The following is a 144,179-nucleotide window of genomic DNA, read 5'->3' on the forward strand; positions in this document are numbered from 1 at the left end:
CTAATGTTACATTTAGTTTTAGAAAATATTTTTTTTTCAACTCTAATTTTATATCTAAAGATGTACGTACTAGCATTTTATGTTTCAAAAAATAATAGCATTTATTTTTAAAAAAATTAAAAAATATATTTTTCTAATTTATTAGATTGCATGATATCACATTGTATTGCTTATTCCAAATCACTTTTGCGTGCATTTCACGCTTCTAAACTATCCTTAATCAATGTCTAATGAATGTTTAATAATTTTATTTTTTTTGTATTATAACTGTATAATGGGTATATTAATAACAAGTTAAATGGTTTATTACATTTAAGTTGATCATTCTCAACAAAATCGATTAAAGAAAACATCTTATAAGAGCACAATTAAAAATCTAAAAGAAGACTTATAGATCATTACATTTAACAATACAATGGGAGCAACAATGAGATCAAAGATCAGCTATAGTCAATGATATTGAAAGGGAGATCGGAGATCAGCTATAGTCGATGATGTTGAAAGGGAGATCGGAGTAACAAGGAATGACTCGATGACGTTCTAGTTGTCTTGTATGACGGGAATGACGACGGGAATCGAACGACTCAATGACGTTATGGTAGTCTTGGACATAGAGAACAAAACGACGACGAGAACGATGATAGAAACATAACGACAACGAGGACAACGGGAATTGAATGGCTCGACGGGAATGACTTGACAATGAAAACAGAACAACCCAATGAGAACGACTCAATGAGGAGAATAGAATGACTAAACGGGTTTTGACGTTCTAGTACAAGAAAAAAATAGAAAAATGTTAAAGCAAAAACCCTAATCACTATGTAAGCATTTCACGTTGAGGTTTTGTCCCAGATTATTGTTTGTTAAAGGAGTTTGATAGTTTCACTTATTTGGAGTACATGTGTCTAATTGGACTTTTTAAGAATTTGGGATGCTAGACAACTCTTTTGGTAAAGTAGAAGGGTAGTTTTATGTCTTTACCCATAGAGAAATGTTAAACCAGAAACCTTAAAACCCTAATCATTGTGCGTGCATTTTACGTTGATGCTTTGTCCCTAATTATTATTTGTTGAGGTATTTAATAGTTCTATTTTTTTTGGAGTAAAGGTGTTTAATATGATGTTTTGAAAGTTTGGAGTGCCACGTAGCTTTTTTGGTAAAGTGAATAGGTATTTTTATGTCTTTACTCGAAATAAGGGCTTTACTAAATGCGTTTATTGGCGTGTGCTCTTACTTGCTTTGCCGAGATGTTTAATGATTTCATTTTTTTAAAATAAAAATGTCTAATAAGAGGTTTTGAAAGCTTAAAGTATCATGCGACGTTTTTTTAATGAATTATAAGTGTATTTTTATGTCTACATCCACTGATAATTTGATTGGAAGCATTTTGTTTTATTTGAGAGCAAATTGTGGATGGGACTCACGAGTCAGCTCTTGTTTTGTAAAGAAAATAGTGTTGAATTTTTTTTTCTAGTAATTAATATAACTTTTTATATGACATTGCAAAATTATTGAAATGTCCCTTTAAAAAAGCAAGTCTAAGGTTGCTACGTGTTTTTATCTTAAACCACCCAAAAGATAACAAGCATCCCCACTAGGATGAAAACTCGAATCTAAATCCCAAAGGATTTGAGGCAATTGGGGGAGATTTTAACCCCATCTTCATTAGTTTTGGGGAATTCTCTTGAAATCTGCAAGATATGAGCCCAACTCAAGGATCTTAGAGCTTACTTTGAGTACCTTGCATCCATATCCCTATAAAAAAATAAGGACCTTCACGTAGATACAATATCTAACTCAAGTTTACTTTTCATATACCTTTTTTTTTATCTATAGTTATTTTTTTTACTAACTTGAATGTCAAAAGTCAAACCAAAAAACTTGGCCTCGCCTCATACTATTGCAGGTGCAAATCATGAAGAAATGTATTTCTCTTGTAAGTACAATTCTTGAGGTACCAACCTTGAAGTGTAGATCCCAAAATCAAGATCATGAGACACCGTGTGGTGGTTGGCATCTAGAACCATCATTAATTTCAAAAATTGAAAATATATTTTTATTCATTTAACACATGTTTCATAATTTTAAAATTATAAATATTTAGAACAATGACCTTATTTGTTTGACAAACAAAAAAAAAGGGGAAGAGATCTCTCTAGTATTCTATGGCAACAAATTGGTGTCTCTCTTAACATCCTTTTGATTCAACTTCTAATTTGGATGATTTACTCCATAATTAGTTAGATTCACGTGCATTAAGATTTAGGATCGAAAAAGAAACTCAATCAAATTATTAAATACTCAAATGAACACAAGATTTTAACATGAAAAAAACCCAAATTGAAAAAAATTACGGGCAAAAAAAAAAAAATATTACAATGATGTTATTACAACTATAATAGTGATATAACTACTACTAATTCTAGTGTGTTGGGTATTTATTTATAGATCCACCACTCATCTATCGATGTACATAAAAAAGATTTAAACAAATCTATATTCTAATCAAAAGATGAGCAATGAAAAAAATAAATCTTCACTTGTAAATGTATCCCAATTAGAGTCAAATTTGACGTTCTAATCTCAGTCAAATTTGAATTCTTAATCATAGGTCAAATTAGAGATCCTAATCATTGATGAATTTGAATTTTGAGTCACAATTATCACAATTTCTACCTTGATATAAAATTCAAATATGAATTATTCATATTTTTTTTTTCTAGCAAAATCACGAAGAACTAATCTCCCTGTTAAATACTAACTAAATTTACACATCGCTCACTTGTAGTGGATATCTTGAGCCACACTCAAAGGCAACAAGATCTCCCTCAACATACATTTGAAGAAGTTTGGTATTTCTTCTAGGTTAATTTTTTGTAATACAATATTCTGATGGATCGAAATTTTCTTTTGGGCTTGACTTAGGGCTTAACTTAATCTGAGGTGTAGATTCAAATGTATGACTATTATCAATTTCAACCTTCACCTGAATGTTAGAACTCTACTGACCTATAAGGTTCACCTAAATATCAGAACTCTCTTGACCTGTAAGGTGAAATTCTTTTGTACTCAAATCACGAAATATGACAATTTTATCAAATATAACATTTATGTTAATTACAACTTTAAATGCTTCTAGATCTCATAATTTAGAACCCTAAACACAAGATTTATAACCAAGAAAGACACCTTTAGACCTTAGTTCTAATTTTTCATTATCAATGTGAGCAAATGTAGGATATCCAAAAAATTTTAAATAAGAATAATTTGCAAGAGTACTAGATTATACATTTTCTGGAGTTTTCTTATCAATGGCAAAGGAAAATAACTAATTAATCAAAAAACATGCCATGTTTGCAGCTTCAGCCCAAAATAACTTACGTAAATCAAAATTAGACAACGTACAACATACATTTTCTATCAAAATTATGTTTATCTACTCAGTTACACTATTTTGCTATAGCGTATTTGGAATTGTTAAATGACTTAAAATTTTTTATTTCTTGCAAAAATCATTAAATTCATTTGAATAAACTTCTAAATTATTATCAGTGTGGATATGCTTAATCTACCTTTTAATTTATTTTTCAATCATGGTCTTCCACTATTTGAAAGTAGCAAATACATCATTATTTTGTTTCAAAAAGAATACCCAATTTTTTTTTAAAAGTCATTAATGAAAGTTTTTTTTTAAAAGTCATTAATGAAAGTTAGCATATATTTGACACCATTTTTAAAGGATATTTTGGGAGAATTCCAGAGATCAGAATGGACATAGTCCAGTGTCCCTTTTGTATTGTGAATACTTTTATTAAATTTGACTCATTTTTGCTTGTTAAAGACATAATGTTTACAAAACTCTAATTTTCTAGTACTTTGCCATTCTAGAAATCATCTTCTACTTAATTCAGCCATACCTATTTCCTTATATGCTGAAAACGTATATGTTATAATTGAGTGATATCAATATTTGACAAAAAATAAGTAGTAACAACAACATTACTTATAACAGTAAAATCTTGTAGGACATATAATCTACCATATTACCTTTTATCTTTCATCACATCAAGAGCACATTTAATAAAATGACTCCACATTCACCAATGAATTTATACCCATTTAAATCAATAGTAATTAATGAGATAAGATTTCTCTTAAAGTTGAGAACATGTCTGACATCAGTTCAAGTTCTAACAATGCCATCAAATATCTTAATTTTAACTGTTCAAATGCTAACAATTTTAGAAGAATAATTATTTTTCATCAATATATCACCAGTAGTCAAAGTTTTATATATTAAAAACTAATCTCTATTAGGAGACATATGAAACGTGCATACTCTGTTAAGGATCTAATCTTCACAAGGTTTGATAATTTCATTAGTTACCACCATAAGTTCTCCATCACTACTATTATCTTCAACAATATTGGTTTTGCTTGAAATATCAAGTTGTTTTTCCTTTTGATCAGATTTTTATCTTTGTTAGTGTAGGTGCTCTAGACTCAAATCAGATTGGGCGTGTTATACGCTGATAATTATAATCATATTTATTATTAAATAAAGAGTTATTCAATTTTACAAGAAGTAATTTTATTAGTTTCTTATTATTATTATAATAATTGGACAAAACTAGATAAAAGTCTATATAATATATACTGTAATTAATCTATAAAGATATGAGATGATGCATCACAATTTATAGATATCATTAAATGTCCTAAGTCGTAGCAATGTTAAGAATGAACATTGACAAATATGGTAAGACTTGTATGTGCTATGTTTTTGGTATCTGATAGCATTGAGGGTCTCACACCCTATAAGTATGGGGATGCCTAGACAAGCACATAGGTGACCAATGTTGGAGAATATGTCACTAGACATAACTCATCATGAGAATCCATTTTGGCTATATGTTGATGGAATTCTCATATATGATGGATGTAGCTAATTCTTGGACCTAAGGTTGTCACAGTCATTTCATAAGAAAACTGGTATACTTTGACATCGTTACAATGGGCTTAAACAAATGTTGTATATAGGGGATAATTGGGTATATTGTGAGGTTTATGGAGATGGGTGCATAACCAATATGAGACTCGTCTATCTCTTTAAAAAGGATGATGTATCTAAGGTGCATTCGATGGATATTTACTTTAAATCCATAACCATAGTGAAAGAAATTAATAAGGAGTTATTGATTCACTTTCTATTGAGTGAAGATATTCGCATGACCGAAGAAAACTCATATGATCGTAATCAAGCAACATATCGCCATACTTGAGATCACAGAAGATGCATTGATGAGAGGATCGAATTACACAGTAACCATACTCGTGAAAGATTGTTTACGGATTATGAATATTTTTGAATAATTGGGTAGGCATGATGTCTTGTTAGAGACCAATCATGTCTTATGTGTTAGTATCGACACATTACTAACATATTCGGAAGTCTAATGAGTCATACGCAAAAGGTATGTTAAACTAGGAGAGCGAATGTATGATTAAGTGGGACACTTCGGTAAGAAATTGTGCCGTCGTATGTTCTCACGAAAAAAAGAACAAATAGACGTAATGACGTTGATTTGATGATGAGTCGTCATAAAAGAAAGAGTTTTTTAAAATGACAATTGATTAAATTAGGAAGAAATTTTTAATTTAATAATTTCTTATATTTGTTGGAGTGACAAATAGGAAATAAAATATATATATATATTTAGACTAAATAGAGTATTTGGTCCAAATATAAAATTAAATATTTAGATTTGAACCAAACATTTTATTTAAACTTATAATTGAATTTGGGCTCTAAAAGATCTTGCTCCTTTATAAATACCTCTTTAAGAGTTATCCAAAATGTGTGTGATTTTTGTGTGTTGTTGTTTCTCAAGAGTTGAGAAAAATGTTGTCATTCATTTTCTCTCTTTTTTCTTTCTGCATTGATTTAAAATGGGGAGGTTCTTTCCGTCCTATACACAAGCCATGAAAAGAAGAAGAAGATAACACTCATATTTCGCTCTCATCGCCGAAGGGCACGTGCTGCGTATCACAAATTAAAGACCAAACACTTGGACTGTTTGGATCCACAAACAACTCAGAAATCTAAAGGTTGTATTTATTTTATTGTGTATGGGAATGTTTTTATCTACACATTGATCCAATTGGCGAGATCGGGGAAAAGGTCAAAATTTTTGAACTACGCTACTTGCCTCGCAACGATCTTGATTTACTTTCAGTCTTTTAAGTTTGTTTTGCAGATTAAAACACCCATCTTTTATGTATAATTTATTCTTACAATAGTTACAGGTTTTGTCTTTGTTTTTAGACTTGGATCTACCTTTTCTTTTTCCACCAAAATCTCTATCACATGTTTTCCCTCTAATCAAAAGACACTCTTCCTAATTTTTTAAATTTCCTAATAACTTCTTATCAATTCTCTCTTTCGAGAATAAAACATCATAAATTTCATCTAAGGTGAGAGTGTCACAACTATAGAGTACGGTGTTTCTAAAAGTTGAATACGAGGCTAGTAAAGAACATAACAAAAGAAAGCTCAAATCTTCATCATCATATTTAATCTCTATGCGTTCCAAATTAGAAACAATTTCCTTAAAATTGTTAAATGTCTTTTAATAGACATATCTTCTTCCATTCGATGAGAATATTACCTTTACTTTATTTGCAACTTACTAGTCAGGTTTTTAGTCATATACAACCTTTCTAGTTTCAACCATAGAGCAGCAGTAGTTTTTTCTTACAAAACATTCTGCAATATTTGATTCGATAAATGCAGATGCATTTGAGATAAAACTTTACAATCCTTACGTTGTTTTTTCTCAATACTCCATGATTGTGAAATTTTATCAAAGCTCAAAAATGCATCATCTAAATCTATATGTGTTAAAATTACTCGCATCTTAACTTATCATAGTGAGAATCTAATATTAAGATATAATAATAGAATATCATATTTCAAGGTTGTCATTGTTAATATCAAATAACCTCAAATAGTGTCAAAAACCAATAAACTAAAGACTTAATAGAAAATAGACCAAGATAGTAGATATGGGCAACAAATTTGGGTTTGTTAGATATGGGTTTAGACAAATTTAGAGGGTTGAATCTGGTTTGATGGGTCAGATTTGAGCAGAACATATTTGAAATGGGTCGAGTGAGTCTTAGAAGGGTTGAGTAGATCTAATCTGAATTTGGGTTGGATGGAAAATCTGGGTAAGGCTTAATTGGCCGTTGACAATGGCGATTGGTGCAAGGAGACGTTGTCAGCGACGATGGGTAAAGGGGTCGTTGATGGTGAAAGGTGAAGGGATGGAGTCGATGGCGACATTGGAGGAGAGAGAAGACCAACAAAGACGGAGAGAGAAGACTGACAAAGATGAATCGAAAAAAGATGAAGGTGAAACTAAAAGGGGTGGCTTATGATTGATGGTCGTGATTAAGGAAAATGATGAAAAAAACAACAGTCAACGATAGTGAAAGTCCAACGATTATAGCGAGGAGCAAGATGATGATCAATAGTAAAGGCGAAGATGTCTGGAGGCCATCGATTGACAGTGGTGGAAGTCGAAAAGACATAAGGCCTATAGTTATGCTAGCTGAAGGCAAAGTGGTCACTAATGAGTTGTGGTGGAGATCGATGACGGCAGTCAGGTGAGGAGACGATCGATGGAGTTTAGGTGGCAACAACTGACAGCGATGACAATAGCAGCTATGGTAGTTAGAAACCCTAGCTGTGGAAGAAGATGATGGATTGCAAATCCAAATACTAAGATCTACTAAAAGTTGATGGTTAGATCTAATGACTTTAATACCGGTTTGTTAGGATTTATGATCGAAAACAAATCATAATCAAACCATCAAATGTACAAACGCGAATAGGATTTTAACGTGGAAAAATTAAATCGAGAAAAATCACAAGCAGAAAAGAATAAAAAAAATCATTATGATGATATTACTACTACAATAGTGATTTAACTGTTACTAATTCTAGTGTATTGGTTACTTATTTATAGATCTACCATTTATCTATAGATGTATACAAAAATAATTTAAACAAATGCATATGAGTCATGAAGAAGATAAATTTTCACTAATAAATATATTTCAATCAGAGTAAAATTTAACATTCAATCACATTCAAATTTAAAGACTTAATCACGACCAAAATAAAAATTTTTAATTATAAATAAATTTAAATTTTAGATCACAATTATTACAATGTGAAATCATTGGCTTTTTTTATTTTTAACATCCACTTATCACCAAGATAGGTGCCATGATATTTAGATTATTTGATATTGAGATTTGACTCTCTTTTAACTCAACCATAATTAGCTACTAATTAAATTGGTTTTCGGGTTGGTGATCTAATTTAGTTTTAACCCAATTTCAATTTGAGTCATTTAATTTTATTTTTGTAAGTACTGGCTTGATCTAACTTGGCTAGGTTGTGGAATTTCATGAGGTGCAACGCCTTAATTAGGGAATATGGGAGATGGTAGAGATGTTGTTAAGGAATTCAAGTAAAGTTACTGAGATCTTTGCATCTTAATTTTACAAGTTCCAAGTTTGAGTCTTATTATTTGCAGGGTTTTCCTTTTTTTTTTTTTGGGGTCTAGTTTGTCTTTCAAGTCATTATTGGTTTGTATTTATATTTGTCATTTATTAGTTGTAATAATAATTTAATAATGATTATATTGATGCGATTAGACTGATGTAATTGTTGTTATCCAAGTGACATTATTTCGATGGATGCATAGTCGACTTGGGCTATAATGAATGACTAGAGATATAGTGATGTGCCGACCCTTTTTTGAATGGTAGGGCATTCACGTACTTAAAGGGTCATGGCTTCTTATGAGGTTGACGAAGACGAAGACGTAATGAATGACTATAGATAGATATGGTGATGTTACCCTTTTTTGAATGGTAGGGCATACGCGTACTTAAAGGGTCATGGCTTCTTATGAGGTTGACGAAGACGAAGACGACACTAGTTTGACACCCGTACGTGATCAGACGTTGTGGTGTGGCCATTTCAACCAAGACGGACTCCACTAGTTTCACACTCATGTTGTGGCCACTTCATTACTTTCATCACTGCTCACATGATTATCAATATTTTTAAACAAAATACAAATTAAAACTATAAATCATCTTGATGGACTCAAATCCTTCGAGCTATATATATTTACAAAAAAAAAAAAAGGTTAAAAATCGTTTTTGAAACATTTTCGATGAGGAGTTAAATTACTAGAAAATGGTTTTTCAAATGATAAAGATTTTGGGTACCCACACGTTTATATGAGATATTGTTCGTTCAACACCTTGATTAATCCTCAATTTTGAAATGAGGTTCAATTTAATATTGACTCAAGTTTGCTTAATTATTCCAACCTATGTACGTATTTGCAAAATGATATGATCATGTACTAGCTAGTTGGACTTGGTCTTAACCAAAGGAAACGTGAGAGATATATACCCCAATGTATTTTTCCATTTGTGCTATATATATATGCTTCAGTTGAGGTTAATTCAAACAGGGTTTACATTACATTAAATGAATATGATCTTAATTGGTCTTAATTTATTTGTTAAGGATGTCGTTGGTTGGAAGTGGACTCAATTTGGTCAAAACTTGTCACATTGTCTAATGTCTATTATTGAATTAGCGAGCTTAGAATCCATGCTCTTCAAGGTTAGTTGAGGGTGGGTGAGGCTTTCATTATTGCAGGCAAGGCCACTTAGGCTAGCCAATGTAGCCGAGGGGCGGCAGTTGCTAGATGGAGGCAAGGGTGGTTGTGAATGCAGTTGAGGAGCGGCTCTAGCCATGTAGACGCAAACGTGGCAAAGGACATATAGAGGATTTGGTAATAGATACACGTACGTACCCTTGCACAATCGGTCCATATCAGAGGTACACATCGCTATGTAATCTATCTATTATTTATTATTTATTTATTATAATAGTGTTTATTGACCAAGATATGAGATAAAAAATATCAGATATGGGAAGTATTCTAAATATTTATTATTTATAACGTGTTTATTAAACTTATCTAGTAATTCTTAAAAAAGAAGTCAAGTGACTTTTTATTTTAATTTTTCAATATATGCTTATCTTTCTCCCTACAGATAAGCATATCTTAATCCTTACAAATAAAAAAAAAATACCGTTTGTATCATCTAGTGTAGTTAAAAAAATTTAACAAACAATTTGATAAACATTTTAGAATGTTTTTCAGTCTTATCTTAATTATTCTATATCTTGGTCCAGAAAACATTTCAACCTTATCTTAATACTCTTTTATCTTGCTCATTTTAACAAACGCCATCTATATATATAATGAGACGAGAGAAATAAATTTATAAATTAATGAGTGAAAAATTGGAAAAGGGCTAGCTTTTTCACTTTTTTATTAATCTAATTATCATCGCTTAATCAAAAAAAACAAGTACATTTAAAAGATTATGTCTTTTAGAATGGATGTGGCTTAAGGAAGAGTTATAATTTTTTAAGAACAATAAAACTCCTAAAATGAAAGTATATGTCTTTTTTAAATTTAATAGAATATGTCTTTTAAATTTAAACTAGACGATATGTCTTTTGAAAACATAAATATATATATATATATATATTCACTCGCTCATTTTTTATAATATCTATCTATTATCTATTATTTAATGTTGAAAATTAAAAATTCTTCGTTAGTTTTGTTTTGTTTGTTGCTTCAACGCTTGACATTTAATTGGATAATAATAGGTTGGTCAAACTAACCATAATTACTCAACAAGTAGCCAATTTATAATTTAATTTATTTCTTATTCACCATAATCAATCATAACTAATCATATATGAATTGCAATCGGTTAAAAAAAAAGAGAGTGTTATTAATGCATTAATAGAATATTATTGCATTTAAATACTTTTTTATATAAGCACATATAGGTTATGAAGAACCTGTTAATTAGAACATCCTAAAAATTAATTAATACAGTTAACCGGTAACATTAATGTTAATGTACTAAAGTTTCATGTTAATTTAAAGACAGCTACACGAATTCATGATTTAGTTCTAACATGAACTCTTTACGACCACTTCATACATACAAACAAACACAAACATGGGAAGTTCTCACCCCAAAATACAAAGGAGATTTTAATTTTATTGGCCCAGAACGAGTGGGCTAGGGTCCAAGGCCCGAACTGTGAAATTTATATACTATTATTATTATTTTAAATAATTTATTATTTTGGTGCTTATATTTAAAATTATTTTAAATGGGTGCAATTTATGTATTTTTTTAATATATTTTTCAAGTAATCTTTAAGTTCATTTTATTTTTGGAATGATAAATATTAATTGTATCAAAAATATTCTCTTACTTGCGTCGAGTTTATTCAACGTGGACATGCAAAGGGCGGGACTCATGCTCCCCTTCTAATATTGCATGTGTTAGATAAATATTATGTTAACGAAAAAATTGATAATTTCATTAATTGAATTGAATAAAAAATGATAAGAAATAAGCACGAAATGATGTGATAGCAAGGGTTGTGATGGGGACCGATTCGATCAGAACTTTTGAAATTAGAATAACTTCGGCAACAGATCACGTAATCTTGGTGATGTTCTATATCTAATGATGTTTATTTTAAAAATAAAAAAATTAAAATTATTTGGATGGAGCATAGTGATTTAACAATTTATAATAATTTAAAATGATTTGGTGAGTGGTGGAAGAAGCCTTGAATGTGTCGGTAGGCTGTAGAAGCGATCGTCTCTTACAGAACTAGAATCATGGTCAACCTCACAACCCAAAACCAACTCCAAATTAATATACGGTAACTACCAAGCAATTAGGAAGAGAAATAGCAGCTGTATGGGGGCGTCAGGCGTGCATCTGAGTCCACAAAAGGTTTAGAAAATCGAATTTTGAGATTGAAAGCCGTTGATTATATATAAAATGGCAGCTTGTGAGGAGACGTGATAGCTGTATCCGGTTCCTGGAGAGGCCCCTTAGAGAAAAAAAAAACAGAAAACCAAAAAACAAATCGAAAGAGGAAGGGAGAGAGAGTTTTGGGCTAGCAGCAGCAACCATGGCTCCCTCAAGCCGACCCTCTTTCTCTTTCTCACTGCTTCTCCTCTCAGCGGCCTCCCTCCTCCTCGCCGGCGGCGCCGACGCCAAATTCAAAGGCATCAACAACTGGTGCAAGACCGCCGACTACAGGCAGCTGTGCACCGACATGGTGTGAATATACAATAATTACGTTTAAATTTGAGAATGTTAATGAAATAAAAGATAATTCTACAATCGGGTTGCTTTCTTTTTCCTCTAAACTTTGCAGGTCAAAGCAGCAGAAACCCAGGACGAGGCGCTGGCGAACGCGGTGCAGTCGACATACGACGCGACGGTGCGGGTGCTGCCGCTGGTGGACGCCCTCGGCACCGAGCTTACGAATCTTCAGGGCGAGACCAAGACTTCGGTGATCGACACCTGCAAGTCCAGCTTCGACGACGCGCTGGACAACCTGAAAGAGGCACTAACCTACATGGCCGCCAAGGACATGCACACGGCCATCGACAGGATTCAAACGGCGGAGGGCCACTACTACGATTGCTCCGACGCCATCAAGCAAATGGGCGGCAACGCCGAGTCGCTCTCCAAGGCCAGCAAGGTCTTGTACAAGTACGGCAGTAACTGCATGGCCGTAGCCACGCAGACTTGATTCATTACTGATGTTAGGATTATTATTATTGTGGATTCCGGACGACAAGTTAATTTAAGCAAAGGTTGTGGTGAAGGGCGGAGGCGGAGGGGATGGTTTATGTGTGTGTTTTAAGCTTCGATTGAAAGAGGAATTAATTAATTAATTAAAGAGGTCGTGCATGCATGCATGCATCCTGTTTTATATATATGTGTGTATATATATCTCTATATATCTCAGGGTCTATGCAGCATGCATGCATGCATGCAAGGGAGATGCCTAATTTTGTGCCAGTACTTATTGATGAATAAGACAATTGTGTCCTTTAATTAATCTTATTATTAATTAATGTACCTATCTTTTTGATGACTTTAGTTTGATTAATTATTTATTTGTTTATACCCTCTCAAGTCTGTATGCGTGTGTGTGTATGTTTTATTTATACCATTGTTGTTACGACTTTGAACTTCGTGATCTTCTAGTTTCCAGGCTGTTATACCCTCTCAAGCCTTTAGGTACCTACCGTCGATCTCCAATCAGTCGGTAGACAAAGTGGGGATCCCATCCCATCCCATCGACTCCGGCATAGGGCTTGTCCAAACTGGGTAGGGTCTCCTCTTTCTCTTTGGGTTTCTTCCTTTTCCGACTATTAGGCCAAGTTTTGTGATGGTTTTAAGGTATTTGGGATTGTTAGGTTTGGAAGCGCTTTTAAGTGGGCCTCAATGGGTGTTTGGATCGGGTGGAGTTGGGTTTGTTGGGCCCTCAACCGAGAAATTTGCCACCGCCACCATCTTTGCTTTCATGTGTGTCACCATAAAATTCTCCCTCTCGATCACCATCTCCAGCGCCTTCCAAATCGTTACCATCTACCGTCGCTAGAAATCCAGTTCTCCCGACCCTACGAACGACCCTTTTTTGACTCCTTCATTGGAAAACCCTCTATCTTCCAGTGCTAGGGCTCTGACAAAGAGACACTACCACTGCTGGGTTGATTTGGCCACAATGGCCAGCATAGTTTTAGGTTTTTAATGATAAATATACATGCTTGTTGTTGATTTATTTAAAGTGATTATGAAGTTTAATACAATTAAATTGAATCATTATAAATGTATCTGTATATACTATTTATTTCATTCTCTTTTTACTTCAATTGTGAAAAGTTCAAGAGTTTTTGAAGATTTAGTTTTAAAATCAAATTGGCTTAATATAAAATTAAAGAATAAATTTTAATAATTTTTTAAGATTGCCACTTGGAAGAAGGTGTATTCTTCTACTCCAATAATGAGTAGATTAGATTATGTGGCAGCTTTTAATCTTTCACTATAATAATAAATAATCTAACAAAAAAACTTATTAATTTTCTATAATTACTATTGACAAATAATTTCCGTTGCAATTTTTATAAATAGAAAAAAGAGTGTCACTAAATAAGCAAAAAAAAAAAAAAAAATAGACCAATATCACTTGTGCACATAACTATTCTTGTTAATACTGTTTTGTTTCGGTTGAATCAATCTGAACGTCTCAGTTTTTCATTAAAACGAAAACATGTTATCTTTGTTTCGATCGAAACAAAGATGTCCATTTTTCTTTCATTAAATCCATCTTCCTTTTTTTATATATACATATATATGTAACTCTGAATAGAATGTCAAAATACTCCTGATAATAAAATATCTCATTTGAACAAAGAATTCAAAATGGTAGCCCAAAGGTATTGACAATCTTGCACACTACTTATTTCTTAAAGATCGAAAGACTCCAATGTAGAAGAGACGACTTCAAACTTGGAACAGAAACACAAGAAGTGAGTGCAAATTAGGAGAAAGCAAGGCACAGCACAGCACAGCCCGGCCCAAATTACACAAACTCAAGCTCAACTAACAGCTGAATTAAACTAAAACTGTCCCTTATTAAGGGGCAAACAGCCCTTTCCTGTTAAACCTGAAACATTCATCCACACTTCATTCACTCTCCCGGAAACTTGAAATGGAGCACTGTACTGGGCAATCGTGTAGAATCTATTCTCCACAACAACTCCCGAGCTTTCATTCCAAATCTTTTCCAAGCTTATCCTTAGAGCTTCCATTTCTTTCTCGACGCTGCCATCCTTGGCAATCCCTGAGAATTTCCTGACTGCCAAACAGTGGCTTCTCCATCTGTCCAGCCCCAGATTCAGCTCTGGATTGGGCCGAGGGATGGCCCCATTGGGCAGATAGAGCCTCACAATGTAGTTTGATTCCCGTGTACTGATGGTTGTTAATACTGGAGCTGTCATTGCAAGCTGGGAAGAGTTGAGGTTGGCGCCATGAATGTATTGATACAACCTGCAGCGTTATGTGCATGTGACCAATTAAGAGGAGAATTGTTAAGACTTTATTTTCTATGTGGGTATTGTTTGATTGGTTGGTGAGAAAGCAGAGGAGAGAAAATAAACGAAGGGAAACTGAGGGACCTGTGGAAGCCTTGTTTGGTGGAGTTCTCAAAGGAGGTGCCGCCACGCTCAAGAGCAGACATCCACGAGGACTCTTTGTAGAGCCTGATCTCCATATTCGAGTATGATTGTATCACTGTGAATTGAGGTGATTCAATTGCTTTTGAACCGGAAAACAGTACCAAAGAAGCAAGAAAACGACATACAAAACTGATAAAAAGAGATTTCTTTTCCATATCTCTATATATATATGTTGCTGAAAGATCGTTTGCGAAGCAAAGATCAACAGCAGTTCGATCGCTTTCTCCAAGTCTGCCCTCCATTTATAGATGCCCGTAAGGCAGTTATAGTAACACATAATTATACATGCATATAATACACATATTGTCTCTTCTTTCATTGTGACTCGAACTTTATGTTATCTAGCTTGCTTTGTTCCTTGAGTGGCCGGCATTCATGGAAGTCATCTCAACACTCCATAACGCAAGTATCCAAAATAATTAATAAGTTGCCTAATTAATATTCCATGTTCCACTCGCTCTTTCGACACAGGAAGCTCCACATGTGTAAGGAGACAAACAACTTCACCTGGTTTGGGATCCGCTCTTCAATGCGAAATCATCAAAGACTTGATATGATAATTTATCTTAGGATTAGTGCATGTACGATACGATAGGCATAATATAATCAGAAATGATATCTTGATTTCGCTCTCTACTCAACACAGAGAAATGGTATATTGATTCACTCTATGGTGACAGCGCAGAGAAGAGTGTATGGGGCAATACAAGGTCGGGCCTGGGCCATGATTCATGAATGACTTATCTAAATTGAATGGAAACCCTTAGTCCATGCTACGAGTCTGTTGGGCTAACCCCCAATGAAGAATGAACATCTCAGCCACCAGAGCCCAATACAAGGCCTCTTTTTGTGTAAGCCCCCTAACTCATTCAAGATTCCGGGCAAAGAAAACCCAGGAGTCGCTAAATATAGTTTTTTACTAATAGCAAAAACTATGATTTTGCCATCTAATAGAAGCAGAAATTTAAGCACATTGCCATGAAGCAAAAGGGAAAACTAAAAACTAAAATTACTTTTAGATAAAATGACCCTCAATTAATATTTAAAATTAAAAAATATTACCTTTATCAATCATATTTTAATTCTTGTTCCATCTTTTCATACCCTTTCTAGTAATTTAATTACTAAAATATTTTTTTACTAATAGCCCAAATATCTATAATAACACTAAAAAACTAAATTTTTTTCTTAAAATAATTTTTATAAGAATATTCTTTGTATAGAAGTATTTGTCTTCAAGCAAAAGTTTGACAGTAGGATTAAATAGATGGTGGACCACTGTTCATGAATAGTACTACTTACCGAAAAAGTAGTTAGGGAGGACTTTGCTTGCAAGTAAATCCACCCCCCCGCCCTTCTCCCCACCCTAGCTAGGGTTAGTCATTTTGGAATATTAGATTTCAAATGTAATAGATAGGAAAGCATTTATGATTGTGATTTAAAGTGTTGGTTATTCAGCCTTTATAGTTATTGTGCGAGCTTCTCGAATTTAGACTTAAGAGTAGTATAATCTTTTATTTGATTTTTTAAAAGTACAATGACTAATTTAGACTTAAATTTAGAAATATAATGTCTTATTTATCCTTTTTCTAAAATATAGTAAACGATTTGATTCACAGACCAAAATACAACAATTTATTTAACACTTTACTCGCTTCTTCTGTCATAAAAAGTATTTCTCCTCCCAAAAAAAATTTAACAGTAATACCAAATGGATGGTGGAGCAGTGTTGACTGTTGTTGGTTGGTCGAGGCGGCACCGAAGGACTTTGGGTGCAAGTAAATCCCAGTGGAAACTTCATTCCCTACCCCCACTTTCCCAAAATAAAAAGGCCCCCCTTTCTTTCGTTCTGCAAAATATCTTTGGCTATTGTAAATCCCTTTGCTTTGCACCCCCCCCCCCCCCCCCCCCCTCCCTCTCTCTCTCTCTCTCTCTCTCTCTCTCTCTGTGAAATGAAAAAGGCAGAATATGCCGACCATATCTTTGAAGTCTTCTTTTCTTTCCCTTTTGTTGGGCTTCTTGACTCATTTGACAGTTGGGCCGACCAAACTGCTTTGCTTTTTATTTGGGTTGTTCCGGTTCTGAAATTCTTACCCAAGTCACAGCCATCCTTAAATCTTTCCGTCCTAATCGTAGCCTTGGGTCAAGGATATATATAAATACAACGCGTTTGACGGTGTGTCCGTACAAAAATTGAATTAGAGGAATTGTACCGATGGACTACTGTGTAGAATTAAATGACATGCATGTCCCCACGAAGTATGCCACATCAACATAACGTATCATGATGTTGGGTCGCCATAGCAGCAGCTAGCTAATGTGAAAATTGAAGTTTGAAGAGGTACCTGAACAGGGTGTAGAGTACTCGGCACGACAGCATCATGATGATGATGCAGATGATGATGGCCCCATGAGAGCATGATAGCCCCACGCATGCCACAAGGTGGGTGGGGAAACATTCTTTCCACTCTCCCAACCCAAAATCATATCATGGTTTTGGAAAATTCTCGGCATCGCAAGAGTTGGGTGGTCATCCACCCATTTCAATGGCCAGTCCAGGCGGCAAAAAAGAGACTTTTTTTGGTGGGGTTATAAGTTTTAACTTGGCCTCTGGTTTGGAAAATTTTTTGTGGTGATTAAGGATATGATCAGTCTCTCTATCTCCAAATAATAGTATATTATACAAAAATAACTTATATATATTATGCAAAATACTCTTCCATATCCCTCTGGCTGTGGTTTGGCTCTTTTCTGGACACCATCATTGCTTAACTTTGGCGGGCGGGCGGGGGGGTTGCATGCTCCGAAAGCCGTTCTTTATGATGATTCTATTCTCTCATCTTTATGGAGGGGAATTAGTTCTCATTCTTTTACCAAAGTATCTTCCAAGTTTTAGGTTCCTTGGGTTGGAAAGAAGCGTACGGCCATAAATATTCATCCGCAAAACCATCTCCTTGTTCGCTGTATCTTCCATCATTTGGTTTTCGGTCTGTTTGGCTTGGAAGAAAGAGGAATTAATATTCTGCTGCAACTGCATTAATATTAAAGTTGATTAATTTATAAACATATTATTATTATTATATCATCTGAAGGACGGTTATTGATTTTCAGTGTTGTTATTTAGATAATAATTATGTCAAAAAGTTGCGCACTGAACACTGATCTAGTCTCTGTTGCCCGATTGAGTCATTTATTAAATAAAATGCGTTTCTATATATTTAAATTGGTGTAACAGTAATATGATAACACTATCCTCCTGTTTCTTTTAAAAAGTCTTAGCTTTGGAGATAACATCAAAGACCAGGGCAGTGGCCAGTGGGAGCGTTTTGGTCAACTGTGCCTCAAAAACTTTTGATTTTGGTGGGTGTCAACTGTCAACTTGGGCTTCTAATGGGAGTCTGCAGGAGACTATGAATTTCACAATTGTGGACCCACCGCCCACTAGAGTTGTAAGTTCTAGTGGACCTCATGCATGGAATCTAAACATGTTTTAATTACAAAGTAAAACTGAATTACAATTGATCGCTTTGAATTGATGTCACGAATAGAAAGCAAAATTCAGAAAAAAAAAAGGAACAATTGTTTTGAAATTGAAGTCACCAACCAAATCATTCAACTTATGTTGTGGAGTCAATGCAGCCAAAATTCCTTTGACTAATCAAAAAGGCCAACTTTGGCTCCACCCACAATTGACCATCCACATATTATTACTTGGCATATAAAAAAAAAAAAAATACAAGTATCAATTGTGCAAAGGGTCTATATCCAACATCCGCCTCTTTTTAGCGAAATATGTCACATTATTTTGACAACAATTTGGGGCTTTTGTTAAAAACAAATAAAATATATATAATTACGATAATACTACGGTTAAAAGTTTAAAATTCATATGACTGAGCCTATAAAACTTAAAACGATAATAAACTTATTTTTTTATGATTAAAAACATCACGAATTCAAATTTATGCAAATAACATATTTTATAATGTAAATAGAAAGTTACTAATTCATGAAGTAGAAAAAAATTCATATAAATTTTGGGTTAGTTAAAAATATGCATAACAAAGAATGTTTCATCTGAGCAGGTGCACGCAAGGCCTCCATGGCTTGGTTGATTTGGCTTTTCCTGGTTGTATATACTTGCCTTCTGTAGACAGTATTATTGTAAACCCCAGCCTTTCTTCTCTCAAAGGTAACGAAAAGGCAAACATTGAATGTTTTATGAAGACAGCATCACATGGCTTCATCAAGAAGCAATCTCATTCTCGCCCCCATCATCATCTTCTTTAACCCAAAAGTGAGACTCAGTGAACTCACCAGTTGGTTTTTACTTTGCCCCCAACATGTTAATTTTAATGCTAAAGATGTGACAATGCCTTTTTCGGCAAGTAAGACGTGACAATGTCAATCCATGGTTTTTACATTTTGTCATGAAAATGTTAACGAAAACATATATATAATTTTTGAAACCATTATCAAACTTTTTAAAGCCGTGCTAAAGTTGGGTTGGAGTTGGACCATCTTATTCAAAGGCATGGTTGGCTCTCTACAAGGAGGTGGTCCTACCCTAAACCCTAAACTATCAACTTAGGGTGACTTAATTAATTAGGATGCGTTTGAGAGGGAGGAGCCAAATGAAATAAGATGGAATGGAATTAGATGAAATTTCATATATATGGAAATATTAGTAATGCAATGGAATTGGATAGAAAGGGTTTCATATTTTAATTACCATAAACCAATGATGTTAGTGCAGGCAATATAGAGTTGATGATGAGGGAAGAGTTGAAAGGGGGCTGCTGGCTGGCACATTAAATTGAGTATATAGGTATTATGAAATGGTGACAGGTGTTAGGTCCAGAAATTGATTTGCCAGGCAAAGGTATGAAAGGGAGATGGATGGATGCAGGATGCTGCACCTGCCCTTAATTTCCTCTAGCTATCTGCCTTATATTGGCATGTAAAGAGAGCGACAATTTGTGTGCCAGGCCAACCATATATGAACCCCTCTTTTCTTTTGTTTTTATTGATGTTGTTTTCAGAGAGAGCGAGAGCAGGTGTTGTGTAGTACCTAAAATTTAAACTGAAATTACTGAGAGCATTTACAGCTTCGCTTCGCAGCAGCAACAGCAGCAAAGGGACAGTGCTTGGCTGGCGGGGGGAGAGTGCATCATTGCCAGACAAGCTGGGACTAGCATTGATATATTATCAGGAACAAGTTACAACTCACCTGATAATATCTCACAAATGTAATTTTAAATTCCCCTTAAATCAAGAATATGTTATGTTTATTTAGTAAAATGTATTTCAAAAAAGTGGGATAAAATTTACTTTCTTCCCATGACCGAATGAAATGATGAAATGCACAAAACAGGTGCGCGTGCCAGCATGGCATGCCCACTACACATCCATAATGTTTATATTTTAGGATTAATCATCAAATAAATACTTATTTTTAATTAATTTTACCATCATCATCTTCTTAATTTGTAAGTTAATTTAAATCTACAACACTGTTAGTATTTATGACTTGTATAGTTAAATGTGACTTGTCATACAAGTTAGCACTTAATTTACCATCATCATCTCAAAGTGGCATACACTAATGATCTTATTGTTTTAATTAAAGTAACTTCTAAAGGTGGTGGTAAATTTTGATAAAAGTAAAAATTATTTTAAAATTTAAAATAATAAAAATAAATATTGCCCCTAAAAAATAATAAAAATTTGTGTTTATCCTAAACTAATGTTTGTTAAAATGAGTAAGATAAATTTTTATTAAGATAATTTATCTATAACATTTAAGATAAATTATCTGAATAGGGAAGAGATAAATTTATTTTAAAAATTTAAAATAAAAAGTCATATAACTAAGCATGGAAGATGCCTAACCAGATTATCCTGAAGCAGAAGACACATATTGGGAAAACCAAACTTTTGAGATTGCTTTGCTAGGTTAATGTTAATTAATTTAACTGGATTTAGATTAAGGGACAGGAGAGGAGAAATGCGAAATAGAAAATTAAGAAGAAGAATTAAAAAAAAAAGAAAAGAAAGAGGAAAGGCAGAGACTGACACAGAACATCTAGGGAAGTGAGAAAGAGAGACCCAAAGCGAAGAACTTTGGAAACCCAGAATCCAGTGTAATTCCTATCTGTCTTCGTAGCCAAGGTAAAGAATAACAGAAATACAGTACCACCCCCCACATCATGCCCTATAAAATTAAGCACAAAAAGCTAAAGTTTCAGTCCTTGTATTGAAGACTGGGAACACCATCTCTCTCTCTCTCTCTCTCTCTCTCTCTGATTCAAACATTTTAAAATTTGTGCATGTTTTCATCACAACCCAGTATTTATCCCTCCATACCCACATGGGCAAGGCTCTGGAAAGCACAACCCATTTGCCTGTTTTATTATTAGCTCATGCCTAGAGAACTCGCTCAAACCAAGGCATTAGAATAGAAGCTTAGAGAGAGATAGAGAAGAATAGAAGCTTTTAGAGAGAGAGAGAGAGAAGGGCTCTTCTCTGTAATTTTGGGGGATTGGAACTTCGGAAATGGTGAGAGAGTGAATTGGGTTTCTTCCAATGGCTATCTTGTGTTGGTTGCATGAGGTGGGAGAGTGGACAAAAACCCAGAATAATTTGTGCCATTTTGGCCACAAAAGAAGACAGAACCACCAATGAACAAAAACAGGTATAGTAGAAGAAGAAACAAGACGACAGCAGACTTCTCCAAACATGGCCGCCGCTGCCTCTTTTAAGATCTCCCCAATTATTTCCATTTTTGTTTGTTTTCTCCTTCTTGCTTCCTCTGTTTCGTCCCACTCCGGCGACCACAGCCGCCTCAACCAGACTTTCCGGCCGGGCAACGAGCAGAAGAAGCTACACATCATTAGAGCTCATCTCAAGAAAATCAATAAACCTTCAGTCAAAACCATTCAGGTAATATTAATTCTTTTCCCCTGTTTTTGTCCTGGTATTTAATTTTCTGTCTGGCAGGCTTGAAGGTTCTTTGTTTTGTTTGGTCTTATTCTGCAGAGCCCTGACGGTGATCTGATAGATTGTGTTGAATCTCATCTTCAACCGGCATTTGATCACCCTCAATTGAAAGGACAAAAGCCACTGGTAAAACTCACAGTTTCCATTACAGTCATCTGTTTCTTTCAGGATTCGGTAACTTGGGATATCAAAGTAGTCAAATTTGTGATGGTGGTTTTGCAGGATCCACCGGAGAGACCGAATGGCCATAACCCAAACGAAATGGTTGCAGAGAGTTTTCAGGCGTGGAGTATGTCCGGGGAATCATGTCCGGAAGGAACAATTCCGATTAGAAGAACAACCGAGCAAGATGTCCTTCGAGCCAGCTCCATCCGCCGATTTGGAAGAAAAGTCAGAAGACCCATCAAGCGAGACTCTTCTAGCAGTGGCCATGAAGTGAGTGTTTAGACAGCCAAAAATCTCTGATTTCTAATCAGACTCTTCATGATCAAAGATTTGCTCTTTTTTTTTTTCCTTTCTTTCTTGACAGCATAAGATTCTGTTCCCCAGGCTACAAGAAATTTTATCAGAAGTAAGGAATTTGAGTGAGAACAAAGGGTAGTACAAAGAAGTTGCTTCTCGTGCACAAAATAAGCAATTTTTCTAGCTGTCAGTCATTTATTTTGACTTTCAGTCATTAAATGCGTGTACCAGATTGCTATTCTCAGGAACTCCAGAATTTTATGGCTTGCTTTCACTGGCAGTTTATGTCTTTTTATCTGTTGTTTTTGAAAATTAAGACTATTTTTTGTATAACAATATGATTTATTGAAACGAATGATATATAGAATTGATTGAAATGGATGGTTTGATCAGCATGCAGTGGGGTATGTAAACGGAGAGCAGTACTATGGAGCAAAGGCGAGCATAAATGTATGGGCACCACGGGTAGCTAACCAGTATGAATTCAGCTTATCACAGATGTGGGTGATCTCAGGTTCTTTTGGAAATGATCTCAACACCATTGAAGCTGGTTGGCAGGCATGTCCCTTTCTTCTTCTTCTTCTTCTTCACTCCTACTCTCTTTTAACCCAATAGAAATTTCTTTATATTTCCCATAAATTTTGTATTTATTATGGTCTTTTTTTTATTAAATTTTTGTAATTTATTTTGTCTATGGAGGCTCGGCTAAAGTAATATTATTTCTTTACTATTATATCTACAGGTTAGCCCGGAGCTTTATGGGGACAGCTATCCAAGGTTCTTCACTTACTGGACGGTAAGTTCTGTGTCATCTTATAAGCTTGAGCTTTTTGATTGAAATGGATATTTAGTAAAGGAAACTAATTATATATATATATATATAAATGAATGTTTACAGACGGATGCATATCAGGCAACGGGATGCTACAATCTGCTGTGCTCTGGTTTTGTTCAGACGAATAGCAGAATTGCAATTGGAGCTGCAATTTCTCCAACTTCATCCTATAATGGTGGTCAATTCGATATTAGTTTATTAATCTGGAAGGTATGTCTTCAAACGCCCATAATTAGATTTCTAATACCATTTTATTGATTTTAAAATTAAGTTTGAGAGCCAACTTCATTCAATCTAAGTTTAAATTTATAATTAATTTAAATATCATTTAGTAAATCTCAACTTTAGCAGCCTTACTGACACCTCCTCCTCCCTCCCCCCCCCCCCCCCCCTTTCTATTTCATTCCCCTTTCTCTAGTTTCAACTTTAGATTACCGAACCTTCTGTGTCATTTCTTCTCCTCCCTTATGTCCATCCCAACAATTGGGTTGCGTCATCTATCAAAGGTATAACCCAGTCTTTGATCAGTTTGGCCATCATTGCACCTAATGAGTTCGATGACGGGTGAACTCAAAGACTCTGGATTCAACCTAAATCAAGGAATTCAATCGTAAGTTACGGCATGATCAACTTATTAGCAAAAGAAAAAGCCTGAAAACTACAGCTTGATCACAGCTTCCGGATTAGATTAAGGTTTTCCACTTTGAAAGATTCTCTTCTTTCTTCGAATGCAAAGTGTCCTTCACTCTTCCACTCCCTCAATTTTTGCATACATGATATGAATAGAAATATATAGAGACATGTAAAAATATCATTAATTACACATGCGTGAATGCATGCATGCATGCAACTAATGCAGGATCCAAAGCACGGGCATTGGTGGCTGGAATTCGGGAGGGGCATGCTGGTGGGCTACTGGCCGTCCTTCTTGTTCTCGCACCTGAGAAGCCAGGCGAGCATGGTTCAGTTCGGCGGCGAAGTGGTGAACACCAGACCGTCCGGCTCTCACACCGCCACCCAAATGGGCAGCGGCCATTTCGCCGGACTTGGCTTCGGCAAAGCGTCCTATTTCCGAAACTTGCAGGTTGTCGATTGGGACAACAACCTAATCCCATTGTCCAATCTCAAGGTCTTGGCGGATCACCCGACTTGCTACGACATCCGGGGCGGAATCAATCGGGTTTGGGGCAACTACTTTTACTATGGAGGCCCCGGAAGGAATCCAAGATGTCCTTAACCCTAAGCCTAGACTAGCCAGCCTAGAGGGCTAAAATGGTCTTTTTTGCGTCTTATTTTTTTGTTTTTTTTTTTCTTCATTTGGGGTGATTAATTTGGTTCATCTGCTCTGCTCGAGCTTGGGTTATATTCTTATTATTATATACATACATATGTATATGTATACATTTTTTTTTTCTTTTTGATTTCTTCTTTGTGAATGTAGCTAGCTAGGCGATTAACAGGTGATATATCCCATTAATCAATGAATTACATAAAAATAGCATCTTCAGCTCATCAGGGAGGACTTGTTTGTAAATGGGAAAAGGGTGAAATACAGTGAGGAAATATATATATATACAATGATGAGGAATTGTTGCTATTAATTAATTTGCAGTAGAAATAATGAATTCAAATGTGTGTTTGTGCAATAATTGTAATGAATAATGCGTCGGCTCTGCTTATCAGCAAATTAAATTTTATATAGCAGCAGCTAGCACTAGTAGTTGGGAGTAGCAGTAATAATTGAAGTGGTTAATTGTGTCTTAAATGAGGTAGCCACCAACCGCCCGTCCTGCAAGGCAATAGTGCACGGCTGAGACGTCTCGCTGGGTGGGGGGCATTGCATTGAATTAAATTAATTGGGTTGAAATTGAAGGGTTGATGAGTCCTTGGCAATCATCATGGGACATCTCTCCACTGGAATTTCTCTATGATTTAAGGGAGTTAATAATGCACTGATGAGTCTTATCATGGATGGACTGCGATATAGCACGAGGGGGATACGCTGACAGTGCCACCTCTCTCCAGCTACCTAGGCCGAGCTAGCTTCTAACTCTATGGCCCTTTTCTGCTGTACAGAGGTTGAAGATTCATACTACTACTAATAATAATAATAGAAAAATTCTATTTAGAACTAGTGTTTTTACTCTTCATAACTCATATCTCATAAAATTCTACATTAATTTTAAAATTCTTATTTTATCCCTTTCACAACTCACTTTCTTCTCCAATTGTCAACCTCCGCCTCGCCTCTCTATTTCTCTCCTGCACACAAACATACACACACAAACACATACATATATATATACACATATGCGGCCATGAACCCAGTTGCTGGGTCAGCCATGACGGCCGACCCCCCCCCCCAACACATAGGCACACATACACACACTTTCTCTCTCTCTCTATATATATATAAACTCAACACACATACTTATATATATATATATATACACACACACAACGATCGGCATGAACCCAACACCACACACTTATATATATATATATCACACACCTATATTTATATATATCACACACACACTAACACACAAAAACCTGGCCGCGGCCATGGAAATCTCCACACCTCGCGATGCAGAGGCTGCTGAAACTCTCGCACCACGAGGTGGGAGGATTTGAGAAATCCCGCACCACGAAGTGCGGGGGTTTCAGCAACCCCCACACCACGAAGCGCGGGGGTCTCAGCAAGCCCCGCACCACGAGGTGCGGGGATTTCTCGAACCTCTCTTTTAAATTTTTTATTTTTTTTATTAATGTATTTATTTTTTATGTTTTTAAGTTTATGCTTTTTAAATTTTTTTACTCGATTTTTAAAATATCATTGATTTCATTCTGACACATATATTTAAAATGTGAAATATAAAAATATAATTAATATAAAAAATAACAAATATAATTAAATTGCCAAATATAAATTTCCAAATAATATAAATAAATAAATTTTAAATATCTATATTTTAAGTAATTATAATTTAACTAATTTTAAATTTTAAATCATCCTGTTGAATTTTTTATACTTAAAAATTTTTAAAATTAATTAATTTAAAATTACTTAAAATACAAATATTTAGAATTTATTTATTTGTATTATTTTTTATTTTATTTTATTATATTATAATAAAACAAATTTAGTTAAAAAAATAAAAATAAAACCAACCTTCCCTGACTGCTCAATCGGGGAAGGCTTAATTCCCCGCACAGCGAGGTGTGGGGATTTGAGAAATCTCCGCACCTCGCGGTACGGGAATTGCTGAAACCCCTGCACCTCGCGGTGCGGGGGTTTCCATGGCTGCGGCTGCCATGGCCGTAGCCATAGAACTTGTGTTTATATATATATATAAATAAGTGTGTGTATATATATTTATATAGGTGTGTGAGTGCTGGATTGTATGGCTGCAGCTGCCATGGCCACGGTCATGTTGTGTATATATACATATATATATATGTGTGTGTGAATGTGTATATATATGTTTATATAGGTGTGTGAGTGTATATGTGTGTGTGTTGGGTTGTATGGCCGCGGTCATACTGTGTGTGTATATAAATATATATAAGTGTGTGTATATATATATTTATATAGGTGATGGCTGGCGATGAGAGATGCAAGGTGATGGCCGGCGATGAGAGGTGATCGGAGGAGAGAGTTGGTTGTGAGTTGTGAGGGTAAAAGAGGTATATTAAAATTATTAAAAATTTTGATGGAACGTGAACTTTAAAGAGTAAATTTTCGAATTTTCAATAGGATTTCTCATAATAATATTACATGTTCTTTTTTACTGGAGATTGGAGTTTGGGCAGGAAGGAGGACGAGCCCACTGACCTCACCTCACATGATTTTGAATGATTGTGCCAACTCAGGCCCAACCACAAATTCAGGGCCGATATTGGATGCAGAGAAGGCCCTAAAGGGGGACATCACAATGCCCGGGCTAAAATATTTTCCTTAGTACAAAACATAAGCCCAGTCTACTCTCTCTCTCTCTCTCTCGCTCTCTCTGGCTCTGTGTGGAAGCTTCCTTCTTGTTTGAAAAATAGAAGGCCACGGCGACCGCTCGCCAACTTTGAAAAGACTTGTTAATTTCTTGTAAGCAAAGCAGCCAAAACAGGTTTTAGTTTGACTTAATCCAACAATAAATCATTACTCCTCCTTATTCCTAAACAAGTACCCGCCAGCCAATAGTCTCCGCCACGTTTTCTACATTGAATACCGACCACATATTCATTTGTTTTTGTTATAATATAATAATAAAATTTGATTTGATAAAGGTAACAAGCTGTGTCTGTTGTCGTGTGAAAATAATCTGCCAAACCCTAACCATACATAATTCCCAGAGAAAAATAAAATTCAATGTCAAATAAATAATATTTTATTATGCATTCTCACCGATGCCTTTCTTGCAGCGCCTCCCACGAGATTCACCTTCGCCGTTAAATTTCGGCCCCCAAAATTCAAAAGGGTGCAAGCGGCCGACACGATAGCCAGCTGGGGATCCACACGTGGTGCACGCTCATTGGCAATTCCCAGGGGACGACCGTAGGGAATTCCTTCCAACCCCACACCTCTCCTGCAGCGCGTGCAAATTCATTTCTCAGGTTTATAATTAATTCTTTTAACTCTATACCCAAACCCTAATCTTTAAATGTAAATTTAATATTTTATACTAATTAAATTATTAGATGAATAATATACGTCTACATTCTTATAATGTACGTAAGAGAATGGGTTTAATTTTGATGGCGTGAGCGCGTGCACCACAGCCTCGAAGAATAGTGCCACGCAACGCAACACAAATATACGCAAAATTGGGAATCTATCGTGGAAATGGATAACTGCGTAGGGCCGTTGGAAGTTGGCTTTGATAAGGAACTCTTCCAGCACCGGTCCAGCACGTTACACTTCGAAACAAACGCCTCTCCCTGTTCTCCTACCATCATCATCACGTGACAGAAACCTACCCAAGTTTGATCCCTAATTTATAGGGCCTTGTTTAGGATTGATCGCCAAATTCCATCACTAATTCCGGGGCGATTTTGGACTCTCCTTAGTCAAAACTACCCACAATTTTATACTTAAAATGCCCAATCCCGATAAGGGTGCACACAATATAAGGGCATTGGTTGACATGTGGCGCCAACCCATACCACACTTTGCGCATTCTTGGAAGGAAAAACAGCAAGAATCAATGAACAGTGAGGTTTGATTGATTGGTTTCAGCTTTTGTAAGGTACAGGCAGGCAAATGAGAAATTCGTGGGAAACGAGTTTAAAACCCTGAAAAAGGAAGGAGCAACAAAACAAACCAATCGAGATTAAAAAGAAAAAAGGTCGGGGCTTCAATCATCTTACCCTTCTATAAACATTTATAGAAGGGTTTGATTTTTGATTCCTTTCGAAGGGTTGAGGTTGACGCATTAGAAGAAGCGGGGCCTTCTCCGTTCCCTTTTGTCCCAAGAAGCTTCTCGTCCCTGCAGTAAATGCATCCTATACATAGACGGAGATAGAGCTTGGGTTCTTCTTTTGGGTTGGAAGATGGTCAGGTTGTGGGTTTCTGTGCTGCAATTGGCAGAGCTGTTTGTGAGCTCCTTGGTCCATTTGCTTTATGGGTTTTACATTTTCAGCACAGCTGTGGCTGGCGATCTCTGTCAGGCTCTGAATGATTGTTTCTTTAAGCCGAATGTAAATATTGGGCTCGAAGAAGAGGAGCCCAAAGGATCAACCAACGCTGAAGATTTGCCTCCCATTGTGTTGGTTCATGGTATCTTTGGGTTTGGCAAAGGGGTATGATGCTAATTGCAATCATTTATGATTTATTTGGAGATTTGGTTCTTCTACATTCATTCGGATTTCTGATAGATTTCTCTGACAACGAGGGTTCTGGTTTTGCTGTTTCTCCAGAGATTGGGGGGTTTATCCTATTTTGCAGGGGCAGAGAAGAAGGATGAAAGGGTTTTCGTACCTGATTTAGGCTCATTAACTAGCATATATGACAGGTTGGTGCTTGAAGCTGAAATGCCTGTGATTGAGCTTCCATAGTTACTGGCCTCTTTCTGTCCCCAATTTCTCTAGGTCTGTTTCTGTGTGTGTCTTGCAAATCTGAGAGAATTTTGCTTTCAGGGCTCGTGAATTGTTCTATTATTTGAAAGGTGGGCAAGTTGATTATGGGGAAGAACACAGCAAGGCTTGTGGGCATTCACGGTTTGGAAGAATTTATGAACAAGGTACGGGATTTAACCCTATCTTTACCTCCATTATCTACACTTTATATGCAAGTAAAAGAATATCTGCTGCAAGGACTTTTTGTTTTTGTTTTTTTGTACTTCTTCTCTTAATCGATGCTATTTAATTGCAGGGCACTACCCTCAGTGGGACGAAGATCACCCTGTTCACTTTGTGGGGCATTCTGCTGGAGCACAGGTTGTTAGAGTTTTGCAGCAAATGCTTGCTGATAAGGTAGGTTTAGATACATTCATCACAAGAAAAGTGTTCAATATCAAGTGTGTTTTATAAGTATTTGGTTGGTGAACCATTTCAGGCTTTCAGGGGGTATGAGAACACTTCAGAGAATTGGGTGTTGAGCATAACATCATTATCTGGAGCTTTCAATGGGACTACCAGAACCTATCTAGACGGGATGCAGTAAGTTCTAACCCCAAAACCAGAGAGTTAATATATTTGGCCTAGCAATGATTGACATTTAAGAATAAAAATTACTGAATTGTCTTTTTGATCAATGCAATTGTTGACTCATTTATGATCGCTCAATGTTTGTTGTTTCTACTGAAGTTTTAGCATGTAAGAAGTTTAACCGAGTTGGTTTTCTTTGATGTGTTAAGCTTTTTACTAGGAGTTTCAACAAATATGCCGTTTTGATGAGCTATGCCCATAAACACATCTAATAAATCCTGAATTATTCTTTTGCCAATGTCATTATTGTTTGTTACAGGCCAGAAGATGGGAGATCCATGAAACCCATTTGTCTTCTTCAGCTTTGCCGCCTAGGGGTAATAGTTTACGATTGGTTAGACATTCCCTGGCTAAAGGCCTATTACAATTTTGGGTTTGATCACTTCAACACGTCCTGGAAGAAAATGGGTGTTTGGGGTCTGGTTGATTGCCTCCTGGGAAATGCAGGTCCATTTGCGTCGGGAGATTGGATCCTTCCAGATCTTACCATTCAGGGTTCCATGAGATTGAACAGCCACCTACATACTTTCCCCAATACATACTACTTCAGCTATGCCACAAAGAGAACCAGGAAAATAATGGGTCTTACAGTCCCTTCCAGTGTACTTGGAATACATCCCATGCTTTTCATCAGAGTTTTGCAGATGAGCCAGTGGCGGCACCCTCCAGATGCCACGCCACCTTACAAAGGCTATAGGTGTGTTCCCTCTGGGTACCCATTCTCCTATCGACTAATGTTGGCAAAAACACATCTTTTTGGCTTTACTCTTATTTCCTTAGGCTTTTTGTTTCAATCAAATTTTGAGAACCTCTGCTGTTGTTTTAAATTCTTTAGGATTCAAGCTGTTTCGTATCTCTGTTGTCTTGAAACTTTGGAGAAATGTGAACCTCATCAATTTGAAATTTTACAATCATGTCTGGTGTCTGTTAGGGCCATAATTCAGATGCCTTAAATTTCAAAACTGAAACCCACCTACCAATTTTCTGACTTGTGCCAGCAATTTAAATCGTGGGAACTTCCTCCAAAGCTATTCAACTGATTTAGAATCCAAAATATGGTATATCTTGAGGCCAGTCTTGTTGGGACTTTTTGTTCATGTAAAGTTACACTTGCAGGGATGAACACTGGTGGGACAATGATGGAGCACTCAACACCATATCTATGACACACCCTCGTTTGCCAGTTGAACATCCGAGCCAGCTTGTTGTGAAGGACTCTGATTGTCAGCCAATGCAACCGGGCATCTGGTTTGTTACTCTTCTAACCATCATTTATTCATGATCATTTGTACATGTATGATTAGGGACTCTGCAAGCTAATGGATGCCGTACTTTTCTCTACCGAGTGCAGGTACTACAAGATTATAGAAGGCGATCACATACTGTTTATAGTGAATCGGGAGAGAGCAGGGGTGCAATTTGACCTGATTTACGATAGCATTTTTGAGCGCTGCAGAAAGCATGCGTTTAGGAAGACTCCACCAACATTACCAAATCAAGCTCTACAATAGCAGAACCTTGTTTGCTCTTATTGATATATACTACAGGTAGAGGAAGTAAGAAAAAGAAACGAGAGAAATTTTAGGAGAAAGCTGTCACTCTCACGTACATGTAGTCCCCCCCCCCCCCCCCCGCGCCGCTCTCCTTTTTCTTCTCGTTTTTCCTTTTTAATTCCTTGGGGAACAGCTTCTTTAGTTGTAGCTTAAGAAATATCAGTGGCAAGATTTATATTGATGAATTGTTGTTCTCAATACCTGCTGAAACAATAATCTATAAGTTAAAATCACTAATATACCAGACAAACAGTTTAAACAGCACCTAATTCACTGGAATTTATTACTGCATATAGAGTTGATTCTGCATCTATCTGTCCAAGTAACCAGAAACGCTTTTTCATATTTTTAACAGTGTTTATGTAACTGTCTTCAGTGCATGAGGTTTCTCGCTTTGTAAGGTTTACATTTCATTGTAGTCTTACACTTTGCTTTTAACAACGTTTTACCTACAAAGATAAATTACTTCTAAATAACAGCAGAATTTTCTTTTCACACAAACTTTTTCTGGAAGCAATTTTTAGAAGAACAAAAATTTCACGACTATGGCAAAGAGACATTTTGTTAGAGACGTATTTCTTCTGGACATTTCAAATTAAATTCAGCGTGTATTATGCTGAAGAATACATATGTGCAAATACATAAGGTGATGAAATCCAAGCCTGGACAACGTGTACACAGCTTCTAAAGTCACTATTTCAACACTCTTACTTCAATATGAAATGTACAATCCATGGATGATGAACTATGACATTACAAGCCATGGCACCAGGATGTCTCCTTCATGTTCAACCGAAAGAAGAAGGAAATAAAAGAGATAAATTACATGAAGAAGACGTTTTCATCTGCCAATGAAAACCCCACTGAAAACTTGGCTGTCACCTCCTAGTGATGCTTCCCACTCTACAGAGGACACTGCAATTTGGGACAATGCCACCACTGCCGCTCTCATCTCTGGCCTGTTAACTGCATCTTCACTTAGGCACCAGTCTGCAAGTTCGGCCATCTGCAAATATTGATTTCATATAATGAATAAATTCATACATCATCTTAACATGGGAATTCTGGCTAGAACTGATATAAATTTCTTCTTCCGTAGAGATAATGTGGCTAACCTTATATACTTGCTCGGTAGGGTAGCTCTGGTGAAGATTAACGTCTATAATGGATTCTAGTGCAGTCCCTGGATCTTCATCTTGGAAAATCTCACTAATCTGATCGATCATGGAAGCAAACATAGCCATTCGTCACAATTAGGATCCTAGGATCATTTTAAATGCCCGTTGTTCTGAGTATATTACTTAACTTTTGTTTCTTGTGTATTAGCTTGAATTAGAAGAGAATGATTTATTTGATTACTGTCTCCTGCCTTTAAAATGATGCAGAGTTGTATGATTAAGAGCTTGTGAATGTTAACCATCTAAATTCCTTATTCTCCCTGAATTATATCTACAGTATTAGCCTGTTAACGTTCAATTCATCCATTTCTTTCTCCCCCTATTACCAAGTACTGATTGGCTTACTAGTGTGATAAGCGATTTCATTCTGGTGGGCTCTCGATTGTCACGAATTAGTGCACGTTGACCGGTTATGAGTTCTGCTAGAACCACCCCGAATGCAAAAACATCAGTTTTAGCAGTCACTTGCAGCTCCTTCACAGATCTGCCAGTTACATGAATTAGAATGCAAAGACAAGATTTTGAAACAGATTCACTGAGCTCAGAACTGCTTGAGAACTTACTCGGGAGGAAGGTACCCCGGTGTTCCAACCAGTCGAGTTGCAATCAAATCATCTTCGCTTGTTCGCCCAACAAGCTTTGCTAATCCAAAATCTGCAACCTACAAGAAACATAGCTCAAGTGTGCTCTCCATTTGTTCATCCATGTAACATTACCGTGGTAGAAATGTTAGTTCCACAAAAATGTAAGCAGCATAACATAGTCACACAGGAAAATGAGTGACATTGTGGGTACCTTTGCCCGGAGCTCTTCATCGAGCAAGATGTTACTTGTCTTAATATCTCGGTGCACATATTGAGTTTTTGTATGGTCATGAATGTATTCAATGCCCTTTGCAGCATCTAGAGCAATTTGTGTTCTTGCAGTCCATGAAAGGGGCTGGCGACCTGTTTCAGTACCGATGAATTCATGCAACATTGCTCTTTTGAGGAAATATTAGAGGATGGAAACAATTTTTGGAGATAACCTTTGAGCAAGGGGTCATGAAGATGATCACTGAGAGATCCATTAGTAATGAACTCATAAACTAAGTAGAGGTGGTCATCTCCACTGGCATATCCCAATAGCTCTACCTATGAGTCAGATTTGATAGAATTTTAAAAAAAGCATGAAACTTGTTAAGATCACAAATCAAATCTCATTTCTTAAGAAGTGGTTTCTTACCACATTAATGTGGTGTATCCTGCATAGGACCTTAAGCTCTGCAAAGAATTCCTTGGACTTGTTAGATCTCATCTTCTTAACTGCAACCTCCTGGAGGCCATTAAGAAATTAGAATTGCCAGTTCAGACTTTCAAATAAAATTCTTGACAGATGAATCTCAGTGAAAAAGAAGAGGAATTAAACAGCAGAAGAGCCAACAATACCTTATTCCCTAATATCCCAAAATACACACTCCCATATCCGCCCTCTCCAATTTTCTTACTTTCATCAAAACCACTTGTTGCCTCTTCAATCTCCTCCAGACTATATATTATTGGTCTTTCTGATTCAAAAATGACATCTGCATTCATAAAATCATTTCGAATGAGTTGATCTCCTCTTGGCTCTCTCATTTTCGATCCCCAAAAAACAGACAATTTCTATCTTTTTTTTCTTCTTTTTTCATTTCAGAGCTTGTTTTTATCTAACCATGCATTGTTTCTTTATTCAGGGATTGGCTCTGGAAGGGGAGTGTTCTTCTGGAACTCATGGTCATTGAAACTGCTTTTGGATCTTCCTCGATGTTTCTTCTATTTCTTCTTCTCATCACGAGGACTATTGCCAACATGGACATTGAAAGTAATGTCACAGCTGATAGTATGCCGATGATTATTGGCCATTTGTGCCCCTTTGTTGCTGATTCATGCAAACAAAAAAATAGGAAAGGCCAATAGATGTTAGTTTTCTGCTTAGAACATGACACTTTCTGAGCCAAACATAATATGGGATATCCTTGCAAGAAAATGGATTGCTAAACACAGAATGAAAGCAATAAACAACAAAAGAAAGAGAGTGGTGTTGAAGCAATATTGACCTCAAAAAAATAGGAAAGGCCAATAGATGTTAGTTTTCTGCTTAGAACATGACACTTTCTGAGTCAAACATAATATGGGATATCCTTGCAAGAAAATGAATTGCTAAACACAGAATGAAAGCAATAAACAACAAAAGAAAGAGAGTGGTGTTGAAGCAATACAACAACAACAATATATCCAGCCTTTATCCCACTATGTGGGGTCGGCTACATGAATTCTAGACTTCCATGTATTTTTATCTTTTGTCATATCTTCATTGAGGTCCATACACTTCATATCAAACTTTAATGTCTCTCCCAAAGTCTTCTTAGGTTTGCCTCTATCTCTTTTTTTGACCAATTGTTTCATTTCATCAACTCTCATCACAGGGGCGTCTCTTGGTCTTCTTCTCACATGACCAAACCATCTTAGTCTAGTCTCTCTCATCTTCTCCTCTATTGGCACTACTCCTACTTTATTATAAATAACTTCATTTCTAATTTTATATTTTCCTGTATGGTCGCACATCCATCTTAACATCCTTATCTCCGCTACGCTCATCTTTTGCTTATGCTGGTATTTGACTGCCCAACATTCTGAGCCGTACAACAAGACTGGTCTTATAGCTATCCTATAGAATTTTCCTTTCAGTTTTAATGGGATTTTACCATCACATAACACCCTCGATGCATTTCTCTATTTTAGCCAACCTGCCTTAATTCTATGTGTGACATTCTCGTGAATTTCTCCATATTTTTGAATCACTGATTCCAAATATCAAAAGTGGTCTTTTCTTTGTAAGATTTGGTTTTCCAATTTTATTATAACATTCTCCACTCTTGCGTTCTTACTAAATTTACATTCCATATATTCTGTTTTCTTTCTGCTTAATTTAAATCCCTTAGATTCCAAATTCTTTCTCCATAACTCAAGCTTAGTGTTCACTCCTTCTTTTGTTTCATCCACCAACACTATGTCGTCTGCAAATAGCATACACCATGGCACCTATGTCTGAATATCTTTAGTGAGTTCATCCATTACTAAAGCAAATAAGTATGGACTTAGTGCAGAACCTTGATGCAATCCTATTGTAATTTTAAACGGTTCAGTATCCCCTCTGCATGTTCTGACCCTTGTCTCTACACCGTGATACATGTCCTTAAGGGCTTGTATATAGGCTATTTGGACTCATTTCTTCTCTAAAACCCTCCATAATACTTCTCTAGGGACCCTATCATAGGCCTTTTCTAGATCTATAAACACCATATGTAGGTCCTTTTGATGATCCCAACACTTTTCATTAGGCGCCTCAGTAGGTATATAGCTTCCATTGTTGACCTACCAGGCATGAAACCAAACTGATTTTCCGAGACCTCTGTTTTTTTTCTAAGCCTCTGCTCTATTACTCTCTCCCAGAGTTTTATGGTATGGCTCATTAACTTAATTTCTCTGTAATTTTCACAGTTTTGAACATCTCATTTGTTCTTATATATAGGAACCAAAGTACTCTTCCTCCACTCATCTGGCATCTTTTTTTATTTAAGGATCGCGTTAAATAATTTCGTTAGCTAGAAGATGCCCTATTCTCCCATGCATTTTCATGCTTCTATTGGTATATTATCCGGTCTCACTGCCTTATGATTTTTCATCTTTTTTAATGCTTGCCTTATTTCAGTTGAACTTATGTGTCGATAGAATGTATAGTTCACGTTCCCTTCGGAGTTACTAAGATGTCCCAATCTAACTCTTGTGTTGCTATCATCATTGAATAATTTTGTGAAATACTCATTCCATTTCTCCTTAATTGCTCCCTCATTCACTAATACATTTTGATTTTTATCTTTTATGCATTTCACTTGATTTAAATCCCTTATTTTTCTTTCTCTTGCTTTAGCTAGTTTATATATATATCCCTTTCTCCATCTTTTGCATCAAGTTGTTTATATAGATTCTCATATGCTTTTGACCTTGCTTCACTAACAGCTCTTTTTGCTGCCTTTTTTGATTCTTTATAATTTTTTTGATTTTCTTCATTGTTGCACTGATATACAGCCTTATAGCAATTTTTCTTATTTTTAATTTTCAATTGTACTTCTTCATTCCACCACCAAGACTCCTTAAGGTTATGGGCTCTACCATTTGTCTCTCCAAGCACTACCTTTGTTGTGCTTCTCAGGGCATTAGCCATTTCTCTCCACATTTGGTTTGTCTGTCCTTCTCCATTCCATTCTCTTCTACCCCTTAATTTTTCTTTGAAGATTAGTTGTTTCTCCCCTTTTAAATCCCACCACCTGATTCTTGGATTTTGTTTTATGTGATTTTTTCTCTTCCAATTTCTTACTTGGATGTCAAGTACTGGAAGTCTATGTTGAGTAGTCAAACACTTTCCCGATATCACCTTACAATCTCTACAACACACCCGATCCTCTTGTCTCATGAGGAAGTAATCTATTTGGGTACTTGATGTGCAATTTTTATATGCGATTAAGTGTTCGTCCCATTTTTTGAACCTAGTATTAGTTATGATGAGCCCATATGCTTGCAAAATCTAGAATAGACTTACTCTCATTATTAATTTCCCCGAATCCATACCCTCCGTATATCTCTCTATAGTAGTTTCCGTCTCTACCCACGTGACCATTTAAGTCACCTCCTATAATCACTTTCTCTCCTATTGGTACCATTTGTATGAGTCCCTCTAGGTCCTCCTGGAATTTTGTTTTTATCTCCTCACCTAACCCCGCTTGTGGTGCATATGTACTAAAGATATTCATAGTCATTCTTCTAGAATAACCTTCACTATAATAATCTTATCCCCTATTCTCTTTACATTCACTACCTCATCTACAAATCTTTTATCCATAATAATCCCCACTTCATTTTTCGCTCGATCATTTCCTGTATACCATATTTTATATTCAGTTTCTGACAAAGTTTTAGTTTTTTTCCCTACCCATCTCATCTCTTGAAGGCACATAATATTAATCTTTCTCCTAATCATCACATCTACCACTTTCATAGTTTTGCCTGTTAATGTTCCTATGTTCCATAATCGAGATCAGACAGAATTGGCAATATACTTGGTGAGAAATGGTTGCAATTAGTTGAAGTGTGAAGTTAATTGAGTTATCCCATATATTTATCTGGATTTGGATTTGGCTACTTCTCTAACTATTACCGGAAATAGATGAAGTCTAAACCAGTTATTAGTTCCTTCTAACCTGCCTTTTCTGGGGCTTCTGGGACTTCATTCTTCTCCATTGGGACAAAAAGAACCCAACCGACATCGATGTACCCGGGATTCTGCTTCAGTATGCTGTTCAAGTCCTCCATCCCTTCAATTGTAGAAGACAGTAACACTGCTATATCCGATAGGGTATCATACTGCTGAACAGTATAGGTCACAATAACTTGGGACTCATCTTCCACACATCCACACATGAGATGAACCGGGACTTCATTTCCCACAATATAATTTTTCTCCTCACCTCCAACCTCCCAAGCTTGCCCACTATAGATCAGGCTGGAAACGTTAACAAAAGTGTCGTTTGGCCGGACAGTGTAATATGTATCATAGAAGTAGCCGTCCGTGAGCCCATCGCTGCCGTTCACTTGTTTGCAGGAACAAGGCACTGATACTAGGTAATTGTGTTTGTTTCCATGAGTAATGGGACTGATTTGCCTTGCATTGACGGAGTAAAAGAATGCAATCTGTTCTTTGTTGAGATCATTGTGTTGGTAGAGTAAAGAAGTACAAGTTTTGATGCTATCATCAGAGCATGAAAAAGCCGAGACGCCAGTCGACTGGTTAGAGACATCAGAAGCAGAGGCTTTCAAGAAAAGATCAGTTCTAATCAGGAGGAGGAAGAGGAGGGGCAGAGCATTGGCAGCCATAGATGGGGGCATTAGGCTTCATGTGAAGGACGGAATTCTGGAATGTACTCCTAAAGGCTAGTTTGTTTTTGTTTTGAGATTAATTAAATGCTTGGTAGCTATTGCCAAAATTCTATATATTAGTTTAGATCAAGATAAGATGAGCCATCTTCCATGAGGAAGCTGCCAGTCGTAGTGCCGGTAGTAACAAAAGAAAGATGACAACTTCTAGCTAGCTTTGTCTATGTCACTCTTGCAGTAAACATCGATCGATGATTTCGAGTTTACAACTTAGGACGATACATCTGTTGCCTGTGGTTACTTGTCTCTATAATCTCAACAAAATTTAAATTTAGAGATAAATAATCGTGCAGCCTTGAGTTTTGAAAGCTTGGCTCTTTCCTTCTCCCCTGTCTGGTATGAAGCATCATACATGCAGTACGTAAATTAATCATACAGCTGTCCCTGGATTGTGGTGCTTCTTAATTCGTTAATTTGTCGATGTCTCCTAACCTTGTACAATCGGCAATTCTTAAGACATGAAATATAAGTATCCTACCTCGTCGGCTACATATAAGTTCTACAAAAATTTAGAACTACCATATGTAAGATATAATATTGCCCGACTTCGAGTGTGTTTAATGTCTATTGAAGGAGATGTTAATATTGAACCTCTTTTATAGATTTACGTTACTGTTAATAATCGGCCACACAACAACATAATGGATAACAGGATAAGTTGCATATATAAAAAAATAAAAGTTTAATAAATGTATAACAAAAATACCAACATATACATGGTTAGAGGATTGAGAATTAAAAGTAATTAACAGAGAGGTTTTAGCTAGTTGGTAAAAGATGGTAAAAGGAGAGACCTTGAAGGGACACAAATATCTCAATTTTGGAAAGCCTGACCCTTGAACATAGCCTATATAACTTTCCTTATAATTGAAAAGTTCTCTTGTTTATTTTCAATTATAATTTTTATAATTTGACTAAGACTAAAATTATAATTTGGTCTGAACTCAAATTCTTTTCTGGTTCCGTCACTGCATATCATAACAATAATTAATGTAAATATAGAGATGTAAAATAACCATAACCAAATCTATATATAGTAGATAAATATAGAGTTGTAAAATAAATAATTATCAACATACGCAAAGAAATAAAAATAATTAAAAATTATTCAATCATGTAAGACGTATGCTAATGTACAAAACCACTTCAATTTTTAATAGTATTGGAATTTATCAATAATAATTAGTGTTGGAAAAAAATTATGTGCATTTATAATCTTATATTATAGTTTTGTTACTTTACGTGAGAATAAATTAAAATTAATGGCTCTATGAGTATTGATCAAAGATAATTTTATGTGCTTCACAAACTCATTTAATATCAATTTTGTAAATACTGGTCGAGTTAAGTACCCTATCGACATCCTACAAAGGCTCAAACTCAAGTGTGTAAGTTAGAGGCTTTGAAAGGTCAGTTGACCTTCCCTTCCAAAACAATCCACCAAACCAAAAATTGATTCATGTGCACAGAGTAGCTGTAGTTGTACCACCAAAACCTAATCAATCTATAAGTCAACTCCTTTTTCCATATTCATCTTCCCCATTTAATTATGTTTTAATTTAACTTATTTAACTTCATTGAAGTTAACTGCGGCTAAGTGATGGAGTTTACAATGGAAGTGGTGCATTTAAAAAAAAGATTAAATTAAAAAAACCTTTAGAGTCATTTCTAAATCACAAAATATTTCTGTACAATGATTCAAACTACATGGTCTGAATATAATTTATCTCAAAATAAAAATATGCAAAGTGATGATGGTTTTTGGGACCGACCATCATGTGCCACCTCTACAAATGGATTTCAGGAATCGGACCTCGAACTTGGCGATGCCGAACCTCGGTGATAGGACTTGCAAGACAACGGAGTGGCAGGGGCTAGGGTCCCCCGGGTGGACTCCAACGCTCAAATCAGTAGAATAAATGCAAGTCGTAATAAATGTAAGAGCTGTGGAACTTGGGCTTACCTGGTGAGGACTCTTGTCCTTTATATGCAGACCCGTTATGGGGTACCCGGGATAAACCTGTGATGAGCGGGGGCACAACTCCCGAGGATCTCGGTCAAGTTGAAACGGGTCTTGCGGCCCGGGCCGGATTTCTCGGGTTCCGCTCCGGATTGTTGACTTGCCACGTGTCAGTCTCTCAAGCGATCCACATGGCGGGTAAGACCGTTGGTGCGTAGGGGTATTTTGGTAATTTTAAGTGGTGCCACATCACTTGCCCCCCACTCCTTGAGCCGAGCTGAGAATCTTGCTAGGTCGAGGAGTAGCTTAATTTTTAAGATTACTTGACTGTTGATTTTTCTCAAGACGCACAAGAGCGTCTTTAAACTTGAGATTAATGCCTAACAACCTCATTTACTACCTTGAAATTATAGGAGGTCCTTGGTTGGAGGGAAAAATTCGCTTGCAGGGAAACATTCATCATTTTGAATTTTCACCCCCCTAGGTCCCCTCTATATAAGCTCTAAGGCCCCACCCCACAAGTATCACTTTAAGACAAGCATTCAACTTCTTGAAGTTAGTCTTTTCCTTACTTTTTTATTCTTTCATCACTTTTACTACTTGTTAGCTTTTTCCTTTGCATACATTTTTTTTTTTAAAGCTTCTTCTCCACTGGCCTGGCTAGGCAACCTCAGCCATAGCCGAGGTCGGCCTGGCCAGAGCTCGGCCTCGACCGCGGCTCGGCCATGGCCGAGCTCCCCTAGGGAGCCCCTTGGGCCCCTTTTTTTTTTAAATAATATATATATATATATGTTACATATATTTATATATATATATATGTATATATGCGCCAGGCTGACCTCCCCTTCCTTTGGGTTTTTTTTTTTAATACATAAATATATATATACATATATATATATAGATATATTGGGTCGGCCATGGCCGACTCTTGGGGCTCTTGTCCCCCTTCCTTACTTTTCTGTTTGTTTGTTTGCTTTTTTTTTTTTTTGAGATATATATATATATATAAATATATATATGGGCGCACATTAGGTCGGCCATGGCCGACCCTTGGGGCTTTTGCCCCATTTTTTTTAAATATATATAAATATATATGTATTTTTTTTTTGTTAATAATAACAAAATAAGCCTTGACTTGACTAACCCGTTTCTTTGGCTTTTCTTTGTCGCAGGTGTGGCTCGAGATTTTTCAAGGTAGGTCGCGCCTATTGAGCTCCATTTGGTTTGTGTCCAGCTGTGGTTTTTTTTCTCTAACCTTCTGCATTCCTTTAATTCGAGAACGAGTCAAGGCTCTTGAACCTTGGATTTTAGCTACTTCCGTAAGGGTGTTGATTTCCTTCCGGCCACTAGTTTGTCTTCGTCTTAGGGACAGCCTAGGGCTCTTGACCCTTGGATTGTCGCCACTCCCACGCGAAAGAGGGTGTTGAGTTTCTTCCGGCCAGTAGTTCGCCTTCGTCTTAGGGACAACTTAGGGCTCTTGACCCTTGGATTGTTGCCACTCTCTCCCGAAGGAGGGTGTTGAGTTTCTTCCGACCACTAGTTCGCCTTCGTTTTGGGGATAACCTAGGGCTCTTAACTCTTAGATTGTCGCCACTCCCACGCGAAGGAGAGTGTTGAGTTTCTTCCGGCCATTAGTCCATCTTTGGCTTGTGGACGGCCTAAGGCACTTGACCCTTGAATTTTCGTCATTCCCTCACCGAGGAGGGTGTTGAGTTTCTTCCGGCCATTAGTCCCTCTTTGTCTTGGGGACGGCCTAGGGCTATTGACCCTTGGATTGTCGCCACTCCCACGCGAAAAACGGTGTTGGGCTCTGAATTTTTTTCTTGGCCATTAGTCCACCTTTGGGGATGGCCTAGGGTTCGTAACCCTTAGGTTTTAGCCACTCCCTCGCGAAGGAGGGTGTTGGGCTAGAATTTTTCCTTGGCCATTAGTCCATCTTCGGCTTGTGGACGGCCTAGGGCTCGTGACCCTTGGATTTTAGCCACTCCCTCATGGAGGAGGGTGTTGAGCTAGAGTTTTTCCTTAGCCATTAGTCCATCTTCGGCTTGTGGACGATCTAGGGCTCGTGACCCTTAGATTTTAGCCACTCCCTCACGGAGAAGGGTGTTAGGCTAGAGTTTTTCCTTAGCCATTAGTCCACATTTGGGGACGGCCTAGGGCTCGTGACCCTTGGATGAGTTTTTCCGTGGAAATGACAATACTTTCTTTTGCTTCGAGTGTTGGGTGGAGACCTCAGCGGTGGAGGACGCCGCAGATAATCCTTATCCTCTAATGCCAGTAAAATTTTTGCTTGACTAGCGTTGAAGGGAGTATAACTCACCGGGTTGCCATGGGTACCCCCAAAGCCCAGGCGATCAGGAGCTCGGGAGGGGTGATAGTCCGTCTTCTGTTCCACCATTGGCTTTTTTATCTCATTTTCTCTTTCTTTCTTGTCTGGTTGTTCAGCTCGCTTCACCTTCATCATCTCTTCTGCATTGATGTACTTATTAGCCCGTGTAAGGGTTTCTGTGAAAGTACGAGGTGGAGTCTTGGCCAAGAACTGAGTGAATGGTCTCGCCCTCAAGCCATTCTGGAGAGACACCATTGCGATCCGCTGATCGAACTCATCAAATCTCAATGCCTCTTCATTAAATCTAGCCACGAAATCCCTTAGGGATTCACCCTGGTTTTGCTTGATGTTCACCAGAGCCATGGAAGACTTCCCGTGGCGTTTCAAGGGAGCGTAATGGGCTAGGAAGCAGGTCTTTAGCTCTTCCCAACTGTTGATGGAACGATGGGGGAAGACAGGAGTACCAGGTCTGGGCATGACCTCTCAAAGTAGCTGAAAATGCGCGGCATCACATCGCGTCGGACCCCAATTGCACCAGCATGTGAGAGGAGAAAAGTTCTACGTGATCATAGGGGTCTGTGCTTCCGTCATAGAGCTTGATGGATGGGATATGAAACCTTTCTGGTGGAACCTCTGACATGATGCCCTTGCCCAAGGGTTGCTTAGAGCCTAGGTGGGGCAGCTCTTCCTTTCCCTTTTTGAGTTCCTGGACTTGCCTCTCTAGGAAACGCAATCGCCTCTCCTGCGAAGTCCCTCATTCTCGTGAGGGGGAAGAAGTAGATCCTGCCGCCTCAGAGGGGTGGATTTCCTGGCCTGACTGATGGGATTGACGAGGCTCCCGAGTAGGAGGAGGCGACTGGTGCTCGACCCTCTGAGAGGGTACGTGCGGACTATGTTGTTCATTCTGGTGTAAATAACCAGTCAACAACTATGTTAACTGTTGGACCTGATTCTCCAGCCTGGTGAGTCGATCCTCCGGCATTGGATTGGCCGGAGGTGGTGGATTCTCCCTTTGCAGTGGGGCCTCTAGATTAGCCCTAGCCTGGCTTCGAGTCATATCCCTTCAGGGAGCCATGTAGGTAGTTATAGCCAGGAGCGAAAGTCGTGTGATACCTGTGGAAAGACCGAGGTCCGAGATGAGGAGTTGAAGTCTGAAGTGCGAGGTAGGGAAAGAAGAGGCTGGCGAGTCTGGACGTCGGCCCCACGGTGGGCGCCAAATGATGATGGTTTTTGGGACCGACCACCACGTGCCACCTCTGCGAATGGACCTCGGGAATCGGACCTCGGACTTGGCGATGTCGGACCTCGGTGATAGGACTTGCAAGACAACGGAGTGGCGGGGCTAGGGTCCCCCGGGTGGACTCTGACGCTCAAATCAGTAGAATAAATGCAAGTCGTAATAAATGTAAGAGCTGTGGAACTTAGGCTTACCTGGTGAGGACTTTTGTCCTTTATATGCAGACCCGTTATGGGGTACTCGGGATAAACCCGTGATGAGCGAGGGCACAACTCCCGAGGATCTCGGTCAAGTTGGAACTGGTCTTGCGATTCGGGCTGGATTTCTCAAGCTCCGTTCCGAATTGTTGACTTGCCACGTGTCAGTCTCTCAAGCGATCCACGTGGCGGGTAAGACCGTTGGCGCGTAGGGGTATTTTGGTAATTTTAGGTGGTGCCACATCACAAAGTTTAGGGGGTTAGGTTACCTTCAACAAGTTTCCTTATTCTAATATTTATTATATTATAAATAATTCGTTCCTTATTCTAATTTTATCTTAAAAATTGTGTCTCTTTCAAGAGCATTCTCTATTCTCTATATTTCATTTATTCATTAATAAATTTTAGTTTATTTTATTTTACTTTATATATAATTTTTACTACTATAATCAATAATCAAATATATGCATACACATAATCAATAATTAAATACACAAACTAATCAGATACATACATATATACAATCAATAATTAAATATACGTACACAAATCAATAATCAAATATACAAAATAATTAGATCCACGTATACACAAAATCAATAATTAAATACACAAAATAATCAAATACGCAAGTACATAAACTCAATAATCAAATATATAAATCAATAACCAAATACATAAATACACAATATCACTCATTCAATACACAAATAAATTAAAAATCACAAACCACAAGCTGTTCGTGCGTGGAGTCTTCTGCTCGTTCTGCAAGTCATCAGTCGCCTGGAGTCACTGATGGTGCCTTCGTTGGTCGCCGATGTGTCTTTCGCCGCGCCTGTAGCTCTTTTCTCTAGTTGATGTCATTCTTTTTTGGCATTGATTGGCATAGGGGTGGAGGGAGAGATGGCGATGCAATTTGGGTCGCCACTATTGGTGATCCTTTCGATTCTCACTAGAAATTTGACGGAGCAATTTGGTGATAGCAAGCGTTGTTGGAATTACAATTTTGGGTTGGTTCGCTACAATCTAACAATGACGATTCGTTTGAAGAGGTCTTGGAAATAGTCTTAGATGTATGTACTAGAATACTAATTTTTTTTTTTATTTTTGTTTTCGATAAAAGAGGGATTCGGAGACAATGTATAATCTGCCATTAGTTAATTTCCAAGTTGTAACGGTCAATGATCATTAAGATTAAAATAGAAACAAATTAAATATTTGTCAAATGTCCCCCAAAAACTAAAATAAAAACAAATTAAATATTTTATCAAGTACCCCCCAAAAATTAATAAATGTCATTCTTCATGAAACCACTAACCACTAGCCACTGGTCAGATCCTCATTCTCATCGTTTATATATTTCTGAAAATTCAGCAACTTACATAGCCGAGTTAGGCCTTCGCGACTTCAGGAGTCAGGACTCGTGGATTCATATTTGTTCTGGGAGCTTGCCGAGGCAGACGTAACAGCAAGCCACTGCCATGAAAGCTCTGCTCAATCCCGACCCGACGATCACCTCCGCCGCCTCTATCTCCGCCGTCAATCGTCGCGGTCTCTGGCCGCCATCTACCCAGACCTCTGTTCACTTCTCCGCAAAGCGTCTCCACCGTTTGATTCGACGAAAAGCTCGGTTGACTGCAAAAGCCGTGATTGATACCGCCGCGATTGATCTGGATCAGCTAGGGCTTCCCGAGCCCGAAATCCGAAATCCATCGGTTTCATCTTCGTATCGGAGTTCCAAGTACCGGAAGCCCAATCAGACGGTGTTGGAAGCTCAGGCCAAGATTTGTACTGGGCCCACACAGACCAGGCCACTCACTGAAGCGCAGGCTTACAAGGTTTTGGATACCATTTTGAAATCAGGTTTGTCAATTGAATGCTTTTTAACTTCTATTGTTGAATTTATTTCCCAATTAGTGGTTCCGGCACTTCAGTTTATCAGCGTCCCTGTCACTGATTGAAGATTTTACTGTGAATGGAATGTGAAAGTCACATTTATATCATCCACATATTTCAAAAATTCAAGTTTCTGTTTCGTTTCCGTTTTCTGCATTATCCGGAAACAAACTATGGGATGTTCTTCCGTTCCATTATTACTAGGGGTGATGGGCGGAACATGCGCTTCGCTGTTCTTATTCCTTGATGTATTTAGAGCTTTTGAAAGTGACGCAGTTAAAAAGAATTGTGAAATTAATACACATTTATTGTATAACTAGCGACATAATGATCAAGTTAAAAATGTTGAAGTGTTAAATATATAAATTATTCAAAGGTATAATTGTTCAAAAAGTTCTGCTTCAAAAAATGGGTAACGTCAACTTATGTCCTTGCTATAATAGTACTGATGCTAGACGGTTCATCTGAGTTGACCATTTAAATGACGAGAAAAAGGGTACAAGTGAGGAATATACGAAGCCTATAGCGATTTCCACATCAGCCAATAAGCATTTTCTGGCCCATGTTGATCATGAACTGGGTTTTGCAGCATTTTGATCTTCTCTTTGCTAATCTCTTTCGGGAAGGGGGAAAAAGGAGCAAAAAGGGAATTTCAGGTACAGATGTATCTGAATCAGTTATGTTAGCTTATCTAACAGCAATGTGAACCCGCTCCAACTCCTCTCTTTTTTTTTTTCCCGCTTTTTTGATGATTTATTTAGACCTTACCAAAAATTATATCATTTTTTTTTTTTCAATATTTGGTAACTTCTGGAGGCTGATGTTTTCCTAACTGTATGTACTTAGCTAATGGAGAACTTAAAGATGAAGAAGAAGTTTCAAAAGCACAGCTTGGGGCTTTTTTCGCTGCAATGACCATCCGCGCAAATGCCTTTCCTGAAGCAACCCAATGGAATGATGGGGAAATGGGTGCAATGAGCACATATTGGCCGCATTTAGTTCGAGCACTTCCCCCAGATGTACTTTTCATAGCTGATCCTGAAGGCTCTATAATGGGAAATGGGAGTTCAATTGGGCCCCAGTATGTTGGGAGCAATACAACTGAAATGAGATTGGTGGGAGCCCTTAGGGAAGTCTTGGCTGGAGGTCATCTAGGATATGAAGAGGTTCAAGGTGTTTTAAAAGATGTTCTTCCACTGAAATTGGGAAATGAAACATCAGCAAGTGAGTCACTGCTAGCGGCTTTTTTAATAGGCCAACGTATGAACAGAGAAACAGATCGTGAATTGAAAGCTTACTGCCTAGCATTTGATGATGAACTTGGTAGTGTTCCAAATCCATTAATAAGTTCATTTCATATGTGTATTCAATTAACTGAACATTGTAAACAATTCCTGTTATTTTATCCAAGTGTTCTTATCTATCAATTATCAGGTGCTCCAATTGCCGATGTTAGATCATTGACTCATTATGGTGAGCCTTATGACGGGAACACTCGTTACTTCAGGAGTACACTTTTTGTCGCAGCTGTTAGGTCATGTTACAGTGAATCCTGCTTGCTTCATGGGGTAGAATGGATGCCACCAAAGGTCAGTTAGCTTACCTTGTCATTTTGACCTCTGTGTATATTGTATTTTATTCTTCTTAATTGTAATTTCTAACAATGTGCCGGCATTTTTATGCTGCTGTTATATGCATTTAAGCATTAAAGAACGTTTTGCACCGACAGTGGCATCTGATGTCCCCACGTAGTGGGATTAAGCCTTGTAATTGGTGTGTTGTTGTTGTATGGTGGCATCTGTGTCGTGTACCTAGGTTTAACCTAGGGTTTTAAGTGAGAAATTGGAAGATGTCGAGGGAGAGAGAACAGAAAGGGAGGGAGAAATTAGAGAACAGAGGGAGAAGTTCAGATACAACAGAGAGAAATAAGTGAGAACCAAGAGAAAGAGAGAAATTGAGAGATATAGAAATCCGATTGACTGAATAATACTTCTTCGATACCTTTCTATTAGGCTGGATTAGCCTTATATACTAATCCAAGCAGCAATTAGGTTGGCGCCAAAAAGAATGCCAGTTCAAATTCAAAGTACAACTCTGATCAGCTATCTTCTAAGTACAACTGCTAGCTAGCTCTTAGTACAACTGTATAACTGCTACTACTTCTGCTATTTAGGTACAAACAGAACAAACAGTAGGTACATGACAATTTGATGCTGTGAAAGCATCATTTATATTGCTGCTTACACTTGGAGTGTTTGTCTATACCAGGTTGATGCATATAAGCTAAATGCATCGTTAATTTGGTTAATATTAGTTTCTTCTCGTTAATGTTGCATGAAAACATTGGAAGGAATTAATAAATAGTAGCAGCAGCAACAATGATAATTGAAGTAATATATGAAAGAAAGAAAAGGACAGCCAAATTTTGTGTTTTGCACTAACTTTAACAGCCTTCTTTCTTCAGGGGGGTGTCAATGAAGGACAGATGCTGAAGTTTATTGGAGCAAACACACAGTTGTCTCCATCACAGGCAAAAAAACTTATCGAGGTCTTACTGATTTTCCACTTGATACCTTCCTTGCCATCATTGTGATTATGGTTTCTCTAAAAGTATCTTCTTTGTAATAATTAAGTTTTCTGGACTATTTGCTCCAGGATGAGGAAGTCGGATTTGCTTACGTAAGTCAACGTGAAGCTCTCCCATCCTTGTATGCAAATCTAACCCAATTAATTTCCCTTTAACTTTTTTCCCTTTGCATGAATATATAGGCATGACTTCTTGCAATTTGTTTGTAGTCATTATGGTTATCCCATGCTCCATAAAATTCATTAAAAAGGTGTTGTTATTGCATTAGGCTTCCTGCTTGCAAGGGTCAATGGCACAGGGGAGAAAATAAAAAAATCTCATTTCATGATAAATATATTCAGCATTTCCTATTTCAGGGGACAATCTTTCACCTTTAATTACTGATTATACAATAATACCTCATCCCTCAATGGGATATGCATGGTTCAGGCTAATATTCAGTTAAAGACCTGGGGTAGGTTAAGGCTTGGGGTAGGTTAAGGCTTCTAATGCTTGAAGAGGCTCTACCTTACTCTCTACTGGAGGTATCTTAGCTTGTGCTTGAAAAAACATTAAAATTCCATTTTGACTGAGCATCTCTTGAAGCTAGCATGTGTTTAATATTACTCAGTTTCTTGAGCTGATGTTTGACTTCTAACTTTTAGAAAGTAGAGTCCCCCATCTGATATATTTAAACATTGTTTTGAGATGTTCCAAACATTGATCTTTTTCATATGTGAAGTAAGAAGCAGTCAAGCAAGTCTGAACTTTAATATTTATAAGGCAGAGAAACATTTCTTGATCTTATAACACAGAAAGTAGAACAATTTTAGTAAGTGGATGCCTTTGAGCACCTGTTTGGTGCAACAGTTCTCTTTCTCCGCTTCTATTAGTGAAGTTCCCTGGTTGTCTAGAGCTCTCAGTATATATTCCATTCAATACTTTTGTGTATGAAGATGCACATAGGTATTCATCTTCACTTATGCTTGAGAAAAATATTATTTTGGGCTGCTTTCACTCTGTATCATGTGAAAAGACAGACAGATGCGTTATTCTAGCCCTTTTATGGTGATATTTTCTTGTAATACTGTTGCCCTTCATGACAATTTTATTTGGAAGTAGGAAAATTTGCTTTCTTCTCCCCCTCACCCTACCCTAAAAAGCACATGGAAAAATTAATGACTACATAAAATATATTGACAATGAAAGTGGATAATGGCTTCTAGCTGTGATATATGACTGATGTAATTGCAAAATGTGATTGCTCATAATGAAAATAAGCTGGTAATGTAACTTGTATGGTTTATCAGGTATTCATTGACTGAGTTGAGGGAACATATAAAGAAAAGACCACCTCTAGCAACAACTGAGAAGGTTCAGCAATTTGTGAGGGTAAACAGCTTTGGTTTAAAATTTGATTACTCACAACATATGTGTTTTCTAGGCAATCCTTTCTTCCTCTTATAGATTCCAGTTACAGTAGAAGTTGAAGAACATTTGTGTTGTACATCTATTCTTCAAAAAACATGCCAGCGAGATACATGTTCTTGTTCTTCTTCTTTTCATAATAGGCACGGGGAAGGGAAGCTATTGTTGCTGGATTTTATCACAAAGGTTTTGAAGAACCACTTCTAATGCTCATGAGAAGAAGAGGTGTCCATTCTGGTTTGGTGGTGAAGGTACTCAAACTCTTTCAGAACTCTCTTAGTTGATGCTTTTCTCTAACTGTAAAGTAAAATAAAAATAAGTTTGACCAGAGAATAGAGTCTATTATGGAATCGGTGCAGTATGTTCTCTTTTCCTGAAGATATATTATGGTGTAGGGTGAGGAAGGGGCGCTTTCAATGACAACAAGATTGCGATCATCAAGTTCATCAAAAGGAATCCCTGTGAATTACTGTTCAGGGTTCCGTTCATTGAATGTGGCACCTGCTTATGAAATGGACGGTGTGTATCTTTCTATCTCATCTTTTTATACCTGTTTAAGTGTTTATAGATGTCCAAAATTTTAAATGTTACTGGTGTTTTCCAGGAAGGCATTCTACTGAACAATTGTGATCCTTGCATTATGGCATAAAAATATAAAACCTGAGGTGTTTGATATCACAGGTGTGTCGCGTGAGAGCTTCAGTCTTGAGGTAAACGCCAAGGACTACGGGTTTGAACCCTCTGATACTCCAAGAACTGATAGATCTGTAAGGCTTCTAGATTCCCATTTTACTGCTACTCCACTTATTTTCCTAGCTTATCCACCCGAAATCTTCCCTCATGTCAACCTCCATAGCCTACTTCCCCTAGTTCTGTTGCTAACTGCACAAAGGATTCCTCAACCTGTTTTTTATCTGATGCAAATGTAGAAGGTCTAGAACACGGGCTTCTGTGAAATGTTGTGGCAAAATGGGCTTTTCAAGTATACCCATTAAAGTGACAAAATAGACAGGCTGCTCATTCTTTAGAACTGGCTTTTTCTTTCTGAAAATTTTCTCGCTCTTGTATCAGACCTTAATGTTAACGATAAATTAACAGCTGATGGTTGTTTTGCAATTTCAGGTTTCGAGGAATATAGAATTGGGTTTAGCAGCACTCAGTGGTGAGAAAGGTCCAGCTTATGATAGAATTGTTTTGAACGCTGGAATGGTAGATCACTTGCTGGGATGTGATGGGGCACTAGATATATCCTTGGCCCTGGACAGAGCGAGGGAGGCCATTGACAGTGGTAAGGCCTTAAAGAGGCTGCTAAATTACATAAAGATTTCCCATAAAGTGTGATCCAGTCAGTCTTGTTAGGTATGTACTTCTTTCGAAGTTCATTATTGTTTATTTTGTGGTTGCATAAATCAGTAAACAGGATACATGAGACAAAAAAAAAAAAAAAGAAAAAGAAACTTTAGCTTTGTTTTTGTTAACCATACATGTTTGGGTCACTTTAAGTATGTGTTGTCCTCAAGAATTTTGGATTGCATGCTACCAAATGTTCTCTCTCCCAGATGTAAATTCAACTCTGATTTTGTAAATGAAAGTGCCAGAATCCTTCAGTGCTTTTTTCATCCTTGCTCGTGTTCAAAGTAGAACTTGTATTTATCTCACTGTTTAGAAAATCAGACCAGGCATTGAATTATATAGGGGAGAGGATCAGGGGTCAATATTAGACTAGCGGCGGACTCTAGTTGACTGGAATATACTTTTATTAAATAAATACATGATAACTACAAAAATAAAAATATTAAAACATTAAATAGATTTGATGATGTGATGTGTCTTCAATTCGCCAAGGAGTCACAACCACCATCGAAATACCTGGAAGACAAATGGAGGACTGTTCATGATTGACCCTGGAAAGGCCTTTCAATGCTAAAGTTAGCATTGTGAAGAAGGATGAACAGTGTGCATAAAATATAGAGTTATTGTAAAGAGAAATAAAATATAACTGAATGGGGGGTTTAGATGCTCCTCTTGTATGCATGCATGTAGATGAAGAATCTGGGGAATGTGGACTGAGAGATGTAGACATGATAGATGAAATGCTCTTTATGCTTGGGGTGTGCCCCTTTTATAGGGGGAGGCCTTTTGGGACCAATTATTTGACATCATATGGTGGGTAACCATATTAGCCATATCAAGAGTAACCCACTCTTCATGTCAGAGAAATCTCAATTATAGAGAGTAGAATAATTCATATATGCCCCATCACAGTAGAGTTTCATCTTATCATGTGGATGTAGTCATAGCAAACAGTAATAGGCATTATATGACACATCCAAATAGAGGAGGGAGTGGAGAGCTATGATACTTTTGTTGTTGAGGTCTTTTGTGGGGCCTTTTACGCTTCACATCTTCATTCATATTGAAGGCGCTCATGGGTCTTTTATGTTTTCGATCTTTGCTCGAAGTGAAGGTGTTCTCAATAGGGCCTTTTGTGCTTTGGATCTTTCCTTGATGCGAAGGTGCTCTTGTAGGATCCCATATATTTCTCTGCTGAGAATGTCTACCACTTTTATGCTATAAGCTTTTAATCCATGGGTAAATAACTAGTAGATCATGACCTTGAGTTCAATTCTTAGCGTGTTTAAAGGTGTCCATGTGAATATGTCTACATGGGTTAGAGGAGATTGATATGTTTGTAACGAATGTGTACTCATAGGGTGGCACTTATTTTGATGGCCTTTTAAGGGGTTGTCCTTTGATAATGAACTGGATAGGGATGAAATCCTCCACTAGAGCAAGAGAGGCTTGGCGATATTCACCTAAAATCTCCATGATTGAAGATTGTTGAGTATCCTTTTACTCAAGTCCCACTAAGTAGTATTATCTTTAGACACGTTGATCCTTTTTCATCTCTTCAATGACGTTAAGAGTTGGAAGTTTTAGCTTCAAATAGATGGTTGACAACATAACTCACATGGTATTTAATGTTGCATTTTTATTATTACTAGGTTCCCTATAATTGTTTTTTGGTTGGGCTTATTACCTAGAGTGAGGGGTAGTGGGTCTAGGGATAACTGTTTGCTCATTGAATTCGACCAAGGGGTTCACTTGGTTTCAATAGGTCCCAACTTAGGCTTATCTATTCAAATACTAGTAAGAACATAACATTGACAGAGGTTCTTGTATCAATTAACATCCTGTGCATCTGGAAGTTAGTAATGATAGCTTTGTCACCACTGCACCTCGTGTAGGATTTAGATTCCTTTAAGATCCTCTTCTGAGAATGTTATGAGTTTTTTCTGATATTGTTGTCTCTTGGTAGCCTAATGTACTTTTCGCTTGCGTATGTAGGTTCTTCGCCCTCTATTGGAGCTTTTCGTTTCTATAGGTTTGCCAAGTATGAGTGTATGACACCTGCAATTGTTAGCCCTTATTGTTGATGTCATCATCTTCTTTCCTAGCTTTTCTTTAAGCCTTTTCTTGTCATGGCATTGATCCAACACATCTTTTGTGGTAATTGCAGTGAATTAGGTGGTGGTATCCCTCTTGATGTCTTCATACTTTTTAGTGCCATGGTGGTTCTACTTGTGGAATGCCTATTACCTGTTGTCTAACTTGTTTGTGGTGGTTTTTAATGGGTGTGGCCGCCTTAGGTGATTGCTATGGCCAATCTCTACTAAGATTTGAGATTGCAACGAGTTAAGTGGGCTAATCCTATTAGATGGATTAGAGGGGGCTTAATCTTGCATTCGCTCCCCTTTCTTGCTTTTGTGGGGTTTCTTTCCCCATAGGTCCAAATGTGGATCGACCCTCATTTCTCTCTTCTTGGAGGATTCTTTCATCCATAATAATTGTTGATTGTTGAGTCAATTTATTCATATTAATTAAATTTTGATGATTAACAAAAAGAGAATTTTTAATATACAAATTATAGTATTTTTGGTGATTAACAAAAAGAGTATTTTTCTTAAATATATTAATGGTAGTATTAAATAATTTTTTATTAATTTATAAAATATTTTTTCATAGCATATATATTATCAAAAATATTATTTTTTTGTTAAAAATATTTTTAAATTAATTTATAAAATATTTTCATACATATGTATTATTAAAAATATTATTTTCTATTAAGCATATTTTTTAAATATATTTTTAATATTAATTTATTAAATATTTTTTTATATCATATGTATTTTTAAAAATATTTTTTTATTAAAAATATTTTTTAAATATATTTTAGATTAATTTATATAATATTTTTATAACAAATGTAACTCAAAAATAATATAACAAATTAGTTGCACCTCTCATGTCTTGAATCCTAGACCTCTAGCAAGTTTTAAGCCTTCTCTTGCCAGTTGATCTACAAGCCCTATTGAGTGTTTGAGTGTACATATTAATTAAGTTATACTAAGTTTTCCTGCTATAATGGTCAGATTTTTGACTATTAGAAAAGTAGCTAAAATGTTTATAAATACTTCTCAAACTCATTTTTTGAGTATCCAAGTGTTTTCTTGTATATACAAAGTACCCGAAAGTTCTCAAATACTCTCAAGCAAAGCATTCAAACAATTTAAGGTTCTCGAAGTATTATTGCACATCCACCGAAAAGCCACAAGGTAAGAGGAGAAAAGTTTTTCAAGTCTTTTACGACAAATTCGAACTTCTCAATTTAAAATTACAAATTTATTTATTTATTTAAATATTATTATTTTGTATAATTTGTTCTTAATTGTTTATTTATGTTCAAGTGTGGACAAATTATTTGTAATATTTAAATTATTATTGTAGATTGTATATATTTCTTAGAACTATTAAAATTTAGGTGAATATAGTTTCTAATGTAAGGTAGGAAGAAAATCTTGGTGTAGTGGTTACCTAGAACCTATTATAATCTAGGTATGTATCTAGTTTGCTAGGTGAGATAGTATGAAAATCTTGATGATTTTGGTTTAGTGGAATTCCAAGGGTAATTAGATATTGGGATAGTGGATTAGGTGTGTGTGGAAACATCTAACCACTATAAATTGTGTTGTGCCTCATATTATTTATTCTTGTTATATTTTGTGGCTTACATTAATTATTAATCTCAAATATAATTTATTATATTTATCAAATATATATTTCTAAATAATTATTAATAAAAAATATTCATTAAAAGGGAGAAAAATTTTAAACACTCATTTCACCTCCCCTATTGATTGGCCATACCTTAAGGGACCAACAATTGGTATCAGAGAAAGTTTCTAAAATAGTTAAACTTTTAGTTTATACTTAAATTTAGAAGAGATCTAGATGATCGTATTCACCAATCAAGCTATAGCCGAAGGACTGTCACCCTTTAGACCACCATTCTTTGATGGCACAAATTTTGCTTATTAGAAAATAAAGATGGAGTCATATTTATTTTTAATAGATTATTATTTGTGAAAAATAGTTAGAGATGGTTTTGTCACAATTTCAATTAAAGAAGATAAATGGATCGAAGAAGATATGAAAAAATACCAAATGGATCATAAAGCTAAATACTAATTTTTTGTTCAATTATTCTTAGTGAATATAAAAAATTATTTGCTATGAAATTTGGAGAAAATTAGAAGTGTAGGAAGGTACCAATCAAATAAAGGATACTAAGATTAATCTTTTAATGTCACAATATGAAGAATTTAAATTATTTCAAAATAAAAATATTAGTCATATGAATGGTAGATTCCAAAAGATTATAAACAATCTTAAAATGTTAGGAAAAATAATTTCAGAAGAAGATCAAATTAAGAAAATTTTTAAATCTCTAACAATAGATCAACCTTTAGTGTAACATCTCCTAAATTTAGAGTTAAATAATAATTATTAATTCCGGTGTTTGAGATTATTGTTGTATATTTTGAGATTTAAGGAAAAATAATAATTCATATTGATTTGAGGAAATGAGAAATTAAGGCACTTAATTAATTTATTTGAGAGTATTTATGAAAATAGTAAAATAAATTAATTTAGTGGATTTTCGAAAATTTAGGATGCAGGTGAAATAAACGGAAATTGGAGTTTAGGGGAGTGTGAATTCTGGAAGTTTGGGGGCTGTGGTGCGAATTTGGAAAGTGGGCCGAGTCTTTTTAAATTTAATAGTGTGCGTATATGTATTGAAGGAGCAGCTGGCACGGGTGGTCGCATGTGCGTGTGTGCGAGGTGAGATTGCGGGATCAAACCTACGTGGGCGGGCGTGAGGGTGGGTGTTTTGTCGATTTTATTCGGCCAGGGGTGGGCGAAACGACGTCGTTTCGGCCCAAGGCGATGGCAGTGTGTGCAGTTGCTGGTTGCGCCACATGGAGCTGCCTTAGCCATGTTTTTTGGCTAATTTAAAGCCCATTTCGGGCCGAATTCATGCGTGAAACAAAAGGGAAATGAGGGAAGGAAGGGGAGACGCAAGCAGCTCGAGAAAGAGGAAGAAATGGGGAAAAAATAGAGAATTTTGGGGTTATTTCGCGATTAAAATAGTCAGGTACATGGATAAACTTAGTGTAAGCGTTTTATGTCTAGATTATAAGTTTTACACGGTCAAGTTACGTATTTTATACGATTCGATTTGATTATTTTAAGTTGTAATCTTATTATTTTGCGTACAACGTTTTACTTCGCAGCGGGAGCGTAGAAAACGCTAGAATCAATCAATTACAGACAAGCTCCTAATACTCTTCTTATGTTCTTTAATTCCCGTGAAAGTCTCCGTGGTTTATTGTATTATATTCCCTCATTCATCATGACTCGATTTCACGCATTAATAATGATAATCCGCGTGACAACCATTCCACAACTTATCTGTTAATAATGGATCTATTGGTGATTAAATAAGTTAAGCAAATGATGTTTCGGTGTCGTTCACTTCCTTCATCACGGGACTTCGTACTGCTCCGCTTTCCTTGGGAATGATGTCGAACCTGATGGGCCAGGTTCTTAGAAGAGTCGGTATGATTTATGGGGTTATGTTAAATGGCTTAATGAGGAAAGTGAATGATTCATTAACATGATAAGAGATGAGAATGAGAACGGTATTATGATATTTATGTAGCTGTGTACGTGAAGAGTTACAGAAAAATGTTATGTAATGTTTAGTCTAAAAGATTTGAATTTAATGTTGATCATGTGTGTTTTAAGAGTATGGGATACAAAGCTACTGACTGTCGACCGTGGGTCGTGGCAGTTGATGGCTGGATGTATGGGCGCCAGTCATCAGTCGCTATGATAAGCGCTAGACGGGCCAGAAGAGTTGGTACTTCCTGATTCCCGCCTTGACTTTGTGCACATCATCATGTGTGTGTTGCATGTGGATTGAGTTGCATTCACTGGTGGGACATACTTTGTGTGTGATGGGATGTGTGAGCATTTGCATGACCCGGTTGGTCTAAGAGCCAGTTTGGGTTCTCTAGGTGAGTTGGTGCATTTAGAGCATATCGCATGTGTGTATTCCTATGTGGGCGTAACATAGTCCGATGTTTGATTCATGGGGGCTTTGTCTTCACGTTTATGCTACAAAAGTCATTACATTTCCTATTTGTTGCATTGCAAGGTGAGAATGTGTGGTTTTAAGTAATGAGTATGGGTGATGGGTGGCGTCCACCATAGAACGTAGGTCGTGGAAGTGGCCCACAGAAATACCTTGGGGGTGAGACCCACAACAACAGTAAGACATTGGGGTAAGACCCACGGTAATAGATTATGTTGTAAGTGACAGGAAGGGACGTGTAAGGGGAATGATATATTAGCTTATGATAGGCTGTTAACAGGATTGTATGTTGGATTTGGATGTCAATGTGTGTTTGATGTGGGCCCCAAGGACCGTTTATGTGGAGTTTACCATATGTTTATGCATCTAGGGATAAGATAGGTATTGGACCTGGCATGGTATGACGTTGTATTGACATAAATTGCATGGGGTGTTATGGGAAGAGTTTTGTCTGTAACCTACAGCCTTTCTTTCTAGAGCTTGCTGAGTCTTATAGATCACGTTTGCTTTCCATCATTTTAGTTAAGAGTATCCTGAAATCACATGAGCGTACGACAGAGTTGGGTTCAGATTGTCGAGTCAGGATAACAAGTGTAGAGTCCTCCTGAGACTAGGTCCTGGGTGTTATTGTGCTTATGTTAGAGTAATTTTTTTTATGTTGAGATAGATGTATTTTATGAAAGCTAGGTGGGCTCATGTTGTGAATGATTATGTAAGGATGATTATTAAATATTACATGATAAAAGAATTATGGTTTCTAAAAGGGTTGGGTGTGAGTTTTAGTTTGTATTAGTGTTCGATATCATTCAAATAATAACCTTCTTACGGATCCTCTTATGCGCGCGGAGGCTTCGGGAGCCAGATCGTTATTTTCAGTGACTATTATTTCTCAAATTAAAAATTTAAAAGAATTAAAAATGGAAGAATTAATAGGAACATTTCTAACTTATGAATTAATATTAAGTAAAATAAATGAAGACATGAAGGACAAGAAAGATAAGAAAATCTCGAATCTAATAGTAAATGAAGAGAAATGTTTTATGGCTATAGAAGAAGATAAAGAAGAAGAAGATAACATAGATGTAGAAAAATTACAAAAAGTATACGAAGAACTATATATAAAATATATATTTATTAAGAAAGAAGTAAAAACAATCAAGAATAATTATAAAGAAGAAAATGAAAAATTAGAGAGTAAAATAAAAGAACTTAAAAGAAAATCACAAAAATTCAAGAAAGAAAATGAAGATAAATTAAAAGATCAATTAATTAACCTTGAAAAAGAAAAGAAAATATTAAAAATTTAAAATGATAAATTATTAGTAAAAAAAAAAGCCATAAAAAAAAAGTTTAGTCACATTAATTTTAAAGAAAAATTCAAAACCCAAACCAATGTACAAAGTACCTAAGAGTGAATGGAAACAATCTAGATGGTCTCAACCTAAGAGAAGTAATATAGTGCAAATGTGGATACCTAAAGGGGTAATACAAATGATGAATGATTTAGATCACAAAAATTTAAATGTTACTCCTCATCCATATACATCAAGAATAGTTAAATCATTTGATCATAATGTTTAAAGATTCAAATGACCCGTTTATAGATGGGTATGCAAATATAAAATGTGATCTTATCAAATATGTAGATGTGCATGAGAACCACAATAGAAAACAAATTGCATATGGATAGTAGATACTCACCGCACATGACTAGTGAGAAAGATCTATAGATCTCACTCCCAAAGAAGGAATGTCTGTTACCTTCTAGAAATAATGCATAATAGTAAAGAATGAGGATATTCTCTAATGGCATAGAAGATTAGGTCATGTAAATTCGAACTTAATAAGAAAAATAGCTAATAAAGATTTAGTTATAGGTCTCCCCAAGATAAAGTTCAATGAAAAAAATATCTTGTAATGTTTGGAAATCAAACTAGAGTTTCCTTTAAATCTAAGAGTGAAATATCAACTAGTAAACCTCTACAACTCTTGCACATGGACTTATTTGGACCCAGTCAAACTAGAAGTTAAGGTGAAAAATTTTATGCATATGTTGTAGTAGATGATTTTTTTAGGTTTACATGGGTTATGTTCTTAGCATCAAAGGATGAAGGCTTTCAAAATTTTGTCAAACTAGCTAAAAGAGTTGAAAAATCAAAAGATGATAAAATTGTCGCTATTAGAAACGATCATGATAGAAAATTTGAGAATAGTCATTTTATGGAGTTTTATGAAGCAAATGGTATTTTTCACCAATTCTCAATACCTAGAACCCCATAACAAAATGGTGTTGTTGAAAGGAGAAATATGACTCTTCAAAAGATGATTGGAACTATGCTTTTGGAGAATAACTTGCTAATGTATTTTTGGGTCAAAGCGGTGAATACCGCTTGTTATATCTCAAATAGGTTTAATTTAAGACAAGGCATCAAGAAAACACCATTTGAATTATACTATGACAAAAAGTTTAATGTATCCTATTTTAGAGTCTTTGAATGTAAATGTTTTATCTTGAACGCAAAGGACAATGTAGAAAATTTTGAGACTAAAAGTGACCAAGGAATTTTCCTTGGATATTCAAATACAAGTAAGGCTTATAAAATGTATAAACTTAGGACAAGCGCTTTGGAAGAATCTATTTATATTAAATTTAATAAATCTTTGAGTTAAAGAGAAATAATGAAGATGAATATGAGGTAACAATAGATCCATTCAAGGATGATTTAGATATGTTTTTCAAGAATTATAAATTTGTGCAAGATCATCTAATAGATCAAATAATTAGGGAATCAAATCAAGGTGTAAGGACTATAGTATCTTTGCATCAATATTGCAATAATGTAGCCTTTATATCTAAAGTTGAGCCAACTTCCATAGATCAAGTATTAGAAGATGAGTTTTGGATTAAGGCTATACAAGAAGAATTATATCAATTCAAAAGAAATAAAGTATGAGAATTAGTTCCTAGACCCAAGGATAAATCTATAATTGGAACCAAGTGGATTTTTAAGAATAAATTAGATGAAAATAAAAATATAATAAGAAACAAAGAAAGGCTTGTAGCCAAAGGATACTACCAAGAGGAATACATCGATTTTGAAGAATCATATGTCACGGTAGCTAGGTTAGAAGCAATCAGAATTCTTTTAGCCTTTGCCTCTCACATGAAAATTTTGTTGTATCAAATGGTTTTTCATAGTATCCGGATGGCATGAGTCATATCCGGATGAGTTTAAAGTAATATTCGGATGTTGTTTTAATATATCCAGATGCTTGCTATGCATATCTAAATAGGATTCTTCATATCCGAATGCCTTTTTTTCCATCCGAATGAGTTGATTAGCATTCGAATGGCTAGGGTTTATATCCAAATGTTTTCTTGTGCAAATTTCATTTTTGTTCTTTAAACAAATATAATAATAATAATAATAATAATAATAATAATAATAAAAAATAAAAAAAGGTTGACCCAGATAAGGTCGAATCCCCTCTTTGTTATCTCTCTCACTCTCTTCCTTCTCTCACCCGAATATCGTTTTTTTTTTTTCTCTCTTTCTCTTCCGTTCCCTCTCTCATTACCGGCATTGTCTTCACTGGTTATCGCCACTGTCATCACCCATATTCCTCCCGCGTCGTTCCATCTTCAATCTCCCTTTTTGGGCTCAGGTAAATATATTTTTTTTCTTTCTTTTCGTTTCAGTGTGTGTTATCGTGATTGTGTCTTTGTCGTCCCGCCGATCAGATCCACGATGAGTTTTTGTTTTTATTATTTTTTGGTTATCCGTTGTTCCTTTGTGTATCTCGACCTTTTTTTGCCTCAATCTCCTTCCTCACTTTAAAACACTCTTCACTCTCGGCACCCATCTCCCTCAAATCTTCGACATCTCTCTCGTCTTCATTATGTCACATTTAGCTAGGTCTACCTAGATCAAATCTTCAAATTTGTTGCCCACAACCATCTGTCACATCTACATCCATTTGCTTCATTGCTGTTGTCGCCTCCGCCCACGGCCTACTCACTAACCCTGAAATCCCCTGCCTCTCTTACTTCGTCTATTCATCCGTCCATCCATCTGCCCGTTTGCTCGTCCGTTTATCCGTCTGTTCATCTATCCCAATCTACCCAGATCCAACTACATCTACTAAGATCTACCCACTCCCAACATCCAGCCAGATCTACCTAGTACCCAGATCTAGCTAAATCTACCCAGTTTAAAAAAAAAAATTTAAAAGATCATATCAGAACCCGGTTCTCGATGCGGTGCCTACAAAGTCTTGAGAATAAAATATACCAAATTGTGCGTTTTTGCTTCTTACTACTGCCATGAAGAATGACCTACTGATTTTGCAGTTATCCACACGATTTTTTGTATCAGTAATGCCTCCAAACTCTTGGCCCAACTTCTGATAAGTGATCATTATGGGGCTACCACTACACTCTTGTATGAAGCTCAAGCTAGCTTTTAATATCCTATTTACGACTGTATCTCCTACATTTTTGTCCTTTAACAGCAGGTCGTCAATCTTCAATTTCATCTAGCTTTATTGGAGGAATTATTATTTGCAAACTCTTATGCAAACCCTCTCAATATTCAAAATTAGTTTCACCCAGAAAATAATTCAAACCCATATTATGACCATGAATCATCTTTCCTCGTGGATGATCCAAACCCTATTTGAAATTTTAAAAACCCAGTTATCCAAGAAGAAAATGTGTCGTTTCCTTATTTTCAAGAGGCTAGTTCGCAATATTACCCAGTTAAAACTAGCAGTACCCAGTGGCTATTCCCAAGTGATATCGATGAACTTGGACCCGTCGTGTTTAACAACCATCATCAGCACTAAGCATCGACAAAATTCAAAGTTATTAACGTGGGTGACTTAGATTACTGTTTTGTAAATTCTGTAATGTTACTGTACCCTTTGACTATTCTATGATTGCTTTCTTTGTAGATATATTCTATATTGTGTAATCTTAGATGTATGGTTGGAATGGTTAGCACGAAATTCCATGATGGGTATGATGTACTGTTTTTGGTACTTAACGTTGCATCTATATTTTCAGTATTCTTTGTTCATTATTCATCATATTGTTTATGGGGATTATGTTTGGTAAATGTCTCTCATGGACTATATTGTTTAAATCTTTATTCTCTCAACTCACATGTCTTTTTAATTATGACAAAAAGAGAGAGAATAATGAGATTGTATGTATGAGTTTAAGTTGTAATTTTAATTTGTAATATTTTTGTATGGGAGAGAAAAATCTATAATGAATTTTTATAATTGAGAGATTTTGTATGTGAGAAAATTGTATATCTGAGATATAGGAAATCAGTTTGAGCATTCAAGGCAACTAGGTATCATCAATGTAATCAAATTTGACAATCAGGTTTGATCCTTAAAATTTCTAAAAATTATTTTATTTATTAAGCTATATCCAAAATAATTTTATGCTATTAGTATTTTTGAAATGTGGAGCTTATAGTAAAAAATTAAGGGAGAGTTTAAAAATATTTTATCAAATTAATCATCTCATAAATCATGTTTTTGTCATAATAAAAAAAGGGGAGAATGTTGAGATAATTTACTCATATTAATTAAGCTTTAATGATTAACAAAAAGTGAATTTTTAATATAAAAATTATAGTATTTTTAGTGATTAACAAAAAGAATGTTTGTTTTAAATATATTAATTATAGTATTGAATTATTTTTTATTAATTTAAAAAATATTTTTTTCATAGCATATGTATTATCAAAAATATTATTTTCTATTAAAAATATTTTTTAAAAATATTTTAAATTAATTTATATAATATTTTTATAGCATGTGTAATTAAAAAAGAATATAACAAACTAGTTGCACCACCTCCCATGTCTTGAACCCTAAACTTCTAGTAAGTTCCAAGCCTTCTCTTACCAACTGATCTACAAGTTATCTCAGGTATTTAAGTGCACATATTAATTTTAATTTATACTAAGTTTTCCTACTATAACAGTTAGATTTTTGATCGTTGGAAAAGTGGCTAAAATGCTTATAAATATCCCCCAAAACTCATTTTTTGAGTATTCAAGTGGTTCAATTGCATATCCAAAGTACCCGACAGCTCTCAAACATTTTCAAACAAAGTATCTAAACAATCTGAGGCTCTCGAAACATTATTACACATCTATCGAAGAAGCACAAGGCAAGAGGAGAAAAGTTTTTCAAGTCTTTTACAACAAATTTGAACTTCTCAATTTGAGATTATAAATTTATTTAAATATTATTATCTTGTATAATTTGTTCTTAATTACTTATTTCTGTCTAAGTGTAAACAAATTATTTGTAACATTTAAATTATCATTGTGAATTGTATAGGTTTCTTAGAACCATTAAAATATAAGTGAATCTAGTTCTCAAGTAAGATAGGAAGAAAACCTTGATGTAGTGGTTGCCTATAATCTATTGTAATCTAGGTATGTATCTAGTTTTCAAGGTGAACTAATGTGGAAACCTTGGTGATTTTGATTTAGTGGAATCCCAAGAGTGGTTATATCTTGGGAGAGTGGATTAGGTGTGTGGAAATATTGAACAACTATAAATTGTGTTGTGTCTCTTATTATTTATTCTTGTTATATTTTGTGATTTGCATTAATTATTAATCTCAAATATAATTTATTATATTTATTAAATATATATTCTTAAATAATTATTAATTAAGAATATTCATTAAAAGAGAAAAAAAATTTAAACACTTAATTTACCCTTAGGTGCCGGCCTTGAGTTGCTGCAATTTAAGTCTGTTACAAGTATTTCCCATTCTACTCTTTATGGGTTGGGCTCAAAGTAGCAGGCCGGCCCAATCGCATAAGATCCAGTAGACCTCGAGCTGAGTTTTTCGAAGCGAGCTCATGCATTGCTGAAGCCTGAGCTCGGATTGCAGGGCCAAGTGAGCTCCCAGGAATGCCTTTAGCTCGCCGGCCTATTTGAGCGAGCCCCCAACTGCACTTCGAGCAAGCTCCTAGCAAACTCTTGCAGTTTACCGGCCTAGCTGGTCAGCTCGCATAACGAGAGGGTCATATGTCGGAGAATATTTATGGGCTATGGGCTATCCTAGTTGGGCCATTTAGGCCTAATCTGACCCTCCCCCTTTTAGCCCATTTGGTTGGCCCGCGCCAGTCCCATCTTGGCCTCTTACAACAAACATCATTACGGTCGCATATGGATTTTCGCGTGTTCACTATAGATCCCATCCTCATTAATGATGGATCACATTCACATTAATGAGGGTCCCGTCGACACCTTGCTACTATGTGGGCGTTTTCGTCGGCGCTGAATATTCTGTCCCACCACTTACAAACGTATAGCACAGACTAGAAGACATCTCATCCCCTCCTATATATCAGTCAGCTCTTTTTAGAGCCATGGTAGGCTTTTTCAGGCCAACCTACTAATATTTTACAATTTTACTTACTTGTTCACTTACTTGAGCATCGGAGTATATTCTAGGGACTGGCCGACGGGTCAACATATCGCACCAAATAACCCATTCTCTCCCTCTCGGATTCATTACATCAGTGGAGGCCAACGAATCAAGGTCGACCAATTCCTAACGTCGACATTTTGGCGCTAGAATGAAGGCCTGCTCTGGTCAATATCAATGCCAAAAACTAGAAATGCAAGAGGTTCCGAAGTGATGACCAACCAACATGTGAATCTGCTAACCGGTTGTCGGAAATTCCACAATTAAGGGCACGGTGGCATCCGTTTCCATGCCTCATCCGGCTGGATCCATCCTTGGAGTCCCCGCATGGTGTTCTTATCTGCCTGTGGCTCCTACCCCTGGGATAGAAGCGATGTAGGCCTGGCAGCAGCGTTAAGAAGCACTGGAGAATATTGTCAGGTAGCTCGTTGATGCGGTTAAGGCGTTGGCCCAAACGCAAGTCCAAACAGCACAGGTGCAAGCGGGGGTCATGCCACCTGTAGGGGCCCCTCGACCTCCAGGTGCGCCTTTTCCAGACGAAAAAGAGGTTAGAAGAGATATGCGGCGAGATGGATCGATCTGCTCCTCTAACCTACACTCTCGAAGGACGGAAGAACGGCGACGCCATGATAGGGAACCAGAGGTGCATCTCGCCAAACAAAGGGCCAGTGCGAGCCCTTGCAGAAATCGCTATGAAGACGTTCATGAAGGAAGTCGACGACGTGGGGATCCACGCCGAGGGAATAGCTCGGTCGGTGTCAGCCTTAGTTACGTTGCCCACCGCTACTCCCCTGATCGTGAGAATAGGAGACGACCTCCTCCGCGGGACCGCCATCCCTCAGAGAAAGACCTCGCACGAGAAAAACAACCCCTTACTGGGCGATCTGCAAACCAGGACCCCATATGGGAGAACTACTGCTGTGGATCCAACAGCTGGAGACAAGACATGGGGCACATAATCGAAGGGAAGGCCATGAAGATAGGACTCCATTTTTCAGAGAAATCGAGCTAGAGCCTTTCCCCCGTAGATTCAAGGTCTCCAGTATTTCTCAGTATAATGGGGATAGCAACCCATATGACTACTTGGATCCCTTTAATGTTCAGATGGACCTGCAAACTTCCAATTCATTAGTAAAATGTCGGGTTTTCCATGCGACATTGGGAGACATACCCCGGGCATGGTTAAGAAGGCTCCACCCCCGCAGTATTTGCAATTGGGAGGAGTGCCAGAAGAAATTTATAGACTAGTACAGGTCTCTTCGAAGGCAGCTCGCCCCGACATGTCACCTTGCTACGGTGTTCCAACGGTTCGGTGAATCTTTAAAAGATTATATAGAAAGGTTCAGGTGTGAGGTGAATAATGTAGAAAGTGAAAGTGTTTCCGACAAGAGTATCTTGACTGCAATCTCCGTCGGGCTTCGAAAGGATGAGAAGCTCTACGAAAGCATTTACAAGTCCCTCGCAAGAGACCTAGGCGAGTTCTATGAGCGAGCTGCAAAAGAGGTCCGATAAGAGGAAGCTTTCGGCGTAAAAAAGTCAAGTGATCAGAAAAAAAAAGGGAGAGGACACTAGCCAAAATAAGAAGAGAGGTAATGGAGACACCCTAAAGGAAGGCCACAGACGGAGCACCAACGATCAGGCTGCTAAGAAGGCAAGATATGAGCAACGAGTGGAGCGACCCGCGCGCCAAGGTTGGTACGAAAGTTATAATGTCATGTCTGACTCTCAGGACATGATCTTTGCCATAGAGCGGAACAAGGAAGACTTTGGAAGGCCTAAGCCTTTAAGGATTGCCAAAAAATGTAGAAACAAGAGCAAGTTTTGCGCTTATCACAATGAGACAGGACACATCACCTCCGAGTATTAGGCGCTAAAGGATGCGATTGAAGAGTTAATCAGGAGGGGTCGCCTGCGTAACTATGTGGTACACCTAAGAGATCAATAGTCCAAACAGTCAGCCCAACCAAGTCCTCGTCAAGCTCCCGAGCCGAACCAAACACCTACGGTAAGAACCATTTTTACTATTCATGGAGGGCATCATATTGCAGGGACTTTTAATAGATCCCATGAACGGTATGTTCGGGAAGCCAGTCACCTTTTGCTCGTTGGGAATAGCAGCCAAGAAGGGCCCTCCAAGAAAGCTAGAGTGGCTTCAGAAGATATCGTTTTCACCAAAAATGATTCTAGAGATGTGTTCTAGCCGCACAATGATGCCCTCGTGGTCCAAGCTCGGATCGACAATATGGAGGTGTAAAGGATCATGGTGGATACGGGCAGTTTGGTAAACGTCATATACAGAGGTTGTTTTGACCAGATGAGACTAGGGTCGGACTAGCTAATAGCATCCCCAGAACCATTGTATGGTTTCACCGGTGAGGCAGTAATTCCAAAGAGGTGTATCAGATTGCCGCTCACGGTTGGAGAATTAGATCTTTAGGCCACAACGATAGCGGATTTCCTTGCCATCGACAGCCCGTCCGCGTATAACGTCGTCATGGGGAGGCCCGTCATGAACGACCTAAACATAGTTATCTCAACCAAAGCCTTGGCAGTCAAGTTCCCTACTCCAAACGAGACCGGATGTGTAAGAGGCGAGTAGTATTCGGCGAGACGCTGCTATAAGGAAGCATTAAAGATAGGGCTCAAAGGAAAAAAAGGTCAATATGGTCTCTGGAGGGGAAGCACGAGTTGTCAATAGCAGATGAATCAGCCACGATCTGAACCTTCGCGACATGGATCGTGACTGGCCTGCCAGCCCAGCCGACGAACTGAAAGATATTGTAGTCAGCGACCTCGATGCTGGGAGGCGCTTCCAAGTGGACAAAGGCCCCTTCCTCGAGGTAAAGTCTAACTGACTAAATTTCTTAAAGTAAATTTGGATGTATTCACATGGAACCACGAAGATATGGTGGGAATAAACTCGAATATAATGCTGCATCGACTTAATATCGATCCCAACTATAAGTCGGTTCGCCAAAAGAGGAGACCCATGACGGTTGAGCATTACGCAACCCTGAAAGAAGAGGTACACAAACTCATGGCTAGCAAATTCATCAGGGAAACCCATTACCTGACTTGGGTGGCGAACCCGGTCCTAGTGAAGAAAAAGAATGGAAAGTGGAGAAACCGTGTCGACTTCACAGATCTGAACAAGACTTGCCCAAAAGATAGTTTCCCTCTGCCCAGAATTGACCAGCTCGTGGATGCAACGGTTGGCCCTCATCTTCTGAGCTTCATGGATGCCTATTCGGGGTACAACCAGATCCCTATGAACCCCGATAAGGAGGAACATACATCATTTGTGACGGATCGGGGGTTATACTGCTACAAGGTAATACCTTTTGGACTAAGGAATGCAGGAGCAACGTACTAGTGGCTGATCAACATGATGTTCAAAAATTTGATTGAAAAAACCATGGAGGTATACATTGATGATATGCTGGTGAAGTCCAGACGAGTCACCAACCACATCAACGACCTAGAAGAAGCATTCCAGATTCTGAGAAAGTACTAGATGAAATTGAATTCGCTCAGATGCTCATTCGGTATGGCTTTTGAAAAGTTTTTGGGATTCATGGTGAATGAAAGGGGGATCGAGGCCAACCCCGAGAAAATTCGAGCTCTGCTTGACATGCGATCACCTACCAAGACGAAAGAAGTGCAAACCCTTAATGGCCAGATCGCTGCCCTCAACAAGTTTGTCTCCAAAGCGTCGGATAAGTCCATTCCGTTCTTTAATGTCTTAAAGCAAGCAAAGAGCTTCGTGTGGACGGAGGAGTGTGAGAACCCTTTCCGGCAACTGAAGGAATATATGAGACGAGCTCTCCTCATGTCAAAGCCAAAGGAAGGGGAGGAGTTGATTGTATACCTAGGAGTGTCTAAGTATGCTATCAGTGCAGCACTAGTGCGAGAAGAAGATCGGGTGCAGTACCCGGTATATTATGTGAGCCATAGGTTACTTGATGCCGAAACGAGGTACACCCCCATGGAGCAGCTCACATATTCCCTAGTTGTCGCATCAAGGAAGCTATGCCCCTATTTTCAAGCTCATCAGATTGGTGTACTGATCAAACATCCACTGAAGCAGATTTTACAGAAGCCTGACTCATCCGGCCGCCTACTCAAGTGGACCATTGAGTTCGCCCAATTCAATAGAGTACAAACCTAGGTCGGCCATCAAAGGGCAAGTACTGACAGATTTCATCGCAGAGTTCACAGGACCGGTGGAGGAGCCCACCTCCTCAATGCTTCCAATCTGGGAGTTATTCGTTGATGGTTCTTCCAACAAGCATGGATCTGGAGTTGGCGTGCTCTTAATAAGCCCGGAGGGACACAAGATTCCTTATGCGTTGAGGTTCGAATTCAGAGCGACCAATAATGAAGTCGAGTACGAAGCGCTGCTGGCTGGCTTGCGCTTGGCAAGGGAAGTCTAGGCAAAATGATTAGAAATTTTCAGTGACTCCTAGCTTGTAGTCTGTCAGATACAAGGGGAGTATGATGCAAAGTGCCTAAAGATGACAGCATATCTTCAGAAAGTTAAGGAATCATTTTGCCTCTTCGAGGAATGCCAATTGAATCAAGTCCCATGGAGCCAGAAGTCTCACGCCGATGCCCTTGTTCGCTTGGCGTCAGTAAGAGATGCAGACTCGTTGGGGGTCATCCCCGTGGAGTTCCTAGCCACACTAAGCACAGAAGGGCAAAATGAGACGTTAACAATTGAGCTAAGGTTGGATTCATGGATGAGGCCTATCGTTGATTATTTGCAAGAAGGAAAGCTGCCAAGTGACAAGTTAGAAGCATAGCGTACTCGAGCTCGGGCAGCCAGATACTGTATTCACGACGATATCTTATACAAAATGGGGTTCTCAGCCCCATTACTTAGATGCATCGATGAGCCTGATTGCCAAATGGTTCTCATAGAAATTCATGCCGGACACTGTGGCAATCATACTGGGGGAGTATCATTGGCTTATAAGGCATTTCGTCAGGGTTTTTACTGGCTTACCATGAAGCGAGACGCTATAAATCTGGTGAAGAAATGCGACGCATGTCAAAAGTTTGCAAAAATATCACGAGCTCCCCTCGCCTACCTGCAACAAATGAGTAACCCTTGGCTCTTCGCCATATAGGGCATCGACCTGATCAGGCCACTTTCAACAGCTCGCGATGGGTGCAAGCATGCTATAGTGGCTGTAAATTACTTCACTAAGTGGGTAGAAGCGAAGGAGCTCGCACTGATATCCATCGCGAAGGTAGAAAAGTTTATATGGAGCAATATCATCTGTAGGTTCGGAGTTCCTCAACAGATAGTCACGGACAATGAAACCCAATTTACCAACGAACGGTTTATCCAATTTTGCGAATCACTAGGGATCAAGAAGAGCTTCACAGCGTGGACCACCCACAAACCAACGGCCAAGTCGAAGCCATCAACAAAATAATCAAGCAGATATTAAAGACCAAGTTGAAAGCCAAAAAGGAGGCCTAGGTGGACAAACTACAAACCGTGCTCTGAGCCTACCGGACTACAGCTTGCACCACTACGGGAGAAACTCCCTTCTCTTTGGTATATGGATCTGAGGCAATGGTCCCGACAGAACATGAAGTAACCAGTCAGCAGAGAGCCACCTTCGATACAGAGAACAACGGCCGCCTACTGGTCGCGAATCTTGACTTACTCAAGGAGACAAGGGAGCTAACTTGCATAAGAGTGGCGGCCTATAAACAACGAGTAGCAAGATATTACAACATGAGGGTTCGAGTTCGGAGCTACTGTGTTGGTGACCTTGTACTGCGCCTTGTTCTTCCTAAAGCTCACAAGGCCTACGACGGGACATTAGGCCCAAATTGGGAAGGCCCTACACCATAAAAGAAAGCCTCGGCAACGGAGCATATCACGTGGCCGACATGGACGGAGCAGTTCTCCCACGAGCTTGGAACGCAGAGCATCTGAGGCCATATTTTTTATAAGCAAATATTTCTCTTTCTCGTATTTTTAGATATCAATTAACGTCTCGCTTTCATTGATATCGCTTTGTTAGATCGAGCATTTTGTTTGTACGATATTAATATGTCTTTCATCTCTGCTAAATCCTTTTACACCCACATTTTGGTTGTTAAAAATAAGAGTCAGAAGATAGTTTGGGGTTAAAAAGGATGTGGTTTGCGAGTTGGGGCCCATTTAACTTGGCCAACATGCCATAGTTTGTAGCTTATTTAAGCGTTCATCTTAGTTTTTGCCCTAGATCGTGGTCAGCGTACTAGAACCCATTCATCTTGATCGTAGTGTCATGGTTTGGCGCCTATTAAACTATCAACTCAATTAAAAACCCATTGAGTCATGGTTTACTAGCCGAGGTCCTCTCGTCTCGACAAAAGTCATGGACTGCAACCTACCTGGGTATTCATCTTGACCTCGCTAAAGTCCTTAAAGGTCATGGTACGTTAGTTGGGATCGAATTACAATCTACCTAGACGTATAACTTGACGGCAAAATGCGAATTAATTTAACGATTTAGTGAGCTATCGTATGGTAGCTTAGATCATGACCTACTGGACATACGGCTCGAATTAACGATACCTTACTCAAACATATTATCTAAAGTTGCTTGTTTTTAAGATTTATTAGGCAATGAGCTAGAGTTATTCTTGGATTAACTAAATTTAAGTTTGTCTTTATGTTTGGCTTTCAATTTGCAGCAAATGACAAAGAGGCAGAAAATTTGATTGAATAACAAAAATGTATTGCTCCCAAAGTCCAAGTACAAGAATAAAGAAAGAAAAAGAAAAGAGTCTAATGGCCTAAAGGATTTGGGCTCAGAGTCGCCACGTCTTGGGGAGCAAGATTGGTGGTGTCCCCAGCAGAAAGATCAACCATTGTCTGATCGGGTTCAAACAGGGTGGCATCGACTCCTGAACTCGCAGCATCGGCGGCATATTTCTTCACTGCCTCCATCGCTTCCTCGCCGAAGCAGGAGAAGTGGAGATCTGGATGCGCTTTCCACAAAGTGAAAACAAATGCACTGCAGATTTCGAACTCGACCTCATCGCGCTTCCTCGGGACCCAAATCTCGACGTCGACTTTCAGTTGTTCGACCTTTTTTTTTTACGCTTCAGTTCGCTGCCTGGCCTACTCCAAGTCGCCTCGCGTTGTTGCCAGGTCTGTCTCAGCCTTATTTAACTTCGAAGTGGCTTGGGAACAGGCCGAATCAAACAATTGCTTTTGACGGTACAGCTCGTCTTCGACCTCTTTCTTCGCTCTCTCAGCCTCGCTTACTCGATGCTCCAAGCCCTCGACCTTGTTCCGGTACTTCTTGGACTCACCGGTCACGAAAACCAGGTTCTCTTCTAGTTTTTTCTTATATTTCCTCAGTACCTCGACAGCGGCCTCGATTTTCTCTTTCTCCTTGGTAGCTTGAGCTCTCTCTTCCATCTGCTTAAAAACCCCCAGTGAAGCCTATGAGGTTTAAGAGGTCAGTACACTTGGAGGAAATAAGGCAATAAGTATGAAGGTGGGTAAAGAACCTTACCAAAAGGCTATGCGGAGCAATGTACTCATCAAGCGCTTCGCCTGACACTTCTTTCCTGTCTAGGTTCTTTGTATAATTGCCAAGAACCTTATCTAAGCTATCAAGAAGTGGGGCGAAGTATGTCCCGCCAGCCGCAACCTCAGACGAACTCAGCTCCGTAGAAGTGTTTGTTTTCCTCCTCTTCCTTGCCTGGGCCTGCTGAACAGACTGCGAGGTTGGGGGAATTTTTCTTTTGCTCTCGGAAGTCTCATAGTGAACCACAAACTTACTGTGATCCGCTACGACTGTGGCTGCCACGCGCTACGAGGAAGTGCCTGCGGGAACAAGGTTTGAAGGAGCCACGACAATCAGTACGGGGGTAGAGCTGGGTAGAATGGCAAGGTCGTTGTTCCCACCGGCCATCTCGATGCGAGGATCCATCTTCTGAATTTTGGCAGGAGAGGATGACGCGCGAATGACTTTGGGGACGCTTGAGATCGCGAAAGAGACGAGTCGCTTGAGTTGGAGCTTCATCGCCTATGACGATGTTGGTAAGGCCACAATCGTAATTCCTCCACGAGCTCTACCCTTCATAATTGGGCTCCCATCATCAAAGACTGACCTTATCTCCCTTTGGCCACGTACTCCAATGTCGTTTTTCCTGATTTCCTTGGTGCCGAAAGGAGGGGCGAGCTTGTGGTCGCAGAGCAGAGAGTCACAGAACTCGCAGTCGTCTTCGTCAGTTTTCGCTTCAGAAGCCACTTGAAGATCTTGCGCCTCAGAGATGGTTAGCTCAGGCTGCCCCTCGGCAACGTCTGTAAAATTGGAAAGACACCCGTGAATAAAAAATAATAACAAATGAATTGCTGCTACAAGTGCAGGTTGAAGAACTACTTACTCAGCGCAAGAACGAAGCTGAAGTTTTTAAGGTCTTGAAGAGAAGAATAGGAAAGGTAGAACCATTAGGACTTATAGTCCCTTACATTGGACCTGCCCTTGGCTTTCCCTTGAGGTAAGACTTTTTTGCAATCCGAGGAGCAAGCTGCCATATAGTACAGCTTGTCCTTGGTACCTTTGAAAGAGTAAAGGTACCTCAGTATTCTGGGGGTTGGAAGAGGAAGTTTGTTTTTTTTAAAAAGAAGGGCAAGGGAGGTTATCTTGGCGTATGAGTTAGGGGTCAGTTGGAAATGAGCGAGCTTAAGGTCGTTCAAAATGTCTATGAGGTAGGGCTGGAGTGGAAACCTAAAACCAAATTCTAAGTGTTGGGGGCTGATGGCGATGAACCCCGTAGGAGAAAAAGTTCCATGGTCACCAAGAGAAAGGACCATCAAACAAGTGCCGCAGGGAAGGCGATACGTGGAAGCGCACGACGTCAGCTCGCTGACTGTCAGCCTCGAAGGATAACATTTGAAGATCTTGCGAGTTGCACTCTCCTCGTTAGCTCTCTGGGCTACAGCGGGGGCGGTACGTTGAGGAACTCTCTCAGCGGCCTCTAAATCAGACGAAGCCACGTTCTGAGCAGTCTGCGGCAATATCATTTCTCTGTGCTCTGAAGAGCTAAAGGTGTCATCGTCCTTTACTCTGTGGTTGCGGCGCTTCTGACCTGATATAGACATCTATGATGAAAAGGCAAAAAGAAAAACGTATCAGAACGCTGAATCGAAGCTCCTAGGGACATTTCCTACCTTTCAGGTCGCGCGCTTCGCAATAGGGTATGACTCGAAAGAAAAGGGTGCTGAGTTTCTAAGCCTATTAAACCTCTTAATTAAAATAAATAAAAGCTAGTCTTATGAAATGCACAGCCATTACCAAGAGGTAGGGCATGGAGACGAAATTGACGGGAAAAATGGGAGTAGAGATGAGATAGATTAAAGGAATGCGATAAACTTACTGTTCTTGATCGATTGCTGCAAAAGTTAGGGAAGGGAACCAATTGGAAAGCGAAGGCGAAAGGCAAAGAAGCTTTGGAACTGTCAGCAATGGGGTCTTGGCATCGAGAGAAAGGAGGTTGCAGAAGCAAGGAGTATTTTTGAAATAATACGGTAAAGAGGGGGGGAAAGGGAACCCCTCATTCTTTTATAGTTTAAGGCATTCCACCGCTGGATGAAGAGACCGACGAGCTGCCCTAGATCCAATGGTGGTGCGTAAAAGCGTGGGACCCACGAACATGATGATTAAGCGGTTATGGGAAACGTGCACATTAAATGCACTGTAGACAAGACGTGTTTCATGAAACGACGTGATATGAAACGATTGAGCGGAAAGCTAAAAGATGTATTAATAGCTGGAATGGCTGGCACTGCGACCTAGGGGGCTTAATGTTACATGTATTTCCCATTCTACTCTTTACGGGTTGGGCTCAAAGTAGTGGGCTGGCCCAATCGCATAAGGTCTAGTAGACCTCGAGTTGAGTTTGCCGAAGCGAGCTCACGCATTGTTGGAGCCTGAGCTCGTATCGCAAGGCCAAGCGAGCTCCCAGGAATGCCTCTAGCTCGCCGACCTATTTGAGCGAAGCCCCAACTACAGTTCAAGCAAGCTCTTAGCAAACTCTTGCAGTTCGTCGGCCTAATCGGTTAGCTTGCATAACGAGAGGGTCATATGCCGAAGAATATTTACAGGCTATGGGTCGTCCCAGCTAGGCCATTCAGGCCTAACTTGGCCCTCCCCTTTTTGGCCCATTTGGTTGGCCCATGCCAGTCCCATCCTGGCCTCTTGCAACAAATATCATTACGGTCGCATCTGAATTTTCACGCGTTCACTATAGATCCCATCCTCATTAATGACGGATCTCATCCACTTTAATGATGTTCCCGTTGGCACCTTGCTGCTGCGTGAGCATTTCCACTGACGTTTAATATTCTGTCCCACCACTTACAGACGTACAGCATAGACTGGAAGACATCTCATCCCCTCTTATATATCAACCAGCTCTTTTCAGAGCCATGGTAAGCTTTTTCAGGCTAACCTACTGATACTCTGCAATTTTATTTGTTCACTTACTTGAGCATCAGAATATATTGTAGGGATCGGCCGACGGGTCAACATATCGCACCAGATAACCTATTCTCTCCCTCTCGGATTCATTACCCCAGTGCGGGCCAACAAATCAAGGTCGACCAATTCTGAACATCGACAAGGCCCATAACAATTATGATATTAGTGCCTATCCGAAGAGGTGCAAGGTAGATTTGCTTAGTTTAAGGTGCCTGTTGCTAGCCAACCCATGATATTCAATTGTAAGTTGCAATGCTTTGTGTGCTTAGGTGAGCACTTGGTGAGGGAGTGTCCTAAGTGCTTTTGTTATGAAGGACATGGATGGACTATTGAAGGTTGAAGACTTAAAGGTGGAGCAAGAGTGTTCTACCCTACAACTCAATGTCATGGAGGTGGAGTCTGCAATCTAAGGACTGAGGGCAATGAGCTTGTAGACATCAAGGCAATGGTGGAGTAGGTGTGCCCACTCATGGAACTCGTGACTAGGATAAGTGAGTTTGTTGTGTTAATGCATAATGTGAAGACTAAAGGGTCAAACTATGGAGACTTTTGATGAAGGTAGAGGTGTCCTACTTGATTTCTTAACGCAATGGTGCAAACTCAAAGATGGAGCATGAAGATGGCCAAGCTTGGAGCTACAAGCTTGGTGAGGGAGCGGGTATGCTCCTTATATAGTGATGCTACTAACACTAAGTTGTTGGTGCTGAAGAAAAAGAGCAATAAGCTTGAGCATGCCAAGGTGAATGTGAAAGTGATGCTGCCATTGCCACTATGTCTCGAAGAAATAAGCTAAAGCCACCTTGGTGTAAGGTGCGCAACGAAATTGGATGGAAGATTGGCTTGTTGAGGTAACAACGATCATATCTTGCAGGGACATCATGGCAAGGTAGTGGCCAAGCCAAGTGGATGGGAGGTGGTGGTTAAGTCAACTATCACGGGTCCAAACATAAACAACTACTTGTGATTGATACCTTACTCGTTTAACCTCTCCTAATGAACTAGGTTAGCCTGACCCTCACACAACCATGTTAAAAGACAAGTATGGAAAGCTTAAACACTCGAAGGAAAGCTACATAGAGAAAGTAAACAAATAGAGCGTGATTTGATTCAACTTTTCTGAATGATTACAAATGAATATCTTGTTTCATTATATAGAGCTTAATACATAAGTGCATCCTCTTGACTACTCATTAATTCACCTACCATTTACTATCTTCTCAACTACTATATTTAATCTATCTTCCAACTATGTGCTAGAATATTTTAGAGAATACAAGAGAGCTCCAAAACATTAGACATAAATAGGAGACTGAACAAAATTTCATTCTCGAAATTCTCACCGAACTGATCAAATAATTGAGGATGGATACAACTCACTTCGTTGCTAGCTTAGTGTGCAAATTACAGGGTTAATAGGAACCTTGGAGAGCCGAGCCACCGGATCCTAGACGTTAGCTTGGGAGCCTTGGATTTATTATGGTACAGCTAGGAGTATGAATTGCTCACTAACATGGGATGTGCTCAACATCAAGATGAAACAATGATCAGTTATCTATGTTACGTCGACCTGGTATTTAGGTCTACTGTGTATGAGCGATTTGGGGGTATTTCAAATAAGCAAGTCTTGTTTGCTAGGAAGTTTATGAATGATTTTTGGAAGCTTGTGGCGGATATGCTTTTAAAGGATGTGAACCTTATGTTTCATTATGGTAAATTCATCTGAGTCTTGGAGCAACATGATAAATTATGGGAGCATAGTTGGGAGTTCCAAAATGACCCGACAAGAATTGGGCATTTCTCTTAGGGGGCGTTTGTTAAAATGAGCAAGATAAGGTGATATCAAGATAAGATTGAGATACTTTCCGGACCAAGATATGGAATGATCAAGATAAGGCCGGGAAGCATTCCAAGATTTCTATCAGACTGTTTGTTAAATTTTTTAGAATCCATTGGTAACTGTATTTTTTCTTTCCATATGTTTGTTAATACATATGATAAGCACCAAAATAAGGGTTTTTTTACCAAAATATCCTTATTACCAAATTTATGATTAAAATAGTATTTTATGATTAATATGAATTGTCAAAAAAATTAAGATTAAAATTAAAAATAATATTTTATTTTCTAAATTCAAATTCAAAAATAAATTTAAAAAGAGTTGAAAAGTATAAATAATAATTGTTAGGATTACAATAATTCCACCTACATAATTAAAAATAGCCAAAACATATTTTCATAATAGATAATAAAATATAAAATTAAATAAAATAATTTAAAAATTGATGAAATGAATTATATTAGTTAATAAAATATATAGAGAGAGAGAGAGAGAGAAATTTAAATTTTAAAAATTAATGAAATGAATAATGTCATTTAAATTTTAAAAATTGTCAAAATATATAATAATTTAAAAATATATTAAATAATATTAATTATAAGAGATAAATAAATAAACTTTTTAATAAATTTAAATCTTTAAAATGCATTAAATAGTATTAACTATCTTACAAGGGGTTGATAAGTAATTGAGGCTTATCTTGAAAGAGCCAGATAAATTTATCCGATGAGGGAGGTCGGATAAATTTATCTTAAAAGGGGGAGATAAGAGGTCACGTGATGCCTTTTCTGAAAATGACCAGATAAGCTTAACAAACACGTTGGAAAGACCAAACATCCGGAATGCTTCCCATATCTGACCTTTCTCCCTCTTATCTCAGTTAACAAACACCCCCTTAACGAATTTCCATTCATGTTGGCAGCCTAGGAATTCGAGAATCTAGGTGATGAATTGTAATACCTGATAAATTCTAAAAGATTCAAGGGTAAATTATCTTGGGGGCAAAAATAGAATTTAAGGATAAATGAAGGGTATAACGATAATTTATTACCGTATAGATGACCGAATTAATTGTCGGGAGTGTTCTGGAGTCGAGATGCCAAAGGAAAATAGTGTAGCATTAATAAGCACCCCGAAATAGGAATTATGGTGCCGAAAGAAGTCGGATCGGGAACAATTTTCGGTACAGCTAAAATGCAGTTGTAGTTAGGCTACAATACCGAATTGTTATAGACGACTTTCGAAAAATCAACGGAAGCTTGAGGGGGCTTCGGTTTTTCATAAGGAACAACCTTCAGTGCTTTCAGGAAGAAATGAAGAGGTTTAGGGCCAAAACGAAGATTCGGGCCTAAGTGCAAGTTTTGAAAATTACCAGATGAAGGTCTAAATAATGTTTTTTTAGAATTTTCAGAGGTCAAATGAACGTTTTAGGACTTGAAGGTGCTAAATGCAATATTGGAAAGTTTAGGGGCTAAGAAAAATGGGTCAAAAAGTAAAGGCCAAAAGTTAAGGGGCCAAAATGCAAAAAAAATAAAAAAAAGTTAGTAATGGGAGACTGACCAGCACATGACCGATCGGCCATGACCGATTTTGGCCATCTAAAGCACTGGTCTAGCACGAGGAGTGGTCAGGGATCACGTAGGTGTGATCATTAGCTGACAAAGGCCACCGTAGTGGCCAGAATTTAAAGAAAAAGCCGACCAGAAAGTTGGTCAGAATTATCGCGCCTGCAAATGGCCATTTTGGTTGACAAGGGTCGTTTCCAAGCTAATCTAGGGGAGGTGGAGACTCCTAAAGCAATAGGCTAGCCAATCTCGAGCATTGACAATGCTTATAAATAGGGGTTTCGCGATGGCCGAAAATAGGGGAAGAATAAGCTTTAAATTAAGGTCAAAATCGAACGAATTGGCATTTCAAAATAAGGGGCTTTTGAAGCCCATGAGATTTAAATCATTTCTGGTAAGTTTCATACATTTTTGTTAAAGTTTGAGGGTGTTTCGAGAGGTTTTCGAAGTTAGAGGCGGACGCCGAAACCGGGACTTTAAGCCTCCGGTTGAGGCATTTCGGGAGCTCCTCTCGAGGCATAAGTCATGCCATGAGGATCGATTGGAAGAAGGCTTGAATGAGGCATAAAAATCCCATATCACCAGCACGGTCGTTGTCGGAGAAGACGACCAGCGCATGTTGGTCACGCGCGGTCCTTCACGCGCGCCACTCGCCCTAGGTGCGTGCAGGCGCGTGTGGGCGTGTGGAGCCTCCGAAAAATTTGGAAAAAATTTCTAAAAATCAAGAAAATTATTTTATTGAAGTCCATGCAAAAATATCTAGGTTTGGGCTTCCCGATGTCTCGATTTTAACACCAAAGAACCTCATTTTGCGTGAAAACGCATCATCCGGGTAAATCCAGTATTTTTTCCTTGAATTTTATAACCTATAATGAATTGTTGTGAAATTAGATTTGAGAAAATAGTTTCGAGGTATTTATTGAAATTTTTGGAAAGGAAAAATGAGAGAAAATGAAATAAATGGAATATTGATGATATTTAGCGATTAAATATCATTTTGATGATTAAGGTGATCGAGATGATGTGATTGGTACAACTTTTGAGAGTTGGGATGGGAATTGAGGTTAGACACGCATATCGAGGCGATGCACGCTTTTCGATATGTCTTGATCTTTGGGCAAATGTGAGTTTTCATATCCTAACTATGGTTTGTGAGTGGTTTTCTTACAAGAATTTATATTCATAATATATTTGTTATATATGCATGTTGTTATGAATGCAATATTCATTTTGTCATATTGCATGGAAAGTCGTGATAATTACATGACATGATGTTATTGTCATATTGATGTTTGTGCATGGGAATGGAATGTCGTCTCCAGAGTGTAGCCGTAATTCCCCTAGGGCAATGATGGAATAACGTTAGGTTTATCCTGTAAAGGTTCGGGATTTGCCTAGGATTCCGTGCCGGGCTGGTGGGCCTGGGAAGTTACATTAATGGCAAATGTTCATGTTATTCCATCATGCATTTGTATATATATATATATATATGTTTTTAGACCCTCACTAAAAGTTTCATCTTCTAATGGGTTATGTCCCTAGATCATTCAACGTTCCAGTTTAGACCTGCAGCTTAGGCAAGGAACATGTTGAGATATGACGGCACGTGATGGCGTGGCCGATGGATTCAGCGAACTAACTCGGATATGTTTTACCTGATGCTTTATTGATGATTAGCCTTGTTAGAATATTATGGAATCTCTATGTATTTATGTATTTCAATATTGAGAATATGATGTTAACTATAATACGAATTTTTATGTTATAAATAAAGTGAATTGATTATGTACCATATTAGGTTTCGATTATCGCTTTCGCATATTGTGAATGATTTACTGGGGGTTTTGTTTGGAATTCGGTACTTAAGATTTAAGTTATGTACCGAGAAAGAAAGAAAAAATTAATTTATGTATATTTTAAGCCCTAGCATAGTGACACGTTCGATAAAAGAAAAGCGGGGTGTTACACGAATTAGTTCACTCCAGTGTCAAAGACAATGAGGATCTTACATACCTTGAGAGTGAGGCCACGTCTCGTGCCGAAAATGATGAGAAAAGCATCGCATAGTAAGACTATGTTGTGGTGATAGAGAAATGTTGTAAAATAGTGGTTATGTTCTATGTAACAAAAAAAATGGCAACTAGAGTTGAGTTTGAGTGAGAAGGAAGACCTCGCGCCTGCAGAAATGGAAACTAGAGTCTAGGGCATAGGTGTCAGCCAAGCCTGACACAAATACCCTTTTCCCTATATGGCTAGTGGGTAAGTGAGTAAAATGCCATAGGACCGACGGTGAGAAAGATGAGGGGAATTAACTAGTAAGAGGTGGGGATTTGAGAAGAGAAGATGATAGTAAGAAGGCACAGTAGGCTGTTGAGTGATGGAAAGGGACAATCGGTCGATCGTGAACAGTCACCCGTTTTCTTTAGTCTATTAACTGTCCTAACTAAGCCTGACTTTCTAAGTTTCCTGTCTTTGAAAGATGAAAATCTATCTAATGCCTAAGTCTGTGTGTTGTGAGGGGATTAAAAGCACTAAAGGACATATACCCCCCAATTACTTGAGTACCCAAACATGAATTTTGGGGACAAAATTCTATTAGGGAGGGAGACTATAACGACCCAAATTTTTAGGACAAAGAGCAAGGTGGTTACGTGCTATGCTCACAATAGTTATCTTCGGGAAAAATAGAAGACCTATGTGTGGTTTGAAGGAACTTCAAGCGAATAAGCTAATCCGGAGAGGCTTAGAGATCAAAAGAGGTTCGAGATTTTGAGCTTGGCATGGGATGTATTCGAATATGTTAGGATGTATTTGGATATGTTAGGGTGTATTCGGATATAGCAAGCTATATATTCGAATGTGTGGCAAAGATGGAGGATGAGATATTTGGATACATGGCATTTTGAATGTAAGGGCAGCTACCCGGATATGTTGGAGCATATTTGAATGTCTTCAAAAGAAAGAGAAAGGCTTGTTCGGATAGCTTGAAAGACATCCGGATATGCCAAGATGTATATTCAGATATGTGAAACAAAGAAGCAGAAACCATATCTGGATATGAGGAGCCTTATTCGGATGCATCCAAGGAAAATGGGAGGCCTTATTCGAATATTAGAAGCCCTATTCGGATACCTAAGGAAAGACATCCGAACACCCAAGGGCATTTTTGGATATCACTAAAGAAGAAAGTTAGCATTCGAATAGCCTAGAGGAATCCAAATATTAGCCATGCATCCAGTCTTCCTGCATTCTTTCCTCTCGCCTCTCTAGTTTTATTTTTTTATGGCAAAGTAAATCATTAATAAGGTGCCAGGAGATAAGGAAAATTAGAGATACATGGCTTAAAATGAGAATGAGTTAGTATAACTAATGATTACGTAAATTAATTGTGAAGGTTCAGTTGTGGGGAACTGGTGAGTATAAATAGGAGAATGAGGTTTGGCTAAGGGAAGAGAATTGGAGAAGCCGCCTTGGTAATGGCTGAAAGTTAGAGTGAAAACTAGAGGAAGTTTGAGGAAGAAAAAGACACAACCAACAATGAAAAATAGGGAGAAGAGGAAGGAAAGTTGTTGCAAGCGAAGCTGAAGGCAAGTTCTTTACCCCATTTTCTTTATGTTTAAGAATTGCAGGTTCCCTGTGGTCATTTTTCATTTTTTGGACTCGTTGCAACTCTTTCTTGAGCATGAAAATAAGGTTTATTTCGCCCTATTATTCCTTGGGAATGATGCTTTCTTGGATAGGGTCAGAGTTACGCAAGATATTGTAACATCTTGCGAGAAAGCAGTGTATGGGTTCGGTCCTGCCTTCTAAGGTTATTGAGTTATGTTAAGAATTTTAATGGGAGAAGTGTGTGAAGAGTCATGGGAAATCTTATGAAATGCTAAGTCTAAAATATGTAAGTTAATGTTATCTGCGTGTGGTTAAGGGTGTGGAGTACAAAATTATTGACTGTCGACCGTGGGTCATGGTAGTCAATGGGTGGATGTATCAGTTATCAGTTGTTGTGATAAACTATAGAAGGGCCAGGAAAACTGGTACTATTGGTCATCCATCTTTATTATTATACATATTATGGTATTGTTGTGACACATGGGAACTGGGTTGCATTCATTGAGGGGACATATTTTGTGTGTGTGAGAAACTATGTGCATTGACATGACCTGATTAGCCTGTTGAGTGCCGACTCGGGTATGACAGGCGAGCATATGTATTTAGAGCATTTTGCCCATTTGAGTTCCTATGTGAGCGTAGTATGGTTTGATGCTTGATTTATGGGGGTCTTGTCATCACGTTTATATTGCAGAAACTATTGCATTTCTTATTCGTTACATTGCAAAGTAAATAAGGGTGACTTTAAGGGATATGATAGAGGCGCGTAAGATTATGGGGATGAGGCCCGCGACAATGACATGTTATGATGATATGTTGTGATTATGGCAAGAAATGTTAAATAATGGGATAAAGAGCATGACATGAAAAACAATATGGTAGCCCATGCAAGGCTGCTTGCAGGTTTTGTATGTGAGGCTTGGGTGCTAATGTGTGCATCTTATGTGAATCTCAAGGACTATATATGTGCAGTGTACTTTATGTTTATATATTTGAAGCTAATGCATGGTCTGTTAATGGCATGATATGTTATTGTAATGGCATGTAATGTTTGTGATGTAGGGAGAGTTCTACCCTGAAGCTGACTGAAAAAAAAAAATTTAAATAAAGATACTGCCTTAATTTTCTTTCATTTTCATTAACAGCGAATACAACACAATTTCTCCTATATAATTCAGGGATTGACCTGACTCAAACGGAAGACCTTAGTCAGGAGTAAAAGCACTAGAACCCCCCGTCCCAGCACATCCCCAGTATCTTTAAGGTCGAGACGACCCTGTACACATGCACCTAGACACCGGTCCCTTTGGCTCAACTTTTTCTTTTTTTCCCTCTCAGTCGTCTCCCACTTCCATCTCCAATTTCTATACCTTCAATCCATTGTAATAATATTATATATATATATATATAGACATTCCTAAGCCTCCAATTGCAATTGACTCCCCCTCCAATTGCGCCTTCATAATATTATATATCTATACGTGTGCGCATGTTCCTCCAATTCTCTATCTTTAATATAATATTTATATATATGTAGTAGTCTTCAATTCTTATTTTACAATTGCACTTTCCAATTCCTTTTCTAATTTTATGTATATATATATATATATATGTCACCCAATCCTCCTCTCAATTGGATTTTCAATTGTCGCTACTTTCTCTTCTAATTCTTTAATATATATAATATATATGGTATGGCCTATCAATCCATGTCTTCAATGTGAACTTCTTTCTTAATTGTAATTCTCCCATAATTCGAATTTGCACACCGTTTGAAGAGTAAAAAAGCAAGTATATTTATAATTTTTGATTTTCTTACTTTTTTTTCAAATCCTATTAAAATGATAAATTACCTAAAATTAATATAAAAAACATATGAAAACATTATAATTAAGCATAAAATTAAGTAACAATGATATAAAAAATATGTAAGAAATATTAATAAATCAAATGCCCTCAAACTTGAATTTTTACTTGTCCTCGAGCAAAAGAAACATCAGTGAAAACTTAAACAAAAAATAAAAAAACTTATTTCATTTCGATTTCTAAGGGTTTGCCTCAAACATATCCACAAATTTATAACTTAAAGAAAAATTTAAACATTACAATAATTTATATTTAAATCATAAATCAATTTAACTTCACAAAGAAATTTTTGAAATGTGTGTATAGCCAATTGTAAAATATTGATGCACTTAAAATGAGTTTATGCAAATAAATAACTATAAAATGACCTCTAAATAGAAATAATTCAAACTCTATAGGCATACTTTTCATTTATTTTTCCGCTAATATAGAACAATACATGTTCAAGAATTAATAAATTTTTATTAGTTTATAATATTAAGGCTAGGGTAGGGGTTAATAAAAAAAAAATATGAATTGCAAAGTAAAAGAAAAAGTTGATAACAAATTTTCCTCACTAATTCAACGAAATTTCACTCAAATCCCCAAAAAAATATTACAAGATTATATTCATATGATGAGTTGAATTGTAATACCCCGAGAGTCCAGAGAAGTTAGTATATATCGAGGATAGTATAAGATAGGAAATAACACCATCTGGATATCTTTTGGGTTGAATGTTGGCAAAAAACTCTCAAGTTAAGCGTGCTTAACCTAGGGTAATCCAGGGATGGGTGACCCCCCTAGAAAATTCGAGTAGGCCCATCAGGGTAAGTTGTTCCGGTCCTTCCTATCGCTCGATCAGGATGTTACAGGTGGTATCAGAGCCGACCCCCGAGCCTCTGAGCGCGGTGGTGGGGCAAATCTCAGCGATGAGGCTGAGTCCCGATGGAGGTGTGTGTAGGCCCCTATGGGGGGTGCGTGTAGGCACCTTAGGCGAATCCCACATCGGCCATGCAAGAGGGGAGATCTGGGACCGGTTGTAAGGTCGCATGACGAGGACGTCATGTGCTTAAGGGGGGAAGAATGTAATACTCCGAGAGCCTAGAGAAGCTCGTATATATCGACGATAGTGTAAGAAAGGAAACAACACCATCTAGATACCTTTGGACTGAATGTTGGCAAAGAATTCCCAAGTTAAGCGTGCTTAACCTGGGGTAATCCAGGGATGGGTGACCCTCCTGGAAAGTTCGCGTAGGCCCATCAGGGTAAGTTGTTTCGATCCTTCCTATCGCTCGATCGGGATGTTACATGAATCCACAGGGTGAGCAAATTGTTGTTGTTTTTGTTTTTTTTTTTTTTTTTGAATATATGTAAATTAATGTAATCACAAATATAAATACAAATAAGAAATGATTACAAAATATCTATAATTCTTTCACATTTTCTCTATTTTTACCATTACCCCCAAACTAAATTTTCTTCATGTACGTGGGAATGGTAGCTTTCAACCTTCTTTCATCAATTTTAATAAATTAACCCCTAAATTTAGAGCATGCACACTCACATCTTCTCTCTTTCTCTCAAATTTTTCACCAATAATTTCTTTTAAATGGTAGGTTTGGTGTCTAGGTTAATGTGGTTTACCAAAGAAAAAAGCTCAATTATATACAAAGTTCAAATGGAGTAAATTAGGGATAAATTTAAAATACATGGTAATTTTAAAGGTTATTAATTTCAATCCAAAAATAGCCTAAATCATATTTTGAATTGTGCAATACCTAGGATTTTGCCTTGAGAAGTAATCAAGCAAGTTCTAGAATATGTTGAGATCTATTTAAAGTTACAAAATTTACATAAACCTGCTTTAAGTAGCTAAACAACTCATTATTCAAGGCTATGTGCTCAAATTGTTCCAAAATTTTCAAATGAAATTTAAACTAACTCAATCTTTAAATACAAATTATCATAATGCAAAATATTTTTTAAAAGTCATAATTTATTTCCATTAAGTTTTATCATAGATTCTTCAATTATCTAAATAAATAAGTCTCAAATTAAAACAAAACAAAACAATTTTTTTTTTTTTTACATAAAAACACAAATTTTTTCTAATTTTTCCATCTACCAAAAATTTGATAATAATTTTTTACAAGTGTACAAATCGCACAAGTAATATAGTAATGAGTAAGAATGTCGTTTCCACAAGGATTAGTTGATAATTATAAAAATTATATTAACTCAAATGTTATTTAAACAATTAATTAAATGATGAATTGATTAATTTAAGAAAACAAAATGAAATAATAACACAAAAAATAAATATGAAGAATTTTAAGTTTTAGAGAGCACTAGAGTATTTCAATTTCACCTAAATGATTTAATTTTAACTTAAATGGTTGACAATTCAAATTTAATTATTTAAGTAAAGATAATTAACCACACAAGTCAAATTTTTACTTCCGTTCAAATTATATTCTTGTGATATTTATTATCTAAATGAAGTTATAGTTTTTTTTTTCTGGTCTAAATCTATATTAACATATATCAATCAAATATTGGTCAAATATTTGATGGCATTAACCATAATAATAAACACTTACATGAATAAAAAAATTAAATTATTATATTTAAATTACATAAAAATACTCTAGTTATAGAGTTTAGTTCATATTACAAATGATAAAATTCATAACAAAATAAATGAACATAAATGTAGAATTTAAAATAAATAAAAGAATAGAATAAAAACACTTTTGATGAACAAAATTTCCTTCTTAAAAAATACTGTAACCAATTCTCAAAGAAAATTCAAGAAATTCTCCACCAAAAATGCTCAATTTCTTAACTCCATCAAACTCTCTCACGTCTGCCCTTCTCCAAAAACACAACCCTTTTCCTTATTGTGCCAATTTCTCTTCTTTATAGGCGTAGCTTCCTCCAATTCTTTTTTCCAATTCCAATTTTAAATCTATGCCTTTATGTTATGTGTATAAATCATGTGCGGTGTCTTTTATGAATCATACTAAATGTACATCTTAAATTATACAAAAAGGGTATCATGATTAAAATATTTATTGTCTCCATACGCCTCACGCACTTCTATGTGACTCATGAGAGATATTTTTATCATTGATATACCTTTGTGTAACTCAAAATATATACAAAAGTATATCAATAGCATTATTCATCTTTTATTCCTCCAATTTATTCCTTTCTTTTATGGCTGCCCCTCAAGTCACTTTCTTCAATTTCTTTAATCACCCTAGGGCCTTTTTTTTTTTTTTTTCCTTCTTTGCGACTGTCTCCCACTTCCATCTCTAATTTTCATACCTTCAATCTTTTGTAATAATATTATATATATATATATATATATATACATTCATGCCTAGCCTCTAATTGCAATTGACTCCCTTCTAATTGCGCCTTCATAATATATTTTATATATACATGTGTGCATGCCCCAATTCTTCATTCCTTACAATAATATATATTATTCAATCGTGAGCTCCATTTTCTACTCCTTTTCTCAACATTTAATATAATATATATATATATATATGAGAAGTAATTTTCAATTTTTTTTTTTTTTTACAATTGTAGCTTCCAATTCCTTTTCTAATTCCAAGTGAGGTCCATTGGGCCAGATAAAAAATAAAAATTAATTTTATGTCCAACCCAATTTTTTATAACCCTGTATGTTCAAGGTTATGATGCGGCCCAAGCCTACTTGACCAGTTGACCTATTAGGGCTCCAGCCTCCCACGATCCCACCCACTCCCAGCTTCCTTTCTATTATTTTTCTTCTTGTTACAGTGAGTCTCTCTCTCTCTTCAAGTGTACATATTTTGTGAAATCCAATTGTTCGATCTTAGATCTTACTATATTTTTACTATGAAAAAACCTCGATCTACAAGAAGATAAGATTTTTAGTTTTATCAATCATATTTTTAACATAGATTAATGATATATATATATATATATGTATTTACATATAGTTGAGTTTGGCCGAAAGTTTAAACTTAGATTTATGGAGATTCAAACATTAGAATTTGCTAGTTTTTGGGTATGTTGGTTGATGGGGGTAAGGGTGTCAGGTGGTTGCCACTGATCGCCAGAAAACCACCGACCGCTGTGGCCTGTGCTGATTGGCTTTTTCTTTTTTCGTTTTGATTAGAAATTAAAAACCAGATCTAAGGCAATTTAGCCGTTAGATCTAACCCATTTTTGGATACATTAACCCTATTGGCTTAGCGTTTCAAACGGTAGCATCTAATTGTTGAAATCGTTGATCGACGGCGATCGTCATCGAGCATCGGTGACAGCGGATGTGGCTACTATTGATTGTTTTTCTTGGATATAAAATATCAATCATTGATTATTTATCCAATTCTTGTTTAATTTTTAGAAAGATGTGAGGAGATATTTTTTTTTTAAAAAAAGTCCTTATTTCAATTGAAGAAAACAGTGAAGACTAAAGAAAGAAAATAAGTGTTGAGATGGATGATAATCATAATATTCAAGAGAATTATGATACAAAGAAAGTAAGTATTGAAGAAAATTGTGAAGTAAAAAGAGTAAGTATGGAAAAAAATTATATTGAAGAAAAAAAACAAGTTAACAAATGAAGTATTGAGCAAATTGATATTGTATAACTAGCAAATTGATATTGTATAACTTCCTACGGATCTCGGGTTAAGAAAATGTAGAATTTTGATTTGTTTCTATTAAATCAAAATCCTGACTCCACTCTTGATTATATATATATATATATGCACATGCCACCCAATCCTCCTCCCTCCCGACTTTCAATCGTGGTTACTTCCTTCTCTAATTTTTTAATATATATAATATATATGACATGGTCAATTAATTAATGCCTTCAATATGGACTTCTTTCTTAATGGTAATTCTCCTTCAATTTAGATTTGTCCACCTTTTGAAACTTATAAAAGTAAGTATATAGAGTTTTCACATATACATTTTTAATCAGATGCTTGAGCATCAAAAATTTATAATTTTTTCTTTTTTTTTTTTACTTTTCTTTCAAATTCTATCAAAATGATAAATTATCTAATATTAATATAAAAAGTATATAAAAGTACGAGAACATCAGCGCCACGTGTCATGATATTCTGGGATCAAATGTGTGTGTGTGTGAGAGAGTTGAGCCACACGCACGCCAATGTTTGTAAAAAGAGTGCTACCATTTTGTTTCATACGTCATATAGAGAGTCTGCATCACCTTTGCCGCCTTCTTAGGGACGTTGGATTATTTGACATTAGAGTCCGTATTGGTTTTATCCGCTGACTGCTGCAAGGATTTCAACTTTATCAAAATTCAAATTGTGCACGTAATTAGATCATCTGCAATTATAAATTGTCCTATATATAGACAATAAATTATTTTCTTTTACAGCATATTCAAGTCTTAAGCTGAGTACAAACTCAAGTCAGTGGTGGCGGCCGAACAAAATAATCCACTTTACACTACAATAATTGATCACAAAAGGAAAAAATCAAACTAGTGATCTTTTACTTTGCATGAAGATGTCAATAACTGATCAAGAGATGCTACAAAATTTAATCATTTTGAGACCATTCATTCAGATGAAAATCCTTTTATTTCTTAGAATATGACCAAACATCTTAGAATATGTTCAAATTAAGGGTTAATTTGTGGTTAAAGGCAAGGACAACTTCATCCTTCATACTACAAATTTGACACTCTAATTTAGATTATATATTGTTATATATATATATATATATATTAGGCAAGGTAGTGCAGATGGTCCTTCAATATTGGAGGTGTTTAAAGCACGTACATGGAGCTTTATCAAGATAAAGGGTATATCAAAATACGGTTGGAATGAATTTCGGAACAACATATGGAATAACTAAGGATATGGTTGGGAAATATTTCAAATTTTTTATTAAATTGTTTGTTAAATTTTTTGAAATATACTGAAAGACATATGCATCATATTTTTTATCTGTAAGGTTTGAGATATACTTATCTTAAAGGAGAAAAATAAACATATTTAAAAAATAAAAGATAAGAATTCACATGACTTCTTTTTCAATAGTTGCATATTGAAAAGGATAAAAATCTAAAATATTTTTAATATCTTATTTTTTTAATTTATATCTTAATTAATAAATACTACCTAAATAAATTATTAATAGATGGAATAGGAATGGATGCCATCATCCATCTCCCGCTCATGCTTTAATTGGAAATTAATAACTAATGATAAAACTTTCAATTGCAAATTTTTATACCAATAATGCTGAAAGAAAGAATATACTCTAATTATCTGCAAATCTATCTACCTTTTTCCAGGAAAAGTGTTCCCAAAGCAAAAGTGATAGACAAATAAATTATTATTTTGTTAGTGAAAATATTGATCTCATACCAGATAAGAGCAAATAAAAATTCATGTGATGGGAGGGTATATGATAAGTGTTTTTTATATACTTATTTTGGTCTATAAACTTAGCATTTATACTTTCAATGGATATAATTTCTACTTAATTTGTTTCTATATGTGGTTATGTAGGTGATAAACTCATTTGAATATATTTGGAGTGGAAATGATTATTTTAGTGCATGATTGGAGCTAAACTCGACATGAAAGGCATGGATGGACATCTATTCGTGGTCGATGTTGAAGAAGTCACAAAACAACAAGATGAAATTACAAAAGTTGAAGAATTGAGAGGTCAAGTTGTTATAGCTCACAATTCTAAAGCGGAATGCATTCCATAGTAGAACCGTTGTAATAGAAAGTTGTTGTAGCTCACGATCCTAATGCGAAATGCATTCCGCGATAGGACCGCGGTTGGACATCTTTACTGAAGTTTACGGTTCTACCGTAGTTAAGCATATTGTGGTAGGACTGCGGTGGGGTTAAAAGCTTAGCGAAAAGGTCGTTTCAAGCTCGTTTTCTTCCAAATCAAATAGGGATGGACTCCTTCAAGTTGCACGACTCTAAAAACCTAAAAAACATTATACAAAGACTTATTCTTGAGGGATTTGGGATTTTTTTTTGTCGAAAACAAGAAAGAGTCGAAGAAAAAGGAATGAGACTTTGAAGAACTTAACTGTTTGATTGTATTTTTCTGTGCTCTTTCTTCTTTTCCAAATCATGACTTTCATTTTTATTGTTCTATCATTGATTGAAGTCATGTTAAGCTAGGTGTTTTATAACTAGGGTGAATGATGAAACCTCGTTTTAGAGTTGTCAAAAGGGTCGGGCGGCCCGTTACTGTTCAAACGAGCCGGGCCAAGCCCGGCCCCCATGGGGGGGGGCTGGGCCGGGCCACAGAATTTGGGCCCACGGCCCGGCCCCGTTAGGACCCTATGGGCCGGCCCGTGAGGCCCTTATGAGCTCATAAAATTGATGGCCTTCAATCATCATATTGAGTCGGTATGATTTCACATAATAATTTTGTGATACAAGAGTTAAAAATTAATTAGCTCTGGGTACACAGTCTGCTTGAAATTTAAGTTCAAGCTTGACTTAACTCTAATTCAATTTTATCTAACTAATTTAGTTTTTATCAAAGTCCGACCTAGTCCAAGTTAATTAGTATCATCATTAGGCCCTAACAAATACTAAGCGAATTAATTAATGATTGTGAGAAAGAGTAATAGAATAAAACAAGCAGAGAGCTTGATGATTAGCTTTAATCATGGGCGCATCACCCATCCTTTGTAGTTATCAATTTAATCATGGGCGCATCACCCATCCTTTGTAGTTACTAATTTAATCATGGGCGCATCACTCACACTAAAGGAATTAATTAATGATTTTGCAATTTGCATGTTACTTTTCTTGTGAGTTGACAACTTGACATAAAGAAAAAGCAATTTGCATGTGTTTCACTATTTTGCTTGTGAGTCCACAACTTGACATAAAGATAAAGTATGACTTGTGACAAATATTCACTCATAAGGGTTGCCTGACAACGTTTGAAAATTTGAAGACTAGCATATATAACTTGACAATGACAAGGCTGGCAAGGCTGAGACTATTAATATTATAAAAGTTTTAAAATTTAAATATGCTACTTTCTTTTGTTATATAATATATATTATAAATATATGTGATTTATAATATAATATTATATCTGTTATGTATAATATAATATAATAACATATTATATATCAATTTTAAGTCATAGGAGTTATTTTTGGAATTTTCAAGTATTTTCCCAGAAAAGTGCATAAAATACAAAAAGTGACAATGAGATTCCCTACAGTATCATTGATAGGAAAGTAAATGGTGGGAAGGCTGAAGGCATCAAACGCCATCAAAAATTTTAGAAAAAGTATCCTTCATGATGACCACCAATGGTGCATTTGGCTGCTGAGTCAGGTTGTCACCCATGTTTGTCAGGCTGCTTGACAAATATTCTCTAACTTTTCTATCACAACATTTGAAAATTTGAAATTTACGGAAGTTCAAATTTTTCATAACATTTGAATTTGAAATTCAAATTTGTAAGTCTCTTGATTGTCTATAAATAGGAGAACAAATATGAGTTATTTTCATTTGCTCTCGAATTCCATGCAATTCTGTTGTTCAATTGTTCTTGAGTTTTCACTTCTTAATTCTTACTTATTTTTGCCTCTCTATTTTATAAGTTTTATCCATTCTCAAATTAGATAGTATTCTTATCAATAATAATGTCTTTCCTTCGTCGCTCAAAATCCACCCGTTTTTCTCGTGGGACTCCTTCTGGTTCTATAGATCCACCACGGTCTAGCACATCTAACCCCATAATTCGTCCACCTCGTCGTCCTCAGCCCCAACCCCCAGTGGATTTCATTCATGATTTGTATAACACAAATTATGCAGATCAGAATGAAACACTTCCACTCGACTCACTAGAAAAAGATGACAACATCAATTTTGCTGGGCCTGCTGATTTTCCACCCCCACTAACACCCAGAGAGAATGAAGAAGATGATGCAGGTCCGTCAAATGTGGGAGCTGTTAGGAAAAGACAGCTAACAAGTGCTGTTTGGAACTATTATGAAATAGTTCAGGTTGAAGGCGAGGGTGAAAAAGCCCAATGTAAGGTATGTAAAAAACATCTTGTGTGTGGCGATGGAACAGGTCATCTAAAAAGGCACGTGGCAAAGCATGAGGAGGCAATGGCCTGTAGTGAAAAAGGTAGTACACAAACTCAATTAAATCTTTCAGGTAATATTCATCGCTATAATCCAGAATTAGACAATGAGTGTTTAGCTAAAATGATAATTAAATCAGAATGCATTTTTTTGTTTGCATAAGATCCCGCTTTTAAGTGGTATTGTAAAACTGTACACAATTCACAGTCTAGAGGTTTTTCTAAGAACACTATTAGAAATGAAGCAATGAGATTATTTTTAATATATAAAGATAATCTAAAAAATGTATTTAATCAACTTACTAGTAAAATCTCACTTACATCTAATATATGGTATGACAGATTAAAAAATAATCATTATTTATGTGTGACAGTCCATTGGATAGATGACATGTGGGCTATTCAAAAAAGAATAATTACTTTTAAAGAACTTGTAGAAGCACACAGTGGAAACTACATAGCTCAAGCGATTTTACAGTCCGTTTTAGATTACAATATTTTGGAAAAATTATTTGCTATTTCTTTTGATAATGCTAGTAATAATAATGTCGCAGTGGAACGATTAAAACTTTCTGTGCCCTTAATTTTAGGGGGAAAATTGTTTCACAATAGATGTACATGTCACATTTTAAATCTATGTGTTCAAGATGGTCTTCGTGTAGGTTCAGAATCATTAGAAAAAGTAAAAAGTTGTTTAAAATTCATACGCACTAATACGTCTAGACTTAGAGAATGGAAACAATTAGTTCATGCTTATCAACTTCCCTATAAAAAATTTTCAAAAGACATTGAAACTAGATGGAACTCAACATTTTTGTTATTACAAATGATAACACCGTATAGAGAACTTTTAACAATGTTTTGGAATAAAGAAATGCCCCCATCTCATCACATAACTGAACTTGATTGGAATTTGTTAGATATACTTATTTTTATATTAGAACAATTTTATCATGCTACAATTACATTTTCTGGTTGTAAATACCCAACAACTCACCTTTTTTTAAGAGAAATATATAGTATAATAAATTGTTTCAATGAATATAGAGAACATCAAAGTTACATGCCATTTCTTGACCCAATGGAAGCAAAATTTAGGAAATATTGGACACAAATTCCACCACTTTACCTAATAGCTAGTACGTTAGATCCCACACAAAAGTGGAATGTTGTAGATGGTTTTTTAGATTTTTATGGCAATGCTATGAATATTGATATAGATGATACGAAATATGAAGTTAAACAATTAGTATATGAAATGTATAATTTGTATGAATTTCATTTTAAACCTAGACAACAAATTAAAGACTCATCAAAACAAACAAAATCCAAAGGAAATTTAAAATTTGAATTTTCAAAATTTTTGAGAAGTAAACAATCAATAAAAACAACTACAACGTCAAGTAGTGCATTTAATGAATTAAATTTTTATTTAAATAGAGATATGCAATTTTCTGATGATGAAATAAATAATTTTGATGTTTTGGCCTGGTGGCGCCTAAACCAACACACATATCCTGTTTTGGCTGCCATGGCTCGTGATGTACTAACTCCTCCGGTGTCCACAGTACCGTCGGAGTCTGCTTTCTCTGCAGGTAATAGGGTGTTAGATCCAAAAAGATCAAGATTATCACCAAAAATATTGGAAATGTGTGTTTGCTTTAAAGATTGGCTCGATGTGGAGTTCGAACAACAAGGGATCGAGTTAGTAGATGAATCAAGTGAAGATGATGTTGATAACTAGCTGAAACCACTTTACCTTTGTAATTTTGTACTATTTTCTTTTATTTAATCGAAAAGATGTAAAATTTTAATTTAATTATTGTACTCCCTCACCAATCAATATTGGCAATTGCCATTTGAGTGATGGGAGTTTTTTGCTAGCCGCAAGATAATGATCTTGTTGCAGCAATGAATTTAAAAATTTCCCACCTCTAAAAAGAGACTAGGATTATTAGGGATGGTTGCTAGCTCATGTAAAAAAGGTAAAAAAATTATTTAAGTGAACTTCTTCAAGTGATGGCCTGAAGAGAGAGGAGTAGGCCATTTGTTTACCAAATGGTTCGAACCTCTATAAATTGCAGTGTCCCTTGCTTATTTATTTTTTTAATTATATTATTTTTTATTTATTATTAATATTGGATGCTAAAAAATTTACATTTCGCAATTTATATAAATAATAACCATCAATATATTTCAAATTTTCAAGCTAAATTTTTTATATATTTAAATTATAAAAAATATTCTTCTTTTTATGTGTATTATTTTTCATATCAATTCACAAGAAAATTTATAAGCTATATAGAATTTTGAAATATAAAATAATAAAATAATATTTAAAACTTAAGATAGAAAATTGTTTAAAAAGAAAAAAAATTAATTTTTATATATGCATTATTCTAATATTTATATATGTATATATTATATGTATTATTTAAAAAAGAAAAAAGAAAAAATAGGGCCCGGCCCACCAGGCCCTGTGGGCTAAGGGCCCGGCCCGGCCCTATAGCCCACGGGCTGGCCCGGCCCCCTTATAAGGGGGTCATGGGCCTGGCCGGGCCCTGTTCACAGCAAAGTGGGCTGGGTTAGGCCCGACCCTTTTAATAAAAGGGTCGGCCCGGCCCGTTTAAAAAGCCCACGGGCCGATCTGGGCCGGCCCTTTTGATAACTCTACCTCGTTCATTGTCGGTTTAATTCAAAGTATTCAATTTTGTTGTATTCTTGTCTTCTGGGTTGATCGTTTATTATACTCTTATTCCGTTTGATGTTTGATCACCATTAAATTGTATTTGTGATTCATATTATTTTCGAGAGATTCGATATGAATTAGCACATGGTAATAAACAACATAAGATCTGATAACAAGTAGAGATACTATTATACTTTGTGAAATCGTATGAAGATGATCACTGAGAGTAAATGCATGTCTATATATTCGTAAGTTGATTAAAGATAATTAATCTCATATATATGCATAGTATCGATTGACCATCGAGAGAGGCTTTTGATTGTTTTAGGATCATCGATTTTTAACTCAATGTAAGAATTAGCAAACTCGAGTATTGCAAGATTAAACCATATCAAGAGCGATGGTGGATTCATGAACCCTAGTGCCTTTGACTTCTGAGTTTGAAAACCAAAATAGTTGTTTTTGCATTTTCTGTTAGTGATTTAGCTATAGTGTTATAAAACCAACTGTTAATAGCATTTAATTGTGTGTGTCATGTTAAGGTTAAGTATAGTTAAAGTAAAAATTATTAACCAATCCTCGTGGGTACGACACTCTATTCATCACTATATTACTTGTCATGATTAGTCCACTTGCGGGATATAATAGGCGAATAATACAAATGGACCAGAATTTAGTAGGATTAAGACTAGTGGTGGTGGTTGTTATTTTTGTTATGTAATCACCTTAAATTTAATAATTCATTAACAATAATGTACATTATCAACAAAAAAAAAAAAAAAAAACTCCCTCACAAGTGTTAACTAAAAGTTTGTTTATGCCTTTCATCTAAAAAAAAAAAAGAAGAAATTATTTGCTTAACAATAAAGATAATTCTGTGCACCAATATGCTACATCTGGACTGGTTTTATTTGATAAAAGTGGTTTTTGTTGTTGCGGCATGGATCCCACCAAAGTTGTACATATCATGAATGGAAGATCTATAGTTACGCAAATTGCTTACTTATTCATGCTTATAAATGATCATCAAACTTATAATAACACTGAATTGTGAGTTAGTGATGAGGAGGGCTGCTTCTTCCCACTTATGCAGCATGGAATTTGATATGAGTTTGAAACGTCAATATATAATCCTGTTGTTATTGTCATGGGAATTTCACTAATCGAATTTGTAGGATTTATTTCTTACAAAGGCTATTATATAGATGCTAGGGAAGTTAACATATGAACAGATTTTGAGTCTTCGTAGAGATAGAATTAATGTATCAATCATGATTCATACATATATATATAACTATATAAAACCTAAAAAGCCTTTAAAACTTTAATATAGGATCTGATTTAGTGATTTCTAATGCTGTAAAAAAAAAGAAGAGAATTTTGAAATATAGGATTTGAATCCTTCCAATATGGATTCATGGATTACTAGAAGGAGATTTTATGTTTGAAAGTTCTTGCAGGAAGAGAAAGCGGCTTTTTGATTTGTGAGATTAACCATGAATGCAAAAAATGATATACTTGCCATCTTCCAAATATTTTATGTTGGGTCATAGGACTAATGATTTTTCAGAAGATATGGTCATGGATAAAGATAATTCACAAATTAGAATTCATATAAGTGTCCCCATTCCATAGAACTAAGACTTTGTGTTTTTGTTAATTTACATCTCAATCTACTCTATATTTAAGGGTTTTTATGTTTTGGTACATTTTAGTGATTGTATGTTATGTAGTTTGTGATGGAGACGTTTTGGGCTTTATTAATTCTATTTCTAACATTTTATAAAGAAAACATGAACATTTCTTTTACTCTAATTTCAAATTTTTTTTTTTGTAGGTTAATGAAATAACAAGACTCTAAAGGAAGCAACTGTTGTCTTGGAGTACATGAATAGTTTTATGACTATATATATAGTGTTTTGTTGTACATTAGTTTTAAATAGTATATACAATTGTCAAAGTATTATTTTTAGTTGAACATATTTTTTTGTGTAATTTGTTAGCAATTAACACTTATATATATACTACTTTTGGCGTGTAAATGGTAATGGATAATGATTACTTTGGTGTTATTTGAATGATATGTTTAATTTTATGAGTTTTATTCCAATTTGATATGGATAATGATATATAAGTTTGGTGGTTTATATCAAAACATGATGTTTTTGTCATTGATGACTAGTAATTATTTTCATACTATTAAAAAAATAAAAAAAATAAAAAATATTTTTTTAATGATAGGAATTATACCGTCGCTAATTGTTCACATTATTAACGAGAGGAAATATTATCGTTATTGGTTTGTGTTTTGATAACTAAAAAGTTATTTTTAACAACATCAGTCATACGGTCGCTAATTGTTTAGACTATTAACAACAGGAAATATTATCGTTATTGATTTATAATTTAGTAGTTAATAATTATTTTTAATAACGGGAATCATACGGTCGCTAATACAATTAATGACGGGTTTATCATTCTCGTTGTTAAAGACTTTTATCCTCGGAGGCAATAACGACGACCGACGATAGGAAAATTCCCCTCGTTATAATTTTTTAACGATCGAAAATCAACTTTCAACGACTGATTTTTCGATCGTAAAAACTCATTTTTCTTGTAGTATTCTTTAAACTTTTCCCAAGTTATGAATTGACTTACTTTTTGACCTAAGTTTTGCCTTTGGCTTAGAGTGGGTCAGCGTAGGGCATGTTCAACTGTTTGCCACCGTATGCCTGCTTCTCAGGACTTAGATTTTAGGAGCTCTAAATAACTTTATAAATTAAAATTTTATTGGAGTCTTATACTTTCAAGATTTTAAAGCAAATATGATATTAACGATTTATATGATTGATTTTCAAGTTTAAAAAATTTAATTGAAAATTTTCAAAGACCTAATGATTAAAGTATTAATTTTTCTTATAAAATTTTGATACAATAATGATATTTATTGTTTAAAAAAAATTAAAACGTAGAAAAGTTCACTAAGGCATTAATTTTTTGTACAAAATTTGTTAAATTAGTATTTATTATTTAGCAAATATTAAAATATAAAAAAATTTAAACGTGCTGATGGAGTGACTTAAACAAGTGACCTAAGAAATTTTTTATTTACAATTCACTACATTACCAACTAAGCTCAAGTAGAATTGATGTAAATTATATATTTTATCACATATTTATTATATATTTAAAGTATATATTCAAAACTCAAAATTAAATTTTTTTGGGGGGAAGGGTCCTTTTATGGTTGGGGGGCCCTAAGCGACTGCCTTGGTCGCTTACCCTCCAGGTCGGCCTTATTGCTTCTTCCTCTAATATAAACATGACGCAATTAACTTTTTCTTCTTCGTTGCATCTCACATGTTGAAGCAGCTTTTCAATTTGCTCTAGCCAATATTCGACTACACTAGGGCCGTCTTTTGTTTTTCCTTTGAATATCAAGGGTGGTTGTTTGTCGTCGTTCACCTATTCTATCTCGCAAGTGGACGGATCGTGACAAGCAATATTGTGATAAGTAAAGTGTAGTACCCATGAAAACTAACTTTTGACGTCTACTCTAACTGATTTAACATTAACCTAACACACACATTAGTATTGCTATTAACAATGACTTCAACGGTAATGAAAACTAGTTTACTAATAAAAGATGCAACTAGAACAATTTATTTCATTTAAAACTCACAAGGATAAGATATTAAGGTTTGTGAATCCACTGTCAGTCTTCTATGATTCAATTGTTCATTACTCGGATCTTGTTATTCCTTATCTTAAGTTAAAAATCGATGATCCAATTACAACCAAAAGCCTCTCTCGATGGTCATTTGGTTCTATGTATATATATGAGACTAACTATCTCTAATCAACCTTCGAACATGTAAACATACATTCAATCACATTAATCATCACAAAATGATTTTACAAGGCATAACGGTATCTCTACCTATTATAGGACTCTATGTTGTTTGCTACCATGTCTAATCTGTATTGAATCTCTCGAAAACAATACAAATCACAAATACGTTTCAATAGTGATCAATCATTAAAACAGCATTATGAACATAACAAATAATCAACCCGAATGAATAAGGAAATAGCAAACTGAGTAACTTTAAATCAAACCATTAGAAGTCGAGATTTCATCATTCACCCTACTTATGAACACTTAGCAATGCATTCTTACAATCAAAAGAAAAAAAAAAGAGTCAAAGTCCATAGCAGAGATTGAGAAAAAAAAAGAAGATAAATACAACCAAAACTATAGTTTGCCTTCTTTCACCTTTTCAATCTTTCGTCAGCTTTTCCTTCCTCCAAAACTCCCTCAAAACTCCAAGATGGAGCCTTTATATAGCCATTCCTAGGGTTTTCGAGTTGTGCTTTATGAAAACTCTCGTTCCCCATTGAATTGGACGAAGACGAACCAAAATCGTGCTTTGAATTGAAGTTTAGAACTTTATCGCGATATGCTTATTGCGGCAGACCCTTGAGTTCCAGAAAACAATTTCTAAAGCTGTCTTACAGAGGTATGCATACTGCTGTAAGACTATAAGCTCTAGAATTTAACTCTTACAGTGGTCCTATAGCAAAATGTATACCATTGTAGGCCACTAGAGTTCTTCCTTAACCTCTCTTTTCTTTGCCTTCCACTTTTCTCTCTTATTCCACTTTCACTTTCTCCACCTCATTTCAAGTTGATAGCTAACCATGCCTTCAAGTTTTATTTTCACTCCTATCATACATCGAAATTGTTTCTTTTTGTTCCATATCCGCTTTGCATGTGATGTGTACCTATATTGACAATATTGAGTCCAAAATGAGTAACAATCATGTTTATTGAATACTTAAATACTAAACTTGAACAACTAAATAAGAATGAAAAATATACAAATCAATCGCTGTTGTTTTAGCATGCTTACCTCTTGCTTACAGTACATTAGATATTTGACAACATTTAAGGATAATATATAATATGTTTGCTCATTTGGGCATAAAAATGGCATGTAATTTTGTCGACACTTATCGAGTTACCAAAAGGTGTTCAAAAGATTCTCTTTTGGTCAAGTTTCTAATCCTCAACATCAATAAAAGTACTAAGGTAAGAAAATCCCTCTTCATCTTCAAACTCATAAAGGTAAGAAAAACCTTTAAGGCTCTCATTGTCGCCGTCATCATCATCATTACTGTCTAAACTAATGTAAATGACTCCTATGCATCGTTTTATTTATCTTTCATGGTTATTTAAGGGTTGGTCTAGTGGGAAAAAGTCCAAATTCATAAGTAAATTTTTAGCCTCTTGCTTATTCCTACCAAGTGGATTTATCATAAGGTTGACTTCTAATGTAAATGACTCTTATGCATTGTTTTATTTGTCTTTCATGGTTATTTAAGGGCTGGTCTAGTGGGAAACAGTCCAAATTCATAGGTAAATTTTTGGCCTCTGGCTTATTCCTACCAAGTGGATTTATCATAAGGTTGACTTCTAAATAAACCCACTGTAACACCCCACTTTTCTCTTATAGAGCGTGTCACTATGCTCGGGCCCAAAATATACATAAATTATTTTTTCTTTCTTTCTCGATACATAACTTAACCTTAAGTACCGAATTCCAAACAAACCCCCCAACAAATCATTAAAAATGCAGAAGCGATAATCGAAACCTGACATGGTACATAATTAATTCACTTTATTTATAACATAAGAATCCGTACCATAGTTAACATCATATCCTCAATATTGAAATACATAAATACATGGAGATTCCATAATATTCTAACAAGACTAATCATCAATAAAGCATCAGCTAAAATATATCCGAGTCAGCTCCTTGCCTAAGCTGCAAGTCTAAACTGGAACGTTGAATGTTCTAGGGGCATAACCCATTAGAAGATGAAACTTCTAGTGAGGGTCCAAAAACATATATATGAATACATGATGCGATAACATGAACAACATTTGCCTTTAATGTAACTTTCTAGGCCCACCAGCCAGCACAGAATCCTAGGCAAATCCCAAACCTCTGCAGGATAAGCCTAACGTTATTCTATCATTGCCCTAGGGGAATTACGGCTACACTCTGGAGGCAACATCCTGTTCGCATGCACAAATATTAATATGACAATAATATCATGCCATGCAATTATCACGACTTTCCATGCAATATGACAAGATGAATATTGCATTCATAACAACATGCATATATAACAACCATATCGTGAATATAAGTTATTGTGAGAAAACCACTCACAAATCCATAGTTATGATAAGAAAACTCACATTTGCCCAAAGATCATGACACCTCGAAAAGCGCGCATCACCTCGATATGCGTGCCCGACCTCGATTCTCGTGCCAACTCTCAAAAGTTGCACCAATCACATCATCTCTATCACCTTAATAATCAAAATGATATTTAATCACTAAATATCCTTAATATTCCATTTATTTAATTTTTCTTTCATTTTCTCTCATTTTTCCTTTCCAAAAATCCCAATAAATACCTTAGGACTATTTTGTCAAATCTAATTTCACAACAATTCATTATAGGCTATGAACTTCAAGGGAAAAATACTGGACTTACCTGGATATTGCGTTTTCATGTAAAACGAGACTCTTTGGTGCTAAAATCGATACATCGGGAATTCCAAATCCCAATCTTTTTGCACAAACCTCCGTAATAATTTTCCTGATTTTTACATATTTTTTTCTAGAATTTTCCCAAGCCCTACTCGCCCGCACGCGCCTACACGTGCTAGGGCGACTTGGTGCGCGTGAGGTGCACCGCGTGACCAACACGCGCCGGTCGTCTTCTCCGGCGACGGCCGTGCCGGCGCTCTAAGCTGACTCCACCTTCTGATTCCCCTCGTCCAGTTGATCCAAATGGCATGTCTTAATGCCCGAAACAAGCACCGGAAGTGACTCAACCAGGCAATTAAAGCCTCGGCTTGGCCGTCCGTGTAACGACCCATTATTGGGTTTAGAATTTTAGAATGATATATTAACTTATTTTAGTTATTTTATATAAGTTGAGCAAATTTGATTCTTAATGTTGAAATAGATCTATGGGCTTGTATGTATGAGTTTAAATTAAATGGATGGGATAATAAGTTGGGCTTCAATTTATTTAAGGCAAGTGGGCTAAGAGTTGGGCTTGGGCCTTTAAGGAAATAGAAGATGGGCCATTTATTGGGCTTAAGCCCAATACAAAAAAAAAAAAAAAAAAAAACCATCTACGCATCATTATTTCCCAACCCCACTTTCTTTTTCTTCTTTCACCTTTTCTTTCACTTCTTCTTTATTTTTTTCACTCCCTCTTTTACTTCTCCTTTCTTCTTTCACTCCTCCTTTTACTTCTTCTTTTCCTTTACTCCTACTTTCTTCTTTCACTTCTTCTTTTACACCTTCTTTTTCTTCATCTTTATTTCCTTTTCTTCTTCTCCCTCCCGACTTCTTCTTCTTCTTCTTCTTCTTCTTCTTCTTCTTCTTATTCTATTCTTCTTCTTCTTCTCCTTCCTCTTCTTCTTCCTCATCTGATACGCATTCTTTTTCTCCTCTACTGCTTCTATTCTGTTAAATTTTCTGTGGCAATTGGAGCTTCTGTGCGGGTGCTTCATCTTGATTTATTCATCCTCAGGCAAGTATCCCTTCTTCTTCTTCTTTTATTTTTCTCCCCTTCTATGTATAGCATTTCTATTAATTTTTTTTTTATTATCTACATAGTATAAAAATTCCTAAATATTGTGAGTCTATTTGATGTCTCAAAAGGGGTTTGATTCACCCCAATATTATTCTGTGAATAGCATTTTTCGCCTCCATTATGATGGGAGTTTGTTCACCTTCATTGCTCATTGTAGTATATTTATTGGTATATCTTATATGTGAATGATGTCTGGATAATTAATGTCTATACCCGAATGTCCCATGAAATTGTGGAAAAATATCAAGTTAATGTGTGAAAAATTCGGATGCTATAGTACCATACAGTACCTATACAGTATCTCGATACAGTACCTATACAGTATCTCAATACAGTATCTCGATACAGTACCATACAGTACCTATACAGTATCTCGATACAATACCATATAGTATCTCGCTATAGTATAATACCGTATTCGTACAGTATACATACAGTATCTTGATACAGTACCTATACAGTATCTCAATACAGTACCATACAGTACCTATACAATATCTCAATACAGTACCTATATAGTATCTCGATACAGTACCATATAGTATCTCGATACAGTACCATACAGTACCTATACAGTATCTCGATACAATACCATATAGTACCTCGCTATAGTATAATACCGTATTCGTACAGTATACATACAATATCTTGCTACAGTACCATACCGTATCCGTATAGTACCCCGCTACAGTACCCATCCGAAAATTTTTATTAATATTAATTAAACATTTACTTAATGTATTAGAGCGATTGTATGGTGGAAAAATAACAATTTTTGCCATAACATTCTTCAATGGTATTAAATGTATATTGAGAACGAGAATTTAAATTTTACATTGCTGGTAAATGCATACATGATGCATACATGTACATGATGCTCATATATATATATGTTCTTAGCGCACTTATTATTTTGCGCGGAAATAAAGGGTACCCTAGGAGCGCCTGACGCGGGACGAGGTGGCCATAGCCCGGCAGGTTGTGCTCAATACATTATGTGTTGATTTACTGATATGATGATTAACGCATATTTTGCATCGTGGCTTATGAGCCTATGGGACTTATACTTATGATGTATGCACTTGTATGATTATACATGAACAAAAATTTGAAATTTATAATTCTATGAGATATGATTTCCGACTTCTATAATTGAATATTGATATGAAGTCGTTGTACACTCCTCTCGGTATCATCATGATTTCTCTTTCTTCATACTGCTCCTTTGTACTAGAACTTGCTGAGCCTTGTGGCTCACTTGATCTTCTTATGCCATTCCAGGTAAAGGTAAAGCAGTCATTAAGGGCGAGTCCAGTGGGACTACAACCCAAGGGTAGTGGTGTACAGAGGCACTCAACTCGGAGATCCTAGTTGCGTTTTGGTGAGGAAGATTGATGAGATTTTAAATTGTTGTTTTACATTAGAGCCTCATATTCAGTTTGTATGGCCTAAGAGCCTAGATGTATCAACATTGGTTTGTAACGAAAGTTATTGATATTCCGCTGCGTGAAAATAGATAAATGTGTGTGTTTATTATGAGGTATTGTTCTATATCATCCTTGTGATGACCTCCTTTCGAATGTCCTATGCTAGCAGGCACATTCGGGAGTGGGCCCTTACAGTCCGCCTCATTTTCCGGCGAGCTCTCGAACAGCCATCAAACCTTAACCAAAATGGCTCATTTTCTCCAGAAAGATTCCTCTCCTCAAGGGCAACAAAAGCCCCTTAATTTGGAGGCTCAATTCGTTCGTTAATGCCCTCGATTTGAAGCTCAATTTCTCCATCTTTTTGGCCTTCATGAAACCCCTATTTATAGGCATCTTCGATGCTTCAAATGCTCGAGATCGGCCAACCCATAAGCCTTAGAGCATCTACCTCCTTTAGATCTTCCTGGAACGAGCCTCACCCGACCAAAATCTCGAGTTGCAGGTGTGCGAAAATTCGGCGAACTTTCGATCGCTTTTCTGGCCATCCCATTGGCCGTTGTCGGCCAAGCCCTTTACAAAAGATGCTCCCTGAGCAATCCTCGTGCCATCCCTGTGGCCGATTTCAGTGATTTGATGGGTTGGTCGGCCATGGTTGTTTGGAGGTTTTCTTAAAATTACACTTTGTCCCCTTAAACTTTAGCTTTCTCTGTTTGGCTCATTTTACCAAGCCCCTCGACTTTTGATAATTTCCTATAAGGCCCTCTTGTCCTAAAACATTCATTTGACCCTTGAAGATTTCGAAAAATCCTCGTTTCGGCCTCCCTCTAGCAATTTTAGAAAACTGCACTTAGGCCCGAATCTTCGTTTTGGCCTTAAACCTCTTCCTTTCTTCTTGAAACCACTGAAGGGTTGTTTCTTATGAAAAACCGAAGCCCTCTCAAGTTTCCATTGACTTCCCGGAAGTTGTCTATAATAATTCGGTATTGCAGCCTAGTTGGCAATTGTATTTTAGTTGTACCGAAAATTGTTCTTGATTCGATTTCTTTTGGCACCATAAATCCTATCTTAGGGTGCTTGTTAATGCCACGTCATTTTCCTTTGGCATCTCGGCTCCAGGGCATTCCCGACAGTCGATTCAAAATGGATATTTGATCTGAAATGTTCAGGTAATAAGGTATGTATTGTCTTACTGTATATTGTATTAGTATACAGTAATAAATTACCGTTATACGCTTCATTTATCCTTAAATTCTATTTTTCTCCCTAAGATAAATTACCCTTGAGTCCTTTAGAATTTCTCGGGTATTACATTCACCCCTCCTTAAAGAAATTTCGGCCTCAAAATTTTCATCTGACCGTTAAAGTAACTAAGACAATACATAGCTCATTACCTGAACACTTTAGATCAAATATCCATTTGGTCCTTGACAAATACTTCAGTTTGCATTCCTTACATGTCTGATGCCTACAAGCATGCCGTGTTATTTACAGAATTTCTTGTTGTGTCTCTTTACAGACGACCACATATCTTCCAACATCCTAGGTACGCACATCCTACCTCGAAACTTTTAAGAATGCCATCTTGCATCTCAAAAATCATAACCTTTGGGCTGACCACAATCATTAATTATAGACAATAACACTTATCAATTGCATATGCTTTTCATATCTCGCTCACCAGATCTAGCTAAACCGTTAGGCCAACGATAAAGACAAACGATCTATTCAGCACTATGCTCATAGTTAGCAGGCCAACAAGCCTCTAACATCTGACACTCACAGCTATCCACCCAAGTCATGCGTCGGCACCTCACGGCCACGCCCTGAGTGATACGAAGTAGTGCAGTCATAGTCCTCAATGAACTTTATCCTCCCTCGCTACCACTCGTTTAGCTCTTTTTGCGAGAACCCCATACTTCAGGCTCCTCGTGGTTTGTGAGCACATCAAATATTCCATCATTTTGGTAGTGTCTCCATAACCTTAAGAGCACATACCCTAGCGATTAGTTCCAAGTCATATATCGGGTACGTAACAGCCCACCTCTTCAGGGCGTGTTATGCCTTAGGAAATTTGGTCTCTTTTTTTTTTTTTTTTTTTTTTTTTTATATCCCCGAAATTCCCTAAGACCTTATCTAGTGCTAGACGAGATGTTTACACTAGAAAATAAATACAAAGCGGAAGCTGAATCGAACTTGCTCATGGCAATACATACATGAATATCTGGACATAATATTTATTACAAAGTCATTACATAAGCTTCTGAAAATAAAACAATTATACATAATTCTTAAACTATTCATATTACATCATAACATGACACATTTCCTTATTTCCTGACGTCTCGCATCACTACACATCTCCAACCTTGGTATCATCACTGCAAGTCCGACTGGAACGTTGAATGTTTCAGGGGCGAACCCAAGTTAGATGATGAACCATCTAAATAAGGGTATATAATGCTATGTCATGAGTGTATGCAATGTCTTTCATCATAGGTGTCAACTGCACCCCTCATGCTACCTACCATTTTAGCGGTCACCTCTTTCGAAATCGGGGTGTATGGGTGCACCCTTGGTAAGGCAGCGGTGCCAGTTCGTACTCCTTACGACCTCATATGTGTGTGATCAACAATATCAACATGTATTTATGCATTTCATAGTCATGTTATGGATGCATTCTACGTGATGGGTACATTTCATAGTATGTCAATATGACGTAAGCATTCTTAAAGATATAATCGTACTAAACTTGAAACAGTACACTTACAGCTAAGTTGCCTCGAAAGACGTGCCGGCCTCGAAAATCATGCCGAGCGGCTATTTCTCAATCTTCTTGCCCTCAAGGGTTCCTAAAACAAATTTATTTTTAGAATATCATTTCACTATTTTTTCATAATTTCTACAATTTTTCTTTATTTCTAAGCCTTATTTTTCCAAAAATTGCATAAAAATTATCTAGACTTTCATAAAGTCTAATTTCTCTCTACTAGAATTCCTTAAATAATATTTCTAAAATTATGGAATTTTCTTGAAATTTTTCAACTTAAATTCCTATTTTTCCCTTATTTCCATAATAACCAAATTCCCTAAATAAATAACTATTACATAATAATTATCTAAAATTTCATATTATTCAATTTCCCTTCACTAATATTTCTTAAATAATACTTCTAACATTCTGAAATTTTCTTGGAATTTTCTAAATTAAAATTCTATTTTTTTTCTTTAATTCTATAATAGAAAAATCACTTAAATAATTAATAAAATTAGCATTTTCCAGAAAATTTTTCACAAAATAAAACATAAACAATATTCTAGACTTTGCAAAATTTTATTTCTTTTATTTTTATTTTCTTTTTATTTTCTTCTTTTCTGTCGGGCGCGTGAAGGCCACGCGCCTTCTTCCTACTAGCGGGCGACTGGGGGCTTCTTCTCCGGGGAGCATCCTCGCCGCTGGCCGGCGATTCGACCTCGAAACTCAATTTTTCTCCTTCTATCCTCTAGATCTTGATATTATGAACACAATGGTACAAAAATCAATAAAAAAAGAGGTCAAACTTAACTTGAATTGGCCGAAATACCCCTCGGCTCCGGCGAAGCTTCAAAACTCCGGCGTGCTCGATTCCTCCTTCTTCACAACTTCGTTGGCCACCAAAGTTACCAGAAATGTTGCCCACGACTCAAGGACCAAGACCCTGCTCCCAAATCTCTCAAACACTCTCCCAATCGACCGATCTAAACCTCGAAATTTTCGGATGAGAAGCTTCATTCGACCTCGGCTATTTATAGCCAAAACTCCACCGCGGGACGTCCCATCGAAGCACCCACGTGCCCTAGAAGCCATACCAGACGTCCTTGCAAGCATTAAAACCCCCCCCTTAACCCTAGATGGCCGATTGCAAGCGCGACCATGCTCTGGCCGCGCGTCTGCTCTACACAATCCAGATTTTTTGGATTTTTTTGATTTTTTTTATACATATATACATATATATACATACATAAATACCAATTTACATAGCTATATACGTACATACATACATACTAAATTATATATACAACAAGCTATATACATATTTACATACTAGATTATATATAGCAACACACACAAAAATCCTATTTAACGACTAAATAAAATAATTTATATTTATCTTAAAATTCTATAATTTCTTTAGGGTCTTAAAAAACACAGAATTTCGAGTTATAATTCACGATAACTAAGGGTATTACAGGGTAGTTTTCTTTGTGCCTTGGTGTAATCCACACGTAATCATTTGGTCATGTTGCATTAACATGCAACCCGATCCTTTGAGCTATCTCAAACTCTCATTGCACCCGACAGATTATTCTCATTAGACTCTTCTCACGAGTCCTATTATAGGCATAACTATTCCAAAGTGTTAAATCACGACCTTCTGACAACAGCTTTCCAAAACACCTTATTTTGAAACCTCTTAGCATTCAATTTTGAAATCTGATTCACAAAAATTTCATTTCAAACCTTATGTTGTTCCATATTTCGAAATATAGGGTCGAGATTATAATTACTCGAAAAGCCCTGAACTCAACTTTCGTGTGTCCAGATGAATTTTTTCTTCTTGCCACAATCTTCGGAATAATAAAACACATTTTTCCATAAAAAATAATTTCTACATTTTTTTTCTTTTCTTTTCCTTTTTTTTTCTTTTTCTTCCTTATTTCTTTTTTTTTTCTCCTTCTTCTTCTTCCTTCCTTTTGCCAACCCTGCGCGCGAACAACTACCAACCGCCACCGCCCCCGACGGCCGCCGCTGCCCCCTCTGCAACCGCCCCTGGCGCCTGCTCTGCCATCGGCCGCAAGCCACCGTGCGGCTTCTCCGCGCCCCAGTCGCCAATCTCCAATCGCCATCTCCGATGGCCCAAATGGCCATTTGTCGGCCAGATCCGGTCGCCGCCACCGCTTCCAACTTCCTCGCGCAGCCATCGGCCACTGCCTAACTTTCCTCGGTCACCACCGCGACCGTCGCCTTCCTTACCGTTCCTACCAAATCCGGGTCGATCCGACCCAACTTAGCCTGACCCGACCCGACTTGTCTCGCTTCAGGTTTGACCCATCCCTGATTCGACCCATTAGATCTAACCCATATCTATTTTGACCCATCCATTTAGATTTGACCCATATCTGATTTGTTTAGATTTAGCCAGATCTAGATCTATCATGTCAAGGCGCAACATACTAAGACCCCGGCCTCGGTGTGGTGCCTGCATAGTCTTACATGCCCAATGCCCTCCACGGTGCTTCTTTGCTCCGTACTTTAGCCATGATGAAGGAGTTATTGACTTTTCTGCCATCCACAGAGTTTTTGGTGTCAGTAATGCCTCCCTCCTTCTGTACCGACTTCCGGCAAGGGATCGGTCAGAGGCAGCTGTCTCACTTACTATTAAAGTTTTAGCTCGATTTCAAGATCTCGTCTATGGCTGTGTATCTCACATTCTTGCCCTTTAGTAGCAGGTTAGTGAGTTGCAAGCTTATCGAGCTTATTTGTAAGATTCACTATTCGCATATTATTCTTCATATCCCCAACCTATTCCTCAACCTGATCAAAACCCGAGTTGGAATTCCGATCTTCCTATCATCCCAGAGGATGTCCTTCATCCCAGTTTCTCGGAGGCTACTTTTCCACCTTTCCCTGTTGAAACCAGTAGCAGCTAGATGCCACCCCCAGATGACATCGATGAGCTAGGACCTGTCGTGTTTGGCAACCATCGTCGTCATTGAGTATTGACCACGTTATTAGTTTTATGGTCTGCTTTTTTCCTTTGAGTAATTATATGGCTTGATCTCCTGTAACTATATGAAATGAATATTCCCTTATTTTCGATTGCATGTTGATCATAAAATATCTCAGCCTCTTGCAACTGTTTTAATAATTTATCAAATTAAGGTAAAATATCAGCTCTTAATTATCACCTGAATAATTCACATCCTTAATCAAGTCACACCTAACTAAGTATCCAATAACCTCCAGCTATCATTGGCAATTTCATCATTAAGAAATAATTCCGTTAAATCTTTCGAGAATATATCCTGGTCATTTTTCATTTCTCTTATGGCTTTCACTGACCGCAAGTGCTTATACCTCCTATCCATAGGCTCATTTATTTTCATAACTTGCTGACATCATCTTAATGATTGTCTAGCTATACATCTCCCAATTCGTCTATCCACATAAGAGTTTCATTCTCCAAAATCAAGAGTCTCGGATCCTCAATCGATCTAGGTCTGCAGCTCCCTTTACTGCGACCTATTTTTCTGGCACATTTGTCCTTGATTTTCTCAATCACATCAAAGATTCGCACGATCTTCAAGACGACAATCCATAACTATACTACCAACTAGAACAGGTAGGTACTTACGTCACTTACAGTTCTCCAGTCATCGTTGAATTTCTCCCCGAAATTCTAAAGTTCCCTCACGATTTCTTAGATCCTCAATCAATTCTTTCAAGAAATTCCTCAAGAATCTCAAACTGATTTATCCTCGAAAATCTTGAATCAGATCATAATATCTAGTTCTAATTATCTTCCAAGAACTCGATTTCCTTAATCATCATGGCTCTCAATCTACCATTCATGATGCCTTTAAGCCCTCTTTACTAGGTTGACCCTCGACAATTTTACCTGATTCCGCAGGTCCATTTGGCACATTGAAATGTAGTCACAACCTCTGTTGACTAGGTCTCCTTATCATTCCTTTATGGTCAATACAACCCATCGATCAACTCTTTCTTCTTTTTAGTATTTGAACTCTACCTTGAGTCAAGACTTCCATCTCAGAACTCATCGGTCGAGCCTTTGGACCGGTTATCCTCCACTACCAGAAATCTTTTTTTTTTTTTTTTTATCGAGAATCCACTAACTCTCGCATTTCGTTCTTCGGATCCATTTGACTATCGACACACGACCATTAGTTCTTCCTATGCACTACACTTACTGCCAGCCAGCGCACAAGCTATCATCATCACCCCGATCACATAGTAGGCTTACTCCTACATCATATGTTGGCCCTCATGTGGGTACGTCTTGGGTGAAAACTGCACAGTCTCGTTGTAGCCTTCCTAGAGCTATCATTCCTTGTCGCTGCCATGAGTACAACTTCTTCTGCAAGAACATTCATTCTAGGCCCTCGAGCCTCCCATTGCTCGTCGTGTCATCAATCCACAAACCTCGATGCAATCCTTTAAATAGGACATACGGTCCACCTTTTAATCCATCTTACTTTAGGTTGATTCCCTAGGCTTCTGGCCTCGATCAATGATAACTAGCGGCACACCTCTCATCCTAGACCATTGAAACTTGGAATTCTCTACAATGTATAGACCTTACTCAGATCTTCAGCATCTGATTGTCTCCTTGGCAGTTCACTAAGCAACCTAGACCCTAGGTCCCAAACCCATACCGTGAGACAGTTTACAAGCTTCCCCGGTACGTTGATCATAAGCTCATTACAAGCCTTCTGCCTTGGTCCCTAGATCTAGATCTGTCACTGTGAACACCGACCAATAGTGTCGTCATGCTGTTAGGGTTTCTTTATCCCATCTTTGCGAATCACATCAGCTGCACCACTTTCAGCTCATTAATTGACATACTCACGTGCCATCATTTGGCCATTTTTGGCCTCTCATTTGATCCAATCTGATGGATCCCTTATCATATTTTTGAGTTACTAAATGATTCTCGAAAATCCTTATCCTTTAATCTTTAACTTGACAGCTAGGCCATCAGACTAATCTTGCGCTAGCTTTTATCAGGCATTCTACTATTCATCGAGAATAGTAGTGGTCTACTGGAATAGTACACTAGGTAAGTTCCCAAGAAAGAGAGGTGGGTCACAAATGGACACACTTAAGTACCAAGTCTTTCCTTAGCCAAAACTTTTCTAGACATGCACTTGCACTACACCACACTTATCCAGTAATTGTCAATGCCCAAATCTTACGGTGGCTTTGCTTATCTAGGCACACGCGACCTTTTCCTTAGGTTCGCTCTAATATTGACTATACTAGAGGCACTTAAGGCTCAGACATTACCTATGTCTTCAACAAATTTGCTTTGATGCCAACTGTAACACCCCACTTTTCTCTTATAGAGCGTGTCACTATGCTAGGGCCCAAAATATACATAAATTATTTTTTCTTTCTTTCTCGATACATAACTTAACCTTAAGTACCGAATTCCAAACAAACCCCCCAACAAATCATTAAAAATGCAGAAGCGATAATCGAAACCTGACATGGTACATAATTAATTCACTTTATTTATAACATAAGAATCCGTACCATAGTTAACATCATATCCTCAATATTGAAATACATAAATACATGGAGATTCCATAATATTCTAACAAGACTAATCATCAATAAAGCATCAGCTAAAATATATCCGAGTCAGCTCCTTGCCTAAGCTGCAAGTCTAAACTGGAACGTTGAATGTTCTAGGGGCACAACCCATTAGAAGATGAAACTTCTAGTGAGGGTCCAAAAACATATATATGAATACATGATGCGATAACATGAACAACATTTGCCTTTAATGTAACTTCCTAGGCCCACCAGCCAGCACAGAATCCTAGGCAAATCCCAAACCTCTGCAGGATAAGCCTAACGTTATTCTATCATTGCCCTAGGGGAATTACGGCTACACTCTGGAGGCAACATCCTGTTCGCATGCACAAATATTAATATGACAATAATATCATGCCATGCAATTATCACGACTTTCCATGCAATATGACAAGATGAATATTGCATTCATAACAACATGCATATATAACAACCATATCCTGAATATAAGTTATTGTGAGAAAACCACTCACAAATCCATAGTTATGATAAGAAAACTCACATTTGCCCAAAGATCATGACACCTCGAAAAGCGCGCATCACCTCGATATGCGTGCCCGACCTCGATTCTCGTGCCAACTCTCAAAAGTTGCACCAATCACATCATCTCTATCACCTTAATAATCAAAATGATATTTAATCACTAAATATCCTCAATATTCCATTTATTTAATTTTTCTTTCATTTTCTCTCATTTTTCCTTTCCAAAAATCCCAATAAATACCTTAGGACTATTTTGTCAAATCTAATTTCACAACAATTCATTATAGGCTATGAACTTCAAGGGAAAAATACTGGACTTACCCGGATGTTGCGTTTTCACATAAAACGAGCCTCTTTGGTTCTAAAATCGATACATCGGGAATTCCAAATCCCAATCTTTTTGCACAAACCTCCATAAAATAATTTTCCTGATTTTTACATATTTTTTCCAGAATTTTCCTGAGCCCCACGCGCCCGCACGAGCCTGCACTAGAGGTGTCAAAAGGGCCGGGCGGCCCGCGGGCCGCCCGGCCCAGCCCGTGACGGGTCGGGCTTTGGCCCTGCCCGTTACTGTTCATACGGGCCGGGCCTGGCCCGGCCCCCATTGGGGGGCCGGGCTGGGCCAAAGAAATTGGGCCCACGGCCCGGCCCGTGGCCCGTTGGGCCCTTATGGGCCGGGCCCATGAGGCCCTTATGGGCCAGTAAGGCCCTTACTCATTTTTTTTTTTAATTTTGTTATTATTTAGTAATTATTGATATTGGATATTAAAAAATTTAATTTCGCAATATATATAAATAATAACCATCAATTAATTTATTTAAAATTTTTAAGTTAAATTTTTTATATATTTAAATTATAAATAAACATTCTCCTTTTTTATATGTACATTATTTTTCATATCAATTCACAAAAAAAATTATAAGGAATATAAATTAATGAAATAATATTTAAAACTTAAGAATTAAGATAGAAAATATTTTAAAAAGAAACAAATTAATTTTTATATATGTATATATTATGTGTATTATTTTTAAAAAAATTATTTAAAAAAAAAAGAAAAAAAAGGGCCGGGCCCGGCCCGTTAGGCCCGTGGGCTAAGGGCCCGACCCGGCCCTCTAGCCCACGGGCTGGCCCGGCCCGGCCCGGCCCAGCCCCTTTGTAGGGGGGCCGTGGGCCGGGCCGGGCCCTATCAATGATAAAAGGGCTCGGGCCCGGCCCGGCCCTTTTAGTAAAAGGGCCGGCCCGGCCCGTTTAAAAAGCCCGTGGGCCGACTCGGGCCGGACCGGGCCGGGCCGGGCCGGCCCTTTTGACACCTATAGCCTGCACGTGCTAGGGTGACTGGGCGCGCGTGAGGTGCAACGCGTGACCAGCACGCACCGGTCGTCTTCTCCGCTGACAGCCGTGTCGGCGTTCTAGGCTGACTCCACCTTCTGATTCCCCTCGTCCAGTTGATCCAAATGGCATGTCTTAATGCCCGAAACAAGCACCGGAGGTGCCTCAACCGGGCAGCCAAAGCCTCGGCTTGGCCGTCCGCCTTATTTTTCAGCGAGCTCTCGAACGGCCATCAAACTTTGACCAAAATGGCTCATTTTCTCCATAAAGATTCCTCTTCTCATGGGCAACAAAAGCCCCTTAATTTGGAGGCTCAATTCGTTCATTAAAGCCCTCGATTTGAAGCTCAATTTCTCTATTTTTTTGGCTTTCATGAAACCCCTATTTATAGGCATCTTCGATGCTTCAAATGCTCGAGATCGGCCAACCCATGAGCCTTAGAGAATCTACCTCCCTTAGATTTTCCTGGAACAAGCCTCACTCGACCAAAATCTCGAGTTGCAGGTGTGCGAAAATTTGGTGAACTTTCGGTCGCTTTTCTGGCCATCTTATTGGCTGTTGTCGGCCAAGCCCTTTACAAAAGATGCTCCCCGAGCAACCCTCGTGCCATCCCTGTGGCCGATTTTAGTGATTTGATGGGTTGGTCGGCCATGGGTTTTTGGAGGTTTTCTTGAAATTACACTTTGGCCCCTCAAACTTTGGCTTTCTCCCTTTGGCCCATTTCACCAAACCCCTCGACTTTTGATATTTTCCTATAAAGATCTCTTGTCCTAAAACATTCATTTGACCCTTGAAGATTTCGAAAAATCCTCATTTCGGCCTCCCTCTAGCAATTTCATAAAACTGCACTTAGGTCTCAATCTTCGTTTTGGCCCTAAACCTCTTCGTTTCTTCTTGAAACCACTGAAGGGTTGTTTCTTATGAAAAATTGAAGCCCTCTCAAGCTTCCGTTGACTTCCCGGAAGTTGTCTATAACAATTCGATATTGCAGCCTAATTAGCAACTGTATTTTAGCTGTACCAAAAATTATTCCCGATCCGATTTCTTTTTGACACCATAAATCCTATCTCAGGGTGCTCGTTAATGCCACGTTATTTTTCTTTGGCATCTTGGCTCCAAGGCATTCCCGACAGTCGATTCAGTCATCTATACGATAATAAATTACCGTTATACCCTTCATTTATCCTTAAATTCCATTTTTTGCCCTAAGATAAATTACCTTTGAGTCCTTTAGAATTTCTCAGGTATTACACTCATCCTCTTTGCATGTTACATTTTAGGGAATTTCAATTTTTTTTCTATTTTTCCTATTTATGCTTAGACCGCATAATTTTTCAAAATTTCCTTTTTAGTCCATCAACATTGTAATCTCATAAAATCAAGGTTAGGTAATTAAATATGTAAAGAACATAGTATAGATCTTAAGAGTAGAACATACATGTAGTAATTAATTAATGAACCCAAATGAGTCTGCATTTACTTAATTTCCCAAAGAGAAACATATAGTAAGTCCTTGTAAAATGTGAATATAGTTAGCAACATAAAAATGACGAAGCTATCCATTTAGAGGTCGAATCAACTAATTTTTCTTTTCCCTTACTAGGGTTTAGGTTACCTAACATGTTTTAATATATCATATTAGATGTTGAATCATTTAGTAAAAGTTTAAAACATTTTTGTACATAATACGCGAGTATGATTTGAGTCGACATAATCCTAGAGGTCAAACATCCAATGGGCCTGTTTGTTACAGCTTAAAAGTTATAACTTTTAGCTTCTAGCTTCAAAAAAGTTGAGATGTAGTGTTTGTTTCAACGTATGAAATTCTAACTTATAACTTCTACTAGTTTTTAGAAGGGGTAGAAGCTGGCTTTTTCAAAACTGGGATACCCCACCTTTTACAACTTCTGCTTAAATAATTACATTTTTGTGACAATTTTGCCCTTATTTTTAACAAAGAATTACCCTCTTGTCTACACAATCATGGATTTTTCTTTTCCACCGCCATCTCCATTTTCAGATCTCTTTCTCTCTCTCACCATCTTTCTCTCTCTCACCATCTTCCTCTCTCTCTATACTCTAATTAATTTTTTTTTATAATACTTAAAACTTATATATATACATTAATTAATTTTTAAATTATCATTCTATAACTACTAAGGGTATTATGGACAATTATATAAAAATAAGTTATTTTACAACTTATGATATCAAACACCATAACTATTTAACTACAACTTCTAAGAAGCTGCAACAAATAGGTTCACAACTTATTCTAAGTTTTAGAAACTATAATCTAAAAAGTTAGAACCTATAATTTCTTTAATTAAGCTGCAACAAACGGGGCTAATATCATTAATTCCCAATTGAGATGCAATTATGGTGATCATCTCATTAATTCATTGCTTTGGGAACATCCATCCCTGACATGATCATTTAGGTCTTCATTCCTTCCATGGTTCTTCCCTAAGCTAATAGGTCCAACTGGCTTTTATTATTTAAAAAACCTTATCATTCTTGTGATGATTCAATCCACCCCTCGCATATTTGAATATGATGCATTAAATATTAAATCATGTAGTGAAGGTTCAAAAATGTTTTTGTGCATGATGTGGCTCGACATAATAATAATAATAATACAGATTCAACATCTAATACATTAACCCTAAATCAAGATGCATTTTTATGGTGAAAGTCTCATTAATCGTGGGTTTGAAATTATGCAAATAACCCTAAAGACTAACTTCTATTTACCTTCATAGTCAAATAATGACATAACAGCATTTAAGTCAAAGTCACATGCTTGACTCAAATAACATACATTTTTTATGCAACACAATCAACACTAAATATAATAATTAATGATGTACATCAAATAAATTGAGTTTTAAAGGAACCACCCTCTTGATTTGCTGTTCGGTGACTAAAATTTGCTTTCTGAATTTGCGTGTACCAATCTCAAACTATGCACCTAGTCACCCAAAATTTTTCTAAATTAATTAATACAAATTCTAATTAATTTATATATATATATACACACACATCACGTGTCGGACAAATTTTTCTACCTTTTTTTCTTCTCGTCTTTCTTCTTTTTTTGGTTTTCGCACCATCACGAGCTTCCGCAGCCACCTCGCCCCTGAGACAGCACTGTGGAGATAAATTGAGAGATATGCCCGAATCAGCCAGGGTTTGAAGTGTTGCACGCATTGGCGCTTGCCAAGGCTCAACCCTAGAAGGCAGCTTTGTTGCCCCTAAGGTTCGAACCCACGCTAGTAGCCATCAGCATGGCAGGATTTATCCCCACCTCAGCCTTTGCCAACTCGGCTCTGCCCTGGGGGGTGCCTTTCTTCTTTCCTCCTTCCCGACGTGGTTCCTTCCTTTAGGATCACTGCCTCAAAGTTGGCCGCCTTTCTTCCTCTTTTATTTTATTATGCTATTTTAATGATTAATGGGCTGGTCGTCCAATTCTAACGTAAACCAAGTTTCGCGGGTGTAGCCCAACGATTGAGAGTGAGTACAAGTTGCTCCTAAAGAAGGGTTAGACTATAAATTGCTATATAATCAATTGTAGGTTTCGTATTCAAATTTTAGCTCTGAATTTCGTGATTTAACTTCTCTGCGAAAATATCGAGACTAAGTTACGGGGCCTCGGGGTGAGTAATTTCACGTTTTTGCTCCCAAAGATAAGATAGAAAATTGAAGATTTGACGGATGATGTGAAGGCCAATTATAATCATTTAATTAGTTCACTAATGCAAGCTCTTCTCTTCGCCGACAGCTCAGATTATATAATAAATGATTCTCAAATCCATATATATGGACCTCTGTTTTTCGTTGTTCAACTCCTGTGTAGTAGATGGCCCAAATGCTTCCACGACACACACACACAAACTATGCCTGGCCAAGTTTTTGAGTTCTATTCTCACCCGCTGCTTGATTTGTTGGACTTAGAAAAGTTTGTATATTACTTTATTATTGGCACACGTATGGGAATAAAGAAAGCGTTACAAGAGTTCATCTTAGAATCACAATAGATGACCATAATTAAGCAACTCACTCGACCTTAATTTTTACCCCTTAAACTGAAAGAAGAAGAATAAAAAAAGACATGAAAAATGTAAGGTATCATCAACAGATGATGCTTTTGGAATCCATCAAACTGTCTGGAGCTTATCATCAGTTGCCATTGCTGTACCCATTCCTGCCACGGCTTTTCAAGTGCTCCACAAATTGGGCAATGCTCTTGTCTGAGCTCCCTCCTTCACTCATGGCTTCCTTTGCCAATCCCCTCCATTCTCTGGCATTTCTCCTCATGACCATCTCATCGCTGCTCCCCCCAGATTTCAGGATCACTTGCTTCAAGCAGGCAATGAGCTCTTCCCTTCTCACAATCCCCTTTTCGTCCTCCTTCGCTCTAACCCCAACCCTCCAAACTCCCTCTATGAACTTGGCATCCGTCAGCTGATCCGCCCATTTCGGCACCCCAACCATGGGCACCCCGAGGCTCAGCCCTTCCAGAGTCGAGTTCCAGCCGCAATGCGTCACAAAGCAGCCGATGGCCCGGTGCGCCAGCATCTCTAGCTGGTTGCACCATGTCACGATGAGCCCCTTTTCCCTTGTGGATTCTATGAAACCATTAGGCAGCTTGTCAAGCTCACTCCCCCTCACCACCCAGATGAAGTTCACGTCGCTGTCCTTCAGCCCCCATGCCATCTCCTCCATCTGCTCGGCCGACAATGAAACCATGCTCCCAAATGAGACGTACGCCACAGATTGGCATGGCTTTTCTTCCAGCCATTCCATGCACTCGTCGCCAAGCGGCTTCCAGAGGCTGGCCCCGTACCCTCTGTCATCCTCAATTCTTCCATCCAAGTACGCTGATGGCACCATTGGACCGATCATCTTCACCGGCCATAGCTCCGACACTGTTCTCGCCACCTTAATTAGATACCATAAAATTACACGGACAGAATTAATTCATTAATAAGCAATATTGAAAAGTTAATGTTATAGAACGAGGATTGGCCTAATTATTAAGGCTAGCTAATGGTGAAAAGATTATTACCTCCCATTCCAATGCTTCAAAGGTGTTGCCAAACACCCAGTCAGCCTGCTCCAAGTTAGAGAACTGGCTTAGTTTCATCGCCAAGTAAGCAGGGTAGCTTCCCGGTGCCTGCAGGAAAGACGGAATGTCGCGGGATTTCAAAGGAGGAAGGCCGGGTAGTTGTAGCGACGACTCATCATCATCTAGCTTCAGCGGCAGGCTAAGCTGGCCGCTGTGCAACAGGCAGAAAATCGAGGAGACTGCCGCCGAGTTGGTGAAGAAGGAGGCTCCATAGATGCCGTGCTCCCTGGCCACGTCGAGAGCCCAAGGAAGAAACGAATCATAAACCACGCAGTCGACTGGGAAGCCGGAGCTTTTGTACTTGGTGATGAGCTGAGACAGAGTTCTGGAACCATTGGACTTGAAGGAATTCAGGTAGACATCCTCGCTTCCTGCTTGGGCAAAGCCGGACTCGTCGAATCCATCGGAGATGGGCTCGACGCCGACGTTTGGAGCGCAGATGGAGCGGGCGGTGTAATGGGTGGTGGCCAAAGTGGCTTTGACGCCTCTGAAAGCCAAGTGCTTTGCGAATTGGAGGAGAGGGTTGATGTGGCCTTGGCCTGGGTATGGAATCAGCACCACATGTGCATGGCCTCTTCTTCCATCATTCTTAATTTCCTCCATTTTCCGTTCTGGGTTTAATTTGCTGCTTTTGTTTGTTCAAGATTTTCCTATTTATAGGCTGTTGCTGTGATTCGTCGAGAAGGAAGCACTAAAAGATCTAGCAGCATACGTATATGTGCGTGCGTGTGTCCTTGCGTGTGCGTGTGACGTGCTAGGCTCTAAGTTGTCTGCCTAATTTTTGGTACGATATAAGTTGATAAGTTTGAAGTTTCTTTCCAGGCACTTCAAACTACAAGTCAATGGGTTGGTAGCCTTGTTCAGTGATGGCATGTTATATGAAACGAAAATGAGAAATATTTTTAATAAAAAATAAAAGAAGTAAAAATGGATGCAGTGACTGTCGATGCAGCGACTATCAGCCTACGTATAAAAAATATTTTTAACAGTCGATGCAGCGATTATCGGCGAGAGCGAGATGAGGTGAGGAGGCCATGGTAGAGAGGCGACGACAACGAGGCGAGGCGGTGGCCATGGTAGGGGAGACGCATCAGAACAGGGGGGAATTCATAGGAGGGGAAAGGAGAAAGCAAGGCATGGGGGCAAAATTGACTTTTTGCCCCCTTTCGATAAACCCGTCGGGCTTTCTAGCATTTTCTTTTTTCCTTTTCGTCCTTTCTTCTTTCCTCCTTCCCGACAAGCCAAACATCATCGAACAAGATCGTTTTCTAGTGCCCCGTGACATGTATCCGGCAAGCTTGTATCTCCCTCAAATGTCATCAAAAATTACTCCAAATTCTTCCATTCCCTTCCTCACACTCTCAAAAACAAAAACCCTTTCCCCTCAACTCTCAAATCTCTTCAGAATGACTTTGATTTTGTGCTTATTCCAAGCTAAACCCTTACCTTATTTACAGGTAAAAGTTGGTCGCATTGAAGGTTCTTCCTTTGTCGACTAGGCTCGCATAGGCCGTGATCCCCCTCCCTACAACTGTTGCAGGTTGTCGCTTCATTGAAAAGGAAGCCTAGAGCTTGCAGTGTGGTGACAATCTTCGATCGCATCCATATTGTAAGTTTCCAAGAATTGCACTTCTACCACCCCTTCCCAACTTTCCTTAATTCCTTTTAGGCCCTTCTTTCTAAGTCCTAAACGTTTTTGCAAAATTCGTGAAGGCCCGACCTCCTTTGGGTTTTTTCTTTATACCTAGATTTAAAAAAAAAAAAAAATCTTACTTTCACCCAAAAATTTCTTAAAAATTAGATTAATGATCTAGTGCATGTCAAACTTAAGAAAAAGTAAAAGTTTGATTTACCTGAACTAACTGAACTGAACTGACCAAACTTGTCGGTTCAGTTTGATTTTTTTCTTGTATCCGTTCAGTTCAATTAATTTTTCTCAAAAATTCAGTTTTCAATTTTTGGTTCGATTTTTTGTTGGAATAACTGAAATAACAGAACCGACCAAAGTTTAAAATGATGTTGTTTTGATGTTTATAATATGACATCATTTTTTTCGATTTTATGTGTTTTCTATTGGTTTCTTCAATTTTCTTCAGTTTAATTGGTTCAGTTCAGTTTATACAGTTTGAATTTAATTTTTTTAATTATCGATTAATTCATTTTTTTTGGGTTAATCAGTTATTTCAATTTAGTTTTGCTCTGGTTCGATTTAATTAATTAATAAATTTCCATCGATTCAGTAACCAAACTGACCATTTATACACCCCTGATTAAACTATAAATTGACAACGTCACTCTTCAAACTTAATGTAAAAGATTAACTAATTTCCTCCCAGGGCACAGGTTAAGTGGTTGAGTCATGATAAGTTGGGATTTACACCAATAGATCATGAGTTCGATTCCTTATCCTACGCAATGAGATAAATCATCTTCTTGCAATTTACCTCATCTGTTAAAATTGAAAGCATGAGCAGTGGAGACCACCCAAGAGCGATAATCCTAAGATTAACTAATTTTAAGTTTTGGTAGCAATTGTTAAAGCCTCAGTCAATGAAGAGTTTTATATTAATGTAGAGACGGTAAAGAAAGCCGTAAGAAAGTTAAGATAAGGATGCTTGAAAAGAAAAGAAAAAAAATGATTTAAATTATTTTGTGAATGCAGCTACAAAGCAAGAGCAAGTTAGTTAGACTTGTAAAGTAGAGATGATCAACATGATGATGGGTTGGTAATTAGCAATTGAAAATTAATCAATTGATTTGTGGTCGACTTACAACCTCCAAATTAATTAAACGTGCAATATTTGAATGGAATGTTGGACCAGCGCAAGTTAAACACGATTTAAGGACGAAATAGAGTTATTAATTAGTTAAATCAAGCCAAGAAGGCAAGAATCACACTAGCGTGATTCAAAGTTCTAAACCAAAACGGCTAAGAAAGTGGCTCTTTCACGATTCTAATTAAAAATTCAATATTAAACGTCATAGAAGAGGAAGACAACAGTACCCTACAAGTCGTCACTTGGCAACATGCATAAACATGTGTGTGTGTGTGTGTATCTAATAAAAATAGTTATTTTAGTCGTTGCGTTTTACAAGTCGTCACTTGTAATTCAATTAATAATATTTAATTTTCTGTTAGTCCGATAATGAAACACTAATGAAAGGGCATATTAAGAGATGTAAGTGTGATTTCTTGTAATTAAATGAAAGAGAATATCACTTTGCTTGGATGAATGGCTAAACTACTGTTGGGCCACAAACAAAAATTAATTATTTAATTAAATATCAATTACGTGCAAATATCAAACACGAATAATAAATAGACATGAATACAAATACAAGATTTTACGTAAAAAAATCCTCCAGTGTAAAGGAAAAAACCACGGGCTAAACTCCAAAATAATTTTACAATAAAAAAAATCGAACATAATCAAATTTCAATTATTATAAAGGAACAAACCACGGGCTAAACGTAGGAAATGTTCAGAAGGTTAACGGAGCATGCTAAGGACTAACATTTTAAGCGTAGAACAACCTTTAAGTGAATTCGGGTTGAAACGAACTGATTTAAGGTCAAAACGAGCAATTGGGCCTAAGTGCAATTTTCTAAAATTGCCCGAGGGAGGTCTAAACGATGGTTTTTCAAAAATTTCGAGGTAGAAATGGGAAGTACTAAACTTGAGGGACTTAATGGTATATTTGGATTTATCAGGAGCATTGTGAAAGGGGAAGAAGTGTTATTTGAAGAAAATTGGGGGCCAAAGTGCAAAAATGGAAACTTCAAAGTGTGAAATCGATCGGCAGCACATGGCCGCCGGCCAGCCGCCTCTGGCCGTTGGGATGTTCGCCTGGAGGCTCTAGAATAGCCTCCAGGTCATGATGGATCAAAGGGTGGTGGCCATTTGCCGAGAACGATGGTGATTTGATCGAATTTTATGGTGGAAGTGACCGAAAAATCTGGTTGAGATTTTCAAAGGTTCTTTCTCATGATTTAAGGCTATTCGAGTGTGTTAAAGGCTAGATCTGGTGCTTAAGGGATAAGATCATCCAAGATTTGGTGATTTCCGGCCGAGAAAACGGGTATAAAAAGGGGACCAAGGCCGAGGGTTTTTCAAAGAAATCGAGAGAAATTAAGGGCGTTTTGGCTTGAATCAAGGCTCACGGATAAGGTGGTTTTGTTCTTTGGGTTGTGGGAAGCTTTTCTGAAGAATTTGGGATCATTTGGCATAGAAAATACTAGGTTTCAACGCCTTGGCTGGAAAATCGAACCTCGCCGAACCGCGGCCTGTAAGTGGCTTTTAAAGCCTTTTTCGACGGCTATTTCGGCCATTGAAGAGTGCTATCGAGGTCGCCTTGAAGAGATCTACAAGGCGTTATAGTCGTTTGAAGCATCGGAGATTGCTGGAGCCAGAGAAGAAGGCCGGAGAAGACGACTGCATCAGCCGCGCGTGGGCTTCACTTGCCGAGCCCCTAGGTATCGCGTGAGGTAGGCTTTTTCTATGGAATTAATTTTGTAATTTTAGTAAAATTATTTTAGGAATTATCATGGAAAAATATTTGGTGAAACTTGAGGTTAGGTATTTTTTATGAATTTTCGAAGGTAATAAAGGTTTAAAAATGAAGAAAAATAGAGAAAATTGAGAAAAAATAGAAATATTGATTTCTAAGGTCCTAATGGTGAATAGGAGACGATTGGTGTGTTGGAAAGAAGGATTGCAAATTTTTTGAGACATGACACGTTTTTCAAGGCAAAGATCGAACTTTTTCGAATTGAGGTGAGTGGTTTGATTCTAGCTTTACCTTGTCTTGAATGTGTGTTGGAGTGTGTGTAATGGGTTTGGTAAGCGATTTTACCCTCCCGAACTTAGGATATTCATGATTGGACCAATTCTAGTGAGTGGTTATACCTTATAGAATTTGGGTTATTTTGCGAAGGCATTTCTCCTATGTGCTTGTGACATCTTTTGCATATTGAATATGGGGTTTATTGCATCAACTATTTTTCTTACAAAGGAGTCGGTGCATGGCGTGTGATTTTTATATCGTCAGGGTGTCAATTGTTTGTGTCGTTATTGGGTCTGTATGGGACGGGATGTGGTCTTCTTGAGAATGGGACAAGGTTAATCCTAGTGAACGAGTGACACGGTAGGACACTCGAGGGATTAAGTATGTTGCGGTAAGGTCAACCCCAACGGTGTATGGAATGGATTTTCCACGAGAGGTTGAGTATGCGAGGGAGATTTATCAAGTTAGACACGTTGCATGTTGTCGTTGTCTGTATATGCCATGCTTACATGTCTTTCATGCAATATGTAAGCTGTTTCATGTCATCACTTAGATGTTTTTATCATCTAACATGGGTTATGCCCTTGGAACATTCTAACGTTCCAGCCAGGGACTGCTGCAAGGGCGAAGACGAGGCCGATTGAGGGCAATGGTGTTTAGTTGGATATTCATTATATCTTTCTGGAGGCTTTAGTATGTAATTCGATTTATGTATGAACAGTTGTAAGTTAATGATGTTATCATTTGGTAGTTTGTAGTACGTTTCGGTGTAGAAACACCTTATATGGAACTCGTGGTAGGCCACGGCATTGATGTCAATGTATCCGCTGCGTTATAATGTATCTCGTTTAGTTGTTAAGATTATTGATCTTGTTAGTTAAACGGGCAAGACTGGGATTCTCGGGATTTGTTGTTTGCATGTAAAGATTGTTCTTGAAATCACCACGCGTGATGAATTTGGAAAAAAAATGATTCCCGAAAATACCCTTATAGTGACACGCCTGGCGAGATGGGGTGTTACAATTGGTATCAGAGCCCTAGGATGGTTAAGCTAGGTTGTTGAACTTAGCATGGTTTGAGCTGTTGAACAAGAACTTAGAATAGGGTTATGGACTCTAAGAGTCATTCGGACATAGATGAAATGAGTATGGGAACTCTAGGAAGGTGAGATTTGAGGTGTTTAACTTAAACATACTTTCAGTGACAAGAGAGAAGACGAACAAGTTCTATTTACATCTTCTGGAAATGAAGAGGCTAGTTGTGAGAGTCGTCGAAATGACATAAATGGATGATCAACAAAACGTTAGAAAAATGAGTACTTTGGTGATTTTGGTACAACTTGAAGCATAGTATAAAATCTCTTTTGGAAGAATTCTAGTGAATCGTCTTAGTACCTCCCGATTGGGACGTGTTAAGTAATGGTAATGTCATGCCTTAACAAAGATAAGTGAAACGACTGAGATTATTAGGAGAACTTGTCAAAAGGCGTGGGAAAGAGGAATGGATTGAAGATCTTAAGGTTAAGATAGATATTCGAAGTGGGGACTTAAGAGGAACTGATTCAGTTCAATCAATTAGTGGAAGTCCTAAATGGAGACTTAGAGGAAAAGAAATTGATGGATCGTAAAGATAAAATCCCTACTTAGAAATTTGGGGGTTTGTCGATTGAAGTCTTTAAGATTATTAAATTGGAAAGTACTAGACCTTGCTAGGTGAGAGAACGTTGGATTGAGAGTTAGCATTCAACGATATGGTTCGAATGTAAGGTTGGTTCGATAACCATAACTGAGGATCCATGAGATTTGACAATTAAAAATTGGAGATCAATAGACAAAACCCTTTTTCGCCAAATATGGGGATATTTGGTGGTTAAGAGTAAGCAAGTTATTTATGGTTCAACAATTGCTCATAGGAATAAAATTTGAGGATTTTAGAAATCTAAAATTGTTGGTGGGATATTGAGATAAAGGATTTAGAATTGATGATAAAGGAAATAAAAAAGGATTACCTTTAGAAAACGACTCATAGGAACGAGTCATATGTGTTTGGTTTCATATGTTATTCAAGAACAAAAAGAGACAAGGTGTAGATTTGAGTTTTGTGGAAGTTTTGGGAAATGATAGAAGAAAGAGCTATACCGAGGACATTAACCTAGGATCAGACGAAGAGATCAAATCAGAATTAATTGAGGATCAAACCCTTGTTTAGGGTATTCCAAAAGTTTGCCTTAGTGGTAACTGGTTTGTTTTGAGTGATAATGAAGATTTTTCTTTAAGTGGAACCTTTAAGCGTGCTTCTAATTGAATAGTCACCATGAGACAAAGAGGGAGCAACTGTAAATTGGCTATAGTTAGGGTCGAGTTGTGATCGAAAAGTTATTAAGAGGAACCTTTAAGCGTGCTTCCAGTTTTTTTTGGCTTTTTTCCTTCTCGCCATTTCTTCTTTCCTCCCCAATAAGCCAAGCATCACCGAAGAAGCTCGTTTCCTAATGCCTCATGACATGTTTTCGACAAGCTATAGTATCTCTCTCAACATGATGATGGGTTGGTAATTAGCAATTGAAAATTAATCAATTGATTTGTGGTCGACTTACAACCTCCAAATTAAACGTGCAATATTTGAATGGAATGTTGGACCAGCGCAAGTCAAACACGATTAAAGGACGAAATGGAGTAATTAATTAGTTAAATCAAGCCAAGAAGGCAAGAATCACACTAGCGTGATTCAAAGTTCTAAACCAAAACGGCTAAGAAAGTGGCTCTTTCACGATTCTAATTAAAAATTCAATATTAAACGTCATAGAAGAGGAAGACAACAGTACCCTACAAGTCGTCACTTGGCAACATGCATAAACATGTGTGTGTGTGTGTATCTAATAAAAATAGTTATTTTAGTCGTTGCGTTTTACAAGTCGTCACTTGTAATTCAATTAATAATATTTAATTTTCTGTTAGTCCGATAATGAAACACTAATGAAAGGGCATATTAAGAGATGTAAGTGTGATTTCTTGTAATTAAATGAAAGAGAATATCACTTTGCTTGGATGAATGGCTAAACTACTGTTGGGCCACAAACAAAAATAATTATTTAATTAAATATCAATTACGTGCAAATATCAAACACGAATAATAAATAGACATGAATACAAATACAAGATTTTACGTAAAAAAATCCTCCAGTGTAAAGGAAAAAACCACGGGCTAAACTCCAAAATAATTTTACAATAAAAAAAATCAAACATAATCAAATTTCAATTATTATATATGATCTCGAGATCACAAAAAATGGAGAATACAAAAATTATTTCTCGACCAAATCTTTACAACTCTCCATGTTCATAATCTAAACTAGACTCCAATATTAATTCAAACTCCTACCTCACCTTTGTTTTTCAACTCTCAATTTGGATTTTAAGTAGCATCGAAAAATAGTATATAAAATCGGATCATAAAATTAAATTGTAAAATCGTAAGATTTTAGAGATAATTAAAAAAATCCTTTAATTTTTGTAAATATATATTTATAGTAACATAATTTTATAAAAAAATAAATTAATATTATTTAATAACCTGATTATTCTATATTATAAATGAAATACATGTACATATTTCAAAATTTAATTCATCTATCAATTTAAAAAATACTAAATAATGCACAATTTTTAAATATTAAGTCCATCATTTATTTTCATTTATCCATCCATAATCAAAACATGGTTAAAGTTATCATAAATCAATTGTTAGTTTGCATAATTTTTGCAATTTTATACGATTTTAAAATTATCACAAATCAATTGTTAGTTTGCATCAAAACATGATGTTCAAAATTTAAATTATAATTAAAATACAAGTTTTATGCAATTTTACCCCAATTCCAATTTTGCATGCTATTTGACTGGTTTGGGGGTCTTCGACGCGTAAAATCAAACAATCGTACATATTGAATCGGGATTTTAACAGTAATTCTTACATCCATTTAACTTTTTCCTTATGAGTTTGAACTTCTTGGAAGTTTTTTGGCTCTCCCTCATTTGTGAGCATAACATACTCTAAATCGGGATATCTCTTAAATGGTTGACGCTCTCTAATAGATCTTTTAAGCTGCAACTCTTCAACTTGAGATGGAGGGGGTTACTTCCCTTATTCAACACCCTCTATATCTACATTATCACCATCATTCTATATTGTCTCAATTTCAATCCCATGTTCGTTATGCAACTCTCCCCCATTTGTAGCATTTTCTATTGGAGAAAGAATTGGTGTGAGATTAAGAACACCATCATTAGTCTTAGTTTTCTCTGATATCTTCAAATTTGACAATGTTTCATGTTCATGGAACACTCTCTTGATCTGATAATCTTCTTTTTCACTGGATCCCATAACTTGTAACCAAATTTTGCAAATTTTATAATCTTCTTTTTCAATGACTTTCAAATGAGAATAAGAAACATCTTTCTCAGTCCCTACTTTTTCAAGAATATCAAAGTCTAAATGAGCTAATGGAAATCAATTCATAAGGTAGCAGTAGGTGTAGATTGCTTCATTGCAAAATGACTTAGGCAAATTAGCCAAATTGCACATGCATTTGACTTTCTCTAGGAGAGTATTGTTGGTTGTTTCAACCACACCATTATGCTGTGGGGTAACAAGAATTATTTTCTCATGTTTGATGCCATGTTCTAAATAGTACTTTTCAAACTCCTTTGACATGTATTCACTTCTGTTATCAGTTTGAAGACACTTTAAAAACTTGTCTGTCTTTCTTTCCACCATAGCATGAAACTTCTTAAAGTGCTGAAATACTTGGTCTTTTGTTTTCAAAACATACACCCACATCTTTTGTGAAACATCATTAATAAAAGTAACAAAACACTTGTAAGCACTAACAATTTCCACCTCAACGGGACTACATACATCAAAATAAACTAAGTCAAGTATATTATCTTTTCTTTTAGAAGTGTTACTAAAAGAAACTCTATGTTGCTTGTCAAATAAACAATGATCACAAGGGTTTAAAGGCATACCTTCGGCAAAAGGAACAAAAGACTTTTTTTTCCAAAATTCGCAACCATTTCTCATTAATATGAGCCGATTGTTGATGCCACATGTTTGGTGAAGCAACATCTTCAACTGTATTGAAGTAATTTTCAAGTAACTTCATGATCATCTGAGTTTTGTACAATGTACGAGACAGAATACCCCTAACAACCACTATAGAACCCTTAGTGAGCTTTCATTTCCCATCACCAAAAACATTGTAATAACCTTTGTTCTCAAGATGTTGGCAAAAAAGTAAATTAAGGCATAAATTTTGTAATATCCCAAATTTAAGTAAATAAATATATAATTATTATGTATAGTATTGCATATTTCGTATTGCAGTAGCTGTAGATTGCTTCACTACAAAATGACTTAGACAAAATAGTCAAGTTGCACATGCATTTGACTTTCTCCAAGAGAGTTTTTTTGGTTCTTTCAGCCACATTATTATGTTGTGGGTACCAAGAATTATTTTCTCATGTTTGATGCCATGTTCTGAACAGCACTTCTCAAACTCATTTGATATGTATTCACCTCGGTTATCAATTTGAAGACACTTTAAAAACTTGTCTGTCTTTCTTTCCACCATAGCATGAAACTTCTTAAAGTGCTGAAGTACTTGGTCTTTTGTTTTCAAAACTTACACCCACATCTTTTATGAAGCATCATCAATAAAAGTAATAAAAAACTCATAAGCACTAAAAATTTCCACCTCAATGGGACCACATACATCAAAATAAACTAAATCAGTTATATTATCTTTTTTTTAGAAGTGCTAGTAAAAGAAACTCTATGTTGTTTGTCAAATAAACAACGATCACAAGGGTTTAAAGTGATACCTTTGGCAAAAGGAATGAGAGACTTCTTTACCAAAATCCACAACCCTTTCTCATTAATATGAGCCAATCATTGATGCCACATGTTTGGCGAAGCACCATCTTCAATTGTATTCAAGTAATTTTCAAATAACTTCATGATCATTTGAGTTTTGTACAATGGACGAGAAAGAATACCCCTAACAATCACTATAGAACCCTTAGTGAGCTTTCATTTCCCCATCACCAAAAACATTGTAATAACCTTTGTTCTCAAGATGTTGACAAAAAAGTAAATTAAGGCATAAATTTGGTACATGGCGCACATTATCCAAAGTCAATATGCAACCAACATTAGTCCGCAAGAAAATATTACCAATTCATATAATAGGAGTTGTACCACATTAGCCATATTTACCACACCAAAATTTCCTACTGTGTACTTAACAAAAAGATCTTTTCTAGGAGTAAAGTGGTTGGATACTACTGAGTTAAGAACCCACTCAACATAAGGATCTAACACATTATTGCATTATTCTTCTTCACAAGAAGCAATCACCAATTCTTCCTCCACATCTGTCACACCAGCAACAATATCTTCTTCTGACTTCTTTTTATTTTTCTCATCTTTTTGTTCCTTCTTCCAAGCCTTGCAATTTTTTTTTATATCACGTTCTTTTTGATAGTGATAGCAAGTAACCTTTCATTTTGTCTGCTTCTACCCATGTTCTTTGTGATAAGAGCATGTGACTCACTCATCTGTACCCATAGCCTTTTGTCTAATCTTCTCGTTAAGCAAATTGTCTTTAATCATAGATACAATCAATATTCCATTCGGAACCAAATTACTAATAGATATCACAAGAGTTTCCCAACTAACTGGCAATGAGTTTAAAAGAAACAATGCTTTCATCTGATCATCCATCATTACTTCCATAATGGCTAATTAATTCACAAAATCTTGAAGCTCACTTAAATGTTTCCAAATAGATTATTTATCCCTGTACTTCAAATTCACAAACTTTTTAATTGCAAAAGTTATGTTTTGAGTTGTTTTTCTCTCATAAAGCTTTTCTAATTTTTTTTCATAGTTGATAAGCATTTACTTCTATACTTATGTGGTGAAAAACACTAGTCTCAACCCATTGCCTCATAGTCTCCACTACTTTCCAATGCATCTTTTCTTAATCATCATCTAATTTTTCAACAGACTTAGTAGAACCAAGTTTGATAGGGCCAAATAAATCTCTGCAATAAAAAAAATATTCTATCTTCATCTTTCAAATTGAATAATTAGAGGCATTCAATTTGATCATAGTACTTATTTGTTTATCTATCTTAATTCACACAACTAATTTATGTCCAAATCAAATCAATACCACTTGTTGGGCCATAAACAAAAATTAATAGTGCAAATTAAATATTAACCACGTGCAAATATCAAACACTAATAATAAATGAACATGGTACAAGATTTTATGTGAAAAACCTTCCAATGTAGAGGAAAAAACCAGAATTCGCCATATAGCTACTAACCACTCCCATTGCATGTGCAATGTCAGGTTTTGTACAAATCATTGTGAGCATTAAACTTCTCACTACTGATGCATACGGTACTCGAGACATCTCCATCCTCTCTGCTTCACTTCTAGGACTCATATTGGAGGATAACTTGAAATTAACAGGAAGTGGGATAGAAATTGGCTTACAGTCTTGCTTGTTGAAGCACCACAAGACATTCAAATAATTTTTCTAAGAAAGCCAAATCTTCCTATTATTTATGTCTCGGTGAATTTGCATCCCTAGAATCTTGTTTGCTGGTCCCAAGTCCTTCTTTTCAAATTCCCTAGCCAACTATACCTTCAATTCTTTAATACTATGTTTGTTAAGGTTTGCTACTAATATGTCGTCTACATACAACAACAAAATAGTGTAATCACTTCCACCAAACCTCTTGAAATATGCACAAGGGCTTGCATTAAGTCTGTTGTATCCAAGGCTCATGATGAATCAAATCTCTTATACCAACATCCCGACTCCTATTTGAGACCATATAGAGATTTGTTCAACCTACAAACCAAATTCTCCTTTTCTTTTTCTTCCAAACCCTCTAGTTAGAGCATATATATTTTTTCTTCAAGATCTCCATGAAGAAAAGTCGTCCTCACATCTAGCTGCTTTAGATGTAGGTCAAATGGAGCATACATTGCCAGGACTACTCGAATTGTAGTAATTCGAACAACGAGAGAAAATATCTCATTGAAATCAATCCCTTCTTTTTAAGCATATCCTTTTACTACCAGTCTTGCACGATACCGTTCCACTTGATCATCGCTATTACGTTGTATCTTATACACCCATTTGTTACTAATAAGATTTCATCCTTGTGGTAACGACCAAGTCTTGTTCTTATGAGGAGCCTCAATTTCTTCCCACATTGTTGTCATCCACTAAGATGCATCTGAACTATTCATTGCTTCTTGACGAGTTGATGGCTCTTCATTCTTTGTTAGAAGATAGTATGCAACATTGCTCTTCATAATATAATCTGAGTGCCAACTTGGCCTTTTTGTCAAGCAACCTGACCGACAAATTTTTGGTGCCTCGAACACAAATGATTCTTGTTCCTCATGCTCTAATGCCGCTTTAGAAGAATCATTTTCTTCAGATTCCTTTTCTACCTATACCACTATAGTCTCTAGATTTTCTTTCAGTGTGTTATCATCACCTTATTTCCTCTGTAGTTTATCTTCTACAAAGATAACATCCCTACTAACTATAACCTTACGGGCAGTGGTACTTGTCTGTTTATCTATCTTAATTCACACAACTAATTTATGTCCAAATTAGATCGATACCATTTGTTGGGCCATAAGCAAAAATTAATAGTGCAAATTAAATATTAACCACATGCAAATATGAAACAATAATAATAATCAAACATGGTACCAGATTTTACGTGAAAAACCTTCAAGTGTAGAGGAAAAAATCATGGGTCAAACTCCGAAACAAATCTATTGTCAAAATAATCAAGTATAGTCAAATCCAAATTTAACATCTAAACTCGAGATCATCAATAATGAAGAATGCAAAAATTACTTCCCCAACAAATCCTTATATTGTTGTGAAAATAACATCATATTAGAACAAGGTCGTACCTAATAATTTGAGAAAAATAATAATGAAGAAAATTGGACACACAGATTTTACGTGAAAAATCCCCAAACAAATCAAGATAAAAACCACGGGTAAGGATAGAAGAATTCACTATAAAAAATAACAGGAATTACAATTTTCTCTCTAAATCACAAAGAGATAATAATAATAATTTCTCTTGAAAATTGAAGAAAATTCTCTTTTCTTCTTAACTTTCTATCTTTCTCTCTTTACAAATGAGATATTTTGGAATGCTCAACAAATGAGCTCGAAAGGCCAATTTATAGGCCTCCTTTACGCGTTTGGTAGGGCGGTGCCGTATTTCTCCAATTTTGGCTACTGCTTTTTGATTTTTGCTTTCTTCCTTCAATATGTTTTCATTGTTTATTTTGTGGCTGGTCACCTTCCACTTCTTCCAATTCAATTCCACTGCCCTATATAATATTATAGTTGGAACTTTTGACATTTCAACATATACCTCTCCGTGATTGTAATCTAGATTAGAGAAAAGTTACAAGAATATTGATTAAAACTTGTAACTAATCTTTTTCTTTAACTCTCAGTTGAGCATTGTTCTTGTACTGCTGTTGCTGCTTTATTTTGCTTTTTGCGCCTCACAACACTAACCACCCAATTTGCAAACCTTGCACACACACACGCGTGCGCGTGGTTTACCCTCCCTTAGGATCACTGCCTCAAAGTTCGCCGCCTTCATGTAGAGCCAGGATTTGTTGTCTCAAAATGTTGTCCTATTAGCTGTCCCTTCAATCAGAAATGGCCACGTCACCAAATAATTAAACATAATCAAATTTGTTGTATCTTCAAGTTAATGGCAACAATTAACGCCATCCTCCAAAATCTGCTTTGCAGACCTTATTCTTATCGTCGTCTTCTTCCACCTCAGGGTCCAGTTTCACAATCACCAGCGTTGATCACAACACCGCCTTTGCCTTCTTCCTGAAGGACGGTCGCTGCCACAGTAGCACTAGAAAAAAGTCGATTAACACTACCACCACCTTCTTTAACCTAGATCTGGTCGGGATTCTCTATCAGAGCCCACAACGGCGACATCTCAATGGCATCCAAATGATTGTTCCAAAGATCGAAACTCATTTTGAAGGAGTTATGGGCATTGCTGAGGCGCTTTAGGGAGGAGATAAGAGATGGGGAAGTAATGCACACTAGGTGTTTGAGGTATGAACAAGGTATGAAATTTCTCAAATAATCTTGTTTTTCCATTTTAAATGGCTGCAAAAATTGTTCTCTTTTAAAAATTTGTCTTTGGGTTTATGCTTGTATTTATGGATTCTATGTCATGGTTCAACTAATTTATGATATAGAACTGAAATAGGAGCAAATCAATAATCCTTTTACTTTTTATTGGTTTTTGAAGGCTATGGAGGCCAATAATTTTATAGAACATCAATCTCATAGGATGTTGGATTTTGACAATGGAGAGAATGGTATACTTTTTGACACCAAGAGAACAGAGGTAGATGAGAACAAAGACAATCAAGCTAAATTTGACAGTAATGAATAATTACTTCCATTCATTCCAAAATTCCTTCTAAAGCAATACCAAAAATTGATATGGAGTTTGAAACAAAAGAAGAAGCTTATAACTTTTATAATGCCTATGCTTACAAATTAGGTTTTAGTATTCGGAGAAGTAAAGGACACAAAGGTAGTGATGGGAAGATGATAAATAGAACATTTTGTTGCTCTTGTGAAGGTCGTCATGAAGTAGATAATTGACGTAGTATCATTAAACACCATCGTGCTGAAACAAGGTTTGGTTGCCTTGCAAGAATGAAGGTGAATTGTCATCAAACTAGTAAATATAGCATTGTTGATTTTATTGTTACACATATGCATATGACATCTACCCTTAGCAAGAGTCACTTACATAAGTCTCAAAGAAGATTGACTACAACCCAAGAAAATGAAATTGATTTAGTGGACAACTTGGGAATTGCTCCGAAAGAAGGTTGTGAATTAATGACTAGGAGAGCAGATGGTCGTGAAAGTCTCAGATTCACTCATGATGATTATCGAAATTATTTGCGGACTAAACAGACTACTAAAGTTAAGTTAGATGAGACGGGTGGCGTTCTTGAGTATCTTCAATGCATGCAAGTAGAAGATCATTCTTTTATGCTATACAATTAGACAATGAAGGATTAATCACTAATATCTTTTGGAGAGATGCACAAATGAGAGTAGCATACTCTCATTTCGGTGATGTTGTTTGCTTTGACACAAGTTATCGAAAAAATCAAGAAAATCAACCTTTTGCTATGTTTGTAAGGGTTAACCATCATAAACAAACTATTCTTTTTGGGGTTGCACGATTGTATGATGAGACAGTTAAAACATTTATATGGTTATTTAACACTTTTGTTCAAGGAATGGCAGGAAAAATGGCAACGACAATTCTTATTGATCAAGATGCAACAATGGCAAAAGCATTAGCTTTCCAATGGCCACAGACATCTCACCATCTATGTATTTAGCACTTATGTCAAAATGCCGCAAAGCATCTCAGTGTTGTTTTTGAGCACTTTCGAGAATTTTCTAAAGATTTTAGTTAGTGTATAAATGATTATGAAGAAGAGAGAATTTTTGCAAGCTGGGCATGAGATACTTGAGAAGTATGACCTTCAAAGTAACGATTGGTTGAAGTGAATGTTTAGTTTCAAGGAAAAGTGGGCCTCAGTCTGTGGTAGAGACACGTTTTGTGCAGATATGATGACAACTTCACGTAATGAAAGCATAAACAGCTCTATAAAGGGTTATGTTAGCTACAAACGTGATTTATCAAAAAAATTTCATCATTTCCAAAGGTTGATTGAGCATCGATGTTATGTGGAGTTGAAAGCTGATTTCAGAGCAACTCAAAGTTGTATTTCGTTACCACTTAATATTGCAATTTCAAAACATGTTGCAAATGTATATACCCCGCAAATGTTCAAAGCATTTGAAATTGAATTAGGCAAGGCTTATGATTGTACCATGGTCACTTCTGTTGAGATTGGGACGATGATAGAGTACAAACTAAGCCTTCTTGGTAAACGTTCCTGTCACATTGTTAAATATCACTCTATTAATGGGGCAGTTATGTGTAGTTGCAAAAAATTTGAGTTTGCTAGTATTTTGTGCACATTCTTAAAGTTTTGTCTTCCAAAAATATTATAAAGATTCCCAAACAATACATTCTAAAAAGATGGACAAAAAATTCAAAGACAGAAACAATTGCACAAGCTCTTTATGAGTGAAATGCAACTAATGAGGATCCTAAGACAAGTATGGCAAGGCGTTATAAAGAGTTGTATAGGTTGCAAACTCAAATAGCAATAAGGGGGTCAGAAATCAAAGAAGCATATAATTAATATTGTTATTCATGGTTTTAATAAGATCTTGGAAACTATCAATGCAAGCACATTCACCCAACATATGCAGTCTTCTACTTCAACCACCATGTCTAACCTCAATGAGAATAGTGTTGTTGATGGAGTTGGTAGAATAGCAAGAATCAAGCATAAGGAAAGAATTCATGGTAGCTCTATGAGGCCAAAAAGTACTCTTAAAAAGGGAAAGAAAAGGAAAAAGGTTGTCCAAGCTCAACATGTACCTTTAGTTAACTTATTGTTGCTTTGTTAAATCTTAAGATTATGCTACACATTTCTAAAAAACTTCTTACAGTGTTAATATTTTTTTTTTTTTTTTTGTGCTACAGGTTTCACAAAATTCCTTGGATCTCACACCAACACTTAACACTAGGTTAAGTATATTTTCATTGCCCAACAAATTTTTTATCTTTATTCACAACAAATTTATTTCTTAAAGTAAGTAATTATCTTATACTATACACAGATTGAATCTCATGTTGATATTGGAGATCTTACTACGTTGCCAAGTTTTCTTGAATTATTAAAACATGTTTGTTGCTCTTTACAGTGAATATTTAGTGTTTTTCTATAATTTTGGATGTTAAAAGTTTGGATTCATATTGTTTATGCATTTTTATAGGTTGAGCCACATCATTTCAAAGATTTGGAGCATAGAAATTCACATAAGCATGAAGAAGACTTGAGGTTGCTGGTTGCAGTTGATGTTGTTGGTTGCTAGTTTTTAAACAAATACTTGTTATTAAGTATTATATTAAGGACTCATTTTTCATTGTTTGCTGGTTGTATAAAAACATAATCATTTGTGAGTAACCAGCAACATCATTTGTTGGTTACATTTGTGATATTACATTTTACTAATGTTATTGCTTAACCAGTCTTTTTATTACCCTTTATTGAACAATTGTGGATCAATTTTTATACAATTCCTTATATGAGAAATCAATGATAGATCACATGTTGTTAAAAATCAAAAGTTCATAAATTTAAAATAACAGTAAATAAAAAAGTATTTGTTGAACTCCATAACAAATATGGAGTTCCTAATCTATAATTAGAGTTTGATTTAATTCCTAATCTATATATGTACAAGTGTGGGTTCCTTTCACCTACTCCAACCCATAATCACAATCTTGCAAGCAACATAATCAAGAACTAGCCCTTTCTCATCAAGTAGTTCATCAAAGTCCTCTAGTTTTCCACGCTTGCTATGCCCTTCTAGTAAAATGTTGTATGTAATATCGTCTAGAGCCACTTTAAGATTAAGCATTGCATCTAAGAGCATATTACCATTTTTAATTTGGCCTTGCATGCATAGCCCGTTCATAAGCACATTATAGGTTGCAACATCAGGGATGTGTCCATCACTCTGCATCTCCTTTAGCAACTTGAAACCCATTTCATATCACCCTTCTTACAAAACACATCAATAACTGTGGTAAATGTAGCATCATCGGGCCACATCACTCAACTGTCCATTCTTGCATAGGCCATTGAGAAGGGTGTTGTATATAATTAAATCAGGTTTCACACCTTTTCTCAACATCTTATCATACATTTCCACAACAAAGCCAACCCTTCCATGCCTGCAGTTCCCATCAATTAAATTAGTAAAAATAACATCATTTGGCACCAATCCCCTGTCACACATTTCATCAAGTAGTTGGTTTGCATCATCTAACCTACTATCCTTGCAAAATCCATTAATCAAGATAATGTAAGTATAGGCATCAGGAGAAACATTTATGTCCTCCATAACCCTTTTTAACCTAAACCATTCCTCCAAATTTCCCAATTTACAGTAACCATTTATCAATGTATTGAAACTAACATCACTAGGCCTCAAACCCCACTTCCTAATTTGATCAAAAATCAACTGGGCTTCTTTCATTTTACCTTCTTTGCACAAGTTGTGCATCAAAATGTTAAAGTTGCACACTTTAGGAAGGTACCCATTGTTAGTGTTGTGTGCCTTGATGCTAGATTTAGATGACATCTAACGGGCTTGTTTTAATGCATTAATGAAAGGTAAAGTTTTCTTCCTTCATATTTTCTTTAATCAATTATATGAATAAGTCTCTAGATCTTTTGTGTGAGAATCTTATTCTCAAGGTATTGAGACTGTGTGACAGGATTTTCTGGTAATAGAATATTTCAAACTATTCCTAATCCTTAGATTCTTTGGATGGGGACTCCGACTAATCGAGTATGGACTAGCATGGGTGTAACATCCCGCCTTGCCGAGCGTGTCACTATAAGGGTATTTTCGGGAATCTTTTTTTTTATTTAACATCATCACGCGCGGTGCTTCATGAATAGCCTTCACATGCACACACAAGATCTCGAAAGCCCCAGTCTTGCTCGTTTAACTTAACAAGATCAATAATCTTAACAACTAAACGAGACAAATCATGACGCAACGGATACATTAACATCAAACACCGAGGTTCTTACATAGTATTTTCATAACAAAATACATGATACAGATAACCAAATGATAACAGCATTATCGTACAACTATCCATACACAAACTGAAATACATACTAAAACCCCCAAAGTTTACATCGACTATCAGTCTAAGCACCATTGACCTTCAATCGACAGTATCCTTGCCCTTGCAGTAGTCCCTGACTGGAACATTGAACGTTCCAGGGGCATAACCTAGGTTAGATGACAAAACATTTAAGTGACGGCATGAAACAGTTTACATAATGCATGAAAAACATACGAGCATGGCATACATAGACAAACGACACTTGCAAACATGTCTACCTTGAGAAATCTCCCTGACATACTCAATCTCTCGTGAAAAATCCATTCCACACACCATTGGGGTTGACCTTGCCGCGACATACTTAATCTCTCGAGTGCCTTACCGTGTCACTCGTTCACTAGGATTAACCTTGTCCCATTCTCAAGAAGACCCCATCCTGTCCCATATGGACCCAATAACGACACGAAAATCAATACCCCGATGATGTGAAAATCACACGCCATGCACCGACTCTTTTGAAAGCAAAAACAATTGATACAATATACCACATGATTAATATGTAAATGATGCCATATATACATGAATAAAACGCATAAACATAGCATTCCGAGTTCTGGTCTCGAGTGCCCTACTGTGTCACTTGTTCACCTAAACTCACACTAAGACATATCCAAAACAAAGGTAAAACTAGAGTCAAACCACTCACCTCGAACATATTCGGATTGCCTCGATTCTTGTGCACTACCTCGATTTGCATGTCAAATCACCAACCTTGAACTTACACTCAACCTCGAGCCACAACACTTCCTAAACACCATATTCAATTAAGGAAACATTAAAAATCCTTTTTCCTCAATTTTTCCATAATTTTCCCTATTTTTCTTCTATTTTTCACCTCGATAATTCAAAATAATTATCTCCTCAGACATTTTTCAAAATATTTCAACATAATAATTCCTAAAATAATTAAAGAAAAATATTGGCAGAAAAATTACCAAAATAACCCTTCTCACGCACCCTCACGCGCCGGCGCGTGCAGCTCACGCGCCACCGTCTTCAACCTCGAGCCAATCGTCGGCGGTTGCTTCGATAGCCCCAAAATCGGTACCCCCTTAAAGCCCTTCTTCAGTCGATCACAACCCCACAAAAATTATGCCGAACGGCCACCGAAAAATGCCTCAAAAGGCGAGTTGCAGGTCAGGCAAGGCGGATCGCCTCCAACCCTCAGCCGAGCTTCAAACGGCCACCAAACTTACTCCAAAATGCCTAAAAACGATCCCAAAGTGATCCTTAATCACTTGCGACCTAAAGCCCTCTATCAAAGCTCCAAAAATCATCCAGAAATGTGGTCGATTTGTGTCCAAAATCATCAAAACCCTCAGCCCTTTTTATACCCAAAATTCGACCTTCTTCCGGCCAATCATCGGCTATGGCTTGGTCCCCAAGCCTCTTAGCGCCGGACACCACCTCCCCCAGGTCGCCCTTGGCCGTCCCATCGCCGGATTTGGCCTCCATGTGCAAGTATTTACGGTGGCCGAATTCTCCCTCACTGTGTTCACATTGCAGCTTTTAGTTTATTACACTTCCACCCCCTGATTTCACCAAATCTTATTTTGGCCTCTTCCTTGATACCCCTCATTTTTCCTACACTATCACTAAGGCCCACAAGTCTTGTACTCTTCATTTGATCCTTGAAACTTTCAAAAAAATTACCGTTTTGACCTCCCTCGGGCAAATTTAAAAAATTACACTTAGGTCCGGTTGATCAAATTGACCTTAAATCCATTTGATTTAACCCGAAATCACTTAAGGGTTGTTCTACATATTAAATACTAGTCCTTGACGCGCTCTGTTGATTTTCTGGTCATCTCCTACGTCGATTCGGTTTTCTCAGCTCGGTCAATAGTTGTACCAAAAACTGTTCCCGATCTAATTTCTTTCATTACTAAAAATCATATTTTAAATCACTTGTTGATACTATACCAATTTCCTTAAACATCTAGGGTCCGGGGTACTCCCTCTGACTGATTCGGTCGTCCAAAGCTGCGTTAGTGTGTCCTATAGCCTTATTCTTTCGATAATTCCAGTTATACCCTTCATTAAATACCATATATACTCTTAATAATTTTCCAAGTATTACAATGGGGGTTACTACCTTGTTCGGTATGAGGATATCGATGGGAGGATGGTGTATCACACGCCATATGACATGGGGATTGATTTCAATGAGATATTTTCTCCTGTTGTTCGAATTACTATAATTCAAGTAGTCTTGGCAATTTGTGCTACATTTGACCACATCTAGAGCAACTAGATGTGAATGCAATTTGTGCTCCAACCAAAAAGTTTTGAAGAACCAAAATAAAAGAACTTGGTTTGCAGGTTGAACAAATCTCAATACGGTCTCAAATAGGCATTGAGATGTTGGTATAAGAGATTTGATTCCTTCATCATGAGTCTTGGATACAACAGACTTAATGTAAGCCCTTGTGCATATTTCGAGAGGTTTGGTGAAAGTAATTACATTATTTTGTTATTGTATGTAGACGACATGTTAATAGCAAGCCCTAACAAAGATCGCATTAAAGAATTGAAGGTACAGTTGGCTAAGGAATTTGAAATGAAGGACTTGGGATCAGCAAACAAGATTCTAGGGATACAAATTCACCGAGATAGAAATGATGGGAAGATTTGGCTTTCTTAGAAAAATTATTTGAAGAAGGTCTTATGGCGCTTCAACAAGCAAGAATGTAAGCCAATTTCTACCCCACTTCCTGTTAATTTCAAGTTATCCTCCAGTATGAGTCCTAGCAATGAAGCAGAAATGATGGAGATGTCTCGAGTATTATATGTATTAGCAGTGGGAAGTTTAATGCTCACTATGATTTGTACAAGACCTGACATTGCACACGTAGTGAGAGTGGTTAGTAGGTATATGGAGAATTTTGGTAAAGAGTATTGAAATGTTGTGAAAAGGGTCCTAAGATACATTAAGGGGACTATAGATGTTGCATTATGTTATGGGGATAAGAATTTATTTTCAGAGGATATGCTGACTCAGATTATGCAGTTGATCTTGACAAAAGCAAATCCACCACAGGATATGTGTTTGCACTCGTTGGTGGAGCTATAAGCTAGTTTTTAAAATTGCAGTCAGTTGTGGCCACATTAACAACACAAGTAGAATATGTAGCAGATACACAAGCTAGTAAATAAGCAGTGTGGTTGAAAATGGTATTTGAGGAACTCGGACACGAACAAAAGAAAATTTATCTATTCTATGATAGTCAGAGTG

At 36.9% G+C, this 144,179-nt stretch overlaps 8 protein-coding genes across 12 annotated transcripts; 4 read left to right on the plus strand and 4 right to left on the minus strand.

Annotated features, from left to right (window-relative positions):
• Positions 1-12,028: 12,028 nt before the first annotated feature.
• LOC127798311 (uncharacterized) lies at positions 12,029-12,898 on the plus strand. Its single transcript, XM_052331785.1, has 2 exons — positions 12,029-12,271; positions 12,371-12,898. Exons 1-2 carry the CDS (start codon positions 12,122-12,124, stop codon positions 12,749-12,751), a joined length of 531 nt encoding a protein of 176 aa, XP_052187745.1. The 5' UTR covers positions 12,029-12,121; the 3' UTR covers positions 12,752-12,898.
• A 1,481-nt stretch (positions 12,899-14,379) lies between these two features.
• On the minus strand, positions 14,380-15,469 carry LOC127798039 (uncharacterized). The gene is made up of 2 exons (XM_052331324.1): positions 15,186-15,469; positions 14,380-15,057 (listed from the first exon to the last, which is right to left on the minus strand). Exons 1-2 carry the CDS (start codon positions 15,398-15,400, stop codon positions 14,628-14,630), a joined length of 645 nt encoding a protein of 214 aa, XP_052187284.1. The 5' UTR covers positions 15,401-15,469; the 3' UTR covers positions 14,380-14,627.
• A 5,865-nt stretch (positions 15,470-21,334) lies between these two features.
• LOC127796181 (uncharacterized) lies at positions 21,335-25,053 on the plus strand. Its single transcript, XM_052328193.1, has 8 exons — positions 21,335-22,187; positions 22,284-22,370; positions 22,467-22,679; positions 22,774-22,815; positions 23,100-23,264; positions 23,449-23,502; positions 23,605-23,751; positions 24,401-25,053. Exons 1-8 carry the CDS (start codon positions 21,984-21,986, stop codon positions 24,776-24,778), a joined length of 1,290 nt encoding a protein of 429 aa, XP_052184153.1. The 5' UTR covers positions 21,335-21,983; the 3' UTR covers positions 24,779-25,053.
• A 3,538-nt stretch (positions 25,054-28,591) lies between these two features.
• LOC127798284 (uncharacterized) lies at positions 28,592-31,978 on the plus strand. The gene is made up of 8 exons (XM_052331745.1): positions 28,592-29,334; positions 29,452-29,546; positions 29,671-29,774; positions 29,906-30,006; positions 30,089-30,192; positions 30,500-30,937; positions 31,357-31,488; positions 31,592-31,978. The coding sequence occupies exons 1-8, from the start codon at positions 29,086-29,088 to the stop codon at positions 31,749-31,751; spliced, it is 1,383 nt and encodes a 460-aa protein (XP_052187705.1). The 5' UTR covers positions 28,592-29,085; the 3' UTR covers positions 31,752-31,978.
• A 415-nt stretch (positions 31,979-32,393) lies between these two features.
• LOC127796408 (lysM domain receptor-like kinase 3) lies at positions 32,394-43,526 on the minus strand. The gene is made up of 11 exons (XM_052328541.1): positions 43,174-43,526; positions 38,250-38,938; positions 34,664-34,870; positions 34,399-34,535; positions 34,196-34,285; positions 33,999-34,104; positions 33,767-33,918; positions 33,535-33,632; positions 33,317-33,455; positions 32,909-33,007; positions 32,394-32,799 (listed from the first exon to the last, which is right to left on the minus strand). The coding sequence occupies exons 1-11, from the start codon at positions 43,524-43,526 to the stop codon at positions 32,635-32,637; spliced, it is 2,235 nt and encodes a 744-aa protein (XP_052184501.1). The 3' UTR covers positions 32,394-32,634.
• A 2,509-nt stretch (positions 43,527-46,035) lies between these two features.
• LOC127796746 (uncharacterized) lies at positions 46,036-81,272 on the plus strand. 5 transcript variants are annotated; one of them, XM_052329102.1, is made up of 11 exons: positions 46,037-46,568; positions 47,448-47,924; positions 48,036-48,190; positions 49,066-49,149; positions 49,257-49,309; positions 50,478-50,559; positions 50,739-50,846; positions 50,991-51,114; positions 51,277-51,362; positions 51,718-51,954; positions 81,011-81,272. In XM_052329102.1, exons 1-10 carry the CDS (start codon positions 46,187-46,189, stop codon positions 51,934-51,936), a joined length of 1,770 nt encoding a protein of 589 aa, XP_052185062.1. In that variant the 5' UTR covers positions 46,037-46,186; the 3' UTR covers positions 51,937-51,954; positions 81,011-81,272. The 5 variants fall into 5 exon arrangements, with proteins under 5 accessions (XP_052185065.1, XP_052185062.1, XP_052185064.1 ...); XM_052329104.1 differs by lacking the exon at positions 81,011-81,272 and adding an exon at positions 64,098-64,456; XM_052329103.1 differs by lacking the exon at positions 81,011-81,272 and adding an exon at positions 53,944-54,087.
• Positions 81,273-119,988: 38,716 nt separating this feature from the next.
• LOC127796584 (UDP-glycosyltransferase 74B1-like) lies at positions 119,989-121,820 on the minus strand. Its single transcript, XM_052328779.1, has 2 exons — positions 121,127-121,820; positions 119,989-120,999 (listed from the first exon to the last, which is right to left on the minus strand). Exons 1-2 carry the CDS (start codon positions 121,787-121,789, stop codon positions 120,238-120,240), a joined length of 1,425 nt encoding a protein of 474 aa, XP_052184739.1. The 5' UTR covers positions 121,790-121,820; the 3' UTR covers positions 119,989-120,237.
• Positions 121,821-139,839: 18,019 nt separating this feature from the next.
• LOC127796437 (putative pentatricopeptide repeat-containing protein At1g09680) lies at positions 139,840-140,280 on the minus strand. The gene has a single exon (XM_052328585.1). The coding sequence runs from the start codon at positions 140,278-140,280 to the stop codon at positions 139,840-139,842; it is 441 nt and encodes a 146-aa protein (XP_052184545.1).
• Positions 140,281-144,179: the final 3,899 nt, after the last annotated feature.

This window comes from Diospyros lotus, chromosome 3 (assembly GCF_014633365.1).
Source record: "Diospyros lotus cultivar Yz01 chromosome 3, ASM1463336v1, whole genome shotgun sequence".
Taxonomy (NCBI): domain Eukaryota; kingdom Viridiplantae; phylum Streptophyta; class Magnoliopsida; order Ericales; family Ebenaceae; genus Diospyros; species Diospyros lotus.

Excerpts from the sequence above, each read along its gene's own strand:
- LOC127798311 (XM_052331785.1), top strand. The coding sequence starts at position 12,122 with ATGGCTCCCTCAAGCCGACCCTCTTTCTCTTTCTCACTGCTTCTCCTC. Across the intron at positions 12,272-12,370 it reads GGCAGCTGTGCACCGACATG|GTCAAAGCAGCAGAAACCCA; the intron begins GTGTGAATATAC and ends TAAACTTTGCAG.
- LOC127798039 (XM_052331324.1), bottom strand. The coding sequence starts at position 15,400 with ATGGAAAAGAAATCTCTTTTTATCAGTTTTGTATGTCGTTTTCTTGCT. Across the intron at positions 15,058-15,185 it reads ACCAAACAAGGCTTCCACAG|GTTGTATCAATACATTCATG; the intron begins GTCCCTCAGTTT and ends ATAACGCTGCAG.
- LOC127796181 (XM_052328193.1), top strand. The coding sequence starts at position 21,984 with ATGGCCGCCGCTGCCTCTTTTAAGATCTCCCCAATTATTTCCATTTTT. Across the intron at positions 22,371-22,466 it reads TGAAAGGACAAAAGCCACTG|GATCCACCGGAGAGACCGAA; the intron begins GTAAAACTCACA and ends GTGGTTTTGCAG. Across the intron at positions 22,680-22,773 it reads CTTCTAGCAGTGGCCATGAA|CATAAGATTCTGTTCCCCAG; the intron begins GTGAGTGTTTAG and ends CTTTCTTGACAG.
- LOC127798284 (XM_052331745.1), top strand. The coding sequence starts at position 29,086 with ATGGTCAGGTTGTGGGTTTCTGTGCTGCAATTGGCAGAGCTGTTTGTG. Across the intron at positions 29,547-29,670 it reads TTAACTAGCATATATGACAG|GGCTCGTGAATTGTTCTATT; the intron begins GTTGGTGCTTGA and ends TTTTGCTTTCAG. Across the intron at positions 31,489-31,591 it reads CCAATGCAACCGGGCATCTG|GTACTACAAGATTATAGAAG; the intron begins GTTTGTTACTCT and ends TACCGAGTGCAG.
- LOC127796408 (XM_052328541.1), bottom strand. The coding sequence starts at position 43,526 with ATGGTGTCTCTCCAGAATGGCTTGAGGGCGAGACCATTCACTCAGTTC. Across the intron at positions 34,286-34,398 it reads TTGGGATATTAGGGAATAAG|GAGGTTGCAGTTAAGAAGAT; the intron begins GTATTGTTGGCT and ends AATGGCCTCCAG. Across the intron at positions 33,633-33,766 it reads ATGAAGAGCTCCGGGCAAAG|GTTGCAGATTTTGGATTAGC; the intron begins GTACCCACAATG and ends TGTTTCTTGTAG.
- LOC127796746 (XM_052329102.1), top strand. The coding sequence starts at position 46,187 with ATGAAAGCTCTGCTCAATCCCGACCCGACGATCACCTCCGCCGCCTCT. Across the intron at positions 46,569-47,447 it reads GGATACCATTTTGAAATCAG|CTAATGGAGAACTTAAAGAT; the intron begins GTTTGTCAATTG and ends GTATGTACTTAG. Across the intron at positions 50,560-50,738 it reads AGGTTCAGCAATTTGTGAGG|GCACGGGGAAGGGAAGCTAT; the intron begins GTAAACAGCTTT and ends TTTTCATAATAG.
- LOC127796584 (XM_052328779.1), bottom strand. The coding sequence starts at position 121,789 with ATGGAGGAAATTAAGAATGATGGAAGAAGAGGCCATGCACATGTGGTG. Across the intron at positions 121,000-121,126 it reads TTGAAGCATTGGAATGGGAG|GTGGCGAGAACAGTGTCGGA; the intron begins GTAATAATCTTT and ends TATCTAATTAAG.
- LOC127796437 (XM_052328585.1), bottom strand. The coding sequence starts at position 140,280 with ATGAAAGAAGCCCAGTTGATTTTTGATCAAATTAGGAAGTGGGGTTTG.